The following is a 139,687-nucleotide window of genomic DNA, read 5'->3' as shown; positions in this document are numbered from 1 at the left end:
ATAAAGAAGATAAAGTAAAGGTTAGTCTTGTTATTTGACAAAGTTTTTATTGAATTCCTTTAATTCCATTAAACTAATCGATCACAAAAACAATCTTAAAACTTTCATAAAAAGTCCAATTCATTTCACATATTCCAATTCTTTAAAAAGACATTTTGCAAACCACACTGCATCTTATATGTTTGCATAAGAAAAACAAACGGCCTTCATTTTAGGTTTAGAAGGCAACTTCTTGAAAAAAAACAAACAAACAAGGCTATGATGGAGAGCAAGGTTGCGAAAGTTGCTATGCGTTCCCAAGTCGGCCGATTAGTGAGTTGTGAGTACTTGAGTCTATGCGGTGAGTAATCGGGGGTCAAAGTGGTTAAGTCGATGAGTACTGAGAATAATCGGCTGAATCTGGTCAACTCGGTATCCTACCTGTAGATATTAATATGCTTAATATTGCTACAAGTATTTTATGAATATCCATCAATGATTTATTTAAATCTATCCATACATGCCATTGGATAAATATCATTCAGAAAAAGGATTTTGGCAATAATAGACTTAATAGTATAATTGTTGCATAATACTCGCATAATTGTTAGCAATTGAGATGATAGTCTAGTAGTTAGGGAGTTTTTTTTGTGGTTTCTTCTTAGCGGGTCAAAAGTTTAAATTTTGCCACATGCAAATATGGTGAGGGCCTAAGGGGTTGCTATATACACATGGGAGAACAAATCCTTTAGGCGTCGTTACTCGTCGGGATTCAAACCCGGTGTGGCGTACAAAAATTAAGGATGTTAGCCATTTATATGTTCCGTCTTTAAAGGAAATAGTTATATAATTGTAGCATAAGTGCATTACAACTTTTTAACTTCAATAAGTGAAGTTCATGAACCCAAATTAGGAGAATAAATATTTCGATATCTACATTGTAATTTGCCAATAGGGCTCTTGGTTTTGGAAACCATGTTAGAAACTTGGTACTACGTTTGATGGCACATGTTTAACTTTTAACTTTTTTGTTATGATAAATATATCAAAATATGTTCCGTTTGCTGTATCAAATACTTGTGTGCACCTAATTACGAAATTGATTTGATTAGGTAGAATGCAACGACGTAAAGGACTTTTAAATTATTCTCTTACATCATACATACAAAATATATGCTCTTTCTACTTTATCATCTAATAAAAGGGGGTATTTTATATCATTGAGTTACAAACTTTAAACAAAAAATATATATTCATTAGTTATTAGGAACAAGGGTGTAGACTGTAGAGTCAATGCTTGGCATATTGGTAAGTTTTGGCAAACTTTCAACCAATAAAAAAGTGTCACATGTACAAGCCAAATCTTGCCAATAACTAACCAAAATCTTGCCAAATTACATGCTATTGTGCCAATACTTGCCAAATTTATATTTACCAAATATACCCTAAACTTTTATTAAAAAGCACAATAAAACTAAATAAAACATTACATTTATTTAAAACATAAAACAAACAAATACTTATAAATAAAGAAAAAGATTACTAAACATCGTTATCTATGTCTAGATTTCCCATGTGCTCGGTAATATCACGACGTAACATATAATGCGTCTCTTCGTTACGTGTGATAGAGAAAATTGGGGTCGGTACACGAAGATCGTTTAGAGGATCCCTGATGTACACCGGTGATATCGCGTTGTTGCCGTCCCGTGAGGATCATGTTACGTAAAATAACACATGCATACATCGTTTTAAAGATCTTTTCTTTGTTCTTTATCGGTGTCGGTCGTTCGATGATAGCCCATTTGTTCTTCAAAAGCCCGAATGCTCGCTCAATGTCTTTTCTCGTGGACTCTTGGAGTTTCTTCATTACCTTCTCTTTATGAGCGACCGGGTATGCATACGCATTACAAAACAAGACCAAGGTGGGTAAATACCATCCCCTAGATAGTATCCTCTACTGTAACAGCGACCGTTTACAGTAAACCCGTACTCAGGAGACTTCCCATTCACTTCGGGAATAAACAATGGCGATTGCTTCAACACATTAATGTCATTGTTTGACCATGCAACACCGAAATACGCATTCCAAAACCATAAATCACAAGAAGCAACAACCTTAAGTATGATAGTCAGGCGTTCATGGTCACCCCTATGGTATTGCCCATGCAAACTACGTGGGCAATTTTTCCAAGTCCAGTGGGTACAGTCGATGCTACCGATCATGCCAGGAAAAGGATGTCTAGCTTCATGCGCCTCATATAAACGCGCAACATCGTGGCTAGTCAGAGAACGCAAATACTCTTCACAATAAAGATGCTTTATGGCGATGCGAAAGTTGTCTAGACACTCACGTGTAGTTCTAGTAGAGAACGACAACCCCTCATTATAGTTATCGGCGAGGTTGTCGTACGCTAGTTGCCGTAGCGCGCACATGCACTTTTTAATTAGCGGGAACCCTCTAATACCCGCCGCATTCATTAAATCCCGAAACTATGGAAGTGATGCAGTGATATCTTCCATGATTTCAGAAACAACCGCCTCGACATACGATATCTCGTACGGAAAATATCGTCCTCAAACATCGGCTCATCTACAAAGTACATGGACATCAATCTCTCATGAGCCGTGTGCCGATCTCTCCAAATAAATCTTTGTTGAAACAAGTAGGACCGTTCAAATCGCGACCAATTCGACTACAAACGTGCGGAATCCGATTGTAATCGACTTTGAGGTTTTTGTATAATTAATGGACATATATACACGAATCGACAAAGAACAAAAGATAAAAACAGATGCAAAACTCGTAATATATCATTAGTCATATGAACATTACACCAAATTGAGTATACATCTGACTGGCACGGGGTATAGATCTCTACCCCGTGCGAGATGAATAGTTTATGTTGCAACTCAAACCATTAACCTTAAATTGTAACCTAAGTCTTGTATATATAGGCTGTCGAATGGGTTGGGCTTCTATCATGTTCGTGGGCTTTAAGCTTCTTCACACGAACTAGCGACTTCGTGCTGATGTCATCACGACCTTGATGAAGCCTTCTCTTCATCACGACCAGCCTCTAGAATTGTATTATGACGGACAATAAAAGGTGCTCAGAAACTGCACCTACGATTTGCGTGTGTTTGTAGAAGAAGAAGATGCAGTGTCTTCTTCTAAGATTGCAAGAGCAATAGAAGCAAAAAACTCGAAGCCGCCAGAAGAATGACGACGACAACGAGAAATCGGAACTTCCGATTTTAGGGATTATTGCTTCGTGTAGTTGTTCGTCGTCAGACATTTTGGCTAATGAAATTTGATAATATGAGATTAGTATGTTTGGTGTTTGATAGTATGTTTGTTTTTTGATTGTTTGATTAATGTTTGTATATATATATATAGAAGTTGGAAAAAGAATAAATAATAAAAAAAATTTTTACAGCCGCTCTAACGTTCTTTTTTTGTTAAAAACAAAAAAAAAAGGTAAAAAAAAAAGAAGCTCCCAACATTCACTAGCATCGCCCAAAACTAGCCGATGTAACTTGTCAAAACTTGCCGATATAATTTGCCGATACTAGCCGATGCACATGCTATAACCTTACCAAATAGCCGATGCTTGCCGACTACGTCATTGCCCCTAAGGTGTATTAATCTGTTTTAGACTTTTAGCTGGTTTTCTTTGTCAAGTTTCTCGATAAGATAAACAATGTGTATTGTCATATTTATACTGTATTAAGTTGACTTGTATATATTCGTAGTTAGATAATAATTAATTAATTAATAAGCCACTCCAAAAATAATAATAATAAATAATTAAGAATGATAGTGTAATAAATAAATCAAAGAGAAACAAGCTTAGGAACGTCATTGATAATGTCATTAGTTTTTTGATAATGTCATTTAGTTAGTGAATGTTTTGTTTGTATGCCTCAAATGTTGTTCGAAACGATTTGTTTTTCCACCACATCTTTAACTATACTTAATCGTTTAGTAAGTATTTTAATTTTAATATTTTAATTTTCATTATTTAAAGGTTTTAACTAATATACTTTAAATATAGAGTTAATTGCATGCATGATTTGTCCATATGTTTTGTTCATTTCCATAGATTACATCTATGCTCAAAATTTTTATCCAAATAAATCATAATTACTCAAATTTGCTGCATATTACATTATTTTGGTTGATGGCGTTAATTTTCCTTCATTAAGTTAGAAGAGGAACAAAGGTTGGGAGAAAAAAAACTAAAATACCCTGATATGAGGGGCACATGATCTAATTTAATGGAAGAAATTGAAGCCATCAATTTCAAGAATGTAATGTGCACAAATTTAAATAAGTTGTATTTATTTGGCTATTATTCTTGAACATAGACATAATCCATTTAAATGGACAAATCACATGAACAAATCTTGCAATAAATAAACTCTTAAAAATATGAATTAACCATAACATTGTTATATTATACAAGGGTAACGATCAGTCCTCTTAAACTATTAGCTTAAAGATCCTCCTAATTAATAGGATTTGTGACATGTGGAAAATCAGGAGGTGAGATTAGGAAAGAAAGATTAGTGGATTCCATGTGTTAACAAGTGGATATTTTAAGAGGATTAAATTTTAGAAGGATTGATTAAGAGGATTTATCATTTTTCTATATATATATATATAGGGAAAAGGGAATATAAGGCTATCCGGCACCTAAGTTTAGGTGTGAAACCCCTCACATACTAATATTTTATTATTTCTTGTTTAATAAATAAATGCATGGGACCCTATGATTTTTATGGATTAAAAAAACAATATGTGAGCATTCTATACCTAAACTTAGATACCCGACAGTCTTGTATTATATATATATAGAAATGATAATATAAGGCTGTCGAGTATGTAAGCTTAAGTGTGATACACTCAAATTTTATGCAGTTATCCCTATTTGTTACACAATTATCACGACGTTTGGTGTTGTAGTAAACTAACCTTTAAGTGTGGGACACACTTGTACTTTCTTTTTAAAAATGTGTGGGACCGGGTTAATATAGGAGTAGAGAGTAGTACGTGAGGGAGTATCAGTAGTGATGGGCTGGTAATTTATAAGACACTCTCACACTCCCCGTTTTCTCAACTCTGCATATATACACGTATATGTACATATTTTCATTTTGAATTTAATTCTTTCTTCAGGTTTAATTTCTCTATATTATATATGCTATATGAATTTATACTATATATAATTAAGTTAAACTGATATGCATGTATATGGATTGCAGGAATATATTAATAATAATGGAGCATTTGAAATCTCCGTTCCGAGGGATAGCACATGATATTAGAGGACGATCAAGGTGCTATAAACAGGATTGGATTGCTGGTTTTCGCTCTGGATTTGCGTGCGTATTTCTTCTTCTTCACCTCCAGTTGCTTACTTTCATTATTCACACCAAAAGTGTGTTAATCAATAATAATCATCATTGAGTTTTGGTTAAAAGAATGAAAGGTTCCTTTTGTAGGATATTGGCTCCAACTACATACATTTTCTTTGCTTCTGCACTTCCTGTGATTGCGTTTGGAGAGCAACTTAGCCGAGATACAGGTATTAATTTCAATTCCGTCCTTATATATATATATCAATTAGAGAAACTTAGAGTCGAGGTATTTGGATATATATCTAATTTGTGATAAGTTTGTTGGTTGAATTTAATTTGTCTGCTGTTCTGTATTTAGATGGAAGCTTGAGCACAGTTGAAACTTTGACTTCTACTGCTATATGTGGTCTCATACACTCGATATTTGGAGGACAACCTCTTCTTATATTGGGAGTTGCTGAACCAACTGTTATAATGTACACTTACTTGTTTAAATTTGCTAAAGGGAGGGAAGATTTGGGGCAAAAACTGTTCTTGGCTTGGACTGGATGGTAATTTCCTATTTTATTTTCTTTTTGATAAGATTTTGTTTGTTTGAGCAGATCAGATTAATTGATCAACCGTGACTGTTGTAGGGTATGCACTTGGACGGCTTTGATGCTGTTTCTTCTGGCAATATTCAATGCTAGTGTTATTATCAATAGGTTTACCAGGGTTGCAGGGGAAACTTTTGGAATGTTAATTTCAGTTCTTTTCATTCAAGAAGCCATCAAGGTAATCAATTGAGATGGAAAAGTTTTGAAGCTGATTTCATACTGTTTTTTTAAGTTTTTAAGACTTGGTTGCGATTGATGCATAGGGACTAGTGAGCGAGTTCAAAGTTCCAAAAAATGAGGATGTAAATGACGACAAGTATCAATTTCAATGGCTTTACACCAACGGTCTGCTGGCAATTGTCTTCTCATTTGGGCTTTTATACACTGCATTGAAGAGTAGGAAAGCAAGATCATGGTGGTTTGGAACAGGTGAATTGAGCAATATTTTGTTGTTTATAGCCTTACTCTGAACAATTTTGTTGGAGTTATGTGGAATTAATTAGTTATAGGCCAAATTATCAGAACATGTAATTACTGTTACATGCAATATAGGTGAGCTCAGAAGTTTCATAGCAGATTATGGGGTCCCATTGATGGTTGTACTGTGGACAATGCTCTCATTCAGTGTACCAAGCACCATCCCTTCTGGCGTCCCAAGAAGGCTCTTTAGCCCACTCCCATGGGAATCGGAATCCACATACCATTGGAGAGTAGTCAAGGTGCAAATTTGTTAATTTCTAATAAATCATGGTGTTTACAGTTTTTAAATCAGTCCATCACTCCAATATGTTGTTGACTAACAGGATATGGGCAACGTTCCTCCGGCTTACATCTTCGCTGCTATCATCCCATCTCTTATGATTGCTGGTCTTTACTTTTTTGACCATAGTGTTGCTTCACAACTGGCTCAGCAAAAAGAGTTTAACCTCAAGAATCCTTCCGCGTACCACTATGACATTCTTTTACTCGGATTCATGGTGAACTTTATCATTTTGCTCTATTCTTATGCACCTTTTGACCACCACAAGCTCATTCTTTTGTTTATGAAATGTTCTATCAGACGTTACTTTGTGGATTATTAGGGCTACCTCCTTCAAATGGTGTGTTGCCTCAAGCACCGATGCACACTAAAAGCCTAGCTGTTCTCAAGAAACAGGCAAGTTCCCAAAGAAGAAAAAGAAACAGAAGTGTTCTAAATTCCAACCACTTGATTTTGGTGTGCTTTTTCCAATTAAAGATGTAATTGTTCTATCAGTTTATTAGAAAGAAGTTGGTAGAGAGTGCTAAAGAAAGCATAAAGCTGAAAGCTAGCAGTATTGAGATCTACAACAAAATGCAAACTGTGTTCATAGAAATTGATAGATCTCCAGCGGTGATTCTTTAGTCTGTTCTTTTTTTTTTTGGATTAAAAAATGTTGTTTCAAATTTATCTAAATTTTTTTAATTGGTGTTCTTTCATTGCAGACAACTGCAGTAGTTAAAGAACTAGAAGACTTGCAGGAAGCTGTCATGAAAGTAGAAAACGTAAAGGAAAACACTAAGGTAAAGTTTGATCCCGAGGAACACATTGATGCTCATTTACCTGTGCGAGTTAATGAGCAAAGGGTCAGCAATCTACTGCAGTCACTTCTTTTAGCAGCATCTATATGTGCTATGCCCCTTATCAAGTTAATTCCTACCTCGGTTCTATGGGGATATTTTGCTTACATGGCCATTGACAGCCTCCCCGGAAACCAGTTTTGGGAGAGGATCTTGCTTCTTTTTGTCCCCTATGGCAGGAGATACAAGTGAGTTTTCAACCACTTATAGGTGGAAACTGGGCATGCCAAAAATTAATTGCTTTTTGTATGGGTCAACCCAAAGTACTTTTGGTTATTATTTTATAAAATGGTTAGTGTGTCAGGTATGATCAAAAAGATATTACTCCTTGTGCAAAATATTACTGTATTATTCACCTGACTATTTTAGTTGTAAACCAAAACAATACTATATTCATGGTTTCTTGTGAAATGTGGCAGGGTTTTTGAGAAGGTGCATGCGTCTTTTGTTGAGTTCGTGCCATTCAGAAGAATAGTTATATTCACAATCTTCCAGATTGTGTATCTTCTTGTTTGTTATGGTGTGACGTGGATTCCTATTGCCGGCATTCTCTTTCCCATCCCCTTCTTCCTTCTCATTATCATACGACAACACATTTTACCAAAGTTGTTCCAGCTGAACCATTTGAGAGAACTAGATGCAGCCGAGTATGAGGAAATCGTGGGTAGTCCAACACGCACTCCCAGCTTCCATCTCGGGGTAAGTTTCACAATCCAATCACAAGCTGTCGACTGTCTATATTGTCTGTATGTTATCTCATTAGAGTCAAACGTGTATTTTTATAATACTTGGTTAAAAAGAAACAAGTAACATATATAAGTGCAATGGGTTGAAAGTCACCTAGTGTTTTCAAATCTTTAAAACTTTTAAATATCTATTGTTCAAAGTAAATTGGACATGTGCCCAAGTTGACCTGCCTGTCTGTACATGTGTTATGAGCTATATGTTTTAACCCAAAATCCAATCTGACCCATTACATAGCTCGCCTGAGCTGTACGCTTTCTTGCTTCTAATAACAGTTACCCTTCTCATTTGAATCATCGCTAACTCCATCGAGAAAACACAGGAAACTGATAATGCTGGTGGTGGGAGCAATGAAGGTGATATCTGTGATGCTGAAATACTAGATGAACTGACTACAAGTAGAGGGGAGCTCAAGGTCCGAAATCTTAGCTCTAAAGAAGACAGACGCACACAGGTAACAAAGAGTTTTATCAAACGCATAGATCTTTGCATTCAGATTCTTCTTTGGTGAACTTTTTAAGATCATGCTAATTATAGCTGTTTAAATTTGTTTCGATGTTAACTGGTGGTACATTATACTGTATGTTTGCAGCAAATTTACCATGATGATGAAATCCAGCCTGAGTGAAAGACTAAAGAATTTGTTTCAATATTGTGAATTACTAGTGATCCATGTATACTGGATAGACCAAGTCTTTCTGTTAGGGATCTTTTCTTATCTGTAGCTCTATATCTATAAAGCGTGTCAGTTTGTAATACTGTATCCAATTTTCAATACAATAAAACCTTCCGCTTTACATCTTCTTGTCTTTTACATTGTCTGCCACTTTGCAACGGTGGTATGAGAATGAGAGAAATCATGTGAAGTTGAGAGAAATAGATAACCAAAAAGTCCCTTCTCAGTTACTATTGACTTCTGATCATGGCAATGTAATTGAACCGTCCATTCCCCGATTCAATGGTCAGTTACGTATGAGCACTGAAGTATGCTCATGGAGAACTTTTGAGGTCAAACGAGTATTGACAAGTTATCCAGTATGGTGTCCATTTTCTTGTACTTAAAAGTTGGTCCAAAAGGCCCAGAGAAACATCACTATCATATAGTACCCTACACCATTACTGATGGATTATGTTTGGAAAGGGAGTTCGTAAAAGGTCTGCCGTTAAAATTGATAACCTATATCTATATGCAAGGAATACTGAAATGCCCACATTTTCGTTATGATATATGTGAATATTGTTGTAGGGTGCAACAAGGGTCACCATGGTCCAGTCCATTGTGCTGAGTTTCTCACCTGGAGGTGAATCATATGCATCTGGGTTGAATATGGAATCGTAAGAATATCAGACAGGGCCTCTTAATCCAAAGGAGAAAGAAAGCTATGTTACATGTGTCTAGCAAGGAGGTGAAACCCATATCAACAGAAGAAATTAACAGTTGAGAACAGAATTGGAGGATTTAAAAGTTAGCAGGGAGTAGTAGTGTAGTACTCACAAATGGAGCAACCGGAAAATTGTTGCATAAATGTTGCCAGAAAAGACGATGGCGTTGGAGAAGATGATGTCGTCAAAAGGGACGTTTTTGTTGGGTACTTGAAAAATGTTTCAAGGAAAGTTCAGTGACTTTGCAAATGATTTTCCCAAAAATAACATTAGTTCAAAGTTAAATAAAATACAACGAACTTGCCTTTATGAGAAATCCAGCTAGTAACCAGATACCTTTTTTTTGGTAACAGTAATACAGAGGCAAGAAAACCAGTACCATGAACAATGTAATCATTAATGCGAACTAAAAATGCAAAAACACCACTTCAAATCTTCTTCATATTTTGTTGGCTTATTGCTACTTAATTCCTTCCACCATCACCATAAACCCCTACAAATCTATCTGAAAAAAGACCAAGCTAATTACGAGGACCTCACCTTTTTCACAAAGAAAAGCTTGCAATTTTCAATAGGCAAATTAAAAGGAAAACGGAAAAACAGTTGCTTCCTATGGTGGTGCTATTCCTTGGTTACTGCTCAGAAGTCAGAACCAACATCACCCCACCGAACCTTGTATCTAGCCGCAAGATAATGAGACCCAACAGGACCACGACTGCCATATGGGTAGTATTCAGGCACAACCTTTTTTTCTTCAAGCTCCTTGAGTACAGGAGTGAATAAGGACCAAGCTGCGTCTAGTTCATCACTACGTATGAAAAGTCTTCTTTCTCCTTCAATAGCATCCAAAAGAAGTCTCTCGTACGCATCAGGAATCTCCTTAGAGTACCTGTTTGATTATCAAAAAAAACTTGGCTTCACTATCCAAAATACCTGGGTATCATATTGTTTCACCAGAACTTCAGGACCTAGAATCATATCAGGAAAAGGAGACAGTAGATCTACAAAGTTCCAATTGTTTATTTTATCTTGCAAATGTTCTTGCACATGAATTTTCTACAAAACTATGCAATGAAAGTCACTTCCAAATATATCTTTGCTAAAAGATTTATCTAATGTATAATTACAGTATTGTTATTGTTATAGGTTAACAATTTCTCAAGATCCGATGATTAGTTTGCAATGAAAAGTCAAATAGGTTGCTCCAAAAGGTCAATAACTCTTTTTAGATGGCCCCTGTGACAATCCTATTTTCCAATTGGTTATTTTATCTTGCAAATGTTCTTGCACATGAATTTTCTACAAAACTATGCAATGGGAGTCATTTCCAAATATATTTATGCTAAAATTTTATCTAATGTATAATTACAGTATTGTTATTGTTATAGGTAACAATTTCTCGATATCCAATGAAGTTTGCAACGAAAAGTCAGATAGGTTGCTCCAAAAGGTCAATAACTCCTTTTAGATGGTCCCTGTGACAATCCTATGTGTGTAGCGTATATCCGTAAGGACCGTAATAAACTTTTCCCATCATTCATGGAAACCAGATTTTGTTCTTACTTGCGTCGTGTCAAGGGAGCAAGACTAATAAAAGGTAACAAAGTGAAGAGATTACCTTGCTGAATAGAGAAGATTAAGATTGCTTCGGTCCAATCTCATTCCAAGACCAGGAACTTTGTTATTGATCTTTAGATATATGGCTTCATCAGGTTGCACACGAATAACAAGCTCATTCGTTGTTAGGTCAAGATCTACCCCGATATTCTTGTTATACAAATTACCAGGGACGTGTCTGAACTGCACTCTTATCTCAGCCCTGAATGAAAGAAAAAAAAAAGGTGTGAGTCATCAGAGTTGGACCACATAGTTTCAAGATTGTATTTGACTGTTTTTTGGATGTCTAAAGTCTAAACTATCATCCTGCAATAATGACATATATAAATAAAATAAAACCCATAATTTCCGTAATGATGACAATGAACATATAAATAACTGTAACTTCATCACTTTCAAAATATTAAATATTGAAATTGCAATAATTATGGAACAAAGCAAATACGTTAGAAATGACATGAGTTCGTGTAACCCAACATAAAGAGAAGCAGCCAAAAATCTCAGCAGGCCCATCCTCCTTTCTCATCACATCACGTAAACCAGACGCATGATCACATCCTCATTCTTCTTGCACCATGTAAATGAGACCCCGCAATATAAAAAAGTAGAGGAGGCAGTTTCAAATTCTTTGAAGAACAGTCAAACAGGCAAATTTAATTTCGGGTAATAAGAAAATGCGACAAACAGTTTAAAAGCTCCGGATTAATATGCCACAGATTACAACCTCCTAAACTGTACCATCCAAGATAAAAGAAAGTAGATCACTATTAAAATAACTATTATTGTAATCACGAATGATCTAATTCTCATTCATGAAATTCAGAAAGAAAAAAAAGTTCACATGTCCAACTGCTGGATGCTACACATTTTGACCAGCTACATAACCAGCCCCACCCACCATTTTTGCATCCTATACAAGGATCTTACATGACCAAGAAAAATAAAAGTTTATCAATTTTGAGAAAAAAAACAATCTGGCCTTAAAGTTAGAAAGCAGTAGATAGATGATGAATGTTACTAATATATAAGAGCATATAAACAGAATACATCATAATATGTTAAAATACTAACCTACGATCATGCAAAGCCTTTCCAGCCTTCATCAAAAAGGGCACACCATCCCATCTAGCATTGTCGATAAAAAGAGAAGCAGCAGCAAAAGTTGGTGTCAAACTGTCCGCTGGTACAGTCTTGTCATCAGTATATGCCGGATACTTAACACCTCCTCTTGTGTGACTCTTATATTGTCCTATTACTATATCATCAAGTTGTAAAGGCCTCATGGAACGTAAAACTTTGACCTGCAAACCGTTAAAAAGAATTACCAAAAACATGTTGTAGAAATGATATTAATAAATGATTTTAGTAGTTCCTGGCATTTCGTTGCAAACATATCATCATTCTTGCTAAACTTGTTCATTCTGCAAATGGGATAAATTACATTTTTCATTTTGGAAGGAAGATGATCAATGTGCAACCAAAAAGCCAAGTATAAGAATTGGGAAATTGGAGCTCTCAAATAATTTATCATAATGTTACAACCTTTTCATTTCTGATATCTTCTGCATCCAAGCTAACAGGGGTTTCCATGGCAAAAATAGCCAGCATTTGAAGCAGATGGTTTTGCATAATGTCTCTAATTATTCCATAATTGTCAAAGTATCTAAAAAGGACAAACAAACAAGGTAAACAAGGGTCCCTCGAGTATACCCAAATGAGTTTTCTGTAACAAAAATCAGGGAGATTATTACCCTCCACGTCCTTCTGTGCCAAAATCTTCAGCAAATATAAATTGTACGTTCCTTATATATTGTCTTGACCACAAGGGTTCAAAAATTAAGTTTGAGAAGCGAAGAACTGAAAGATTCTCCACCAGCTCTTTCCCAAGATAATGATCTATCCTGTATAATAGTAACCATTCGAAAATCAGTGGCTGATTTCACTTTCATCACAAATAGGTATTATAGAAGATAGTTAGACCGACCTAAAAATTTGATCTTCATCCAAGTATTGCTTGAGGGACCTTGTTAATGCAGCAGAGGATTCAGAATCTCGACCAAATGGTTTTTCCACGATGACCCTTGTCCATCCATGTGCAGAAGATGCAGATGAGCTGGCACATCGCACTGCGTCTATGAAAATATTTGGTGGGATAGATAAATAGAAAAGACGGTTCGCGACCCTTCCTTCCTAAATAAAGATTAGATTGCTATCAAACTAAGATCTTGCATATATTATAAGTAATCATCTAACTGAGCAACTATCTTCCAAAAGAATCATGTGTGGCTCTGTTTGTTGCAAACTAGCAATCATTGTAGTGTAAATGCAAATAACTACAGAAAACATAGCAAGTATAAGGAATTTAAAAAGAAAAAGGAGTGTTAAATGTGAATGTTTTGTTTGCATTTACATTACCGTTATTTGTACAAAAAAAAAAAACAAACCATCCTGCATATTAGAGTGCCATTTGGCATTTTTACACAAAAGATGATTGTTTTGCGAAGAATATTGGAGTACAATGGTTTCAAAAGTGAACGATCCTGTTGGAAAATGACATCAAGTGACACCATACACTAAGGTGGTGTTTAAATGTGCCCTTTAGAAAGTGATTGCAAGATCTTGAATAATCAGAATCACAAAGTCAGCTACAATAATCCATTTTGATGTTTTCGAATGTTTGGCAAATTTTGATTTTTTGATTTTTTATTATGTCTATTATTTGTTGTTTTGAGAAGTATTAAATGAAATTAAGTTATATAGGTAATAATGTAGCTCTAACCTTTTACAATTGTAAGCAAAACTATTAAAAGTAATTCTAACCAAAGCCTTTGGTCGGGCAATATTTGAGGTGACGCAACAACCAATAGATTGTCAGCTATAGTCCCATTGGGGACAAATCACATGTGTGTGAATAAATTGTGAGATAGGGAATATTTTCCTTCAAAAAAAAAAAAATTAATCTAGAGCTTGAACACATAAATCTGCCAATCTTTATAACTTCATAGACATTACCTCGTGTTCCTTGAGCTTTTTATCCAGCTGCAAGAAGTTCTCTTGAGAGTCGTATTGACCTGGGTGGTAAAAACACCTTTCAAGAAACTGGTCCATCTTTTCACCACAATTCTCCCTGAAATATGTCAGTCAAACAATTTTAAAAAAACATACTATTTTCACAACCAAAAAAAAAAAAAAAAACCACAACATGAAAATCAAATGAATGTAAACAGAAAATGGAAGTGCATCCACCTTTGATCGATTCTGCACGTAAGTGTCTTGCTAACCATTGTTCGAAGTTCAGCATCACTCATCTTACTACGTGCATATCCAAATATAGTAAAATGCTGTCAAAAATTGGCAGAAAAAGATAAAACATTATCCATTAGTAGGTGTATGACAATTAAATAAGTTGGAATAAACTTTCTATGATATGTAAAAAGAGTACAAACCTCAGGGAGGCAACCTTCGTAATAAAGAGCAAAGAGTGCAGGAAAAATCTTTTTCTTAGCAAGGTCGCCTGAGGCTCCAACCACTGTTATACTGACAGTACACTTGTCTTTATCAAAATTAACAAGACGATGAACATCTTGGAGTTCTTCTGGCGGTGTGACGGGTGGGACCGAGACCAAGTCATTGTTTGGTATAGTAAGAGGAATGTCAGAAGACGATTTCTTCTTTGCAGCACCTAGATACATTTTGTAAAGAAACTTAAGCCGAATAATAAAAATCATAAATATCTGTATCTACATTTTAAAACAAGATGAATGGCATATCTGTAAACAAAAGACCCTTAGGTCAACAAGTTGGGGGTAAAGTCAAAGCAGCCGGACCACAGAAGAAGAACCCTTTGAAAAAAAAGTCAAACAAGGATTGCTTGTTCCTAACAAATTCTTATGATCATCATCACTATTCGAACTGCTAATCTAATCTTAGTGATTTATATAATCAAAGTCTTGACCCTTAATTACAGTAATTTATTATTAGTGTATAAATAAATGAAATGCACAAAAAATAAAGAGTTAGGAAGTACTAATAACTAACCATCTTGGACAGCTGTTTTCGAGAATGAAGATCGGAGAGGTTGTAAGCATAGATTAGTTGAACGACATCGTTTCGATAACAAAAATGAAACAGTTTGTTGTTGTTGCTGCTGATGGAAGAGGCTGTGGTTACTCTTACTATTAATATTATTATTATTATTGTTAGTGAAACAAGAAGATGAAGAAGAATTGAGAAACGATGCTGAGTGACAATGTGTCGTCGCCATGATGATCGGTAGCTACTTGGTAGATACAGACAGAAAGACGAACTATATGTATACCTGTGTGTTGTATGTATGTATGTTGGGGGTTGATATATCGGGAGGGAGAGAGAGAGAGGGGGGGCTTTTCGGTGATGCCGATGGATGGGAGTCCCTTGATAACTCCGAAAGGCAGGAATTATATATATGTATATTAACGTCGACCAAATGTCAATTTACGGCCACTACCAGCCATCTTCTTCTTACTTTAGTTACACACACTTAGTTGCACATTACATTTTGGGCTACACATTTCTTTTATATCCGTTGGGCTCTCTGGGCCAAAATCTTTTTTTGCTCCAAATATGTCCAAGCCCATACCTGCCGATGAAGTTGGCACAATATAAATTGAAAGTTGGCACTCAGCGTCGTGGCTTAAGCATGGCGGCAGAGCTACATGGAATCACATCACCACCGTATCTATAACATTTTATTTGTGACGGATCTAGAAATGTGTCTTAAAGTACGCAATTTTTCATGAACATGTAGTTTCTTTAGTAACTTTTCAGGTCGGATCGATTTTATTGATTAAATTGTATATTTACCTTTCTAAGCATTTTAAAAGATAAATTTTACATAGAAAATAAGGAATCATGTATATTGGGATAGCTATTTTACAGGTTCACATAAATTATAATTTAAAAATTGCATGACATAATTGATAGAGATTGTAAAAACTACTTGTACAGCTAAAATGTTTATTGTTTATCTTTAACCACCTGTTATCACCGCCAAATTTAAAGACTTGGATAATAAAATTAATTAAAGCCTTTCGTATTCTTTTCTCTTTTGATTGTGGGCATGCATTGATTTTTTAAAAGATATGCACTATTAATATTGACTTTAATTAAAAATAATAATTTTACTGCTAGTAATTTGTGTTACTGGGTATGTAATTTCGTACCCACCTTTCCATGTAAATCCGTCACTATTTCTAGTATTAATATTATGTTAATAATGTAATTCAAAGATAATTAGCAACTCAACAAATCATACACTTACGTTCATCCCTTAATTTAAAGTTATTGGTCCATTTTATATTTTTGTTAGTATCTTGTAAACTGTTTAAGTACAAGACCTAAAATTCTGATTTCGTCACTACTTAAGCATTAGAGCAAAACGGACCTCTAATTTAAATGATAAACTCATTTACATACACATTTATATAGCAATAATACCTTTAATATCAAATTATGTGCATGCTAGTTAGGTGATTAGGATGAATTTTGGTTTTTAGGTCACTGATCAATTTGGTTACGTATAGTTTAGGAATTTTTCGTTCTAGTAGACCCATAAATTTCCAGGGTCAGCTTTAACCTGATTAAGAAATGTTTACCTGAAAAAGTATATTTAACTTATACTTTAATATTAATACTAATATTAATATGTGATGCTATATGTTGTCACTTGATCATTGATGAACTAATTATAATACGAGAAAAGTGATTATGGGGCTGTTATGCACTCAACTTGGGTGAAAAATACTTCACATACCAATATTTTAATATTTTGAATAAATGTTTGACCCCCCATGATTTTTATGGTTTAAAAAAAAGGTATGTGATGGGTTTTTTCACCCAACTTAAATATCTAATAGCCTCATATTCCCCTTCCCATAGTAATATTAACATGTAATTCAATATGTTGTCACTTAATCATTGAAAGATGCTACTTGTAAGTTTATTGGTACATTAATGGTTAATGTTTGGTACACAAGACCTAAATTTTGAATTTTGTGAGGATAAATTATACCTTTGTGGCAACAGAGTTTCACCCCATCAGTTTTGGCCAATATGTAAAGTGGGTAGTCATTTCAAGACTACTCAGCTCGCAAAGCGAATTGAATACTTAGGTCAATCAAAAAGAAGAATACGTTAACAATTTCAGATGTTTTTGAATTTTAAATGTTTCGAGTCCAATTGAAAAATGCACTATGATATTCGATCCGAACTTATCATTTCTTTTATCCAGTAACGACTTATATTGGAATATGATAACTTGAAAGTTAGTTTATGCTATATTTGGATTTTTTTTATATGCTTCTTACTTTTTGTCTCCACCATTTTTGATTAGTTTTTCTTTTTTATGTAACATCTTATAAGCACTATAATTAATTTGATGTGATATATAAAGATAAGTAGAGAACCAATTACATATATTTAATTTTTTTTTTCGTTTTTGTATTTATGAACATCACATAAGTCTGTAGATTTCATTTGTAAGTATACTAATCTAATAAGCATGATACCCGCACAATGCGACGATGATGATAACGGTATGATGGCAACGATGGATGGTGGTGGTGGTGGCAGCGTCAAATAGTTTAGGTAATTGATGTAAAGATGTTTGATTTAAAAGTGCTTAGTAGAGATATTTTATAATATAAGGATCGAATAGTGTAATTTGATATTAAGGGTTGATGATAATTTAATTCATTAAGGGTAATTTTGTCAATTTACATGTATTATATATGTTCTAATATGTTTTGGCCTTGATGATGACCTGTTTCAGGAACTCTCTCGATGTGTTGTTCAAAGTTCAACCAGAGAGATGATTCCGTCAAGTAGAGGTACGAATTATTAGACTATCTCCAATGGGAAACCCTTTAGTGCCCTTAGTTGTCCATGGACATCCATTACATTAAATTTTGTTCAAAACTAAAGATTTTTTTGATGTATGTTCTTAATGCCCTTCACTTGTCCAAAGTTAATATATATTTTTTTTAAGGATGTTTGTAAGGACATGTAAAGATGTTTTTATGGTTGGAGGTAAAATTATAAGATTTGAAGGATTTATAAGGATTTTAAAAGATTTGTAAGGATACGATGTGACAACTGACAAACGTTTAAGGACGTCACTAGCATTGACGATATATATATATATATTTCCCCTGTCTCAATTTAAATATCCAAGTTTGACTGTCCAAGTATTTCTTTCGCAACGTTGACCATTAATATTGTTGTTGATGTTTTGTAATACTTGGCGAAAGTTATATCATTATAAAATACATTAAAAACTTAATCGATTCATATATATTACATAACACTAATAGAATTCTAGACGGTCAAAAAGTTAACCATGAAAGATAAAAAATGTTAAACTATGAAATTTAAATTGGGACGAATAGAGTATTAAAATATATTGACCAAGAGTATTGAAATGTTTAGATGCTCCGTGTTCGTAAAACTCCTCTCATGATACTCTATATCCTTAAAAATAAATATAAAAAAAAAAAAAAAGAAGAAAGAAGAAAAAAAATAAAATCAAAATTCGTTCTACCAGAAATAAAAATAAAAAAAAAAAACAGAAAAAGAAAATGTTGAGCTTGCCTTGTTAACACGAATTAGTTTGTCTTAGTTGGTCTTAAAATCTAAACCAAAATTTCTTTGATTCTTTCCCCCGTCATTTTCCCTATGTAAACCGAAATTTCTCCCCCCTCATTTTCCCTATAAAATGTACATCCAAAATTTCTACACCACGTAATTACGATACTGACTTGTTTTGATTTTGTAGAATGCATCGACGACATAAAGAAAATATTATTTTATTTGACTGGCAAAATTCCACGTAAAGCACTATTAAAGTCATACGTTTATGTCATACAATTCATATATGATACTTTACCATCCAATTAAGAAAAAGTATATTACATGATATATTATAAGTTTCAAACAAATAAATTATGGCATATATTCGTACGGGACAGCTAAATATTTTATACATTTTTATAGTTTTTATGATATCGGATGGTTTTTGATATTAGAGTTGTATTTTTTTGTAATATATCCAGATAATTTTATTACATTCTTTAGCGCGAATCTGTTAAGACAACGTAAGTTAGATCCCCTATTGCGAGTAAATGATTTACACTTTAAAAGAAAATTAATTTTTATATATAAAGTCAAGTTATAAGTAGTTAATTATAATATAATATTAACATGCATTTGATCTCTTCAATAATAGCCCTATAATAAGAGTATCTATTGTAAAAGTATTTGGTTAATATATGTAATATTACTTTTGATATTGATAATTTTGGTGCAAAAAAAGTGTATTTGGGCGGGAACACCTCAATCCCGTACACTGCTTTGGTATCATATACACCGCCCGTTCAGTATATATCCTAAAAAATCCCCTCCACCAAATACCACACAACATGCATTGCAGGCCGAGATTCGAACTTGCACCTAAGCTCTTTGGTGCAAGGAAAACATGTGTGGGCCCGACTTCTAAGGGTGCGGTTTGCCTCTGGGCTATCAATCCGATGGTTGATATTGATAATTATATAACTCTAATATAAAGTTATGAAAGTGAAAAACATAATTTATAACATTTAATATTTTCAACAACGTTTAATTAAGTTATGTGTATATATATTTAAATGTAGTTGTGTGTATATAAACACTCAATACCGTTTTTTATGAGTTTTGAGTCTCAATATCTCGATGGTATATGACAGAGATTGAGATGTAGACAACCTAAGATAAAATAGGACTTTTGGGCTTGCAAGGAATATAATTTTTGACCTCTCTTCCCAAAGGCAAGAATGTTAACTCCTTAATCCAACTTTGATGGTTTTATACATACTTAAAATAATAAGTAATATATATATATATATATATATATATTGTATTATAAGTTAAAAACATGGATATATTGTTATTATTATTAATTGATTAATTAAGAGAAGTGATATCCGTACCATCATATTTGATGAATGTACCGCTATATACAAACTGTATTACTAACTGTACAAGCCAGTAATGCATAATTGTAGTACATTAATTAAAAAAAATGATACGAATATCACTTCTATTAATTAAACATGTCGTGTAAGTTATAATAAATAAATTTTTATTTTTTTACACTATATTTTAAATAACGATGTATTGCTCTTTATGCTTTCATATGTGATAAATTTATAATTTTGATCCAACATGTACCTATGACTTATCCGGCCTATCCGTCTCAACACAAACTAATATATTTTCCTAAAATGTTTTAATTATATGCCGAGCAATCAACTAAACATATATACCATTAAGTGATGCTAAAAAACTTAATATACCATATTAGCAAGTTGTACAAACAATGCGGCAGGAAGATGATGCTGACAGCGAGAAATATATATATCATTTTTTTTTTTTTTTAAACTCAATAACAACCTTAAAAAAACATCACATCAAGTCATCAATTAATAAATTTATGTTAACTATTAATTATAATTATCTAATATTTAATACTATTTTATAAAGTATTTAGCTTTTTTTTTTAAGAAAAGATAATTTGTACTACATAAATTACTTTTCTTATTTATTTATTAATTTAAACATTTCTATTTAATGACCCTAATGTAACTTTAAATCTAAACCATCCATTTTCCATCTCTCATCAAATCTCAACCCCACATTTATTTCTCTCTCCTTAAAAAATCATTTTATTCATTTAGTTCTTTCAAAATCTTTTATCTCAAAAATCGTATACCGATAAATTATAAAAATTGTATAAGTTTTCTTAAAATTTCATGCTCTTTCATTAGAGAGGTCATTCGATATACTTTCGACGAATTTTTAAATCCGAGGGCGGAACTCATACGGCTAAGACATTTGGTTATCACATTCTATGACTTATCACCTACTATGACCTATCACCCCACCATCCCACCTCCGCAACGCGCAAATACTATCTCTCGTCATTTTAAAATGATCGCTTTTGATCCAACAGTGACAAACCATTTTTTCTCGACCGCTCTTTTATAACTCCACCACCACAACGTCGATGGACCTAATTATAGCCACCCTATGAAGTGCAACTATAGTTATTTAAATTTCAAAAAATAGAAATATATGAGTCATATTACCAAAAAACAAAAAACAAAAATAAAGGGTTATTGGAAAAGGGAGTCAAGAGTTGGTGTGTGTGGGACCGTTAAGTAGAATATGCAAATTAAGGTAGGCAGTACCTAGAATATCCACCAATCCGGCCTTTTCTAAGCAGGCGGGTGATTTAAAGGTTGGACTCCCTCCCTCTTCTTCTCCTCTCTACATTACGTGTTTTTTTATTTTTTATTTTTAACGGCCAACAAAATTGTTACATAATATAATGCCATATAAGATAACTGGCATACATGGTTGGACTCTCTGACACATACAATCAATTTTAAGTTGCAACTTTATTAATTACTTCTTCATATCACCCACTCTTACCTCAGGTTTTCTCCACTCTCAATCTTCTTCATTTTTTTCTTTTTATAAACAAATCACTATTTACCAATTACTAGTTATTATTAATACGATATGATACTAATCAGTTTCTATATCTGGATTTTTAAAGTGATAACTTAATTACTTCAACCTTCTATATGAATCTGTATATATATTATAATAAATAGATAGGAAACCGAATAAGTTTAATTAATTAAGCTGATTGTGTTTGTGCATGTTGTATGTATCGGTTTCAAGAATGGAGCATTTGAAATCTCCGTTCCGAGGGATTGCAGGTGATGTTAGAGGGCGTTCGTTGTGCTACAAACAGGATTGGATTGCCGGTTTTCGCTCTGGATTTGCGTGCGTATTTCTCCTTCACTCTGGCCGGCATCTTGTTTACTTTTGCACTTATGTTATATGTGTGTGCAGTTTTTTAATTTTCATAGTTGAATAGTATATATGTTTGCTGGCTAATAAATGTCAAAACGGCTATATATGCATGTATACATTAAGTACATGAGCTGCTATATATGTATACTTATAGCCTAATGATGTACAGTAATTAGCATGTGACTTTGAATAGTCAACTACATCGAATACTTTTCACTGTATGCTAATAATCTAAACAAGTTTTGTAGTTTTGGACCTTTTGGTAGCATATATATATGTGAAAAATAGTAGTTATTCATCATTGACTCGTGTTGAATAATGGAATTCATGTTTGTAGAATATTAGCTCCAACTACATACATCTTTTTTGCTTCCGCTCTACCTGTAATTGCATTTGGAGAGCAACTTAGCCGAGATACAGGTATTCTGTTGAAGAGAAATTTAGATATAGTTAGATGACAGGGACTAGTGATGAGTTTGTAGGTTCATAATATCCATGGTTTTGTTTGTAGATGGAAGCTTGAGTACCGTTGAAACTTTGGCCTCTACGGCTATTTGTGGTCTCATTCACTCGATATTTGGTGGACAACCTCTTCTTATACTGGGAGTTGCTGAACCTACTATTATAATGTACTCTTACTTGTATAAATTTGCTAAAGGGAGGGAAGCTTTGAGGCAGGAGCTATTCTTGGCCTGGACTGGATGGTAATTTCATTTTTTTTTTTTTTGAAGGCCTTTGTTTGAAAAGATCAGATTAATTGATCAACAGTGATTGTTTGCATTACTGTTGTAGGGTATGCACTTGGACAGCTTTGATGTTGTTTCTTCTGGCAGTATTCAATGCTAGTGTTATTATCAATAGGTTTACGAGGATTGCAGGGGAAACTTTTGGGATGTTAATTTCTGTTCTTTTCATTCAAGAAGCCATCAAGGTAATCATTGGAGATGTAAAAGTTGTGAAGCTGATGGGTTGTTACTATTTTTCAAGTTTCTTATGAGTAGCTTGTGATTTTGTTGCATAGGGACTAGTGAGCGAATTCAAGGTTCCTAAAAATGAGGACGCTAATAATGAGAAGTTTCAATTTCAATGGCTTTACACCAATGGTCTGCTGGCAATTGTATTCTCATTTGGCCTTTTATACACTGCATTGAAGAGTAGGAAAGCAAGATCATGGTGGTTTGGAACAGGTGAATGGAGCAACCTATAATTACATATGGCTTTCCTCTCAACAAGTTTGTGAAGTTACATTACATCGATTATAGGCCAAATCATCATAACATGTACTTAATTACCATTGCATGCAATATAGGTGAACTCAGAAGTTTCATAGCAGACTATGGTGTCCCATTGATGGTTGTAGTGTGGACAATACTCTCATTCAGTGTACCAAGCAACATCCCTTCTGGAGTTCCAAGAAGGCTCTTTAGCCCACTCTTATGGGAACCTGAATCCACATACCACTGGAGCGTAATCAAGGTGCAAATGTGTAAATTTCTAATCACTTGTGATGTTTTGGATCTTAAACTTAGTCCTTACATTGATATTGACTGACAGGATATGGGCAGAGTTCCCCCGGCTTACATCTTCGCGGCTATCATCCCATCTCTTATGATTGCCAGTCTTTATTTCTTCGATCATAGTGTTGCTTCACAAATGGCTCAGCAAAAAGAGTTTAATCTCAAGAATCCTTCAGCCTACCATTATGACATTTTTTTACTTGGATTCATGGTAAACTTTATCATTTTTTTTATTCATATGCACCTTTTGACCACCACAAGCTAATTCTTTCTATTAATATTCTACCAGACCTTACTTTGCGGATTACTTGGTCTACCTCCTTCAAACGGTGTGTTGCCTCAGGCACCGATGCACACTAAAAGCCTAGCTGTTCTAAAAAAACAGGCAAGTCCTTGAAAAAGTAACAGAGGTGTTCTAAGTTCTAACCACTTGATGAGGTTTACTTGTTCCAATTAATGATGAGATTGTTCCACCAGTTTATCAAGAAGAAATTGGTAGAGAGTGCCAAGGAAAGCATAAAGCTTAAAGCTAGCAGTACTGAAATTTACAACAAGATGCAAAATGTGTTCATAGAAATTGATCAATCTTCAACTGTAAATCTCTCAGTCTTTGTTTTTGTAATAAACACTGTTTTAGATATTTAAGTTACAGTAATTGGCGTTCTTCCATCACAGACAACTGCAGTAGTTAATGAACTGAAAAACTTGCAAGAAGCTGTCATGAAAGTTGAAGATGGAAAGGAAAGCACCACGGGGAAATTTGATCCTGAGGAACACATTGATGCTCATTTACCCGTGCGAGTTAATGAGCAAAGGGTCAGCAATCTACTGCAGTCACTTCTTTTAGCAGCATCTATATGCGCTATGCCTCTTATCAAGTTAATACCTACCTCAGTTCTTTGGGGATATTTTGCTTACATGGCTATTGACAGCCTCCCCGGAAACCAGTTTTGGGAAAGGATCTTACTTCTTTTTGTCCCGTCTGGCAGAAGATACAAGTAAGTTTTCAATTAACCAATTAGAGTGGAAAATAGGCATGTACAGGGTTCGTTATATGGGTCAAAAGGGCGGGGCTGGGTTGTATGGTTAGTGTCTCAGGTGTGATATATTAAAAAAGCAAATTGTATGGTTATTGATACCCTCTTTTAAACGAAACGATTTTAAGAGGTTTAGTTTTATGCATTAAAAATACATTTCGGGAAACTGTCAACCCATTTTTCTGGTTTTTGTTTTAAACTATTTCTGTTTTACCATCTTGACTTGGTAGAGATCAACACGTTTTTTGAATTGATATATTTATAAGTAAAAATTTGATTTTGCATCCTCTAGTCCCAATGATTATTCAAATTTCGTTTTATATTCATGGTTTCTTGTGTAAATGTGGCAGGGTTTTCGAGAAGGTGCATGCTTCGTTTGTTGAGTTTGTGCCCTTTAGAAGCATAGTTATATTCACAATGTTCCAGATTGTCTATTTCCTTGTTTGTTATGGTGTGACATGGATTCCTACGGCTGGCATTCTCTTTCCCATGCCCTTCTTCCTTCTCATTGTGATACGACAACACATTCTACCAAAGTTGTTCCAACCGCACCATTTAAGGGAACTGGATGCAGCCGAGTATGAGGAAATTGTGGGTGGTCCATCACGTGCTCCCAGCTTTAATCTCAGGGTAAGTTTCCAATCGACAGTCACAAGCTTTCAACAAGCAACATGGGTTGTATTTTATCTCCAACGAGTTAAAATTAAGGGTATTTCTAAAATTGTAAGCTAAAAGGCGTTAAGGGTTAATTGGTTAAAAGTCACCTAGAATGCTTTCAAAGTCCTTAAAACTTTAAACGTATATTACAGAAAATAAATTTGACTATAACTTCAACATTATAATTCTTAGAATCTAGCTTATTCAATATTTATAAACTAATAAAAGGTCTTCTGTAAAAGTGTTTGGCTTTCCTCCACGTGACCCGCCTGTTTGGATATATTGCATGTCTTGACTCTTGACCCAAACCCATTTTTTGGTGCATTACACAACTCTCGTGAGCTGTACATAATTTCACTTCTTATAACACAGGAAACTGATCATGCTGGTGGTGGGAGTACCGAAGGTGATATCTGTGATGCTGAAATACTAGATGAACTGACTACAAGTAGAGGAGAGCTGAAGGTTCGAAATCTAAGCTTTAAAGAAGATAGACGCACTCAGGTAACAATAAGTATTATTGAATTAATACACCTTTGCATTTCAATACTTCTTTGATTAATCTTTAAGCTCATGCTAATTGCTAAACATTTCTTTTTAAAATTTATTTATTACATATGTTAAGATTTTTATTTGCCGTTAAGTCGTGGTGTATTTTTGTATATTTGCAGCAAGTCTACCATGGTGATCAAATTCAGCCTGAGTGAAAGATCACCGATTTTAGTAATAGACTAATAGATACTAAAAGCTGCATTTGGGGTTAAAATGTTAAATATGCTGCAGGACTGCATGCAGGAGTACTAAAACTTGGTCCAAAGGCCCAATGAAACATTGCAGCTAAAAAGACAAGTATTGGGGATCAAGCCCAAAAAAGTCGATTACTTTGATTTGACCATACTCGATGTCGATGCAGGGCCTATTATGATTTTGTCGTTAAAGTGATACTTTGAATTGATTCGCTAGTATTTGAATCCGTGAAATAATACTTATATAATGTACACATAATAAACGAAGCTGACGTTGCACTTATGGTATACGTACTTGTGGAAATGTTACTTTTCTGTCAATATGGTGCGGCTAGTTTTGGACTTTTGGTAGCGAACCAATAATAATAATAGTAATATGATAACATTAATATGTTATTTTTTAAAAATAAATATACTTACTAAACAAACTAAAATAGAATTGTATAAACATTATTATCGTGTTGAAAAAGAGTATTTTTGAGTTTTGAAAAAAGTTAGTACAAGTAACGCATAACAAATGCGTGGCACCACGTGGATAACCTTATCCATCTGCCACACTTGTCAAGTTGTCATCTTTTATTACCCCCCTTCCCTTTGTTTTTCCTACAGATCCTCTCACAATCCCACTTCCATCTCCATCATCAAAGAAAAAAAAGATCAAAATATCTGAATTTTTGTCTTCTTTCCTTTTCATTTTTTCTGAAAGTAATAATTAGAATAAAATGACAATAATAACACCACTCTCTTCCATTTCTCTCCATCCCATCATCACTACCTACAGCAAAACAACCAACCAGGTCGTCACAAAACCACCGGCAGCAACCGGTTCCAACAAATGGTGGACCCCACTCACCAGATCCAGCAACAAACCGTTAACCGAAACCTCAGATCCGGATAACAACAACATCAACAGCAGCAGCAGCAAATCACGATTCACTCCAGGTTGCTTCACTGAAGAAAAAGCCAAGCAACTGAGAATGAAGACTACTGAAATGTCTAACTTCCATGACATCATGTATCACTCCGCCATCGCTTCTCGCCTTGCTTCCGATGTCTCCGACGGCCGGTGAATTCTAGGACAGTGTGTGTGTACGATCAAGTAGTTTCATGGATCTTAAATAATTTGTTTTTATCATGTCATGTGGTTTGTGTGATGTAATTAAACGTGACAGAAATCACAGTAAATAATTCTACTTTGCCTTCGTTTTTTTCTTCTATTTCTATCCATTCTAATTGACTAATTATATATTTATACGTATACGAAGTCAACATGTATAACAGTTGACCACGTCTTTCAGCACAAGCTTAATTACTTGAACCGATCACCATTTCAGAGTTCAGACTGAAGAAACGCAATCAAAAGTACAAATATATATCCATGTTGTATTTTATTAATTGAAACCGGATCTAACCTAGTACTCGTAGATAAAAACTGTTGCGACCCCACACAGATGTACAAAAAGTTGACCATTTTGATCCAACAGTTATCCAACCCATCCATATTGCCACATCTGCAGCCTCTCTAATGCATTGTGCTAAATTTCAATTTAAGATCTGCTTCACATAGAAGAAATTACAAAAACATCAGCATGAGGATCACGATAGCTAGTAAGTTCTCATCATTATGAGTATGAGCCTCGAAGGATAGATAACAATGCGAGAAATAAAATTATAAAACAGAAAAGAACTACATTCAAAATAAGCTTAAAAAGCTATAAGCAACCCAACACAAAAGTAAATACAAGCTTAGTATCCCCAATGGTATGCATGGAGCACAAACTTGCTAACAATCTTGGTGTTTACTTTAGGCGAATTTTGTTTCGGTAAGGAACTTTTTTTTTTTTCCCTACTAATGAGCCATTGCCTTATCTTTTATTTCTCATCAAAAATATTATAACGTACATAGGTAAGGAAGTTTGATTCAATTTTTAACTATAAATACAAATTTTCAAAAATTTTGATACAAGGTAATTTGGCCACGTTATCTGGTCATACAATGTTGACCATGTTGCCTAATGTTTCTCCAATGTGGCGACTATATATATGGCGCCTGAAAACCAGTTAACTTACACAATTACTTTGACCATGGGAACGCAAAGTTCAGTTGAAATGGAAACCCGGGTTACCAGTCTATGCAATTTGCGTGAAAAAGCAAATAGTAACATTAGAAATAAGCATCTTTAAGTGAAATTCATTTGCAATATAGAATTTACTTACGAGGCATGCATGGTCGTATGACCTGAGAATGCCTTGATGCCATGGTTTGATGAATAAGAACGTAGTTATAAGAAATTTGTAAACATAAGGAAGAGGTGTCGGAAGGAAATTAGGAATGTAGTTAGTTACTCATGATTATTGTGGAACAGATGAAGTTATAAGCAGAGTGGATTAGTCGATAAACAAATGAGCTACAAAGTGGGAGCAAGAGGCTGATACATTGCATCCATATTAATTTCCCCAACTCGAGTTAAAAATCAATGACTAAGAGATTCTCTCAAGTTAAGTTGGGGAAATATAATAAAAATCAATAACTAAGATTCAAATATTATTTTTGATCATTGATTTTCATTTAAAAGTCAAGATTACTCTAGTCATGTTAGAAGTAACTTGAGGAAATCTCCTCCCATTAATACATGGTGTATAATTGACCATGTCATTCTTGATTCTACAACTTGTTGGTTTATGCTACTGTTTAATTTTACTCTTTTTTTAAAAAAATAAAAAATAAAATTTAAACAATTTGTTCAAACTAATTTTATTTGATCAAAAGACAAACGTATACTCGATCTTACACAACATGACATTCAAAGCATTTGGTTTAATTTTTCATTTTGAAAGTTTTGCTAGAGCGGTGCCAACGGCAAATTCAGTTGCCTCGTCGGTCTTTTTAGTTAGTGGCACGACTTCTTCAGTTTGACTCTTTGGTTTGTTTTGTTCGGTTAAGTGAGGAGTAAAGAGACAAGGTGTGTTCAAAGGTATCTATACGTGTATTTATATATGTGTAAAGTGAAAAAAAATCGAAGAAAATATACACTTTTATTAAGTGCTGACTATAATATGCCGACTATAATATGTCAAAATATCCTTAATGGAAAATGATTAATTAATTTAATTGGTGTGCTTAAATATGTACCTAAAACCTTAAAAATTTGACATGTAAATTCCACTAATTCTCTTTCTTAATCCTGCCTTTTAACTTTTTCACATGTCATCGTCTTACAATTAGACACATCTTTAAATACACCAATTAAGTTGATTTAACATTATCTTTATAAAGTTAATATTTGGAGTCGTCCTTGGCCGCGAGACCGACCACGTCCGTGTTTAAAAAAGCGGTTTAAAAAACCTCATCGTGTCACATATCCCTCCATTTCTCAACCACCCATATAAATATGCCTCTCTTTCTCTCTCTAAAATTTCATCTCAAAACTTAACCGACCCATTTCTCTTCCTCGATCTATATCTCATCCAAACATGGCATCCGGGTCGAACTCTTTAATGTGGTTCAGGAAGGGTCTTCGGATCCACGACAACCCGGCCCTCGAGTACGCTGCCAAAAACTCTAGTCATGTCTACCCGGTCTTTGTCATTGACCCACATTACATGAAGCCTGACCCAACCGCATTCTCACCGGGCTCGAAATTTGCGGGGTTGAACCGTATCCGGTTCTTACTCGAAAGTTTAACTGATCTGGATTGTAGTTTGAAGAAAATTAGTTCACGTTTGTTGGTACTACATGGCGACCCTGGCGATGTTGTGATTCGTTGTTTGAAAGAGGTAACTACAGCTTAGATTTTTACGAATTTGTGTTCATAGTTTTATGTTTGTTCAATGAAAGACTTGACAAATGTGCGAAATAAAAGTTACTCGTATATATTAGGTGTTTGACTAATCAGTATTCGTTGCTTTGTATACTTTGATAGAAAGTTCATTCTAGGCATCTTAACTTCTTAAGCAACTAAGAATCTAGGATTAAGAGATAAATAAATGTAACTATCGACCCATTTCAACACGTTCGACCCGTTTCACTATTTGTTTAACCCGTTTGACTAGCTAGAGGTAAAAGACTCGACATTGCTGCCTGTGTGATCTAGCGTTACGACACTTTCTTTTTAATGTTCTTCTTTATTATTATTTTAATTTTCTTTTCGTGCCGACTGTGGAACGCTGATGAGTTTTTTCTTTTAAGTCATCTGTGATACATTATGTTCTTTGCAGTGGGACATAAAAAAGCTTTGCTTCGAGTATGATACAGATCCATATTATCAAGCTTTAGACCGTAAAGTTAAGGTAAGTATGCTTAATTTTTGAACTTCAAATTGTGTATTATCATCTCCCAGTATCTGCAAGTTTGTGGAACTGTAGGCATTTTAAGTTGACCTTTAGCATATCAAGATAAAATAAATTAAAAAACTGCATAATACTCCTCATTTACCTTTGTTGTTGCATATGTATTACTATCAGTACCATACTCTAATTCATTATATTGCATAATGACATGTTTTTAGGTAGTAAACTTAGTCTTTATGTGCTCCTTGATGAATTTGATTATGAAAGAGTTATTGTTACCTACAGAATTATGCTTTGGATAGTGGCGTAGAGATATTCTCTCCAGTGAGTCATACACTATTTAATCCTGCAGAAATTATCCAAAAGGTATATCTCATTAACATGTATTTGACACATGAACATTGAGATAACATTCATTTTTTCTGGTTACTCAGCATTACACTTTTTTTGATACAAATGGTTTTATGTAATGAACAGAATGGAGGAAAACCGCCAATGAATTGCCAATTGATTCTGAAAATTGCTGGCGAACCTCATTGGTTATCATCCTCGCTCTCTACCACAGTCCCTACACTTCCTCCTGTTGGGGATGTTGGAAGTTGTGAAATTTCAGAAGTTCCAACAGTTAAACAACTTGGATATGAAGACAATCAAGAGGTGTGTGTAATAATATCTATGAGAACATCTTAATTTTTTTCATATATAACTTGCGGAACATTTAGAAGGATTCAGAGTTGTTAACATGCAAACTCGAACAAGGCTTCTTCTCCTTCTTTTCTTTTGTTTAAAGTGTAACATAAACGCTAGAAAATTTTATAGTTGTAGTACATATCTGGATCGTGTGTGTGAAAGTACTCAAGTAGTGCATACTGTGGTCAAAGACCATATATCCTCCACTGCTTACAATAATCTCTACACTGCAGGACGAAACACCTATATTTAAAGGTGGTGAATCTGAAGCGCTGAGGAGACTTAGAGAATCAATTAATGATAAGGTTACACATTTGATTGATCGTTACACTTTCTACTCTTTGGTTATGATCATCCGCAAAAATGCAAGTACCTTCTATTTTGGTCTTCATTACTACATAATTTCAGGAATGGGTTGCCAAATTTGAGAAGCCAAATGGTGATCCGTCTGCATTTTTAAAGCCTGCGACGACAATGTTATCACCTTACTTAAAAGTAAGTTAGTGCTGTAAATTTCTTTATTCTTGTCTCCCGAGGCTTCTAATCCCATTTGTTTGCTATTGTATGGAAGTTTGGCTGCTTATCTTCAAGGTATTTTTACCAATGCCTCAAAGAAATTGAAAAAGAGGTCAAACACCATACCCTTCCGCCAGTTTCTCTTAGTGGACAGGTCAGTATACTTGATTCTAACAAGAAATGGTTGCATATCTGGTGGCTTGATTTATACTTTTGGCTTTTACAGCTGTTATGGAGAGACTTCTTCTACACTGTTGGTTTTGGCACTGTTAATTTCGACCGAATGAGGAATAATGCAATTTGCAGACAGGTAACCATTTAAGGTTTTAATAGGTTACATCTCATCAGCAAATCATCCTAGTTCATGTAAAATAAAGATGTTTGTAGTTTACCATATATCTCCTAAAAGATAAACAAATGCATGACAGATAAACATATTTCAGAGTTATTTAGGAGTCCTTTAGGAATATATGCAGGACTGGCCAAAAATCAAATTCCAACTTATGCAAAATACTGAAATTTTAGCTAGAGGTACTTGAATATAGTAAAAGATATTCAATATCGGTGTTTGAGAAGTGGCTATTCTACACTTTGCTGCATTTCGGCTACCAAATGATTGAACTTTTTGTAGATACCTTGGAATAACGATGACGAATTGCTGGCTGCATGGAGGGATGCTCGGACAGGGTTTCCTTGGATCGATGCCATCATGGTCCAGGTTTATAGTTAATACTTGTATCAACTTTACTTGTTCCAACTATCTAAATCGAGTAATTTTGAGTTGATGCTCATCTATGTTCTTGTAGCTCCGGAAATGGGGTTGGATCCACCATTTGGCTCGCCATTCTGTTGCTTGCTTTCTAACTCGGGGAGATCTGGTAAATGGCTGTAGTATCTTACAAGATTACTCATTTTTATAGCTTCTACTGACTGAACTTAAATAACTCTCTGTTCACAGTTTGTTCACTGGGAAAAAGGGCGTGATGTTTTTGAGAGACTCCTCGTGGATTCAGATTGGGCGATTAACAACGGAAACTGGTTATGGCTATCATGCTCAGCATTTTTCTACCAGGTGATTACCCTACTTCTTACTTCATCAATCACTAGATACAAAATGGCAACATTTGTAAAATAACCAACAACCATGTTTTTATTCTTTTGGTCAGTATCATCGTATCTATTCTCCGATAACATTTGGGAAGAAATATGATCCTACTGGTGCATACATCAGACACTTTCTTCCTGTCCTAAAAGGTCAAACTTCACTTGCTTTTCTGGTTTTTGTTAATAGTAGTATATTATATATAGCCATTTAGGCACAGAATCTGAAGTCATTTGTAACGATACAGATATGCCCAAAGAGTATATTTACGAGCCATGGACAGCTCCATTAAGCATTCAAACAAAAGCAAATTGTATCATAGGAAAAGACTATCCAAAACCAAGTAAGTATAATTTCATGAACATTATTTGTTTACTCTAATCAAATCATATTCTAATTCAAATACTTTTCCGTGTGCATTGTGCTTTTAGTAATTTCTCATGAAATTGCAAGCAAAGAATGCAAGAACAAGATAGCTGCAGCGTACAAGCTGTACAAGACGAACAATGGTCAGGTGAGCGATGAAGACTTGCAAAAGTTACGGAGACAAATGGTGGATAACTTAGACCACAACCAAGGGACCGGATCTAGAAGACTCAAACAGCAAAAGTTAATTTGATGATCCATGGCTCAAATGTTTTGATTCAATCATTTCGGCTTGCTCACATCATCCAAACTCACCTATACCCATACATTGGCATGAACATCTAATTTGATTCATCATGAAGTTTTGGCTATGCATGCTTATGCCTTAAAAGTTTGTATGCATACTTGTATTGGGACTAGACTAACTAGTGATTTTAGAATCTAATGTTTCTGAATCAATTGACAAATTGTTTACCATATTTTTTAAATTATAACTTATACTATCTATATCTTCTTTATCTTTAAACTCATTTAATCTTGTTACAAATAGTACAAAATAATTTTAATCGTAGATTTATAACATGTGGTAAGTTAGAGTTTGTATGTATATTGGATTTGATGGACCTACCGGCCCATGGGCCGCTCAACACCTTGATTCGTTGACTTGTAATAAGCGGCTGACTTCTCAAATTCGTATTTTCCGATCTTTTCAGAGATCTAATTATGTCATAATTGCTCCATCGCCGGTGACTCTCCGGCCATCTACCTCCGTCGTTGTTATCTATCGTCATAGTTCTTTAGAAACAGGTACTTTTTTTTTCATCTCATTTAAACATTATTAATTTATTATTCTGCTTAGATATGTATATGTTTGTGATGTATGTGTTGTTAATTGGTAGGAAGTTTAATTTAAAAGTAAATTGAAGATATAATTATAAAATAATATCTATTGTGACCGGCCAATGAGCTGGAGGAGCTTCAAATTTGTTGATGATTTTGGTAATAACGGATAACTACTACTGTATAACCTTAATTTACTTGAAAACTTTGTATTTCTTTTTTGCTATCATTCACATTAAATTACACTGGTATTTGTATAAAGCTATCGTGTTGATATCTTTTGTGATATGACTGTTTGATTTCGTTTTGGGGAAGTTTAGTGACGGCCAGTATTTTATTGACTTGAATGGTTGGATACGGTGAATTATGCAAAGTTTTTGTCGGCCAGGGAACTATTTTTAGAATGAGCAAGACCATCTATCCGGTGATATCTATGTAATGACCAAACTGAATCATTGTTAGATGGTCCCGTATTTTGTTACGTATATATTTCTCATTGACTAGAGAAGTAGAGATTAGTGTCAATTATGGTATAATGTAATTTTAAAGTTTTCTGATGACCAGAAGTTTCAACATTATTAGTCTCTTAACTTGCAGTTGATTGAAATGAATATACTCCAACCTGCAAGTCAAGTTTTTTGGTGACATATATTAATACTCTTTTGTATCGAGTTTAAAATAGACAGGCGGCAGTTGTGGACACTCTCATCTGAATTCAATGGAAACTTCTGTATAGAGAGGGAAGTATGTAAAAGTAACATAATTTGTTCTATTAATATGTCTTGTCATATTATTTTCTCAATGTAATTCCATAAAATTACAATAGATATGAATATTACCAAGTGCTAGGTGCCTCTTAAGTGTTTCCCGGGTTGATTACAATTATTTTGTCTTCATTATGGGGATGTCTTCATGCCATACCAACATGACCTTTACCATGATGACTTCTCTCCTTTGTGTAAAGTGCATGCTACCTTATAATCCAACAGATCAATGAACAAAAAGACCCTGTACTCTTTATGGCATGACATACCTCTTTTACCTCAACTAAAAACCATTTCAGTTCATGCTCTTTATTTGCTTAACACACTTGTACTATGACTCATAAAGCTGCAACCCTCACTACATAGAGAAAATGTAATGCATTTCTAGAAATAATAGGAAATTTTCCGTAGTAAGTGATAATGTTTTGTTTTCCTCTAATGTTGGAGTTCGTTTGGTTTTTATATCTGAGTGACCGGATGGTTGTTTCAATACCGCAGTAGCTGTTATGGTACGATTTTTATACCAGGCCTAACGTACTAGTGGTACTTTGTCATTATAGAATATTTTTTAATTGTCCTGTTAGTTTGTTGATTTAATAAAGTTATCTGCATACGCTGCTGAAGTGCTGATGCTGTTACTCTTTAAGTTGTTGATTTATTATGTTTATGCTTTTACGCTTTGCTATAATGCTATTGATGCTTATATTGATTTTTTTCATAAAGTTTAGAAGTTTAATTTTTCGATGAGGTTCATTGTTCTTTGTTATCTTAGAACGCATAATATGTGTCCACATAGGGAATTAGGGATAATACAGTCTTTATTCTTGTGATAAAAAAGAGACTATTTCGTGGGGTGGGAATTAGTAACGCTAGTTCGTAGTATTTCTTAGACTTTGTGTCTATACTGTTTTGTCCTTTGTTTAGTCATGTTTGAAGGGTTATATTTTTTAGATTTATTTTCATTTCACTCCCAGCAAATGTAATCTTGTGTTGTTAAATTAAAAATCACCTGCAGGAATCACCTGCCATGATCAAGTTGTATAATGACCGGAGATCATTGGATGCCCTGGTGCAGCAGAAGGTGGTGAGTCAACTCTACCAATTGTGCTTTTGTGTTAAACTGCTAAATCTTTTATCTGCTACACCATATAACTATTTTAGTTTTTATGTTGTGCTGTTTGACAGCTGATTAACAGATATTATAAATCTTTTTGAAAGAGGATGGACATGATGTTTTTTGATTTTGGCTAAAGAAAGATGAACCACATGCATGCCCCGTGTGCTTTAACATAATTGAAATGGGTCGAAGATTCAAACAATAATATATCTCAGACAGAGAGTGGTTTGGGCCAAACCATCTGTTTTGAACTCGAGAAAAATCAACCATTACTTCATATCGACCTTAAATAATTTGAAACTCGAGAAAAACAATATCCAAAAGTTCAATGATTAACATTGATAACTTGTCATCTTCATGCTTCACAGTTGAAAGTGGTGGGCCAGGAGGACCTCCAGATTGTCACGGTGACGATAATGAACATCACTGATTGCAACAGCTTCCATCTTCATGTAGTAGAATAAGAATCTGGTGACATTACAGGACAGAGTCATCTCAAGTATGCTCTGCACACTCAAGATTCAAATAATTTTACGTCGTATTTTGTTTTAATTTGCTCTGTGTCTTACCCACGAGTCATTTTGGCCCTATATGAAGCATATATTCTTCCTTAGCTTTTTGAATTTCCAGATTGTTGGATGTGTCATCATCAACCGGAATTATGGTCTCCATACGGACCATCAAACTTAACTCGGTTCTAACTGGGAATATTTTTAATGGCTTTAAGTGCAGGCTCTCATCAGCACAAGGTTGTCTGTCACTAAATCCCACAGCATTGAGGTAGAGATTCCTTTTTTTTTTTTTTTAATATTTAATTTTTAATTTTTTTTAATGTCCTCCTTAGTGCTAATACCTACCTTTGGGTCTTTGGGGTCTCATTTTGGCTCATTTTTGAGACGGCCAAACTTTGATAAATGATGTGCTTTTGTTTGGACTCTTTTTTAAATCATACTTTTAAAGGCGATAAATGATGGAGTTTTATAATTTAATTATAAAAAGCACAAACCTAAAACGTTTAAGCCTGCAACCGAAATGTCAATAAACGACAAGCGTTTCTATGTTTAAAGCTCTAACCCATTCTTTACATGTTTGGTTTTGAACCCATGCCACTAGCAACTACCTTGGTCGCATGTTTAGTCCTTGATGATTTGTCTATCAAAATTGAACAATGGAAATGAATATCAAATGAGAATAAACTACAACCGAAACACAAATTGCAAACGTAGTTGCATGCTGTTATTCATTTCAATCGGAAATTAATAGGTCGAATCCCATCTTTATGCAAATTTTTGTAATTATGCAACTCAGTGACCGTCCCAAGAATTGAAATGTCCAAGTCGAGTCGGAAAAAAAATGTCCTTAACTTCTAGCGAATCCAAATATATAAACAAATTTTTTTTATAAATGATAAATGATGTTATAAAAATAAAATATATACATAACAAAATTATAGTATTAACTAATTAAATGGAATTATAATACATATATATATATTTCATATTATACATTATTATATATGATATATATTTAAAAATTCAAAATTTTGTGCCCCATTTAAAAGTGCTATGTCTGTGAATCGGGTTTGCTCCCCTTTAGCCCCCCATAATGCAACGTAGTAGTTTCAAATTTTCAATATACTACTGAGTATATTTTTAACTGTATGTCATGAAATTACAGTCATCTAATACTCGTAAGGGGCAAGAGTGTAGTCGATAAGTTTTATCGGTAAGTTGGTTTGGCTAGTATTGGCTATTGGCTCTTTGGCAACATTATAGCATATGTATTGACAAACATTGACAAGGTGAATTGATAATTTGGATCGGCTATATTTGGCCGATTGTGACAAACATTGGTAAGAGTACAAGATTTTTTTATTTTTATTTGACTTTTTTGTGACAAGAATTGGCAAAAAAAAATAAAAAAAAATATAGCACTACACCATAGGTTTTGGTAAAAATTGGCAAGCTTTAGCTTCAAATTGACGACATGTGTTAAGCTCTTATTGGATATAAAATTGCCAATTTGTCGATGTTTGGCTTACTCCATTGCCCCTAATAAGCATATTCTAGAAGAATCAATGTAAATGAGGACCATGAGGTAAGTTGAGATTCAAATTATAAAATTTATTCAGAAATTCCCATCACAATCTTATAAGGTGCCAAACCTAAGAAAACACGTGCATGTAACCATCATGCACACTATAATATGATACAAAAACGCGTGTGTGTACGTGCACAACAAATATTCTTGATGGCAACAGTTGCATGGCGCAAAATTTCAACATTTAACCATTTATCAAACTAGCTATATATAAAAAAAGTATATAGGGATTGTTTATTGTAAAACAAATAAGATAATATCTTGAATCTTAGATCATTGTTAAATTGATGTACGAAGATTCATAAAACAATTGATACACATTGATACACGATGATTTTTATGATGTACGGTGGTAATCAGTGAACAGAAACCTATTATTTTATTTGTTTTACTTTAATATTTGTTTTATTTTACTTAAAACCTATTATTTTATTTATTTTATTCTAATGCGCGGTGTTTTTGAGTGAATAGAAAATCATCTATATCAATTATTTTGTGAATTTCCGTGCATCAATTTAACCATGATCTAAAGGTCAAGATCTTTTTTTATTTGTTTTACATTAATACTTGTTTTACAATACACAACCCTTTATTTTAGGGATTGTTAGTAGGTTAGATTAGGGACTCTTTATTTTAGGGACAATTAGTGGGTAAGATTAGGGATTCCTTATTTTAGGGACTCGATCTGGACCGTCTATTTTCATCAGATCTAATCACCACTGATCATCTTCAGCGACATCTCCGGTCATATTCATCTCCGGCGAGACTTACACATGTGTAAGTACAACTTACACATGTGTAAGTTGAATAAAAATTATGATTTGGAGCGGGCTTCGCCCTTAAGGATATTCATAAACCAAAGCTGGTGGGGGTGATGGGTCATTGAGGGTGATAGGTCATAGTAGTCATAGGGGGGTGACCGGTGATGGGTGATCTACCTAAAAAAATTGTACTTAAAACATGTGTAAGTTACTTACACATGTGTAAGTCTCGCCGGAGATGGTCGCCTTCGCCGGAGGATCATGATGGTGGTCGGAGATGATCATGGTGGTGGTGGCCGGAGAAGGAGGTACTTAGAGTCCCTAACAATCCTTAAAATAAGGAGTCCCTAATTTAACTTTATATATATATATATATATATATATATATATATATATTCCTTGCAGAAGGAAATGAATATGACCCTTTTATACATATTTCGAATCATCTACATGCCTGTATACATGTTGTATGTGGCATCATATTCACGCCCTTTCGTTCATTTAAATACGACCTTTTCATGGCAGCGACACACGTTTGTTTTTGTCCCTTCTTTACACTACTATTTGTACCTTTCAGACTCATCAATGCTTACTTTAATAACAGCTAGCTATGGCAATAAGAAACACTAGATGCAAAAAGAATGTTTGGGTGATAAACTGGAAGGATCGAATGAATTGGATTATGGTTTAAAACGTACAAAATTTAGGACGTGTGTTAACTCGTTGATGTGCCAACACCTTTTCTTTTATATTTCATGAACAATTATTAAACCTATATATTTGTTAACATATGATAAGAACTTTGATGTGATGTAAAGTGGGTTGTCAAATTATCTGACCAATTTACAACAAGGTCAGATAGCTAGTTGTCAGGTATTGTTCATGTAATCGTTTTAGGTTTGAGCATGCATAACATTTTGGGGATGTTGAAAGGGCTCGAAAATAATCAGGGGATACCCCGGCTAGGTCGTGTGCTCAAACCAAAAATGATCAAACTAAAAATCTATTGTCTTCAAGGATATATTATATCCTAATATTAATAGGAATGAACCAACTTTTCGTAGAAGAGTTGGCCACTAGCTGTCACTTTCTAGGAGCAACCTGGGTTCGAATCTTACCAGACAGAATTGAATTTTAGTGGTTAAATTACCTTGACACTATCCCTGCCGGGGTTATGTGGGTACCAATTCGGTATATGGGATCAAACGGTTTCTATCAATCTACCGTTTTTTTTTAATATTAATAGGAATGCAGTCATGAACAGTGCACGTGATGAATAGTAACTGCCTTTGTGGCGCGTTACTATTCGTCCACCACACATACTAAATCACTAATCGGATTTTGCCATATCGCATTTCGTTTCGGTTTTTAAACACGGGTTTTTTAGTGGTTTTCTTCACAGCTTTTTCCCTTTGAGTTTTCAACCAATATATTGCACCTTTTTTTTCGTCATATCCCGAACCATTATGTACCACTATTTAGTTTTTTCACACTTTTTTTTTTCTTTCATATTTTACCTAATATATTAAAAACTTTCATTTAAACTTTTTCCTTTCATTTTTGATTTTTGGTTTATTGCATTTATAAAATCCATGTATTCGTTAATATAAACTTTTAAAATCGTTTGTGGTGTTAACTTTGAGCAAATAAGTACTTCACATTTAAACTTTTTAACTAACATATATAACGACACATTATTAATAACAAAGTCTAATCACAATAATTGAAACCCTGTAATGCGCATAAGTAACCTAATGTGGTTTTTCACAGTTTTATCTCTTTGGGTTTTGAACCAACATGTTGTAACTTTTTCGTCGTCATATCCGAAACATTATGTTATTATTTAGTTTTTCCCACACTTTTTTCCTTTGATTTTTTTAACTAATATATTAAAAACTTTCGTTTAAACTTTTTTTTTTTTCATTTTTGATTTTTGGTTTATTGCACCTATAAAATATATGTATTCATTAATAGAATCGTTTGTGGTGTTGACTTCAAGTAAATATGTACTTCATATGTTAAAGTTTTTAACTAACATATATAACTACACGTCATCAATAACAAAGTTTAATCAAAATTATTGAAACCTCTTAATGCGCATAAGTAACCTAATGTGGCTCTGGCCTTAAATAAATGTATATTTAAAACAATATTATGAATTACGTAATTATTTTTAATTAAATGATTGAGAGTTCAACGCAATAATAATAAAATAATGCAATTGAGGGGCAAATTTTACTAGTTTGTATACAAATTAGTGCGAAGGTGTAACTTTACTGGTAATGTTTAATATAATTTGGTTCGGGTTTTATATGCATCCAAACACTACACCACCAATATGGATTTTACTTTGGTATGGATGTTTGGTTTATCTGTTTTTTTTTTTAATTGAATATTCATGGTTTTAAGTTTGGTTTTCTCACCGTTCAATCGCTCATATTTAGCCTCGCCATCCACCAACACCGAGATCAAATCAGCCACCATTGAAACTAAAATTGCACATACACAAACCGTATGTCTTTTATATATCGAAACACCTTGGAAAATCAAAGCTTTAACTAACAAATGTTGGTCCGATGTGCCACTTGAGATATGATAAAGTAACACATTAAGATTATTAACTTCATCTACTATAGATGTTAAACTTTAACTAACGAATGTAGCTGTAAGACTTTTTGACGACTAAGCTCATAACGTGTTTATAAGTGGAACCCCCTTTGTTAAATTGGGAAATAGATATGAGTTAATGCCAAAAGTGTTGATTTAACATATTCTTATTCGTAGTTTATGAACTACTAATTAAACATAGAATATTCCAACTCTTTAACGCGTTTGACATTCACCAAAAAAAAAAGTTATCGCATCTATATACGTATATATTAAAAGAAAATGCTAAATGCCTTAGGACTTCGTGCATACGAAGATTGTACATTTTCATATTAAAAACTCACCTCTGAATTTTATGATAAGTGTACAATTATTTAATACATCTTAATGAAAGACTTTAAGGCTTTTTATGTCTTCAAAAAGTTCTACCCTACTAATGAGATTCACTAATTTAGAGTAAAAAAAATACGAGAGTCATATATATATATACATATATTTTGAAAGTGTGAATTACTCATGAATATGATATAACTTACGTTGTCTTAATTGAGTTTACAATAAATTCTCAACTAGAACTAGAAATTAAATACACGTGGTCACCCCGTCGGTGGAAATTAAACCCCTATATATTACTCACAGATAATAACATGTAGCTAAAGTTAATTCCGTAACTTTTCCATTTTTGATTTAGGTTGAATCGGATTCTTTGGGCTTTTCTCACTAGTTTCAACATCTAATGTTATGCATTCACATGTATTATAATAGAATTCTTATCGTCTTAGTACTTTTTGTTTCATATTAACGAGGAAGAAGCTAATTATTATAAAATAATTATTAAAAAAAATAAGAATTTGATCAAGATAAAAATGATATATGAAAATTCATATAGCACAAGTATATACATTGGTGTACGGAGATTCCCATAATACACCATGATTTTCTATTAAAATTTTTTTATTTATTTATTTTAATATTTACTCGTATTTTGTTTGAACAAGAACCTAGCTAGTGAATACTTTATAATTAATTTATATATATATTTTTACATTCATGATTTAGTAAGATCGTTCACCTGCATAATGGTACCTTAGTTGTAGAAACATAAAGAGGAGGGTCATAAGATATCTTATAATTGTGAAGTTAAACTTACTACGTGCCACGTAGATACCATGTTATTTTGTTTTAAGCAATTCGTGGTTGATTTTTTGCACTAGTTACCAGAAGAAATTAGACTTTAGTTATGTTTTTGTAACTTCTTTAATTACTATTATACAACCTATATTCTCCATACTTAATCAACATTTGATAATAATGATCTCGTTCTTTGATTACTCATATATATTGGTATGCAAATATTTTGGTATTACGAAAACACTTTATTGCTTTAAATTATACGAGTAGCATTAAATATAAGTAGGTTTTATCTATAATAACTCTGTCTCTGTGTATTTTCTTATTATAAATAGGGTTGATCCTAAGTATCCAAATTAATGCTTGCATTATTTTAAATTAAGATCCGGGAGTTTTTGTATGTTAGTACTTAGTTGACAAAGTTAGTGGCAACAGCATATGTTGTCATGTGTTAAAAAACTAAGTCACCTAACAAAGAAAGAACCTTTAAAGTTTATAATCTTTTCTTGCTAATGAAGTCCACCGTAAAGGAGAGAAAAGGAGCACCGTCAAAATTGTACGAGTATATAATCTTTAAGTTTTAATTAATAATTTTATTTTAATTCTCTCCATACCCATTAGTTTCACACGTTTGGTATTTTTCTTACGGATGGTTCATAGAATATCTTTCAATTTCAAACGTATTTTTGGTCCTTCATTACGTTACATAACCTATATTATTAGTCTATGGTATTTTATTGTTTGTACTCTGGTTCTAAAATGTATGGATTGGTGATCTTAGTGTTCAATTTAGTATATACTTGTTTAGAAATTTGATTTAAGGTTATGGAATACATATTCGTTTTCTTTCCTACTCTCTCACAGTCTCACACAATAGGAACGTTTTCGATTGAGACCTCAGAACAAATTTTTAAAACAAGTTTGGATACTTTCTAAATGAATCACTCATAAATATTGTATCAATAATGATATAAGACAGTAATATACTACTGATGTGACATCTAAAACCTTCCTACATCGTTCTTGTGTGCTCTTAACCGTTAAACTAAGGGCAATGAAATGAATGGTACATCGCATAATATTTTTTTCTTAAAAAAAAAAATAATTGGATGGAACTCCCTGATCCCATGAACTATTTAGTATCTACTAATCCCTAGCCAGATTAATGTCCAGATAAGTCTCAATCACTTAATAATCTCATGATTATCTCAATTTTGCATAATATTCTTTCTAAGTGTCAACAAAAATGTATTAACTAAACATAATGCCCCAAGCATTAACATTGAATATAGTTGTAAATCAAAAGTCAAATCCGTAAGAGATTCTATGAAGTCAAAACATTGTCATTGGTTAGTTTTTCATATACTAATAACAAGAACATTAGTTATTTATCATGAATCAAAATTTTTGCCTTAATTTGGGTTAGCAATAAATAAAACGAGAGAAAGTGTGAAATCAACTTTGTTTCTAACTGTTTTCATCCTTAGCCAAAAACATTGACTTCTCAACACACATTGTTTTTTCTCGAAGGTAATTATTTTCTAACAAGATAAAAAAAAAATGATGACAAAGAAAAAGGACAATACTTAGAGTAGCTCCAAAAAATGGGCACGGGGAATGTACCCAAAACTCGGCAGAAAGATGTGTGGCAGTGGGCAATAAAATCAATAGGAATTTGAAAATTTAAAAACCTAAATATTAAAAAAAAAAAAGTACACATAAGATGCCTACAAATTCTGCTCCTGTTACGTGAATAAAATAAAAATAAAATAAATTAACATAAACAAACAAAATCTATATAAGGTCTCGATAAGAATAAGATTGTCTATATGACTATATGCCACCTATTCATAACGGGATTGAGTATCGTTGATATAAATAAACAGAAACTCTAATTATGACTCTTTATTTTTTACCCTGGATTTCAGGCTGTTAGTGTTCTTGATGTAAATCTTGAAAACTAAAGGTTAGATATTTGTAAGTTACGTATGCTAATCATTATATTTTAGACACTTGAAACTTCACTTTTAAGATAATGGGTATCTATATAAACTAATGATTAAACATTTGAAAACACACCCAAAAAAAGGTTCAGTTTTTTTTTACCAAAATGGATTGTTCCTTTTCATCTTTCGAGTAAATATTCTTTACTTTTTTTTTCAAACAAATTTTATAATCATTCACTAGAAAGCATAGATTCTTTTCAATGTAACAATGTTTTTGGGCCCTTAATCTTATTTCCTGAAGTGGGGTGTCTTGATTTTGTGCTCTTTAATTTTCTGCATTTGATTCTTGCTTTTTTTTCTCATTATGAAAAAGATTTATAGCTTTTTCTTTTCATGGATGCCATTGTGTTTTCTTTTTGGAGTTTAGGCAGCTGGTTTCACATATATGTAAATACTTAGTGTTTGAATATTCACTTGTTCTTATTCTTTTTTTTTTTCTGCCTATAAATCAACACTGCCACAACAAACCAGTTTCTTCATATTTTCAGGTTATACAAGTAATAACAAAGCCAGTGGGTGTGTTTTCATTAGTGCATTTTATTGTCAAGTATTTTGAGAATGTCTAAGATGAGTTACTCAAGTGGTTCCATGAGTTCTGGTAAGCTTAAACTCGATTTCTTTTATATATATATAGTTTAGGTGAAATTTGTAGACCGAAGCGTTTGATAGAAGTTTCGAATAAATTCTAGGTAGTAGAACAGCTAGACGAACCGTTGAATTTGGAAGGACTTATGTTGTGAGACCAAGAGCAAGGCATCAAGCAACCATTGTTTGGTTGCATGGTCTTGGCGATAATGGTTCGAGGTAAATTCATGATATGTTAAATCTTGGGCCTTGTTCTTGAAGCTGTTTCAGTTGCGAGTTATTTATCTTTTTGAATCAATAGTATTATAGTAGTGGCTAACACAAAATATTGATGCTTTTTATTACTGCAGCTGGTCACAACTATTGGACAACCTCCCTCTTCCAAATGTAAGCCTATATATGTTCAGCCTATTTTCTTTTATTGCTCTTACTCGTAATATTTTATCAAAATGGTATGCATAGAAGCTGAAAAATGCTACATATTTGCAGATTAAATGGATATGCCCAACTGCTCCTACCCGCCCGGTGACTGTGCTTGGAGGATTCTCTTGTGCTGCATGTAGATATCTTATGATTAAAAGCTGAAATCATAACACTTTCTTTAACTCAAGTAAAGCTATGATACTTATCCATGTTCTTCGGGTTCTTTACAGGGTTTGATGATGGAGAGCTTTCGGAAGATGGTCCAAATGATGTCGAAGGTTTAGATGCGTCAATTGCACACATAGCAAACTTGCTATCAACAGAGCCATCTGATGGTAATTTCACCCTGCCCGAATAGTTTTCTTTTGTTTTTCGTAAAATCTTTATCTAAAGTTCTAATAATGGGAAACGATTTATTATATTCACAGTCAAACTTGGTATTGGAGGATTCAGCATGGGTGCTGCATGTGCACTTTACTCTGCAGCTTGTTTTGCTCAAGGAAAATACGGAAATGGAAACCCTTACCCGATTAACCTAAAGGCTGTAGTTGGATTAAGCGGATGGCTTCCTGGTGCACGGTAAGTTGCACAAACAAAACCCTTTTTTTTTGGTCATTTTGGTGGATACTTAACATGATATAAGGCTGAAGTAGTTGAATTAATGAATGCAGTAACTTGAGGAACAGATTAGGAGGATCAAATGATGCTGCAAGACGTGCTGCTTCACTGCCTATTTTGATGTGTCATGGACAGAGTAATTATTTCAAACTTGATGTTAGTTTCTACATAATTAGCCAGATATCAACCAACTTTGTTAGAGGTGGAAAGTGGGTGGGTCATGGGGTGGGTTCCCACAGGTCATTTTTGAAATGGGCTAAGTTGGTTCAGGTCGGGGCTGGGTAGACCAGAAGCATTATTTGTCCAAAATGAACTTCTTATGCACAATTAGTGTGCCAACTTTGATTAGAATATCAGCTCATTAAGTATCTAATTTTCTACACGTATATAATAATGATATGTAGGAGGCTTTAAAATTGTTATACACTTTGGACAAATTCGACCCGTTTCCTTATTTCTCATGTTTACCCATTAGACCCATTATAGAAACCAGTTCTATAATGTGAACAATTATCCCATAAGTAACTGGACCAAAATTAATACCTCTAATTTACACTGATATATGTAAATGGTGCCTTCTAGGTGATGAAGTAGTCCCACACACATATGGAGAGAGGTCTTCCCAGATGATGAGTTCAGCTGGTTTCCGATATGTTACATTCAAAAGCTATGAAGGGTATGAAAATAAATTTACAATTACGACCTCTGTTGGATCTAAACCTTAACAGGAAATGTAACTAAAGTTGAGTGTCATTTTGCAGGCTTGGTCATTACACAGTTCCTAAAGAGATGGAAGAAGTCTGTCAGTGGCTAAACTCAAGGCTTGGAATATGAGAAATGAATGACTTGATTTGGGTAGACAATAACCGAAGAATGACAAGAAAACGTACACAAGATTTTGAATTGGGAGAAATAAGTAGAGATGTAGAGGGGCTTCGGTGGAGATTGGTTGGTATACAATATATATAAAATATAACGTTGTTTTGTATGTTTGTTTTTTTTTTTATAAAATAAAGGTTTTCGACTTTTCGGGGTGTGGGGTTATTGGTTCTTAGATGGGAATTGTTGTTTAACAGTTCGAGTTTTGGGATATCATTAAGATTTGTAATGTAATATTGACTTTAGATTATAAAATGGCCTTTTGTTGTTTACTCCTGCATCTCTTTTACTCATACTTCTTTTGTTACATGAAAAACTCAATGGCTGAAATAATGTTCAAAGGATGCGATTGTACTAGGTATAGACGTATAGTCGTATACTCATGTTTTAGCTTTATTTCGCTACAAATAGTGGCAAAACTTGAAAATTTTCAGTAGATATACCAAGTTATCGCTGCAAACCCCGAGATACTATTGCGGCGAGAGATGAACAAAAATCTAGAGCTCTAATTCAAAATTCTCTCGATTCATCCCCTCAGAAGGAATTGCCAAACCATTTGACTCTTCAACCATTCCAATATAAAGGATTAGTCAATCAAATAATAGATAGTACGGGATCTAAATCCGTAACTCTATTTTTTTTTAAATGGGGGGTCGAAAACCGAGTATATCGAAAATTTTCTACACGAAAACAATATACCCCTACATCGCAAAAAAAAAATTTCGGGGGGTCGGACGCCCCTCCCCACCCCTATATAGCTATGCCCATGGCTACAAAAGACATCACTGAATTCTTATGGTAAGTAAACGATGATATCATAGGAGAAAGATAGATTGATCGTTCCTCAAAGGTTAATAAAAACTTAAACGTATCACCCCTACGTTTGGATCATTCCTCTAAAGCATTGGATCCGCCCTGGGGGTGATAATAAATTAATGAACCTATAAAGATTGTTTACTTCGATAAGTGGTTGAGATATTAGATCACTTTTTAAGCCAATTTCTTTGCGAGATTATTAGATGGACCTTTCGGGTTTTAAGTTTAGTAACAACTTGTCCTTTCAATTGAGGTTTTTTCCATACACGTTATTCAAACAGTGTAGGTCTTTTGACTCAGATGTACACGTCCTAACATGGGTCATCATTTGCAACATAGATCCATTATAGAAAATCTGCAACATACAAGTTATCCAAAAGCTATTGCTTCTTCAACATTCAAAGTAGACTGGGTATTCTCTGAGTACTCGCTACAAGGTAGGGCGTTGAGTAGACCCGAGTCGACTGATTACTCTGAGTACCACCCTTTGCGTTTTGACCACCCGAGTACTCCTCGCATAGGCCGAGTACTCCCAACTCTCTAGTCGACTGACCTAGTAACACTTAGCGACTTCTGTAACCTGGGATGGGAGGGGGAAAAAAGTCTAAAAATGGCCACGAAAATAAAAGTTACTTATTTAGGTTATGTACATCATAGCCAAAGGCTCGAGTTTCTTTATAGCTTCAACAAAGATCTTTTTGTTGGAATAAACATGATTCGATTCGAGTGATAAAACATCCCCAATCGTCATGTAGAACCTGTAAGAGCATAAAGCATAATTGCTATTGATTTCGGGTTCCCATAACAAGGTGATTGAGTAATAATTGGATGAGTAATTCGGCTGGACCATGATGCACGAATTTGAGAGGAATACACACACGAAAATTAGAGTATTATGTGTGTTGGATTAACCTAAACTTAGGGTTAATTACCCTCTATTTATAATGAGAGTAATTACACATTCAACCCTTTAGTATTTACACATTCAACCCTTCTGGTGTTTAATGTGTGTACCATTAGTCCTGTTAGTTACAATCACCTAATGGGAAACCCTATACTACGTCTCTAAGAGTAAATACGCCCATCATATATTTACTTAGACATAGGGGTTTCAGTTATCGTCAATTATCATATCAGGAATGATACATGATCAGTGACGGTCACACTAACATGATTCCAACACTTTTCCGCTTTACATATCATGTGTCGTGAATAGAATAGAATAGAAATGCAGATCGAGAAAGAAGTGTCATCGGTTATCCTTACACACACCTCAAGTGCCACAAAAGCAACACGTTTGCTGGTTAATTATTTGACATGTGTAGCTGATACTCGTTAAATTTCATGAATCACGAGCCATTAATGTTATCATATTGTTTCCGTTAACTAGCTAATAGTGCCTTATTTTAAGGCATGGCACCGTTGTATAAACCGTGCATTTTGGCCCGTCCTTGCAAATTTTATATGCTAAAATAATTCTTTTTTTTCCTAAGTATCTATAAATACGCGACCGACCCTCTTATACCCTGCAATAATTGAGAGATCATCAATCCAACGACACATCAATATAAACATGGAAAGCCAACAGAATCAAGCCACCTTCGACGCACAGGCTGCCACCGGTCAATCTCAGGTATATATTACTATTCAATAAGCTATCTAGCTAGGAATACCACCATAAGGATATATATACATGGATATTGACAAAACGATGATATATATATTATACATCAAACCAATATTCTTATATGAATTGTGTCATATTATTGTTAATTCTTTGTACTTAATTGTGTCTCATTTTGCCGAATATTAGGAAAGTCGACCTTAATAGAAATCATTGAGCTTGTAGCTAGAATGTACGTGTTTCATGATTATGTGACTTGTAACACAAATTTTTAACAGCTTTCTTTACAAGAAATTCGAAAATATAAACTTGTGTCATTTATATTTGAATCAAAAACTAATTAACACATTAATAAATCTGAACAAGAGAAATCTTCTCCATTTATTTGCTATATATAATGAAATTTTTTTCCTACCAATAATGGTGTTACATAATATGAACGTTTGCAAAAATCAACAATGAAAGACGTGTAGGAAAGGATGCAGCATACAAAAGGTTGTTTGACGTATTTGTGAAAATATGTTGCTATATATATATATATTTGTATCTATATGAATAAACTGTTTTGATTTGATGGTGTATCACCTTGATCATGACAGTTGCATAGAGATGCCGCGACCAACCAAAGTGCCGGTGTCTTGGAGCAGGTATATATTATATTCACGGCATATATTTCTTTACGTGATCGTTTAAATGGAATACCAGTTTATGAGTATAAATTTGAAAGTGAAGATAAAAGTGAAATATATAGACAGGGGACTCGGTGAAGACGATGGCACATGGAGCAGCTGACATAGCTGGCGGAGCAGCTAGTGGGGTGCTTGGTTTAGCACAAGGTGCAGCAACAGGTGCAGCTAGTTTAGCCGAGGGCGCAGCCGGTGCTGTCAAATACACCTTAGGGGGTAACCAGCGCTCGTAAAATTGTAACAACCCACAAGATAATCTTGTTTTTTTCTTTGGGAACATGTATATATGTAACTTCAAAAATAATCGTCATCAATATAAATAAATTTGGACAAGTATGTTAAAATGTACAAATTTATAAGTATTATTCACTTGATATGGAAAACAATCAGTACTTGCCAAAGAAAGTAAAAAGGTAAAGGTTTTTTAAGGACATATTACCTCCGTCTAAAAAAACTTCTTACAGTACTTTCCCATATCATTAAAAAAGAAAAAAAAAAAAAAGGCAAGCATTGAAAAATCACATTTTCTTTATTAAGAAGATGGAAAACAATCAGCAGCAGCATCAACAAAACCCCAAAAGGCAAAAAATATCATCATTCAGCAATACCAATAGTAATGGTTACCGAAGAAAAAAAGGAGAAGTGTGCTTTAGATTCCAACGTGGCAGCTGCAATTACGGTTCTCGTTGTTGCTTCATCCACACTACCAATACCAATGCTGCAGCATATCATCATCATCTAATCAAACCCCCATCCTCCAGGATTCCTGACACGTGTCCTTTTAAACCAAAACTGGAGCCTTGTAATAAAAATAATAATATTATAAGTATTGGGGATGGAATGCCATGGAGGACAAGGCTGTGTCACAGTTGGGTCTCATTTGGTACTTGCAAATATGGCTCTAACTGTTTCTTTGCTCATGGGGATTCAGGTCTCTTTCTCTCTTTTTTATTTATTTATCTATATATTAATCAGGGGTAGCCAAGTAATAGCAATATCAGAGTATTCATCTAGGTTTCTTACAATGTTTAACTTTTAATAGTAATATGAAACTTTAGGGAGGAATGATTTGTTATCATGAAACTTTCAATATGTATGTCAGTATGTGAGGATGATGCTCGTCATGAGTTCTATGCGGTAGGCCCTCTCGGTACCAAGATATACATTGGTCAGCACATATAAAACAAGTAAAACTTGTTACGTGATGAACAGTTACCGGAATACATATGTTTTTAGGCTTCATTTAGCATTTTCCTAAATATAATGGCAAAACGGGACAAGTTTAGCTCATTTTCCTTTTCTTAAGACTAGTCTTTTTTTTTCTTTTTAATGTTGAAGATTATGTAGTGGAATGATTGTGACATTGGGAAAATAAGTGGTTGCGGTGAAGAATATATACTTTGCTCCCTCACCAATGACTGTTTTAGTGTGCTAATTTTGTTATACAACTGCACCACTTCACTTTTTTTAGTTGAGTGATGATTTTTTATACCATTCACAGAATTGCAGAAGAGAGGATCCAGTAATGCAGAGGGTTTGTCGTGCAAAGGGGTGGATAAGACTTGTGAGAAAGAGGTGAAAGGGATGCGGTGGGAGTTTAAGTGGGATGTTGACAAGATCAGTCGTGTTTATGGTGATTGGATCAGCGGGAATCCTTGGGCTTAACTAAGTATTTTTATTAAATCATCGTGGTTCTATACGCCACTTGTGCATGTTGATACTCGAAGTATACCAACCTAACTCGGATTTACTTTGTGTTACCTACTGTGTTGTTCCAAGAATCCAATACTTTTTAACTCTTCAGGATTTATATATGGTATGACTAGCCAACATATGTTCTAGGATAGATCTTCATTTGCTTTTGTTAATCAAGAACAAATCTGAGTATGTTGTTAGTATCCGTAGTACTCTTACAGTCTGATCTAAATAGCTTTTGTTCAGTAAATGTTTCTTTGTAACTCAGGCTTTACTGAGAAAGAATGACAGATGGTACCAAGGTTTATCTTTTTTAGCAATACAAATATATGAATGCCAGAATTCTATAATGTTTTTTGCTATTTGATCTTTAATAACCATTACTGGCAGATTGAGCAAACTTGATGGTTGACCTAGCTAATGAATCCAATGGGTCGACACATTTTTTCAACAGGGGATCATCATGTGGCAGAAGTGCCCTCATATCATCCGATGCAAGAACGACGATATTCACAGCCCTGACAAGAAGCACCTGTAATGCAATTCTCAACAGGTTTTGTGCTCCTACTATATCCTTTCTGCTAATGGCTTCAATTGATGGGACTATTGTGTGTTCCATGGTAGCTTTATCTGGCAGAACAACCTCAAAACCCTGCACTCACAATTTTTTGTGTAAACTTATATACACGCATGAAATTCTTTCAAGTATGAGCTTAGAAAATACATCTGAAAACAGAGGTTTCTGTTTTACTTAATTATCATAGGTTGATTAAGCTGTTTTTTAATCTTAGACGAGTCTAATAAAAAGCTAGCTAAATGGAAACGGCTCGAAGGGGCTAAACGAGTGAAACAGCTTGAAAATTTTCTTAAGTATTTCTTCAATGCATTCATCCTCCTACTTTGTGTTATTCAAAGATTTAGATTATTGTTATAATAACGCTTTTTATGTAATCATATTTATGTCAGACTTGCAGTAATTATGTAAAAAGAGGGACACCAAATGTTTGTGTCAACTCGACCCATTTCAATCCATACCAAAAATATGACACGTTTAGACCCATTACCCAACCCACCCATCTTGTCAGCTCTGTTGTAAATCTTCTTTCCTGTCACTTGTAGTCTTAAATACTCATGAGGATTTTGATTTGTTAAACACTTGATTAGTTACCTCCTTCTGAAGTTTATCTTGATAGAATCCTGCATTTAGGATATCATTGGTGGCAAGAACCCCAATTCGCAATGGACTTCCAGCTTCAAATGGCTTTAATTTAGCTTCTTTAAGCTCCTTTGCAACACACTCACCCATATGTAATACAGGAATAGAACACCCTTTTGAAACTTCATCATACCATGAATGTGAGATTTGACATGGCATCACTATACAACGAACCCCTGATTTTTCAAGAAAAAGCCTTTTATGCCTCAAACTTTCTACAATTGTGGTGTGTTCATTCAATTGTGACACATTGTTGTGGTGTAAAAGGCTCTTATTTAATATCGGATCTGAACAGAGAACAAAAGGAATGGTATTTATGTCTTCGTTACCCTCATTGCTTCGGGTTATAAGCTTTCTTGCAAAATACAAGCTGGCATCAGCAGACACGCCTCCAATTATCCCCACAGCATTTAACTGACATAATAAAGAACCTTTAGTAGGAGTCTGATTACTCACAGAAGCCGATTTTAAACCAAAAGTCTTTGTAGACCTGGGTTTGTTATCCCATTCTGGTAGCGGGGTTACAACCAACACTGGATTCATTCTTGTTTTATGCAGAATTTGCTTACTCAGTTTACTGAACAAATGTGATGGGTAATTCAGTGTTTGGAGGGACATTTTACCTTCTCTTGCAACTGTGTTGTGAGCTCGTAAAAAATTCACTATGAAACAGTCTTACAGATGACGATTGATTTCATGGAGATGAAGATTGATTTCATGGAGATAATCCCATTCAACAATAAAGTTCTTGAACTTTCTTAATATAACAATAAAAATCAATAAAGAGAAATTCCACCTACCTTCAAGTTTCGGAAAGTCTTGTATCGTCTTGTCAGATGAGCTTATTGCAATCCATGGACCCTCCTGATGAATCTTCCCCTAAAACCCAATATGATATCAAGAAACTATGTGTATATGAGGGGCTTGATGAAATCTTCATTAGTCACCAACCATCGAGAGAATAATATCACAAATGAAATGTGGAAAGAATCCTTGTGACTGTCATTCTATCTTCCAACTTGGAAAGAAAAGTGTAGACAATGACTAAAAAACAGACAAGAAGAAAAAGGAACATCTACTTTGTTGTTTTGTATTCATCTTGTATAGTGATGCATGGGTGTGGAAGCCTGGAAGGTGCAAGGTCTAATAGTACTTTTTCTAAAAGATCCATTGATTTTTCCATATTGGAAAAGTGAATATAAGGTTGTCTGGCATCTAAATTTAGGTGTGGAACCCCTCATAACTAATATTTTATTATTTATTGTTTAATGAATAAATACATTGACCCTCATTATTTTTATGGATTAAAAAAACAATATGTGAATGTTCAACACCTAAGCTTAGATACCCGACAGTCTTATATTCCATCCCTTTTCATATATATATATATATATATATTATACAGGAAAAAAGGAATATAAGGGTTGTCTGGCACCTAAGCTTAGATACCCGACAGCCTTATATTCCCATCCCCCATATATATATATATATATAGGGGTGGGTTATTTGTAGCACATGTACTTTTTATAGTACATGTGTAACTTAACTTACACACTTCTTCTTCCTTTTTCCTTCCATCTCCGACCATCACCATGATAATCTCCGACCACCACCATGATACTCCGGCGACGGCGACCATCTCCGGCGAAACTTACACATGTGTAAGTACAACTTACACATGTGTAAGTTAACTTTCCGACGAGAATCAGGTTCGTTTTCGGTTGTTTACTGTACGGGCCAGAGGCCCTTATCCATTCTAAACTTAACCGTCAAGGGGCGCATATGAGAATCGTATGGATTTGATGGGCGACGATCCAAGAGATGGTGGCGGTGTGCTACGGTACAAGCTCCGTCGTTGCTGCCGGCGCAGGCACCTTTGCTAGGTGGTCAGAGATGGTGGTGGTTGTCTCGCAAAGGAAAAAACCTAGAAATTTTAAACGCTAAAATGCTAAAAAAAAAAGTTGTACTTACACATGTGTAAGTTAGTTACACATGTATAAGTCTCGCCGGAGATGGTCGCCGTCGCCGGAGGATCATGGTGGTGGTCAGAGATGATCATGGTGGTGGTGGTGGTGGTCGGAGATGGAAGGAAGAAGAAAGAAGAAGTGTGTAAGTTAAGTTACACATTTACTATAAAAAGTACATGTACTACAAATAACTTTCCTTTATATATATATATAGGGTAGGGTTAATGTGAGAACCATAAATATTGAAAGAACCGTGAGAAACACTAGTTTCCCTCCCTCTTTCTTCTTTTTTTGTGTGGTTTTTTATTTTTTTAATTTTAATTTTTCATTTTTTGAAACTTTTTTATTGTTTTTTAATTTCCTTTAAACAAAAACCCATTTTAAAAAAAAAAGAATAATAAAATAAAATAAAATAAAAAATTTGTAAAAAATCCCTAATCGTATATAAGTCCCATGGTAGATATTTGTAAATATGTGTGGATTTAGCGTAGATGTATGATTAACTTGCCTTTCCAAAATATCTTCCTCATGAAATGAGACCTAAAGTTTAGAGTTTTGGGTAGCTGTTGGAGTAGGAACTACAAGTACTGCATCTCATGTTCCCACCTCATCCAATATACAAGTTAATGAAGAATTCACTGAGTTAGTAATACCTGTTGAACAATATATCTTATTATTAGCGTATATATAGAGCCACCCTAGGAACCATAAACCCACATACGAGCCGAATCATATATACTTGTATGACATAACGAGATAACGACCCAATACTCTCAAATAATACCATATTTTAGTTTCATATGCGGAGGAAGGAGGATATTAGCTTGATGTATCATTTGTCATTTAAATATGGAACCTGATTTTTACACTTAATTTATTTATTCATTCACGGAAATATTGTGAAAAGGACAATATTGTCCTCATCTATTAACCTAAAACTGAAGTTAATTGGCGGTGGAAAAAAATGGGCTTAAGAATAAGCAGAGACCCATATAACTTACCAGCAAATAATCAACTGAACATAATCATAATAATCCAACATTTCACTTTAATGATTTGTTTACAAATAATCCAAACAGAAAGTGAGAAATAATTCCACTTAACCATCTTGTATTTTTCAATAACATAATAAATCCCTACTCTCATTCTCCTAATACAATTTGATTGAAGCCAAATAAAGAAAGGGGGTTTGGAAGAAGAGAAGAGAGTGGGTTGGCTTTGATGTAAATACAAAGTTGAATATGTTATGTTCTATCATTTTATGTCTTCGGTGATCGGAGAAGATAAACACCCAAAGAGTTATTTGTTAGGTTCTATCAATTAGTTGCTTTAGATGAAAGGGAAATCTGTTTTAGTAAAATGAATTGGCGAAAAGAATGAGGTTGAGAGAGAGGAATCAAATCTGAGGGTGGTTGCTACCTCTCTATACGATTTTTCATTAAAAATCCAACAAGGCATCAACCCTTCATTTATATACACATATAATGTATCCTGTATCCATGTGACTATGTGTATAAAGACAGTGAAAAACAGAGATTGATGATGCCAATATGAAAATGAAATTGATTATGGCTATTATTTTATCAAGAAAGACGAAAGAGAAGAATTTCATGTGACATCTCATAACTTTGAAAAACGAGCAAGGTATTGTTACTTCACATGAGGACAATATAGTCCAATTGTTAATACTTCTGTAGATGAATAAATTACTTAGTGTAAAAATCACCTCCCTTTAAATATGGGATGTTCACAACAGAATGTTACACACATATACAAGGCCACAAATTGTTTACCGGTGTATTTGTTTTCGCAAAGGTCTACAATTTAGTTACCTGTGAAGTATTTGACATTGTAACGTGTATTCATCTAAAATTAAGTAATGATAAACTTCAAATAAAATGATGGATAGAATATGCTTTACCCTTTTTCTCTGCGGACATAATTGAAAATAAAATTGTTAAATATTATTATACAAAACTTTAACATGGAGCAATGATTTATGTATTTTAAATTATCACTATCAGACTATCAGTATACAACATAAAAGCATACCCAATGTCGCAAATAGTATGACTATATTTATCAGAGGTGGGTAAAAGGCCTTTTCGAAATGAGACTTTTGGCAGAGAACAATAACATACTTTCGAACTTCATGCTTGAAATCTATTCTTAGGTCCCCCACTATTAAAGAGACAGCCTTTACTTCTTTATTTCTTCAATCTAAAACAAGGTATAACGATTTCTAAACGCATAAAACTCAGGCGTGTCACTTTGCTAGTGTCTTTTCATGTTGCAGCATCGTTGTCATTTGATATGCAGATAACACGTCAAGAGATCCGTATGGGATCACGGAACCAAAAAGCCAAACAAATTTGTAGAAGAATGGTTTTGGAAGTTTATGTCCCTATGTGGCCTTTCACCTCTCCTAAGAACCAAACTATCAATATATACCAACAACACAAAAACAAATGATACAATAATAAGTACATGCCCCCATGTGCCTCAGATTCGATCACCATACAATACTAGGCAGTAGGCACACATCTCTAAGAAATCATAATTCTCACACTTTTCAATTATTGCACTCTGCGTTTATATAATTTGTATATACTTCCATCTTGTTACGCTCTTTTGAACCACCCACCATTCAAAGATGTGGAACAACCTTCCTCCTGATTTGTTGGCCAATATCTTCTCCTACCTTCCTCCACACAGCTTAGCACGGGCGATGGTCACCTGCCACCACTGGCATAACTGCGGAAGGTCGACAAGTGGACAGACGAGGCGGCACCAACTCCATCAGCCATGGTTCATTGCCTTACCCACCCGCAGCAGGCAATTGTGTTTTGTTCATAATCCAGTTGAGAAAAGTTGGCACTTGCTTAATTTGGAACATGTTCCTAGTCTGACCCGACCTGTGTCAACTATTGGTGGACATGGTCTGATATTGTTTAAATTCACTGGTGGTGTACCTATTCGACTGTCTATGTGTAATCCTTTTACTGGTGAAATCCACCACCTCCCACCACTACAGAAATCAAGGACTAATCCGGCAGTGGGAGTCATAGAGAGTTGTCCCAACAGGTTCAAGTTGTATGCAGCTGGTGGGATGTCTAAGGCGGCAAGTGGTGGTGCGGCCTCATTCGAACCCACATTAGAAATGTTTGATTCTATAAGCAATACGTGGACGGTCATGGGGTCCATGCCAGTGGAGTTCGCCGTGAGGCTTACAGTATGGACCCCAAACGATAGTGTCTTCTCAAATGGGGTCCTTTACTGGATGACCTCAGCCCGTGCATACAGCATAATGGGCTTTGATATGGGTACAAACAAATGGAAGGAACTCAGTGCGCCCATGGGTGACACACTTGAATTCGCTGCCTTGGTCCCTCGAGAGAGTAAGCTAGCAGTTATTGGTGGGACCCTAGGTGGGGATGTGTTAGTTTGGGAGTTAGGGGATGGTGGTAAATGGAATGTGATTGAAAAAATGCCAACTGAATTTAGTAAAATACTTGCTGGTGGTTGTACTACCAAGTGTGTGGGAATTGAAGGGGCAGTATGTTTATTCCGGGACCTTGCATCTGGAATGGTGGTCTGGAGAAGAGCCGGATATCACAAAAATAAATGGGAATGGTGTTCGATTGAAGGTTGTAATCAGGTAAAAGGAAGACGTCTTGACAATTACCTGATCAAAGGACTCTTTGTTCACCCAAATCTTGCTTCTCCATTCGTTTAGGCTTGAATTTTCATTTTGTAACTCAACTAATGATCAAATGTAAAATTCTTGTAATAATGATATACTACGGTATTTAACGTGCACATGAGAAGAAGAGTGTCGAATACAAAAAAATCAACCATAAAAAATACCTAGGATTTCCGACGCAACAGTCATAAATGTAACACCTCAACCCAAAACCGACCCTATAATCTTGAAGTCTTAACCTATCATGTTAAAAGTTATTAGCAGCCTAAAACTTAAGGCTTATAGGGCGAACAAACCTCTCATTTTCTATCAATGTGAGATGTATTGTTAAGAATTCAACATTAAAAAAGAACAAAACATAGAAAATAACTAACATGGAGATGGGTTTAATAATCCAGTAATGGACTAATCGCATTAGCATTATATAAATGATACAACATTTTATAGCTGAAATAAAAAAAATTTTAAAAAAAAAAGGCACCAAAACCCAAACACATATAATTCCTACATAACCCAATCGATATCATTAGTCACTATAACATCAAAAACAGCTTTAGGAGGTGTAATGTAGCCATGGCATCATGTAGAGGATTTAAAATTGTAGGCTAATATGAGTTGTGGTTACAATAAAATGAACTGAAATTGGGTGTACCATTTTACCCTCAAAGGTACCTTCTTGCAAGGGCTCGGACTTTTGTATCAAAATGTGAAGATGTAACACGCGATCCTGGTAAGTAGAGAGGATTCAGAAGAATCTGCAAACAACAAAAGAAGCCAGCAAAACTAAGGAACATTGCAGCATTTCACAAATTCTATACACATATTTTGTCACAATAAAGTCCATATGTGCAATGTAAGCATAATTACAATCATTAAAAGATGTGATTGAATGAAAAATGAAAGGGGATATAACATACGGATAGTCAAGTTCCGTTTGGTAAAACTTGCCTTTATATAAAGTTCATGGACCTCCTGAAAGAAGCTCTTGATTCCATCATCATTACGAGAGTCATGAAGCAGCATCAATCGTGTATGTAATATTAGAGTCAAGGAAAATATATGGGAACATAAACAATAGATTACTCAAAATAGTTGCAACAACAAAATGATCACAAAAACAAGAAGGATATGACCAGCTGTCACGTATACAGACACCACCATATCATTGAACCTGTCAATTGCTTTCAAAAACCTGGAACCGGGAATTAAGTTGAAATGATATCTACATGAACAAGAAAGATATGCCTTGAAACAAAAAAGAAACTATCAGACAGTCTTACATAGCACTTGTTGTCCAGGCAAGATCCTGGACGATATCCAAAGCGGCATGGAGGATAAACTGATGCTGATGTGCAGCTTCTTCTCTCTAGAATTTCATTGCAAGATGTACATTTCCCGATTAAAAACATACATTACTCAATATAATTCCCAAAAATTGTTGGAAAAAAGAGTCTTTTTAACTGCTATAAGAAATACATATACATGTGATAAATGAAAAGAAAACAAGTCATACTTTAGGAGCAGCTCCGACTTCGGCTTCGTAAATAGGAATGTCGTTTTTGCTAATGATCATAAAACAAGCAGTACTCGCCATTCTGATCCACTACAGAAATGCACTACTAGACTAATAAATTATATGACTATCTGTACAACAGCAATCCCAAATAATAATAATAAACATTTTCAGTCATATCCGCACACTTACATCGAATTGATCATATAAATTATTATAAAAATTTAATACAGGTAATTTCGAACTGCCAATTTCATCGTTAACGGATGTCAAAAACCACATTAGCATTTTTAATTAATTCTATTGAACCTCTAAATAGGTACGAGCAATATATATATATATACATGTATGTATTTATGTATTTGAATGTAATAAGAATAATGAGAGAGGAGACGTACATACTGTGATCGGAGATCCCAGGCTGAGCAATAAACAGATACCGTGGCTTGGATTGCAGATCTCCACAGATCGGCTATAGATATAACAAGTTTCTTTTTCACCCCCTGTACTTTTTACTTTAATACTATTATGCTCCCCCTGTTCAATTACTATATTTTAACAATTTCTCCCCCTGATTTTCTTTAACTTTGAAAAAATAAATGGTTTAGGTTATCTCCAATGCTAAGGACGTCGGGCGTCCTTAAGCTGCCACATCATATCCTTACAAATCCTTACACATCCTTATAAATCTTTAAAATCCTATAAATTTATCTCCAACCATACGAACATCCTTACATATCCTTTAACTCCACTAAAAACAAAAAAAAAATATAAGTATGGGCACTTAAGGGCATGCATCAAAAAATCTCCAACCATACAAACATGTTCCTTCTTTCGCCGACCACTACCACCACCACGACCATGATAATCTCCGACCACCACCATGATCATCCGGCAACGGAGACCATCTCCGGCAAGACTTACACATGTGTAAGTCTCGCCGGCAAATGGTCGCTGTCGCCGGAGAATCATGGTGGTGGTCGGAGATTATCATGCTGGTGGTTGGCGGCGGCAGTCTCGCCGGAGAAGAAGGAAGTAAGTTAACTTACACATATACTTTTTGTACTTGTTTAATGCATGTACTATAAATAACCCACCGCTATATATATATATATATATAGGGATTGGGTTTTGTAAAACAAGTATTAAAATAAACAAATAAGACAAGATATTGACCCTTAGATCATGGTTAAATTGATGCATGAAGATTCACGAGGTAATTGATACACGATGATTTTCATTATGCACAGTGATTTTCAGTGAAGGAAAACCTATTGTTCTATTTGTTTTACTTTAATACTTGTTTTATTTTACCTAAAACATATATATATAAGGTTGTCGGGTATTTTTAGGTGTGGAATACTTACATATTTTTTTTTAATCCATAAAAATCATGGGGGCCCATGCATTTATTCATTAAACAATAGATAATAAAATATTAGTATGTGAGGGGTTTCACACCTAAACTTAGGTGCCGGACAACCTTATATTCCCTTTTTCCTATATATATATATATATATATATAGGGTAACACTCCTGTGAGAACACTAAAAAATTTCATTTTGATGCATTAAAAGTCCATAAAACTAACATAGTTTTTAACTAATTATCATTATTTAAGTGTCTAACAACACATTAATCCGTCAAAATCGAAAAAATCACGTTTTTTGTTTGGTGCATCCATTTTGGATGCATATTCATCAAAATGATGCATCCAACAAAAAACGTGAATTTTTCAATTTTGACGGATCAATATGTTGTTAAACACTTAAATAATGATAATTAGTTAAGCACTATGTCAGTTTTATGGACTTTTAATGCATCAAAATGTAGTTTGTAAGCGTTCTCATTTGTTCTCATTTTAATTTCATTCTCATTTGATAGTCACCTTATATATATATATATATATATATATATATAGGGTAAAGTTATTTTAGGAACCCCTAAAAAGGCAGGAACCTTTAGGAACTTTTTTTAAATTAATATTATCTACTATATGATTGCTCACATATGTTCATATGACTATATAATTGTTTACACATGTTCATATGACTATCTATGTACATTTGATCACAATCTATCTCATGGAAATTTTATTTACATAAAAACTTGCATACATGTGATCAACTTGCATACATGTAATCATAGCAATATTCATGCACATGTGATCAATAATTCAAATCTACACATAATTGTATAACGGATGATAACCCATATCTCTACATAATTGTAAAATTCAAAATTACACATATATTATTTAAAACACACTCGAAAAACAATCATCATGTGACAAATAATCATTAGTTGGGCTTGATTTGAAAAGTTCCTAAGGGTTCCTGACAAATAATCATATATGTGTGTGTGTGAAATGTTCATTTGAAAACTAAATTTTTTGTGAAAACTAGAAAACTGCCAAAACACACTGTGATCTGAGTTTAACCCAATGTGTTTTAATTGTGTTCTTATAGAAAACAATGTGTTTTTATTGTGTAATCTAAAATACGTTGTGTTAAGTTTTAAATCACAGTGTGTTTTCGATAGCGCTGTAAATCAGAAATTGTTCAAACACACTGTGATATAAACTTAACATAATGTGTTTTTGAAAAACATATTAAAAACACGTTGTGTTAAATAAGATTACAATGTGTTTTAGTCAGTTTTCTGGTTTTCACGAAAATTTTAGTTTTCAAATGATCAAAACCCTTATATATATATATATATATATATATTCATTTTTGACATTAACTCTTCTCCTTTTTTAACTTGATCAATTATGCACCACTGTGTTGTGCATCACAACTCGCATTCTCCATTCTTCGATAAGAACATATGTTGACGACTAAAAGGGGCAACAAGTGACATTTGTGCCGCAAATGGAGGGTAACAACTAGATCTGTGCGGTGGTTTTAAGCTCTAAAACATAGAGATACGTATGTAAACTTTGGCTACCCTATTATGGTTTCCAATCTTCGTATAGGCTACTAAGGGAGGAGGCAGTGGGAAAAAATGATAGCGCCAGTGTTGCGGTAGTGTAAATGTGCACCACCCCTGGGTGAGATACGGGATGTGGGAGATGAAAAGTGGTTGTGGTCTCTCAATCCATCTCTATTCCTTTCTTTTGTTACATTATTTTTTATTTTTTTAACTGGAAATAAAAGAGTGAAAAATGGTAAGAGATGAGTATTTATTTTAACAAGAGATGGTAAAAGATGGATCTAAAAATTAAGATAGAATATGAAAGATAAGAGATGGATACGCCTTCCTCCCTAAAGCTAATGGCAATGTATGCAAGATGGCATGAGCTAGACCTATATCACGCGGGAACACCGCCGTCGATCTCGCAGTATGGGGAATTAACACGAGATAGACGAATACCACGCAAGAACACGCTGATTCCGCGGTATGGGGCATGGTATGAGTTTCGTGGTATGGCATGCCAAGAGAGAGAGAAAGGGGTGGATCATTTGGAAGTATTTAGGGTTTTTTTTATTTGTGTATTCATTTATTTAATGAAAAATGTAACGAGAAATGGGATGTAGTGTGAATGTTAACAGAATAATGAGAACGCGGTATAAAAAAATAAGAGTAAAATGAAACAAAGAGATTGGTTGAAAGTAAAATATGAAATGCAGTGTAAGATGGTTTGCCAACCCCTAACAATAGGGCTGAGTAGGGTCGGTTTGGGTCGGTTTTGGCCCAAAACCAAAACCCAAACCAATCAAGTCGTTTTTTGGTTCTTTTGAATCCGCTTGGTTCGGTTTTTAAACGGTTCGTTTTCTTGGTTTTTATTGGAGCAGTTTCGGTTTTTACCCATTTGGGCTTGGGCTAAAAATTGCTACTTTATCAGCCCTTTTCTTAAAGCTATTATATCTTAAACCAGAAGACCTCACATACCATACTGTATTATGAATCTTGGAAATGGATGTGAATTGCTCTTTTAAACCATCTTGAACAACCAGATTAATTATATAGAAAATATCATCCCATTAACATATACATACACATAGATTCTTTAACTATAACTTCTATCTATTTAAATTTATCATTTAATAGATTCTTTAACTATAACTTCTATCTATTTAAATTTATCATTTAATCAAGTACTAAGTTAGGAATGTGTAATCAAGAGGCATAAACACATAAGAAATTAGGCACATAGCCAATGATGACTAGTACAACTAGTTAGAGGCATCTCAGGTTTTATCTAAGGTCTTGAGTTCGATCCTTAGAGATGACAAGTCTTGGGGTTTTTTCCTCTGAATACTTGTAACGGCTCATGGTCAACATCTCGTTGTCTAGGGTACGTGCAAGACTTCACCATTATACGGTGAGGTTTTTCTGGTGTCGCATACCGACTGAATGTTCGGAAAAAAAAATTAGGACACAAAACTCCACGAGCATAAAGATTAACAACTGAGAAGATCATATCTTTATAATCTTAAAATACAAAATATAGAAATTTAATATTCTATATTTTCACAAAAAAGATACAAATATACAACTATCTAATGAAATTTATAAAAAAAAAAGAATATTGAAAGTACAAACCTTTTGGGGTTTTTTGACTTAGGTTAGAAAAGGAGTACGTAAAAAAGTAAAAGTTGAAAAGGGTTAAAAAAAAAGATAAAAATTGAAAAGTACTAGAAACATCAGAGATATTTTGTAGGGTTAATAACATAAAAATATTATAATGGCAATACTACTATTATGTTCGGTTCGATTTTTCTATATGGTTTGGTTCAGTTTTAGATTTCAGTTCAGCTCGGGATTTTTCTCGGTTGGTTTTTGGAACAAAACCGAACTGAACCGTAAAAGTCGGTTTTTTAAAAATTCAAAACCGAAACCCACGGTTTCTTATTTGGATCGGTTTTTTGGTTCGGTTTTTTTCAATTTTCCGGTTTGGTTTTTGTTCACCCCTACCTAACAAGGCAAGCCAAGTATTGTGGTCTCAACAATCACCAAATAGCCTAATGAAAAAGATGTTTGTTTTCCTCACATGAGGTTTTAGTTGGTATATTTGAAGGTAGCCACAAGTATATAATCCAGCTAGGTCTTGGTGAATTTTTCCCATCCGATCTCTTAATGATAAGAGTTTCTCATAAAAGAGTTTGAATTGGGGTCTTTTAGTATGGACTTGATTAAGACAAAATATGAGTTTGAATTGGGGTTCTTTAACATGGATTTAATTAAGACAAAATATGTTAGAACTCCTGATATTAATGGGTAATTCACATCTTAAAAAATAATATTAAAAAAAAAACAATTATGGTCCAAAATTGTCCATGCCCTGCTGCTGATTACTGCTTATAGGAGCGTTCGAGGGGAGTCCTCGCCAAAAAGGATGACGGACGTTATTGGCACCGAGCGTCCAAAACGGTGTGTCCCCCCACTTAGTCCTCCGGGGGACTCTTGAAGACGCGCGAGGTGGACCCAAAGCAACGGATACTTCGATTTTGTTTTGTTTTTTTTTTTTTCTAACGGCTAATTTTTTTTTCTATTTAAACACTCCAACTTATTATCATTTTAACACACAAACATTCTATTACATACCATTTCATTCATCAAACACCATCAAAATCATGTCTAATTCATCATCAAGTGACGATTTCAAATTTCTAAACTCAACCGTTACGCAAATGAACACCCTATTTAATCCAAAGATCGCAAGCGCAATTTTTGATGTTTGTAACGAAGACGAAGCAGACGATGTCGAGTCAAGTTCACGTGTACCTCGAAATAGGAGGGTTTTATCACGAGATCATGCCGGAGCCGCGGTGCGTTTATGGAATGATTACTTTTCTGATGCACCCACTTTCCCGGCCGATTATTTTCGAAGAATATGTTGAATGCGCAAGCATATGTTTCTTCGTATATGCCAAGATATACACAACTTTAGCGCCATTGAACCCCTACCCAAACATTTTCTATTTTTCCAAAAAAGTGAAACCGATTGTACTGGTAGGGCTGGTTTCAACATTTTTCAAAAATGTACTTCCGCCATACGTCAATTGGCGTATGCTTCTAATGCCGACCAATTAGATGAGTACTTACACATGGGTCGTGCGACTTCAACTAAATGCTTGCATAACTTTTGCAAGTGTGTTTATTATTTATATAACACTGAGTACTTAAGAAGGCCGACAACTCAAGATGTTCAACGTTTGGTAAGTAAGCATGAACAGATTCATGGTTTTCCTGGTATGCTTGGTAGTATTGATTGTATGCATTGGGGTTGGAGAAACTGTCCGGTGGCTTGGCAAGGGCAGTACACACGAGGCGATAAAGGACATCCCACGATCATGCTTGAAATTGTAGCTTTGTATGATTTGTGGATTTGGCATGCTTACTTTGGCCCTGCAGGTTCGAACAACGACATCAATGTCCTTAATGAATCAGATTTGTTTGATGATTTACTCCAAGATAGGGCCCCCGAATTGCAATATACTATTAATAACGAAGAGTTTACGAAGGGATATTATCTAGCTGACGGTATACTACCAAGAAGCTGCAAGAAAAGATGTCGAACGAGCTTTCGGGGTGCTTCAAGGTCGTTGGGCAATCCTTAAACAAGATGCCCGCCCGCATTCGGTGAACAAGATAAAACGTATGATGTATGCTTGTGTCATTCTACACAACATGATTGTTCAAGACAACGGTAATGCAATTTCCGACCTTGAGGAGGATTATTTGTGTGATCCAACTAATATGCTAAGACGTACGTGGGATGAAAGGGTTGCGACGCAAATGCGAGTCGTCGGAGAGATACGTGATAGGATGACGCACCATCGACTTCGCAATGCTCTAGTGGATCATGTTTGGCACCTTCCGGAAAATTACCGTCAACGTTGATTTTTTTTATTATGTCTACTTTCGTAACTTATATTTTTAATTATTAGGATCGTAACTTTTTTAATAAGTGTTGTAATGTTAGTTTAATAAGTGTTGTAATATTTTATTTAATAATAAAAGTATTTATTTGAATGGTGTTTTGTTAATTAAGTAAATATAAAAGAAATGATGATGTGGCGAAGAAGTCCTGAAGAAGCTGTCTTATAGGCAGGGAGAGTCCTGGAGGGAGTCCTGCTGACGTGGCAGTCAGGACTCTCCAGGACTCCGGTCCTTATAAGGAGAGGCCTTAGTAAATGCAAAAAGTACTTTTATACATTGTCTTTCTGACATCACACCTGCACAAATCCAAAGACAGGCGTAGCATATTCAACGTACCACCAGTAGGGGTGTTCATTCGGTCGGGTTTTGGGGGAGTAGAGTTATTCGGTTTGGCTTAATCGGTTTTTTAAAAATTAGTAAACCACCCAATACCCAATCCATATATGTGGCCACCCAATCCAAACCACCCAAATAAAATTTGGGTTATTTGGTTGGGTTTTGGATTACCCAAATAAAAACCGCTTTCAAACTTTGATTCAATATATTTGAATAATCATAAAAACCAAATTTCAATGCACACCATTTTATTTATTCATGCGAGGTCATTGAAATAAATATGTGTATTTTTACTTTTAGGTTTAACGTATTTACAAAATTAGAGTTGTATTTATGTCATTTAGATTAAGCTATTATAGTTTTTATTAAATGTTAAATGCTTAATCGGGTTTCGGTTGGGCCCCAATTGTAATTTATCTAAACCAAAACCGAACCATTTAATGACTTCTTTAATCGGTTTCACCCAAACACCAAACCAAATCCGAATAACCCTATCCATATAATACACATGTCAAATAGATTTGGTGGGTTATTTGGTTAATCCAAATAATGAACACCCCTAACCACCAGGCACTATTTAGGTATGTGGCCAAGTGATATTAGCCTTTCTGATATCTATTAAGCAAGTTGATTTTCTTCCAAAGTCCAAATATTCTGCATTGAATATTATCTACATGTACATTAGTAAAATATCAATCGAAGTTTTGGTTAATCCAAATTTGTAACATGTACATTATATTTGAGATGGATGGATGGGGTCTGTTTTGATTTCAAAAAAGCAAAACCAGGCTAATGGAATAGATTATTTCCTGAACACTAAATTTTTACAGTAAATAATAACAAAGAATTACTAAGAATCAATGTAAATGACAACTGCAAGAGAAACTGACCTAATAACCTAATAACCTAACTTTAACTCCATAATTTGATTAAACCAGAGCCTGTTGCAACTAATCTGCATAACTTAGTTGCATCTCCCACAGGGTCGTCTCTAAGAGTTATACAACATGTAATACTTTTAAGTTACAAACATATTGAAATTCAGACTATTACAAAAATCATTACCAATGAATGGCAAGAGAGAGCAACTGACCTACGTAGATCTTAAACGACTATTCTCCGTCACTTAGTTGCATCTCCACAGAATTCTCTCTTACAGGACTGGAACTAGGTTGCCTGATTTCTGGCTCATCATCCTCAGACTCCGACCATTTCCGGATTTTTCTGCCTGTATTTGATGAGGGAGCACCCTTCACGACACAAAATAGAACAAATTTCAACAAGAAAGTCAATCAAGCGTCACATACTATGAGTCCGAGGCCAACTAGTGCTGCAGTGTGTGTGTGTGTGTGTCTTTGGGGTGAGGGGGGATATATATATATATACGTAGTATGAGAGAGCAACTGACCTACGTAGATCTTAAACGACTATTCTCCATCACTTAGTTGCATCTCCACAGAATTCTCTCTTACAGGACTGGAACTAGGTTGCCTGATTTCTGGCTCATCATCCTCAGACTCCGACCATTTTCGGATTTTTCTGCCTGTATTTGATGAGGGAGCACCCTTCACGACACAAAATAGAACAAATTTCAACAAGAAAGTCAATCAAGCGTCACATACTATGAGTCCGAGGCCAACTAGTGCTGCAGTGTGTGTGTGTGTGTGTCTTTGGGGTGAGGGGGGATATATTATATATATATAATATATATATATACAGAGAGAGAGAGAGAGAGAGAGAGAGAATACTGCATCAGCATCAGAATCTTCAAGGCCAGCAGCCGCAAGCAGATCCTGTGGATCTTCATCTACTGGATCATTAACTTGATTCTCTGGTTCATAAGAGTTTGTGTTATTGTTATCCTCTTCATATTCATCTTGATCATTGACATGAGCTTCTGCTTTCTTGTCTCTTTTTCTCTTCTTACCGCTACTTTTTCTTCTCCTCCTCTCTCCTTGTCCACCCTCCTCGTCATCGTTTTGAGTTCTATCTTTTCGCTTAGATCCACTACTCTTCCAAGTTTCCTGTAGCAGTAAAATAAAAACTGTACCTATTCAGATATACACATAGAAACTTATGCCAATGCAATTAAATATGAAGGTCATTGATATTTCTGTTTTACTCATTATGTAAGTGTAAAAGCATAGTATACTTACATATTTTCTATTCATATATCTCCTTGTCTAGGATTCAATATTTGAAAGTGTACCAAGAACTTATCATCACTAGTTTTAAAGAACATATCATTCTCTATAAAAGTGACTAAACAATCATTTTTTAGTCAACCATTAATTCAGGATATGCACTGATAATTTTAAAAAAATAAAATTAGCACTAATTTCTTTCTCCATTGCATACCCTCATGTCCATGTGGGTTCGTCACTGCCTGTAGGATGATCTTCTAATATGGTTATTAGTGGATCGATATAATTTTTCATTATACATATTAAGTGAATGAAATACATATGAAAATTTATATGGTTAACGCTGAATAGCAATCTACACTAGCAATCGTAATGAAAATATTAACTTGCGAAGTTAAGCCCAGTTTACTAACACTGGATATTACAAGTATATACAGAAAGATCCAGATGGAAAAGACTGCTTTAAACACGATAATCGCAATAAAGATTCAGATAACTAACCTTAATGCGCTCTAGATCCTGTTCCTGTTGCATCACCTTCTTCAGTTCATCCTCTTGTTTTCGTTTTTCTAACTGTTTACCAACAATAACGTAAATATATGGACAAAATAGTAATCATAATTTTGTAATATATAGAAACATAACAAGGTTAGCTGACCTTGACTTTCTTCTGCTCTTCTGCCAATCGACTCTCTTCTTCCCGTATTGCTGCTTGACGAGCAAGTTCTAGTCTATGTCTATTTTGTTGATCTTCCAGTTCGGCAGCATCACAGTGAACTTTCGCAGCCTCCAGCAAATGTTTGCAGTATCCAACATGAGTTTCAATTTTCTTCTCATCAAACCCATGAAATTGTAAATTTGAAGCTGCAGACAATTGACTAAACACACGAACAGCATTTTGGAGCTCAGCAACCGTGGCACGCACCTATAAAAGAAATATTTTGATTACTTCACGTGTATAGATGACACCTACAAACTTTTAATATTATTTCATCCGTCACCTCATCCACAGTCCTTTTTGTTTTTTGTAGTGTGGATGCCGAGAACTTCTGCAGCGCAACACCTGTGTCAAATCTTAACGTGTAATTTGAAGGGGCCAAATGAATGGCTTTCAGTAACGTCTTTTTGCAGTCCTGCCACTGTTCAGCTTCATAATGCGTACGGGCTAAATACAGAAGAATCTGACTGTCTGTGTTGTAATAGAATTTGCGCAAACAATTTTGATACTGCACAAATTAATATAGCATTAACACCAGATTTCAAAAGATGATGAGCAAATAAAGTGTCGTGTATACTTTAAAGAGCTTAGTACCATTTTTATGGCCAATGTAAAATTTCCTTGAGCGAAATGAACATGTGCCAAATTTATCCAGACATCTGGCATCTGAACAAAAACACTTCTACTTGCAGCTTCTTGAACCTAAAGTCACAAAGGGCATGAAGTGATTATAGACAATACTCTTTCTGCAGCTTCTTGAACCTAAAGTCACAAAGCCCTAATAAATATCCAGCCAAACCTGTGTAAACAAGTCCTTTGCAATATCAAATTGACCTTTTTCTGCCAACACCACACCAGCACCATTGGCAGCATACATATTAGCTGGATGCTCCACCAAAACCTGAAAATGGGTGATGTTTTTTACAATCATTAATCCGAACTGTAGACTGCAGATTAAAGAGAGCCTTTGTTTGAATCTCGTACGAAAGCATCATACCTTTGTGTATAACTCCTTCGCTTTTTCCAGATGTGTCGCTTCCAACTTGGGAGCTCTTTTCTCAGATCTGACCGCTGCAAAATAGTTCCAATTCCCCTATATCCAACATTCATACAAAAGGGACTAATTATTTTTAATTCTGCATTTATACTAGGGTTTCCCATGCTTTAGGAAATATGTATTTACCAGACAAAGAGTATCATAAGAATCCTTTCCGTTTGATGCATCCTTTGCTGCACGGAAGGTATCTTTTGCCTTGACCCAATCATCATTTTTAAGCTCCAAGTCACCCAGCATGCACAATGCATCTGGATTTTTATCATCCACTTCCAAAGCATCACGTATCTACAACATAAGACCATCACATTGTTGACAGTCAGACACAAAATATAGGGGTATATAAAAAATAAAAATAAAAAGGGTGGGAACCCTCTGGTCCGCGCACCACATAGAACTCATGCTCAGTAAGTCACCATTCTCATACATGGATCACAAATATAGTTTCTCCACTTGCCTTAGGCAAGTTTTGAACCTGTGACCTCTAGCCTTCATCTGTGGGCCCATGTGGTCACATAATTGCGGTACCATTGGGGTTTCACCCCATTGATTATATAGAATTAATACATGAACAATGATAGCAAAAAGGCCTTGAACGAACCAGTTCAATGCTTAATGGAACATTATTCCGTGCTTTTGCAATGGCAGCGAGCCGTAGATAAGCATCTACATACTCTGGAAACTGAGGCTCAAAAAACAAAAATGAATAAAAATCACATGTAAACGTTAAAAAGATTGTCAAAGCTGAAATATATATCAGAAATGGTTGAAAAATTACCTTAAACAAGATCAGACGGTATAAAAGGCTAGCAGTTTCAGTTTTATGCAACTGCTCAAACAGTCTGGCCAAATTGGATAAAGTTGTGATTTTATCCCATGGTAAATCAACTACAATACCATCCTTCTCAAGATTTACAAACAGCTGCATGTCTTTGTACGTTCGAGCAGCTACACTGGCATCCATGGGTTGGTATAAAGCTTTTCTGACAGGATCAGAGTCAGATTGTGGTTCACTATCCATTAAACTGACCCATATTCCATCACCAAGAGCCTCCTTAAAAGTTTGCTGGGCAAGCTGAATTTATACACACATGGCATTAAAAGATTTGGAAACCAAATGGCACTATTTCTAAATGAACTCTAAATAGATAAATAATTGTTTAGAAGCAAACCTCAAATTCTCCTCTTTCAAAATGAAGAACGCCAATATTGTTGAGAAGCTCAACTGATACTTCTGCATTTACCTTTTTTAGAAGATTACGTGCCTATTATGACATGCTAGTTAGAAACAAAACAATACATAGATAGATAAAAGTCAAAAGTTCAACTAGAAAATTGTAGGGAGTTTAGTTCCATATTAGTGCGATGACATACCATAACCATTAAAGATGCATACAAAAAATACATGCTGCATCGCAAAATATCCAAGAAAAAAAGGATATCAATTTCTTACAGTTTTAAATGCATCCAAGGCAGCTCCGGAGTCGGTTGAAATTAACAATTCTCCAAGATCTAAAAAGACCTGCATCATAGTTAACAAACAAAAAAGTATAAGTAGCAGTAGCAATCAAAAACTTGACCCCCACTTTCTATGGTTTTAAAGTGATAAAAATTGTTCATATCGCAGTGATATCTAACACAACCTCAGGATCTCGTGGATCAATTTTGACGGCTTTCTTCAAAGCTTCATGAGCCTTGGTAGTTTGGTTGAGCTGAAGATAAATGTGAGCAACAGCCTGCATCAAATAGGTGAAGGTTCAGTTACTAGTAACAGAGAAGTGGTAAAACGATTCAAACTCATCCTGAACTGTTTGTCACTTGCCTTCAGTGTCTCACAATTCTCGGGATAAGCTTCCAAGACTTTCTCAAAATTTGAGAGAGAGCTTTTAAAGTCTCCCAATTTCAGTTGTACTTGTCCCAGGCCTATTTCAGTATAAAAATACAAAAATGTATGACTAGCACTTATTATTATCAACTATAAATCAGTAAGAACTCTAAACCATAGGTCCACCAACAAACATAACTTATCCTATTAAATAGTATGCAAAATTAGACATGTCAGAAAGGAACAAGTCAGGTAATGGATTAAAACTTTGTAAGTTTGATTGAGCATACCATAAAAAGGTAAAATGAACTCTTGCGGCTTACTGATTTCCTTCACAGATGCCATGTAGTATAATCCAGCCTTTTCATAATCGCCCTGTATTCCAGGCAATAAAGACTTATTACAGACACATATTGGGACAACTACAAAAATCAAAAAATGCAAATGCACCTTCAGAGTGTAAGAATCTTTTTAAAAATATACATCTACTAATAACTCATTCTTAATGAAGTGCACATTTTAGTGTCATGACTCATGACTAAAAAAGCTCAAAGATACAAATCAAAATGTTGCAAATAAAGGACTCAACCTTGCTATGATATGAACGTGCAAGGTTATAATAAGAATGCGCCCTCGTTGAGCCATGAGTAGTTGCGGCAAGAGCCGTTTCAGTCAACTGTTCAACTAGAAAATGTTGACCAGTGAAGAAGAAATGATTTGCAAGATAGTTCAGGGCAGTTGCACAATAGGGATAGACATCAAAGGCTCTTTGCATCTTTTCCATTGCTCTTCTAATTCCAGAAGCTGCGGAGAACACGATGACAATTAGACAAATTATAGTCATATACATCAATGTTATATAGCAGGCAGCAAGATGAGACCAACCTTCATTGGATTGTAAATCCATGATTCCAAGAGCAACAAGGGCCTCAACATTTTCTGGATCTAACTGCAGTTGAAAACAGTGGGGCATAGTTAGACATTAGCAACAGCTATTGTAAAAAGAACATCGTTGTGCAATATATGGTTAGCATGACGTGCCTGCAATACACGCGCAAATGCTTGTTTGGCCCTCTCAAACTGACCAAGTTTGTAGCGACAGAGACCTATGCCAAGTCGTACAGCTGCAGGACATCTGGGATACACTTGCAGAACCCTCTTTTTACAAGATGAAAAAATTTGACCAATAGGGGGGCACAAGAATATGATTCAGAATTAGAAGTAAGTGACATGGCGAGGTGTAAGATATTGTTATAAAGAAGTTACAGTAAGTTCAAACCTTGTACATCTCCAATGAGCTCAGATATTTTCCACGGTTGAACTCAACACATGCCTGCATTAAACCAAACCATGCAATCAACTAAAATTACCAATATCCAATTTAGGGTTAATAAGCAGCATAAAAAAAACCATAATCCATTGTACCACAACAAGTAATCTAAAAGGATATACCTGGCCAAGAAGAGCTGGAATATTATCTCGGTCTCCATCTAATACAATCTTGAATGCAGCAAAAGCTTGATCAACATCACCCTTAGCTAGTAAAAGTTGGCCTGTAACAAGTGTTTATGGATACTTAATAATAGTTCTTACGGGGTAGGCTTCAAGATTTACACCATCCATTTTTTGATTAAAATAGAATATAATATGCTTGATAAACATATGATAGGCATGAAGACGCAAAATACAACAAAAGAGAGCTAGCTTTGGTATCACAGCATCAAAATGGCTCGTTATGTTTACCTTTGCCAACCCAAGTAGAAGGCTCGTGCATATCAATCCTGGAGGCTTTATTGTAGTACTGTGTAGCCAAAATGAAATGTTCTTCTTTCTCTCTTTGTTTGGTCTCGATTTTACCAAAGTAGCTATAATAGGCTCCCAGGGCATTTAAAATGGCAATCCGTTCATATCTTACGTCTGCATAATATTCATCGATTTCTGCATGGCATAGCCAGTTAGAATGCGACAATGTTCCAAATCATTGTTTCTATTTTATAATCATGGCCAGTAAATCGTCATGTTAATATCGATGCAATACGAGAGTATAATGTAAAATAAATGGGAATGTACCAGGACTGGAGCCTTCTTCAAGAATTTGGCGAAACTGTTGAATTTTACCTTGTTTGAAATACTCCCTCTGTGCCATAACAGAAAAGGGGATGAGCAAAAAGTGGGAGATAATAGAAATTAGACTTGTATGTGTTAGTTTGAAACATGTTGTTAACGGCAAGATTTGGTTGGTTTTTTTTAAAAAAAAAGTAACTGTTACTTATCCTAAATGAGTAGAAGTTGCTGCTTATGATTAAAAAATCTCTCTAATATTTATTCAATTAAAAAATCTGAGAGAAGTGATGTCTCCATGAAAAGGGGAATGTATAGGGCTAGTAACTGTTCCTTATCCTAATAATTATAATAAACAAACTCAATTCAATTGAATCTTAATATCATCACCATCTTATAGACATATACATATAATATATATATATATAGAGAGAGAGAGAGAGAAAGAGAGTAGAGGGAACCAACGGCGATGATGAGCCAGAGATGAAGAGGGGCTTGTTCGGCTTTAAGAATGTCAAGGATATCAGTTGCATCTCTGGGAAGCTGGTCCAGAGCCACTCGCACTTCTTCCTCTGAATTCTGTACCGGTATATACACACACGCCATCCCTCGCACTTATCGCTGCTTCTGTCTGTTTGATTACTCCACTTGTCGGAGTGGTCCAATTTCTCACCAGAGTATATACTTTCGTTTTTACTTTTTGATATATAGCAAACTGAGCAAAAGTGCAAAACAAACTAGTCAAATGATGATGAAATTCTGATATAAATAAATAATTACAAAATAGTTTTAAGTAGTAAGCTAAGCAACAAGCACATATTCTCAACTTTCGGTATATATATTATATGTCTGATATATTAATCCTTGGAGTTGGATGCAACTAATTACTTAATATACATATAAAATCATATCTAACAATAAACTAAAACAGAATTGAGATGTTCTTGAAACGACATGTGGCGTAATACTTGATCGACACGTGTCTTTTTAATATATTTATTTTATTAGATTAGTTATTTTAATTGTATATAGATTCAATTTCCTTATTAGACTTAGAATTAAACTCTAACTCTTATTTGATTGATCGTTTTTTATTAATAAATTGTCTCTTTTGCTTTCTCAATTCGTCAACTCCAATTACATATATTACTTACAATAAGTTATTAACATTAAGACTTCAAAAATTTGGGTTTACGATCCGAAATCACACGGCTATTTACCGTCATCCACTATGCTTACAAGTTTCGATTTTGATGTGATTCTAAAATATATGGTTTATTATAATTTAGTTTTGATCATCGGTTTACTTTAACCACAGTTTATTTGATACCCACGAATCATGTATGAGGCATATTTGAATTTCTTTATAATACAATCTATATAGTTACCGTACATCGTACGGGTATTAGGACAATTTAATAAAAAAAAAAAGTAACTCTCAATGGCATTCTCCACGGGTTTTGGGTCCCAAATACCGTTTTTTAGGTTCTACCAAAGGTAAAAAAGGACCTCAGTCTTGTTGGGCATGAGGATCGAACCCATGACCTCTATCTCCAGAGGCAAAGGCTCCAACCACTAATCCAATCCAGTTGGTTCATTGTGATATTTAATCCGAACCTATCTACTAATAAACTAAAAGAAGATTTAAAAGTTTTTGAAACGACACGTGGCGTAATACTTTATCGACACGTGTCTTTTTAATTTATTTAAATTAGCTTTTTAATTGTATATACATTCAATTTCATTCATTAGACTTGGAATTAAACTCTAACTCTTGACTTATATATACAAAACACATTATAACATCGTTTTCTCATTAATAAAATAGTTTCTTTTTCGGTTTTTCTTTCTCAATTCTTTGACTCCTATTACTTATATCACTTATAATAAGTTATTAACATGAAAACTTCAAAAATTTGAGTTTCCGATCCGAAATCACAAGATAATTTGTCATCATCCACTATGCTTACAAGTTTCGATTTTGAAGTGATTAAGGTAAATCCAAAACTCTAACTAAACATATATTATATTTATTATTACTACTGTTTATTATAATTTAGCTTCGATCATCAGTGTATTTTAACAACAATTTATTTCATATTGTATGTGGCATATTCGAATTTCTTTATGATACCATATATAGCTACCGTACATCGTGTGGGTATTAGGACTAGTATATATATATATTGTTTAATTAATAATCTAATTACTGAAAAAAACTCAAAAAATTGATGATGAAATCGAAAATAAATACCTGAATTAGAGCCGATGGTAGAGCATCCCGAAAGTGGGGTCGCCGCCGCAGGATGTGAGGTGGCCGGAGGTGGGGTGAATATAGTAAGAAAATAGAGGGGAGACGAGACGTACACAAAGTGGTCGGAAATCCCAGGCTGAGCAATAAACAGATACCGTGGCTTGGATTGCAGATCTCCACAGGTCGGCTATATATATAACAAGTTTCTTTTTGATCCCCTGTACTTTTAACTTTAATACTATTATGCTCCCCCTGTTCAATTACTACGTTTGAAATTTCTCCCCTGATTCAGTTATTCTCTTATTACACTAGGAAAGAAAAAAAAGGAATACAATGGTTTATAAAATTAGTCGTGTTCGTGAGTTTATTTTTAAAATAAAAAAAAATTGAAATAATATGATTTGAAGGGATGATTTAGTTTTTTTTTTTTTTTAAATTCTTCCCACATTTAAGGTGATTTGAAGGGATACAAATTTATCTTCCAATCTCTTCTTTTCTTTTATAAATTAATTTCAAGAACACAGTGTTAAAAAAAAACATGGTTTATCTACCAATATACTAAAAGATGATTGTGTATTTTTTTATCGACACTTTGTGTATTTTTTGCACGACATGTGTTACCTTTAGTGTAATTAAAAAAAGATACCTAATTCAGAATTACTTAATTGTAATTAAATACTAATCTTTCTCTAGATCTAATATAAAAAAGATTTTTAATCGATACTTGGCGTATTCCTTACACGACATGTGTCATTTTGGTGTAACTAAAAATCCATAGTTACCTAATTGTAATCAAGTACTAATCTTTAGATTTAATATATATATATATAGATTTAATATTATATATATATCGAATTTTATATTAAGTTTTCATATACATGATTTATTAAAAAAAAAATATAATAATGCCAGTACCAATACGGAATACAACTATCCAAAAAAGATAAGATATATGCTAAGTTTTAATCATCTAATCAAATAAATATATTATACAAATTATGGGGTTTCATATAATATGTGAAAGAATATGTATTCAAACTTAAGTATCTAAAAGCCTCTCTATTTTCTATATATAGATACAGTTTTATCATCAAATATTATATAATCCGTATATTGTATGGGCATTAAAACTACTTAACAATATAAGGTTACAAACATAAATTCATTTTTTCAAACCCATTAAACCATCCCATTTGTTTTTGAGTCTTACTTTTCCAACTTTTCATAATATAATTTTATGGTTTTAATTAACTATCCAACTGGCCAGTTACAAAACTCATCCAACTTATCAATTTTGTCAGTCTGGTTTAAAGGAAAATGATTTATCTTTCTAACAAATTATTTTAAAAATCTTCGTAATAGTTTTAGATGGTGACATGTGAATACCACTAATTATTTTTTCTAATCTCACCACCGGATTTTCTACATGTTCCCATCTAAAATTTAGGAGGATTTTTAAGCTATTATATTAGAAGATTTAATCATTTTCCCGGTTTAAAATTTAAACACATTACCAACGACTAGTGAGTCAGTAAGATATTTGGGCCTAAATACAAAGTTATTTTGGGGCTGATTTTTAAAGACCTTGATCTATACATTGCTAAATAGTCCATTATAATATCATCTAAACAATGTTAATTATCTAGGTCGATGTCCAATATGACATCAATTTTGCTATCCATTGCGGATAAGGGTGTTCATTATTTGGATTAACCAAATAACCCACCCAATCCATTTGACATGTGTATTATTTGGATAGGGTTATTCGGATTTGGTTTGGTGTTTGGGTAAAACCGATTAAAGAAGTCGTTAAATGGTTTGGTTTTGGTTTAGATAAATTACAATTGGGACCCAACCGAAACCCGATTAAGCATTTAACATTTAATAAAAACTATAATAACTTAATCTAAATGACATAAATACAACTCTGATTTTGTAAATACGTTAAACCTAAAAGTAAAAATACACGTATTTATTTCAATAACCTCGCATGAATAAATAAAATGGTGTGCATTGAAATTCGGTTTTTATGATTATTCAAATACATTGAATCAAAGTTTGAAAGCGGTTTTTATTTGGGTAATCCAAAACCCAACCAAATAACCCGAATTTTATTTGGGTGGTTTGGATTGGATGGCCACATATATGGATCGGGTATTAGGTGGTTTATTAATTTTTAAAAAATCGATTAAACCAAACCGAATAATTCTACTCCCTAAAACCCGGCCGAATGAACACCCCTAATTGCGGACATGCCATTTTTAGCTTTGTAATCGATCATCCACGCGTCAAAGACCATGGACAATCATTATTAAATTAAATATATGTGTGAGAAACATATATGGTTCACCTTTGTTTAATCTCAAATGACTACGGATAAAGATGGAGTTGAATGCTTGCAAGTTGCAACACCGAGATATGGTGTGGCGGTCCATTTGACGTCGAACGAAATGCTTTCATGTTTCACAAAGTTGTATTATAAGTTTAGAATTGTCGAAAGTTTACATCTATAAAAAATGTGCAGAAAAAAGTTGTTGTGACTCTACCTAGCCCGTATTAACAAATATCCAGATAAGACCGGTTATGGGTTACTTGATACTCTGGGCATGATAGCCAATGCTCTACCAAAACTGTCGTTAAATGACCTAAAGGCTTATAACATTGTCACACATGCATATAAAATATTATAAATTCTAAGCAAACATTTTTCAACATACTTAAATCTAATTATATAAACTAAAAGCGTTAATTTTAGGCTACTAACTATAAGCTTGTTGGTGTGAAATTTGGAAAATATGGAACAATCTTTAAAGCAAGTATATTGAAAACAAATATTGAAAAGCAAAAGAAAAATGTTGAAAACTTTCATTTAGAACTGTGAAGAAGAGGAAAAAAAAAATATGGGAAAACAAAGTGTTTGAAATTGCAAAGTCTATAAGCAAAACATCTTTCTTATATAATTTGTTTATAAAATATATATTTGTTTTGATTGTACATTATGTTTATAAACTTTTATTTCATTGTTCACATCGAGTTACTTTAGTGAAGAAGGTAATATGTATTTATTTATTCTATACATGTCATTCTTTTTTTTAACAAGCAGTCGGTATTCGATATCAGATGACACCTCACTGTATAATGTGAAGTCCTGCACATACTCTAGACTACGAAATGTAGACCATAAGCCGTTACAGGTGATTCAAAAGAAAACCCCCCAGGACATGTCACTCTAGAGAGTCGAACTCATGACCTAGGGTAAAACCAGGGATGACTCCAGCTAGTTGATCTAGCCTTCATTGTCTATACATGTCATTCATATTTACTAAATTACAAGGCTAGTATTTATTACTTAGGGTAATTTAGTAAATGGTCGATATGCTACATCTATTTGCACATATAGTAGATATATCTGACATCGATTAGGTCATAATACGACAGTTGTTTGTCCATTGTAGACGCCATATACATCACTTTGGGATCAAAATTGTGGAATCAATCGATTATTAGCAAAATAAACCAAACATAACATAATCTGTTAAGCTAAAATCGTATCATGTTAGGCGCAAACAATACATAAGTCATGACTTCTGTTATATCACGACAAATTTGATGAAATTGTGCAAAAACACTACCAATAATGAAATGATTAATTTGCAATTTAAGGTAGCTTTTATAATAACTTTATTCCGCTGATGGACAAACCTAGTGGACTTTAGGTTATTTCTATCTTTTTAGTGTTTTTTATTCACTTCAAATCTTTTAACAAATATATATTAAAAACTTACTTTAGAGTACTCCCTCTTGGAACAATCATTTAGTCACGTAAAAAAGTTATCAAAAACTGTACTTAGAAAAAATAGATAAATTGAAATTAATCTTAATTTGGTTTTACTAAAAAAAAAAAAATCTTTTTAACCGGACTCGCATCAAAAAAACCTTTCGCTAAATAGATCCTCAAATTAAACCCCGCACTATATTTATAATTTGAGTAAATACTTTTTTCAAATAAGTTAAAAGATAGCCAGCTTAATTAAACAAAGAAGGATATACACAACACAACGCAATCACAACATTCAGCAACAGTGGCAATAGAAACGGATAGCAACGTGAAGACAGTGATAGTAGCATGTAAACATTTGTCATGATTACAAGCCAAACGGTAAATAAATTACACTAAATTAACTAATTAACTGCACCCGAGCAAACTATTTCAATATACTAGTATTTATTATTCTTCTATGAAAGTTCCAAATCATTACTAAAAGTTCTATAACTTCAAGATTAGAAACCATCAATTGTATATCACCATACCCTCGTTACAATTACCATTGTCATATTGTACGGATACCGGCCTCTTCTAATTCTAAGTAACCTATACTAATGAGCTTTGTAAGCAAGTAATCATATACTATAACAAGTCTTTGTAAACAAAAACATACTTATAAGCAAATCTAATCAGGATATCTATAGTTTGTACCCAAAGAAAAAAACAAAAAACAAAACCTTACAAAATCCATATTACTTGATGATTTTTTAAAACTAATATGACATTATAATCCTTTTTTGAAGGATCAGAGATCTTCCATGTATTTGTTTTTACCATCTCTCCTAAAATATAATAACATTCTTATAGATTTTTGAACGCTAATCTATATTATAACTAAAAAAAAAAAAGATTGAGCTCTGACATCCTTTAAAGCTTTTTTAAACGTAAAACTCTCTCCTATTTACTCTAGCTCTCTCTTTTTCTATATACTTTTTTATTTTTTATTTGTTTATTAAGTATAATTTTATTTAAAACACTATTATAAATTTTTTTTCTATCAAAACAAACTTTTTAAAATTTTAAAGATATATAATATTCTTAAAAGTAAAAAAAGAAAAACATACGATTTCTTTTATATCACTTTAATTTTATATTTTGGTATTTTGTTCGTGTTTGTTTATTATTTGATATTAAATTGTTATATTGTCGTAATCTCTTTTAATTGTTGGTATGTAATCACGTTAAATAAACGCATGTCTGAAAATTATTTAAGCTTACAAGGTTACACAAAATGAAACGTAAACTCTATATAATTAATTAATGTATTAAGAGTAATATATTAATTAATATGATCATGAAATGATTAATTAAACTAAATTAAATTTTTAATAGTGTTTAATTAATTAAAAAAGGGGGGTGTTTAAGTGAAATTCGGAATTAAAATTGTTTCCTAATTCCACTATGGGGGCTGAAATTCTAAGGCTTTGAAAGCTTTTAGGATTGCTTGTCCACCAAGGTAATAACCCTTACAATTAAGCCTATAAATAGAGGGTTAATTTCAAGGATTTTCACACACATTCACAATAAAATCAATTGTGAAAAACCTCTCTTCTCGTCCTCTCTTTGGACGACTAGTACAAGCAAGAAAAAGGGTTTTCGGGTTTAGCTTAGGGTTTCGACTTTAGGAGATAAAGACAAAGGGTTGTAGTTCGTGATCAGGTACTAGCATACATTATAAGGGTGTCAAGTGTGCGATCATAGAGGAGTTTTACTTTAAACCCTAATCAATAATAATATCATTATTATTATCTTATTGGAAGCTTACGCTAAAAGGTACATATATTCAATTCCCTTTGTTAATTAATCTGATTGCATATACGTTCTTATCCGCTGCGTACTCGTGAATTGTTATATGTATATGTGCTGATATTCTAACATTAATTTAGTTTGTTCTCAATTGTAATTAGATAATGTTTTTTTTCCACTACATAAAATTTATTCTTTTAAATTTGTTCTGTTCATATTTTGTTATTTTTTACCAGTTTTGTTATTTATTATTTTAATACTTATTATATATATATAAGGAAAATGATTAATCATCTTAACAAAATAGCCTAAAAATCCTCATAACTATTGGATGATGACATGTGGAAAAATCAGTGGGTAAGATTAGGAAAGAAAATTAGTGGATACCACATGTCACTTTCTTAGAGTGTTAAAATGATATTTAGGCTATTATGTTAGGCCTCTCCTTATAGGCGCGTTTTGGGGTGTCCGACGCATACTGACACCGCGACGGTATTAGCACGGCCGGCGTCGACCCTTGCGTCCTTTTCGTTTGTTCTAACTTTGAACGCGCATTTTGGTAGGTTTGTGGGGCCCAAGTCGACGATGAACGGTTAAAAAAAACCATAAACAAACCATTGAAGATGTGTGCAGGAGAAGGAGATCGATATATACATATAGATATACACATTGAAGAAGATGATGTACATATAATACTAAATTAATACTGCTTATTTTCATTTTAACCCCTGGACTTTATTATATTTTGCAAACTAACTGTTTCAGTTTTAAAAGTTTACTTCTAACCCCCAAACTTATATATAGATTTTTAGTAAATTATAAAATATTTGTTAATTAATTTGTTTTAAAGTTAGTTTAGTTTTGTATAAGAAAAATAATATGTAATGTTTTATTTTTAAGTAATATTATGTATTTGTTCAATTTTTTAAAAAAGAAAAATGAAATAATGGATGAATAGTAGAAGAAGTGGTGAAAAAGTGGGTAGTATAAAGAGGAGGGTGTTCTTGGGGTGTTTTAGGAGAGAGAAAGCGGGAATAAGTGGGGAAGAAGTGACTCCTATAAGGCTAGACGGAGTGGTTGAGGCACGGACCGGTACCGGGTCGGTACCGGAAGGAACACCGCTCCGACCCCCCGGTACCGGTGGGGAGGGGAGCAGCCTGGGCACAGTGATGCCGGTTTGGGTACCCAGTTTTGTGACCGTTGTAAAAAAAAAAAAAAACGTGGGGCCCACCTACTTTTTCTCTCTTTCTCTTCTCTTTTTCTCTTCTCTTTTTCTCTTCTCTTTCTCTTTTCTTCCTCATTTTTCTTTTCTTCTTCTTTCTGGCCGAACACAGCCCCCTCCAACTTTCTTCTTTATTTTTTTTTTTCAACAAAATCATCCATCTAAACCCTCAAAAATGAATAGGGGGAAGAAACCAAAAAAACCCACTTGCTCAAATCTACCCAAAAAACGTAGAAACGCGCCACCGCTAAACAATCGCGATATTATGCCACCTCCTCCTTCGCAAAAAAATACGGTCGAAGATGTGTATAGGCCACAACGTGTTGAAGATTTCTTGAATAGTATGGATCCATTGTTTTTCGATTCTGTCCCGTCAAGTGTGCAACCGAATACCGGGTTTTCGGGTTTTGCGAATGAAACTCAACCCGGGTTTTCGGGTTTCGCGGGTGGTTCATCATCACACTTCGCGACTCAGCAGGTTGAAGATGAAGAAGAAGAAGAAGAAGAAGAAGAAGAAGAAGAAGAAGACGTGGAGGAGGAAGAGGTGGAAGCAATACCCGAGACCCAAGTCTCGGTTAAAGGTAAAAGAGAGTGTCGAAATTGGGGGAAGGATGAAGAGGCGTGTTTGGCAAAAGCTTGGTTAAACGTTTCTGAGGATCCATACGTCGGAAACGCCCAAACGGCGGGTTCGTTTTGGAAGAAGGTGAAGTTTCAGTTGGACTCACACTTGAACCGTGAGTCGGGACATACCCCTGAAATGTGTCGGTCGAAATGGAAGGATTTGAAGCATAAGGTGTCGGGTTTTTGTGGGATTTACAATGTGAAGAAAAGTAAGATGTCGAGTGGCCAAAGTGACGAGGATGTGTTTAAGGTGGCCGTGGCATTGTATATGCGGAAATACAATAACAAGTCTGGGTTTCCGCATGTAGAGGCGTGACAAGTTTTGAGGAGAGGACCGAAATGGTCGGAGGTTCTTACTTTGGAGGGGATTTGTGAGGAGTCGGGTAGCAAAAGGGCAAGAACGGAAGGGTCTGTCCATGTACGTTCATCAGGGGAGCCGTCGGTCCATATTGACTTGAATGAGGACCACTTGGAGCAAGAAGAGGAGGGAGGGAACGACATGGATGATGCACTAGTACATCAGGCTAGACCCGTGCCACCCCGCCGTAAAACTAAGGGTAAGCAGGCTACTCCTTCCGCCTCTACTACATCTGAGGAGTTCTTGAAGATGGTTGCGGAGTTGAAATGCGACAATGAGGATAAAAAACGAGCTCGGGAGGAGAAGATGCAGATGCAGAAGGCGATGATGGATAGCTATATGGCGGCGAAAGAGGGTAGGAGGAAACGGGAGGAGGAGATGACACGGATGGTCCAGAGTCAGCAGCGACAGAATGATATGGACTTCGTGATCAGGCCACACGATCACCTCAGCGGGCCGATGTTGGAGATGGTTTTGGCGCAGAAACGCGCCCTTTGTGAGCAGTACGGATGGCCGGCGCCTTAGTTGTATGTTTATGTTGATTAAGTTTTATGATTTACTTGTTTTCGTATGTTTGAATAAGATTATGTGTTTTATTTGTGTTTTTAAGTTGTATTAGTTTTAGTTTACTAAATAAAATGTTTTAGTTTTAAAAAATAAATAGAAATGAAATTAAATAGAAAAGGGTGGGGAGGGGAGGGGAGAGGTGGTGAAGTGCTCCTAGGTTTCGGGGAGGGGAGGGGAGGAGAAGAAAAATCAGAGAGGGGAGGGGAGGAGCGGGGAAGCTCTCCCCCCACCCTAAGGAGAGACCTTTTTTCTCTCTTTCTTTCTTTCTCTCTCTCTCTCTCTCTCTCTATATATATATATATATATATATATAGGTTCTAGGTAAAATAAAACAACCATTATATATTATAGGTTTTATGATACTCTGGTGAGAACACTCTTAAAATAAGAAAGAAGACTTAAAAACATAATTTTGATGCATTAAAAGTGCATAAAACTAACATAGTGCATAACTAATTATTATTATTTAAGTGTTTAACAACACATTGATTCATCAAAATCGAAAAAAACACGTTTTTTGTTGGATGCATCCTTTTAATGAATATGCATCCAGATGCACAAAACCAAAAAACATGATTAATTTTCTCAATTTTAACAGGCCAATATGTTGTTAAACACTTAAATAATGATAGTTAATTATATACTATGTTAGTTTTATGGACTTTTAATGTATAAAAATGTAGTTTTAAAATTTCTCATCGTGTTCTTATTTTAAGATTGTAATTTAAAACTAAACAAGTTTAAAAATAACAAAAGCGACGTGTATCTCACCACTTTCCTTGGTACTATTTCTTTCTAGACCATGCTCCCGTTTATAATTACTATTGTACATGTCAAATTGGGTTATAAAGCAAGACGACATACTTCATAATTTTATAATTAGCAATATGAGTCACTTTTGCATTATTGTCTTTATTAAGTTCAAGAATATAACAATATATAAAGTTTGTCATGACTCATGACACATATCTGTAAACAACTTCATATGTTCCAAATTACATGACTAGTCATGTTAGAATAATTTTGACCTTTAAATAAAAATTAAGGACCAAAATTCATAGACCATCTTTAAATCTTGACCCTTAATTTTTAACTAAGGGTTAAGATTTCCCAAACTTGAATCAAATTGAAAAAATAACTTGAAAGAATCCTCTCCCCATGAAATAATCAAGATAAAAAAATTAAAATAGAGTGACCCGCCTATTCATATGCATTCAGAGCGCATTTGGTTCACATAATGTTTTTGGAAGGAATGTAATTTTTAAAAAAAATTGAATTCTGAAGGAATGTTTTTGATTTTTTAAAAATTCAAATAAAGAAGGGAATAAAATTTCTTCCCTCATCCCCAAAGAATGAAGTTTCCATCAAATGATGAAATATTAACATTCCAACAGAATATGATTCCTCCATTTTTAATCAACTAAACACACTAAGTAATGAAATTCAATTTCAATTCCATCAAATTCTATCACATTCTATGAACCAAACGCGACCTTAGTGTCTAGCTAGCTTAATGACACTCAATGATTGTTTTAAAAAAAAAAAACATGTATTACATATATGGTAACTGATCTGTACAGTATCCCACTTTGGCAATACACATATGTTTTATGTTATACAATATAACACTATAATTGGCAATACACATATGTTTTACATTATACAATAAAACATAAAAGACATTTAATAATGTATTGCCAAAATCTAATAGTATAATAGTATACAGATGATCTCCCTATATCCCTGTATCTAAATAGGTATGATGATAATGAAACATTTATATGTGTATGTATCGTTTTAAAAATGTACTATGTCACTTTCGCTGCTTTTAAACAGAGTCACTAGTAGTGATGGAACCTTAAAAAATGATGGGAATAAATGTGAACCATTTATTATATCGCACCAAATTAAATTTATTAAAAGAACCTACAACGTCCAAAAACACATACAACAGAGAAACTAATTAATTAACCTTTAAAACAAACTTAAAGGTTATCATCATCATAACATAATAAAATAGAAATTATCATGGAAAACAGCTAGTGATATACATTACATCTGAACAAATGTTTGTATCTGTTTCTTAGAAATGATATCTAAATTAAGGCGAGAACATGACCTAGCCATTTCTCCGGCAATTGGGATGACGGGTAAGTTGTCGCAGTTACATATTTCGATCATAAAACCATCGGGATCATGAAAAAATAACTGATCCACATATATCCCGCCTTCCTCCACCCTTTGTCTCTTGTAATCTATCCCCATCTCTTTTAGCTTCTTCTCCACTGCTCCCATACTCTCACACTGTACGTACATACGCCCATTATATATTCATATCATCATATTAATTATAAGACATAAAATTAATGAAGTATATTGTTATTAATTAACCAAACATGAGATCAAGTGTATATCTAATAGTAACAAGTTTTAGATACGTAAGTACCTGAAAAGAAATATGATTGTCTTTGGGGTTAATTTCAGTCTTTTTAGGCATGTTGTTCGGATTCTCCGATTGTAACAGATGAATTCCAATTCCGTAGTTGAACAACCTACAAATTAAAACCACATCAATTATTAAATACTCAATCATATATATATTAAGAACGTACAAATATAATTAAAACATTATATATTACACGTAACAAATTAAGTATATATATATTGAATTGAATTACGAGGGACGTACCATGCACCATCGAAATCGAAGGATCCAGGCCTTCTGATCGGCACAAATCCTAAAACATTTGTGTAGAAATCTAAAGATTCTTCAACAGATTTGCATATAAGCGATATATGATTCAATGATTTTAGATGTAAAGGATTCCCGACACTTTCTTTCATTTTATGTATATACTTTTTGGACCAAAATTAATATATGTTTATAAAACGTTGTACGACGTTTCACTGGTTCGAATTGCGGAAAGAAAATTTCTTTTTCTCTTCTTTCTACAGATGAAGATTCAAAACACGGCAGTGATCGAATGATGAGAATAATAATAATAGAATAGATAGATGTGGAGAATTGGAGGTGATGGTTACTTATTTATAGAATAGGTAATAGAGAAGAGATACAAAACAGACGTAAGCATTTTTGTGATTAGTTATTAATAGACACGTGTCAATATTATCTTATAGATGACACGTAGGTTCCACGTTGTTAAACATCCATGTGAATATGTGGGGTAGGCATATACGAAGTATAATGTTTATCATCAATTTTAGCTTAATTAGTTATACTTTAAACAATTTACATTTACAGCTGTGAATATATATTAGGTAGATAGATGATGAGTGGGATTAGAAAATTTCAAATACTTTTCCAATGAATCGTAACGCGGACGTAAATAAACATATCTTAAAATTTCAATGAATAGATATCGTTAAGGATGGCTAAGTTTGATTTTTTTCCCCCTTAACGATCAATTGTTAAAAGTCCAATTACCTGGGGTAGCTTGATAGTGAAAGATGAACCCATTCGTCCTCAAACGCAAATTGCGTTGGCCGTTGAGTAACCTTTGCCCATACCATTATATAACCCCATTTTGTGAAAAACCCCATGGGTGTCTAGACACTATTCCAATTGTAAATCATTGGCAAGTTCGATGCTATTAATCGTCGACATTGGCTACTAGTTAGTAACTAGTATAGTGTAAAATAGCTTTTTAAAATCGGATCAGATAGAAAATTTTAGTCTAGCTCAAAAATAAAAGTTTGTTAGTGTAAAATGCATTACGTGATAATCATGTAGAACATAGAGATATCATGTAACAACATAGAGATGTGATTACTTGGCCAAATTGTCTTGACTAGCGAATTATTGATTTGTATCTTGACAAGCTGTTGTTGATTCGTCCTTGAGAGCCAAGAATCATTTATTGGTACGATTAATCTCCTCACCCACCTACCTACCCCGTGTCCTAACCATTTCTTTCAATATCAAAAAATCAAATGGTTTTCTGAGGAGACAAACCCCATATAAAAAAGTTTGCGAATTGTTTGTAAAGTCTCTTTAATATTTAGGAATTCGGATAGATGTCGTACATTAATTTTTCTCTTTATTATAAAAATCTGCATAACGTAAACTTGTGTACTATTGGAGTATTTATATATCAACAATTAGTTTTAGAATGAAACTTCATTAGGTCACTAGACTTATATATGAGGCATGTTATCGAAGTAAATTTTAACCCTAACAACATATCAACTTTTTTTTCCTGTTACCAGTAGGAGTGGAAGGGTCTTGTGCTGTCAAGAAACGTCAATACCGTCTAAAGGTCGTTATAAACCGTAACAAATAATAAAGATACTAATATGAGATGAACTTGGCATGATAGTGTTTTTTTTTTTTTTTTTAAACTTTCCGAAACGACCTATGCACAAAAGTTGCATGTCATAATCAGATTTCCCTTTGATATGAAAACACTTATTAGTCTTGATACAATAATAAATCGGCCAAATTGTGTTATAAGTACCAAGCATTCTTCTTTTAAGAAATTTGTATCTTTGTGTGTCGGTCACTAAGTAGTAATTACAGCAGTGTTTTTTGGCCTAACTTCTAATACCTTTAGATCTCATGTACCTAAATTATACTTATATGCTTATTATTATATTAATAAAGTTTGATATGCCAACAAAATATTTACATAAAATAACGCCAACAAGCAATTAACTTATACTAATTATATGTATTAGTCGACTCGTAACTGTTGACTCGACTTGAAAACATGACTTTTTAACTCGTGACTTGGAACTTGACTCGACTCGTAAGAGTCAGAACATTTTTAAATATCACATAATATAATATAATTATATATGTGACATCTTTAGAAACAAAATATAAATTTATTATCTTGATAAATTTATCAAAATATAACATATTCAATAGTTTTAAGTTATAAACTTACAATTTGTCTCCATTTTAGCAATAAAACAATCAAAATTACATTATAATACACAAAATAATATAAGAATAAATATAACATATATCAATAGTATCAAATTATAATAATTATAAGTTTGCGACTCGTGACTTATTACAACTTTTCATAGCAACTCTTAAGAGTCTGGCCAAAAACGATTCACCCAACGAGTCGATTTGTTTTAGGTATAAATTGACTCGACTCATAAGAGTCGACTCGTGATTTGTAAGAGTTTAACTATCATCCAATGTCATTGTTTTCCTTTACTTTTGAACAGATGTATCATGTCATTATTATATAATTATAAAACCTCATTAAAGAATGCCAAGCAGCAAGTAGCTTGGCGGCTGACACTAATCAGTATATATAGTGTTTAATAAAAAATATATGTCCAAATCAGATCACAGGAATGATAAACAATGCACATGATTTGTCCTTGAACTTAAACGCTTTCCTAATAGTATATTCATTTAGTAACAAACACTTCACATTGATAAAGTAAAATAGTATAAGATGGATCCAACTGAGACACGCTGGCCACGACAAGTCTCCATCTCGACCAAAAATATTACCACTTCAAAACAAACTTTGATGAGTGGCCGGTATGTGATTTTATTTTTTTATTTATAAAGTAAGTTTTTTTCTTTCTTGTCTTAAAATATAGTAATATATTTACTTTAAAAGTAGCTGCAGATTTACAGAATGGAGGAAGGCAGACTCCTTTTTGAGACCTCCCTCCTCCCCCTAGAGACCCCTTTCCCTACCACCTAAAAGAGACACAAGAGACTGGGAGACAGCCTAAGATTTTTTGGCCCTCCCTGGCTCCCTTTTCGTGATCAATTATTCTTAAACTCGATTTAAGGTTGTGTTATACTCTTTTCTAGAGATACTGCAATATATGTTTGGTTTTTGTACCCTAAAAGTCTAAAACCAACAATAACATTGAAAAATATTTAACCCATGTTAAGTACAACATAGTCTTGTAGCCCTTCATGAACTGACTGGTATCTATTGATCCGAACAATTCCAAAAATCCGGTCCAACCGCGATCCGACTGGTTCAAAAACATTGGTCTTGACAATAAGCCAGAGCCATGTCAGGATGCAATTTTTGTCATCCGAACTTACTAACTAGGAAGGAACTGCCTAACACTCTCAATGGCATGTATGACTCGATAACAATATTAGTATTAAAAGAGATTGTTAGTTGCTCAACTCCGATGACATAACAATGTACTACTTTGTAACAGCATTAAAAATGTCTACGATTTTGCTACCAATTAAGAGACATGTATGTGATGCAACTTTGATGCATGAAAATTAACACAACCATACACAAAACGGTACTTTCGTGTTAATGTGGCTAGAGAACAGGATGATTTATGTTTATTTAGTTAGTCTATAGTAAGTAAATAACTGCTCAGTGCCATCTTCCGCGGGTTTTGAGTCCCAATACCTCGACGGTGTATGGGGGAGTTTAAGATGTAGGCAGACCTAACCTCTACCTAAGTAGAGAGGCTGCTTCCAGTTTCTACCTAAATGGTAAAAAAGGCCTTTCAACCTTTGCATGAGATGAGGATCGAACCCATGACCTCTGTTTCCAGAGACAAGGGTATTTACCACTGATCCAACCATGCTGCTTTATTTTAGTTAGTCTATAAATTTATAAAATAGAATGCTTATTAGTTAACCCTTGTTAATATACACTACAAAACAATACAACCAGCCGACAATCCTTGTCAAGCTAGAATTATGAAACACGTTTGAATACCATGCATGAATCTAAGTCCCCACCCTTTAAATATCTAATACAAGTAGATTGACTTCAGAAACTATAACCTTTAAGATCGGCTGCACATATTGTTGGTTCTCCATCCCCTATAATTTTATTTTATTAGGTTTAATATCTGCGAATGTAACTAACTATGTACTAATGTCTATAGTGTGAAAAAACTAAAGTTGTGTTCATTGTATGAAATAACTTTCAAATCTTGTCTATTGTATGTATTCGGGGTATATGTGACAACCATATAAGCTATAAGCTGCCACTTATGAGTTTTTGATTGGTCGGATACATACAATAGACAAGATTTGAAAGTTATTTCATACAATGAACACAACTTTAGTTTTTTCACACTATAGAAATTCGTGCATAGTTAGTTACATTCACAAATACTAATCCCTATCTATACAAAATTTACGGAGTCACAATATAAACCATAACGATACTACAAAACCAAACAGTAGAAGTTGACAATAACGTGTAAGAGTCATGGGCTGATATGATAGGAAATGATTAATTCCACAAGCCAAATTATTATATTAGAATATTATGTAAACCGAATTATACTTGGATTCTAAAACAAGAGCCGGTTATAGGACTTTATATTATAGGAAGATACGATGTTGTTACTAGACCAATGTTAAGCTAGCTAACTACTGCGAGGTTATAACCTAGTCTTTTAATTCACCCTATGAATCGTGGATCAAGCTCTCTATACTACCGGCATGGATGTCACTGTGGATACTCTACTACTCTAGGGAACGTGAAGTGATTATTACTAATGCTCTTGTTATAGATTTGGATCTTAATATATACAAACATGTAAGTAATTGTTTTGTGAAATATTATTTCTGGAATAAAAGTGTGTGAACCCGACTGATGTAAAGATGACTCCCTTTGATTGCTTGGAATTTTCCAACACACCGCAGTTGACATATAAAAAAGATTACCAAGAAACAATTAAGATTAAAAATTGCTACAGATTTGTTGAGTAATAAGAACATCAGACCAAAAAGGTTTAGATAATCAGGCAGTTCATGTAGCCAAGATCGATTTTGGTATAAAACTGTTTAGGGATATTATTATTTTTTTTTTTTAAATTCTATATCAATCGGTTGCATGAACATTCAGTATGTCACTCGTAAAATCTGACATCAAGGGATCATACCTTTGAATTCTGATGATCCCATTTTGGAAGCTCTTTATTTTTCAACATCCAAGCTATGACACTATAATTTCCCGACTAAAAGATGATAAATCTTCTAAAGTATTCTTGGCAAAGTGATCATAACTGGTAGTCTAGTACTCATACCGAATAGACCTTGAAACCATAATGCTAGCGAACACCCTGCTTAGGACAACTACTAACAAGAGGCAAGTCCACGTTCTCAACGGTCCTGAATGTTCGTTTCACCATCTTGTCAACATACAGAGTTCCCTCTAAATGATCACATTCGTGTTGTAAAATACGAGCCTGCCACCCACTAGCATTCACCTTCATGGGCTTCCCATCTCGATCCAACCCCCTAACCTCTACCTCAAGAAACCTTTCAACCAATGCTTTGTATCCATCAACACTGCAAAAATATTACCATTAATCAACCTGCCACCCACAACATGCAACATCTAGGGAGTGATGAGCCGTTTTGAAAATGACTATAGCATGTTTAATAAAACAGGGGATCTCAATAATTAGTTTTCTTGCAAATTTAATTATTTCAATCCTAGAAACGGTTGACCGAAAGTCAGTAACTATTAGTTTAAAGAACAGACAGTCAAATTCAAATTAATTCAAAATATTACTAAATGGGGTTGAATCCACTATAGCATTAGTGCCATGAATCCATACAATCTGGCTTACATCATCCATAGTAGAGGTGCAAAATGAGGGGGTTTATAGTATAAGGTCGGGTTGACCCACAACATTTTTATGCAATATTTTAATTATAATAATGTGTTATATATAATTACAAATACTATACATGTGAGAATAACAATACTAACTAGACATAATTTGAGAGGCTGTATGTACAAGTTACACTTTGGCTAATTCCGAGTTTTGACATGCTTTGCCCATCCCTTTTTGGACTTATGTTTTTAAGTTTAATGTTTGGCAAGTTAGAGGCAAAACAAAACCCAAATCAACTCACCCATCCGCAATTCTTTACGTTCTCAGGCCTAATTCTAATTTTCTTCTCTTACATGGAATCCATAGTCCATATACCACATTGTATACCAATTAATGTGAAAGCGTTGAATGCTAAATCAAATACGGGAATTTGAACACAAACTTTATTAATCCATTAAGGATTGATAAAACAGGGCAAGTAAACTCACCTTAAACAGCCTTCAAAAAACAATGCTGACTTGTTGCTCTTTTTTCTAAGTTTTGGGTTCAAAATAACCTACATTTCAAGAAACCGTTTACAAAACTTTCACATTGTAAGAACCGGAACTACACACTTCTTAAAGTTTTATTCACATACCATAAGATCAAAAGGATGCCTGTCATGTGCCTTGGTCTCTTCTTCTGGTTCTTGTGCTATGTATTCTTTAGTATCCTCCACTACAATAATCTGCTCATTAAATAACTATTAGTGTCAGACAAAAATGCATATATAGAAACAAGAAACAATAGAGAAAACACAAGGAGTTAATGTCATCGTGTCCAATTTTACATGTTACCCGTTTAAAAATATTTATAGCAAAATAAATGAAAAAAAGAAAGAAAGAAACTGACTTTTAAAGGAATACCAATTTGGGGAGTAGCAAGGCCAACCCCGGGTCGTCTTCTCATAACTTGAATCATATCATCAATTATCTTCTGGATACGCTCCGACCCGATTTCTCCAACCATGACTTCTTGGGCGGGTTCATGAAGAACCGGGTCACCGGCTTGCACAATAGATGGTAAACTAATAATCTTTTTTTTCTTTCCCAACCCATTAAACCAGCCTACTTGAGTAGAATAAGAAGATGATGAAGAAGAGAAAATTCTTGGTTTTAGAATGGGCTTAATCTGAGATGTATTGATTAGGGTTTGCCTCAAGTATTCGCCGGCGAGTGGTTTTGACAGCCGTCGTATCACCTCCATCACCACCGTGTTCGTTGACTGAAGTGACTAGTGCAATACTTACTTTGGGCCAAATAGAGTTTTTATTCAATTGGACTTGGCATGTGCAATATACTTCATAATAAGTTCATATCGTTCAAATGTCCTATAATTACAAGATGATATTCATACATGAAAATATGAAAAGATAAAATTAGAAAAGAAATTTAGAAAAAGATAATATTGTGATTTTAAAATGACTTTTAGACTAATTTATATGTTGATTAATTATTTCACTTCAAATAGAGTATCAGTCATCTTTCCAACATATTAACAAGTAAAAGTAACTGCTAAGTGCCGCTTTTCGCGGGTTTTGAGCCCTAATACCTTGACGGTGTATGGGGGAGGTTAAGATGTAGGCAGACCGTACCTCTACCTAAGTAGACAGTTTCTACCTAAATGGTAGAAAAGCCCTCCAACCTTTGTATGGGATGAGGATCGAACCTATAACCTCTGTTTACCACTGATCCTACCATGCCGCTTCAACATATTAACAAGCTAGGTGAAACCCGTGCGTTGCACCGGGGCTAATTTGTTTTCTAGTTAATGCATTATAAATGACTTGGAACAAAAAAAATTTGTCAAAACTTCAAGTGAACAGAAATATATAATTAAATATATGTGAAGTGTGTGATTTAAAAATTCTATAAAGAAGAAAATCAAAAGGAACTCATTCTTGAAGAGCATCATATCTAATTCTGAGCACACTACAGCTGTAGCAGGTTAGTTGTCCAGGCCCCAATGAAATCACTCAAAACTAACACACACATGAGACTTGAGAGCTTTAATCCTGCTATATGTTCAGAAAGAAATTTGCATTACCAGCAACTTCTGTATCAAGAAAATAAATCCATATTTAAGTAAAACCATAAATCCTACTTATCAATCTCCACTTGATTCAGTCAACTCAAGACTCCTTCCAAACTCAAGGTGAACCGTACCAAGTTGCCATTGATTCAAACCCTCCTGACTTGTACTCTCCCAAACAGACCCGAGACATCAAGATTATTCCAACAACGTTATGATAGGAGACAATATAAGTTAAAGCAAAAAGCATAAAAAAGAGTTTATAGTTTCTCGAATTGTTTACACACTTATAGACATGTTAGTCAATAGAAGAGGATACTTCAACCCAATTCGAGTTATATTTAATTGGAAACATAGACTCAGAGAGAACACGATGAATATAAAATAGCTAAAAATGAAACATGAAAATGGGTGAAACGGAGTTACCAGGCAAGCACAATTATAGCTATGCACTTTGAACCCATTACCAAAACCTCTCGACATGCCTCTCATGCCAACTCGGAGATAATAGATTTGTAAGTCGAGAAATAACCATATTAAGATTGGGATGTAGTATACCTTTTGCGTAGGCACGTGTTAGGCGATGCTTCCCTTTTTGGTGTACTTGCTGCTAACTACATAGAATATACTTGATTGTTCAGACAAACTCACATAAATATTTGGCAATAAAATTTACACATAACCTTAAACATGATAATTACACATACATAACAGATTCGGAAGTAGGAAATGAAATCAAAATGTATAAACTTGATTATTGTATGTCTAATAATAATAATAAGTAATAAATGAAGGTAAAGCAAAATCTAACCAAGTTGATATATTAAAGCTTCATGAATTTAATAAAAAAGTAATATACCATTTTTTCACATTATATACAGAAGCTTTATGAGAGGACCACAAGGCCGCTCGATATACAATTTTCAACACTATAAAAACTATCCAATTGAGCTCAACCGAGTTTTGACCATTGGCCAATTTGCCTAACCTACATACTATGCTTCTTGTTTTGTCTAAAATCTTATTCAGTATTTTGTTTAGGGCAAGATGGTTGCAATCTAGAAATAAAATGAGATAGTACGGTGCACACTTCCATGAGCAGTATGTTGTAGCTATTATGGACAAATGAGCTAAGGGTGACAACAACAATCATTTGTAGATTGACTGCTACAAACTTTTGTTCCTTGGGGTAATAAAAATGGGCAGTGTGTTGTACCTAATGGCAAATGGAATAGGTTCTAAACTCCCACTTAATAAGTAGTTGAGATGAAAGTCGACAATATACTTGTGCACATTGAAATTAATAACCTCACTCTGCTGGTTATGTTGGTCCTTAAATAACTCTGCACGCATATTCTATGATGACCTACATGACTTAAAATAACTAAAATAGACCAAAAATTGAGAAATTATTACCATGTGTATGGAAATGAACCTTTGGGAGCAAATACAATACCTTCCGATTTACTCCCCATTTAGCCATACCAAGCCTTTTCCATGTGAACCATCGTCAAGAGCAATAGGCTCATTTCCTAGTGGAACATATAAAACAGCCTACAAGATTTAGTAATTTGTCATCCAATCTTTGAGATAAGATTTTCAGATACACTATATTTAATAACCATGTAAACCCACTTCTAATCACGTCTTGAGAAACTGCAGCTGGAGGATTTGTTAGATCCCCATTAGCCTCGATATCTTCTTTCTAATAAACTTTTTGGAATCAAACCCAATAGGAATAACCTGTAAACATGCATTCTCATATCCTAAGAGTTACTACAATATGACTAACATTCTAATGAAAGTTAAATGAGCCCAAAATCAATGTCAACAGTAGATGTGGCAACGCCGATGGATGGTTAACAGGTCAAGCATATCGGGTTGGATAATGTCGACTTATGAGCACTTTTTGTCCATTTTTCTAAATTTGCATCAATGGTTGATAGATATACAACTAATTTTGAAGAAGAAAAACGTCATCTAGATGCTTGAAAACAATAAAAGACTTCAAAATAAAGGATTTTTCTGGCATCTTTTTCTAACCAAGTGAAACGCAGTTGACCGACCACATTGACTGAGAAAGAAAGTAAGTAACTAACCACTCATACATGTCAAATGGGCTAAATATCCACACACAAAAAAAGGTAAATCAAGAAAAGCACTGAAATTTCGAAGGCGAAAGTGAAAAGAGTTCGCAGAAATAGTACTGAAAACGAAGAAAATAGCAAACGCGAGGATTTCAATGCCTTTATTTCTATTAGTGTTGGATGGTGTAGGTGGGCTAAGTACATCAGAATTCTCATCATGTTCGTTTGTATCTTTGCTTAATAATTTACCATCTTCTAGTCATGAGTCATTTGGGAGAAAAACTGAAATGGATTTAGAGAGCTTGCGATCAAAACATATAACCCGTCACAGTGAAACACGACAGCACTAATCATAAAATGTGGCAGATAGGTGAACTTTTGGTCCCAAAAATAAACATTGATTATGTAGATTGTCATGTAGATGATGTGCATATCATCTACATATTGATTTGAAAAAGATCATTGCATATGTGATACGGATCTTTTCATGTGCGATGTGCAGATCATCCACATAAACCATAACACCGATAAAAGAACATGAGTTCTTAACAAATAGCAGATGTAGGCATGTAGCATATACAAAAAAAAAGAGCGATATTTAGAACACACATTGAATCAAGTAGACAGAAGCTAACAACACATCAATACTTTTCATAAGCTGATTATACAATTAAATTCAGGTTATATCAAAATTAATCAATATTTTGATATCAAACGATAGGGAACAATCACAGACAAAAATCAGCAAACAACACCAAGGTACTGTTTTCTGATCCATATTTGGACCAGCCAGACACATTTGTTTACTGCAAATCTTATACCGTTTAAAAGGCCTCCGACTATACTATGATTAGTTTTTACCAAAAAAAAAAAATACACAAAGAGTTACAGCCCCTCGAAAAACTGCCAAAAGTCATCTTCGGTTTTTTATCCAAGTTGTCATCTCACCCATTTATGCAACATTTGTAACCTGAACGGTTTTCGTAAGCTAATATCAATTTCAATACACTCAAAACTTCCAGAATCTTTATATTATCATCTGTCCACATGTCCAGAATCTTCGGCATGGCCCAATGGGTCGCTAATAATTCACATTTATATGATGCTCTTTAATCTCATTATTAGTGCCACTTTTAGTGAAAAAACGTGAAGTTAAAAGAATATTAGGATCCAATATAGTCTAGAATTGGCGTGACGATGGTGTTGGGTGAGAAAATTAAGATCTATGGGTGGGAAGTCGGTTAAAACTTGTGAGTTGTGACCCTGGAGTGTTCCATTATATGCGGCAGTAAAGGTCTTAATGGAAACCATTGCACCCTCGGTCATGCTACCCAGCTATAGTTTTCTTGCCTCTTATAGAAGTTTGCCACTAATATTGCACTCAGTGATTGCCTCTAAAATTTAGTCTCATGTCCAAAAATTTGACAAAAAAGGAAAATGAATTAAAAATAACAAAATAGAGACATTTTACTACATGACAATCTCATGCTCTTCACAAGTAAGATTACCAAATGATCATTACCAGTAGATTGACGACAAACCCTCATTGTGCTACCATTGGTAGCAATATTTCCATGAAAAAAATTTTGAACTACAACTTCTTTCTGCATATATAGATACATAAAAATATTTAAGCAAGAACAACTTCTTAAGTTCGATGCAACAACGATATCCAATAGCCACTTCTCAATCTAATGAGAAAAATGGTTGAAAAACTCATCGATACATTTAAGGAAACTCGTAATAACCCCGTATGGAGGTGATAGGGGAAGATGCAACATGTGAAAATGAGTAATTTTTGTAGGAAACATGAAGAATTGCCAAATTGGGTCAAATGCAAGCGACATGTTTAACAATTGCATTTGCCAGCAACATATATCTACAAATATCTTAACCTATATAATATATCTATAAATAGATAAATATAAAAGATAACACATTCGATAATATGAACTTTAAAAGGATAAAACTAAGATTAAATTCATACCCATGATTGGCAGTAGTATATTCCGTGAGACAAAATTTTCGATGCCACAATATCTTTATTCAATTTCGATTTTCTGCAAAAGCAATCACCAAAGATTATATAGATATCATCAAACCGTAATCAATTACAGAGAACTATATCTAATGTATATATCAATTAAGAAAAAAAAGGCGCTAAGGGACACTATCATTATTAAGAAAAAACCCCAAAATTCGCAATTGAGTCCAGATATGATATATAGATACAACCTTAAAAAGTTAGGGTTAGTCATAAGAAGATAGATCTAGACCCAAAGAAGAGAGATACATTTACCTATAGTGATTGAAAAAAGAGAGAAAGATCAAAATACAAAAGAGCCATGACTTAGGGTTAGGGCGAAGAATAAGGATGAAAAGATGTTTGGACACTTTTAAAAAAAAAAAAAAAAAAGAGAAAGAGAGAGAGAGAGAGAGAGAGAGGCGCAAGAGGAGTACAAAGGAGGAAGCGGGAGATCTGATGTCACGCATCGCATGAAAGGTTCTTTAATTACTCTGGTTTCTAAAAATTTTAACAACAACTGGCTAGGTGGGATTGGCAAAGGTGAATACGTATAAAAAACGCCGTTTTTTATAAAGATTTTATATTAACATTCTTGTGAAGTTTAGACGCCTAGGTGGAAGCTGACATAAGCAGTGTCGGTGCCTGCTTGGCAGCTAACGTTCCCCTCGAATCATTGTGGTGATGCCACGTAACAAAAATTTGATGTGGCGGGCTCAGAGAGTGTCACCTGAGCACTTTCTGATAGCCTTTTATATATAGATCTAGATATAGATATAGATGTTTTAACAAAATAAACCAACATTGAACTCATTTTATTTTAAACTGAACAAATTGAAACTTAATTTGTTTCACGTTACATTGTCATTGTCATTTATATTAATTTAAAATCACATTATGTTTATTAAAAAAACATTATACGAGAATTAAATTTATAAAACAATATATTTAATATAAAGAGTGAGAAACAAACATTATTAGAAGAATCTGGACTCACATTAGACTATTCACATCAGTGAACCAACTCAACCCAATCTTTTATTAAAAATTAATTTCTCTCTCTTCCACCTATACAACTCAACCATACTCTAATTTTCACTCACATTTCCAACCCAACCCAAACTACTATATTATTATATTAATTTTATTTCGAATATATGCGTTTTTAATAAAATTTATATCAAAATGTTCGTATGAAAAAAATAAAAAATATCATGTCTTTATATTTGTATAAAAACTTATAAATTACAAAATACTAATGGAAAAGCAAAAAAGATGTAAAACTAATAATAGTAAAAAGAATGTTATCTAATTAAAGAGGGCCATGTGACAAAGAAATGCTCACAATCCAATTCTTGCAGACGAGCGGATCGTTATAAACATTTTTGGCATTTTTCTATAGATATTATTTTAATATTGCACGATCTATTGATCAGCTCACTGATAATGGTAGTCTTACAATTTGGTCGCAATACTCCCGTGTGCAAACTCTTGCTACAAACCAAGTAGCCACCAGTGAATAATCATTGTACTTTTTCACATATGTATTATTTATAAAAACAAGATGTATGAGAATATTATCGTTACAAAGAGAAAATGTGTGAACTTGGCCCATGTTATATGTCACTAACTTTGATCGCCTCACGATCCTAACTTGACATGTACAATATAAAGAAAGATAGTGAAACACTTAATATTAGATTGTTGCACCATTGGTTTATCCGGATCAGATGGTATCCTTGGATATAATTCCTCTAAAGTTAACCTAATTTTATATGTAAAGTTAAGGGAATCTTGACTTTGGATTAAAATCAATGGTTAAGTTAAAGATGACTTTTTAATTTTAACCATTGATTTTAATCCAATGGTTAAAATCCCTCAACTTTACCTATAAAGTTTATTTGAATCCTTCTTCCACCACACATGTTTGTAGGACTAGACTTTGCTAGAAATAGATCGCGGGTTTGAATCAATTCCCAACTCCATATGGTTATATCCAGAGATATGTGTTCATTGCATAATCCTTGAAGAAGTGTCATTTGGGTCCAAAAGACCACGAGATTTGTCTATCTAAACTTTTTGGCTGGAATTTACTATGATTTTGTTGTAAATTTGTTGAAGGATAAGTGCATCAAATCACTGAAGTTACAATCCCGATCATTAAGATAACCAAGATCGATGTTTGTTACAAAACCTTGCTTAAGGCGATTACTAGCAAAAGGCATATCCACGTTCTCTATAGTCCTGAATGTACGTTTCACCATCTTGTTGGCATACTGACTTCCTTCTAGATAATCACATCCGTGTAAATATGGTCCTATTTGATCCAATACCCTAACCTCAACCTCAATGAATCTTTGTTATCCTAACTTGGCAACTAGGAACTGCTAACACTCACAGTAAGAAGGTACTATTACTCCTAGCAATCTTAATATAGATCGTTAGGTGCTCTAAGCACCGTGCTCAACTCCAATGTCATAACTATCTATTGCAACAAATATGTTTGTGCTTAAAAAAAAAGATGATGTTTATGCTTTTGCGATCAAGATGTTTAATTACAACATTGGTGCATGAAAATTAACACAACCAAACTCAAAACCGTTCAAATTGATGTGGCTTGAGAACATGATGCTTTGTCTATTAATATGAACTCTTCTTAACCCTACTATATGTACACAACAATACAACCAACTGATAATCCTGTCAAGAATTACGAAGCATATATGAACCTTTCAGTGTCCATTTGAATGTCTGATACGTAGCTAGGTTGATTGTAGAACTTAGAACCATTTTGGATACAAAATGCATGTATCTCGATTTTCCATCCCTTTTTTGTAAACTATTTTTAACAGAATTTCACAATGCTTGTCAAACTTATACTCAATTAGTTTCTATTACAAAAATTAAAAAGTTAATGGCACTGCAAAACCAAATTTTAGAAGTTGACGACAACTGTAAGTGAATAGAGAAACAAAGGGATTGACGTGTACGATTATGAAGAGCTGTTGAATTGTTATCAACTTCATGACCATCTCTTGGAAGAACTTTTGCCATTCAAACTGTTACCACTTGGAGACTTAAACATGCCTGTATGCAAATGGAATAACAAGTTAGGGTTTAAGGCAATCAGAGAACATCATTGAACATGACAATTTTAGACATTCACATATATTAAAATAATTATATGGGACTACTCATAGTTTCATGATACTTCATATATTAAAACAAAAATTATTGAATTGTTTGTATGATAAACTTGAATAATATCTCATCAGACATGGTAAATACACAAAGTGACTTAATCAAGTATTTTTCATGTACCTTTTGCAGCTTTTGGAAGATCCTTTGATATTTTCGTTAGTGGACGATAAATTCTACTACCTGTTTTTGGCCTGTAAGACAAATTTATGTAAGTGTCAAACAATATAGAAACTTATTGATGTTTCAAACATGTACAATGTATAGAACTAAGTTTCACTTACACAACAAGAAAATCGGTTTAAAAGAGTAGTTGGTTTCCATATCGGTTTACTTTTGATGGATCCGAGTTATGATTCTATCTCTAGTTGATAAAAAGCATACTCTTTGACCCGTTACTCAACCCATCCATTTTGCCACAACAAAGCATTTTCTAAATTTAATTATGACACGAGGCTAGGGAAAACAGGAATAGTGGAGTGATAATCTTACTTGTAAGAGCCGTGGGCTGATTTTGAACCATCACGAGACGGGCTGCTTTCAACAGAGCTATCCGTGTCTGTTCCCACATAAAAGACAATTTTTATCAGATACAATCTCTCATAATATTTCCGCACCTCCAAAACTGTAACACATCTCAGCATCATAAAAAATTCTAACCTTCTCCATTAATTGATGATTTCCCTTTTCTGACTGGTTTGTAGCCGTATCCGTCCAGAGACATACGACCACGAATACTTTCTGCTCGGTAGGTGTGTGGAGAAGCCCCTCCTTTAGAAATAGGAGAAGAAGACCCATACCTCAATGAACGTTGTCGCTCTGCACTGCCAATAGGAGGAGGAGCATTTTTCTTATCTTTCAGATTTTGTAGGCGCTCAATCTCCTCATCCTTTTTTGTGATTGTGCTTTTGAGGGAAGCCACCTATCAGTTTGGTGAAAACATAAAATGAACCTTAGATATTTTGGCTGTCTTTTTACTATTTTGTGGTTACTTAGAGATCGCGAAACTAGGTGAGGGTGGAAAACAAGTAATGAATCGTAAGTGAAAATATAATTATATAGTAATAATATGTTTTTGTAACCATAATATGAATTTATAATTCTGAAAAGTGGAGAAAAAAATTACTTGCCATACCTAAAAATAGTTTAGACCTCTTTCATGAATTTGAAAATACATAAAGACATCATGATCATTGAGTAATATCTATGATCTTCAAACACTTGAGGAAAAGAAAATGAGATATCAATGCGATGAAGGTTTCAACATGACATCAAGCATAAATACCTGTTCCATCAATTCCTTTATATTGCTGCCCTCTTTATTATTTCGAGCAGGTCCCAGCTCCACTCCAGAGACCCGTTCAGCAAACTTTAAGGTACCCAAGCTTTCACTATATGAAGCAGCTTCAGGATTGAGCTGTACAAGCATAAGTGTCTTTGCTTGACCACCTGTACCGAGGAGAAAACTGTAAATGACAGAAATCAGAGTAGATTTTATGTAAAATGACAAAGTTTAAGGTACTCAAACTTTTGCTAAACAAAGCAGCTTCTGGTAAGCAGGAATGTCATACAATTTTTTGTACATATATCTATATAAGTTGGTTAAATCAACGGTTACATACTATGTTTTATAGTAAAAACTTGGCAGCTAACTGAAATTAGAACTACTCCATATCTGGACCGGTCTTACTGATCATAACTTAGAGGGTCAAGAAAGATAAAATGCATGGAAGGGTTAAACCTTTGACAACTAAGTCATGCAGTTGGATCAATCTTATTAATATCAGGATTTTATAAGTTTCAGTACTGTAAATATTTTTATATTTATATCTTTTTAACAAAAATACAGTCCTTAGCTTGTAAAATAAGAGTGCATACCCGCCTTCTGTGATTCTCCAAACAAAGACATATGTATAGATACTTGATTATGTTACTACTTCATTATCAATCTACCCATGATGTGGTTGAATAACGCAATATGCTGATTGATTATGTTAGTAGTCGGTCATCACTGATAAAATCTTGAACTTAAGATTTTTTCTAAAACTTTCAGTTATGTCACTAATTTCAAGAACAATGTGTTGACTGGAATACAGCGAAGTATTACCTAAAGAACTTTGAAGTACTTGAGTAAGCTTGCTGTTTCTAAATGGAACGTGAGCGCTATTCTGAGACAAAGAAAAGATGACATCACCAAGAGCAGCTAATGATTTATTTATATGTTGTGCTTCCTTAAGTCGGTCCCCAACCACCTCTGACCGATCTATTCTTTCGCTTCCTGCAAGATCTACTAAATGAAGACCAGCATTTAATGACCCGCCATTCTTCAGATCCGTTCCAGAAACATGAATCGTCACAACGCTGTGTATAAGCATCCACTTTATATATTTGGCTACTTTAGATATCAGCATCCATGTTCATAAAGAAGATAAACTGAACATAAGATGAATACCTGTGGGATCTGCTGCTTCTTTCATTCATTGAAGTAGTACTTCTAGCTCTATTTTTAAATCCAATTTCCATTAACGCCAAAACATCAGATGGTTCACTAACCTGCCGCATGTTGGCATCTGGCACAGCTAAACTTGCAGTTGATAAAATCCCAAGTGTTCGCAAGTTAAGGATTGGAACAAGTTGTTTAATTACATCATGGGTGGGAAAATATTTTGATCCCACCTAATTTATTAGTAATACCAGTTAAAAAACCGTTTCATTTTAACTTTCAAATCATGAAAATTGTATAAAAGTACTGCACCTACTTACACATCTTCGCCATGTACCAAAAAATTAGTTGTTTGTTGGCGAACCTAAAACAAACAATAACTTGTATATGAGATCGTCATATTAAAATAATTGATTCAATATAGTTGTATGCCCTCTTACTGATTAACTGATGTAACAAAAAAACCTTTGAAGGGGTCCAAAATCACCCAAAGTGTATTGCCTTTGCACAAAACCTTCTAAATAACTTTATGAAAAATTTAGTCCATTATTGAAAAGATTTCTGCTTGGATTTGAAACAAGAAATCATGAAAGATTATTTACCCAAAGCGTATTTGGTTCAACCAGACTAATCCCGCTTGTCTTAAATCAACCTATCCATTATGTTACCTCTAACATTGGCGAAGAGTATAAGATATTTTAACTATTTTTTGTTAAACATGCAACAATTACAGCCCAATAACCTTATAGAAGGATATTTCTTTTGAGAAGTATCATTTCCCAGCAAGTCCCTAACTTGCTCATTATATATTTCAACCATTTGAACCCACACTTCATACTTGTAAGTGCTTCTACTTTGGGAAATTCTGAAAAGATCATTTAAAGCACGATAATTGACTCCCCATTCTTCTTGAGATCCTTTGTCAGGGCCACTCTGTGGAAGAGAAAAATAATTAAAAAATCGAGGAAGAAACTATAAACAAAAAATAACATCAAACATGGATTGCAAAAGAACGATGTATACCATTGTGTAGGTTTTTCCGGATCCAGTTTGACCATATGCAAATATACATACATTGTATCCATCTAAAACGGATTGTACCAACTGTTGTATATCTCCATATACCTCAGCTGTCACACCATTGGGAAAATGTTAGATGATGCCCATGTATCCCCTAGTTAGATATAAATTCACTATAAAATAGAAAAGTGGGAAGCAAAAGTTGTGACTTTATGGATCCATTTAAAGCATGGTTCAATAACAAAAATGCTCGAGTTCCAAAAAATTTGAAAACGAAAACTTTGTAAAGTTTCAGAATAACTAAGTTTGACTAAATTTTTGTGTAACTAAAGTTGCATGTACACAAAGTTTACTTGTTGTCAAGTTTGAAGATCACACTATATCAAAAGTTAAGATGTTGGAGAGTTTTTTTATATCACTCAGAGAAAGTTGCTAAGGTGAGACAAAATTTGATAAAAAATTTCTCTCTTTTATGCAATTAGTGATATAGATAAGTACAAAGCTAAAATAAAAAGTGAAAAACCTTGAGTGGCACTAGGACCATAAACCTTGTTGAACTTAAATGACCTGCGGCTATCTTTCCCCGGTTTGGAGGGATTGACAATAATTATCTCCCCATTTTCACCAATATAATCAATGGTTGATTGTTTTTCTTTTTGACCTGGAAGAAATGGTCTAACCCGACAATAAACTCTAATATTTCCTGTTCACCAAAATTTCACAAGTCATTGCAAGACTATAAGTATCAAAGGTAGACATGCTATCATTAATTAACCTTTTAATTCTTGAATTTCATTGTGTAGCTTCCTATTTTCGGAAAAGGCATCGTCATAGCTTTTTGCTGCGTCTTGCAAAACCTTAACCTTTGTCCCTGAACACAACGAGACTTATTCATGAGATTAAGGGAATACAAGACTCTGTAGAATAAGATCCCATCTATGTACAAATGGCTTGATCTGTGTTTTTTTTAATTGTCTATAACGGTCAGACATGTAAAGAAGGAAAACCTCCCAAATAATTTTATTAAAGACAATGATAATTTCATTGAAGTAATCCAACTTTTGGAATCACATTTGGCGCCTGTTATTTATTAAGACTTATATACTTTGGAGAAAAATGCATTTATGGTAGACCTAACCCGACCCAAAAATTTTTTACCCTTTGACGCGTTACCCAACCCACCCACTCTGCCACACGTATTCAAAAGATCTTTTAATATAGTTTTGAGACCAAACCAAACCTAAATGATCAAAATCCTCTGCGTAGCTCTTTTGAGTTTTTAAAATTTCCTGGCGCACTGATTGAGAAGCAAATTTTAGTTCCTGAAAGATAACTTCGATTATATCAGCACATATGAAATCAAGGTCAGAGTGTTAATAATATGATCAAGCCTACCTTGAGTGCACCAAGTTGGAATTCTGTAAATGTTTTATAAATGTGTTCTTTTTTGTACCAACATTGACTTTTAGACAAAGATTTAGCCTCAAGGTCCTGCACCTTCATCTTGGATTCATGCAGCTGACTTTCAACAACCTTCAATTTCTTTTCAAGTTCAGCTTGAGCTTTTTTTGCAGCTGTTTCTATTTGCAAGCGCTGGTCTTCATTTGTTTTCCTAATGTTCTCTGCTTCTTGTTTCGAAGCTACAATTTCAGCACTTCTGCTATTCTTCTCTTTCATATTTCTATCCACACCCTGATCCTCATTTTTCCTTTCCTCTTGTGAAATTGTCTCATCTGCCTACAACATTAAGAAGATTATCCATAGATAAGAAAATCATAATGTGTGGCGCGGGTAAAAAGAACAAGTATTAATTCAAAGTTAAAATTTTGCCATTCCCACAACAAATTACGGTCGAAGTTGAAAGAAAAAGACTCAGAAAGTCAAACTAGGACACTTAAAATGGAAGGAGGTAATACTATGGTACTTATCTGATTCGAATATAACACTTGAACTCACCAGTGAAGCTAGGTCCTTGCTACTTCCAGTTCTTGTCACATCAACCTACAATAATAAAAGCAGCCCGTAGTACCTTGAACAAAATATAACCCCACTAAGCATGTATATTCGGATCATTTTTTTAGAAGTAATTTACTTGAATTTGAAGCTTTTTAAAAGACAGTAGATGGGTCAAACATGTACGGTGTTAACGTTATCATTCATAAGCAGGTCAAGATATAAAATAAGAAGAGGAACCTTACTTTTATATGATCAAACGGGCTCATCATCATCTGTATCAAGGAGAAAAAAGTTATTGAGGGGGGGCTAAGACCGATTCATTTGTTACAAATGGCCTGGAATTAAACCTTTTAAGAAGCTTACCTTCATGTGGTCATAGTGGTCGACTGCCGCCTGTGACAATGAGAATTGATAAACATTTCTATTCTGAAGAAACAAAGAAAATATACAGTTGTTGAAGAAACTACCGTTGATTCTCCACCGGCCCCATTTGTAAGGGCTTCAAGAACTCTAATCCTTGCCTGGTATTTTTCCTCGCGAGTTTTAAAGACATTATTTTGCTGCGTGTGGAAACAAAATAGAATGTCATAGAGGAATAGTAAATTGAAAGATAAAAAATAGAATTAAAAAATTACAGTTCTTAGATGTTCTGCTTGAGTTGATATACGCCGTTCAATCTCCTGCACCACCTTCCTCATGAGGCAAGAAACACGCTGGGATTAAGCATAACAAAGTTTTAGAATCATGCTATATTTTGCAATTTCGACCCAATCAATAATTTATGGGTTTATTTGGACTGCATTTTATCTCAAACATGTTAAATCAGATAACTTTATGTGCGGGTCGAACAGATACAAACTTCTAGATCATTTTGCTCGCAATTTAGGAACTTCATTGTGATAATATTGTTTCTGTTATCATATTCAACACATTAAATTATTGAAAGGTTATCTTAAATATGGGCCTAATCTACCCAGGCTGGCCTTTCCTACTGTTTCAACCCAAACCTATTCTATTGAAAAAAGCCACCCATCTTGCCACCTATATTAATATCATACATGAGGTAGTTCACCATTCTTCCTGCTGATACTTTCATCTAGAATGCCATTTACCAAGCTTAGAAGAGATTGTGTCGGTGCAATCTGGAAAAAATAAAAGTCTAAGGTTATAGAAGTACAAATGTCCAAAAAGACTTTATGTTGAGGAGTTATCTAATAAGTCATGAAATTACATCCAAACTATTTGATTTCATCATTTCTGAGATTTTTGCTGCAGGAAGATCAGAATAGCCGCCTTGTTTCATCTGAAACACTTCATGAAATTTATGTCCAGCATGATGCATCAATGCACTCGTAGGCTCTGCAAACAAGTATTATGATAAAAAAAAATTAAGATTCTTGTCGAGAAGCCAGTGTTAATTAGAATTTAGAAGTACATTAAAGAGCCAGAAACATCACAGGAGCAAAGTGGCCGGGATTGGTATTGACTATGTACGGTTTATGGTCTGGGTTGGGTTGACCTTAACCGTATTTGCCTAAAACGACACTACTCATTGTCAAAATATGTTATTTTATCAAAAATCTACAAGAAAATGATTTAGAAGGTTTTACCTTCAACCTATTTAACCTCATTTTCTTTTAGTCATCCGTAAGATGAAGCATAACTTACATCCAACACATTGATATGTAGCTAAATAAAATACCATTGTCTTGCGGAGTTGCGGTACATATAAACGTATAATTAGTTTCACATGTACAATATGAAGAAAACTATATATATATATATCATTATATATGATGATGATCATTATTTTGTATAAAAAACATTGACCAGCATCGACATAGATGCGTGTGTTTCGGTCTGTTAACAAGTTTGCATGCAGATAACAGGAATACAAAAAGATCATTATATGTATATACACAAGAACAAAGACATAAGAAAAATAAAGGGAATCAAACCGCTTGGTGGTGTTGACTCGTTAGTTTCCATATTTGGCAATATATATAGCGCGGCCGGAGGAAGAAGAATTGAAGACCACGAAAAACAAAAAGAATGCGTGTATGCCTTTGGGCCCGAGTGAGGCGTTAGGTGTGCTGGGGAGGTTGATGACGATTTGAGAAGGCTGATGATCAAATTGAGTCACCGAATATTTCACGTACGTAGATGATGTAAACCAATTCAACCAACAGCAAATGTGTTTCTGTTTTGCATAGAAAAAAATTTAAAGAAAAATAACGTACAATATAGAAGTTATGGAAATAATATTAATTCTTTTCTCAAACCATTGGAGCTGTGCATCCTGATCGATCTGCAGGTGGTTATTTCTTAGCCATTCTATATTAATTATTTGATTCTATATGTTTTACTGTACTAACTTTATATACAAAATTTATTTTTAGTATATATATTTGGTTTATAATGATATATCAACAAATGTAACGGCTAAATGGAACATATACATAGATAGTGCATGGAAGTGGTGGAACACAAACAATCGATCCAATCAATTATTTATTTATTTCATTTTAATTAACCATTACTCGTATTATATAGTAATAATAACTTAAATAGTAAGTGTAACATTTAATTAAATTAACGAGTTTGTTTTTCATTGCTTTAAAAGCTATGGATGAGACGAATTAGAGTATTGTATAGGACAATTGAAAATTATTTTAATTTAATAACTATTTTTTTATTCATAGTCCTAACTTATTATGATTTATACTATGTATATGTATAAAATTTTGATTTAATTAATTACCAAATATAATAATAATTAAGTTAATTACTAAATATTAATCAAAATAATCAAGTTAATGTGTGATCTGATATCATATTAATATCATGAAGACTTACTGTCAGCAGTTACATTTTTAATTATTGGACCAAAATGAACAAAGATTACATCAAATTCCAATGAGCTAACTTGACAAATTACTTGCCTTTAGATGTCATTAAGGCTATAACAAAGTTCTTGGTGGCAATACAAGGATACAATACCACTATGGCACTATATCATTAGGTAGAGAAAAGTGTAAAAAAATATCATCAAAAATGAATTAAAAAGTTAACATTAACATAATTTTTCTAAGAAAATCTTAATAAAATTGTAAAGATTTCTCATAGAGAGGCGAAACCTAACCTCATTCCTTTCCGGAGATGGCGGCACTGAGGTCAGTCTCCCAACGAGCCAAAACCATCCACAGTCTCTTCACACGTCATTATTCCCAATCATCATCTTCAACACCACAACAACAAATCAACGATATCTCACGCATCCTCAGCGACTACCGAAGCCCCCGACACGACATCGTTTCAGCTCTAACCCCATTTTCCCAAACTATAACCGCCGACTTAGTCGAACAAGTTCTCAAACGTTGCAACAATTTAGGATTCTCAGCTCACAGGTTCTTTATCTGGGCTAAAGATTTACCTAATTTTACCCCCAGTAAAAGCAGTTACCAAATTTTGATTGATATTTTAGGTAGAAGTAAACAGTTTCCATTAGTTTGGGACTTTATTAGCGAAATGAAACAGACCAATTCATGTGAGATTGATAATGTTATGTTTTGGAATGTTTTTAGTGCTTATAGTAAAGCTAATTTGCCTTTAGATGCTATTAGGGCTTTTAATAACATGATCGATTACGGCGTCAAACCGACTGTTGACGATTTGGATCAGCTGCTGTACGTGCTTTGTAAAAGGAAGCATGTCAGGGAAGCGCAGTTGTTTTTCGATAAAGTTAAGCACGAGTTTAGTCCTAGTGTGAAAACTTTTAGTATTTTAGTGAGGGGATGGGGGTTTTTGGGCGTGTCGAAAGAAGCGCAAAAGGTGTTTGATGAAATGCTTGTGAGAGGATGCTGTGTGGACGTGCATGCTTATAATAGTATTCTGGAGTCGTTGTGTAAAGGAGGGAATGTTGATGAAGCTCATAAGTTGTTTCGTGATATGAGGCCGAAAGGGCTTGAACCTGACGCGTTTACTTATTCCATTTTTATTCATGCTGCTTGTGATGCTAATGACATACATTCTGCTTTTCGGGTTCTTGATAGGATGAAACGCTATAGTCTAGTTCCAAATGTGTTTACATATAATTCTATTATTAATAGATTGTGTAAGAACGATAAAGTTGATGAAGCGTATGAGCTTTTAGATGAAATGATTGATCAAAAATTGATACCAGACGTGTGGAGTTATAACGCTATCTTAGCTTTTCATTGTAACCGGTTGGAAGTTAACTTGGCTACTAAATTGGTATCTAGAATGGATACGGATTCTTGTGACCCTGATCGGCATACATATAATATGCTGCTTAAGATGTTGATTCGAGTAGGGCGTTTTGATAGAGTCACGAGCTTATGGGAGAAGATGGAAAAAAGTAGTTTCCATCCTTCAGCTTCAACTTATGCGGTCATGGTTCATGGTTTATGTCGTAAGAGAGGGAAGCTGGAGGATGCATGTAGGTATTTTGAAATGATGGTTGATGATGGTATACCACCTTATTCTTCAACTTGTGAACTTTTGAGGAACAAAATTATAGGATTAGGGTTTCCAGAGCAAGTAGAGATACTTGCAGGTAAGATGGAAAGAAGCACTTCTTGTGCTATACAAGATCTTTCTGGCATTATGAGAGGCAATAGGAAGAATATCAAGTTGATGAAGGAAGAAGATAATTCGGAAGAGAGCGATTATTGACCAAGCAATACTGTTGTCTTTTTGTAGTTCATTGTGCAATATTTAGACTTTAAAGGGATTTGAATTCTTGGTTATCAAGTTATCTTGAAAGTTAGAGGGATTTGAATTCTTGGTTTTCAGTGTTTAAACCATTTGGAAAAGTTCAGGTAGACAAATATGTGTTTATGGGTCAACCTAGCCCAGGCAAAAGAAATTTGTTTCAGCAAAGACTGAATTTGACCCGTTACCCCACCCGGCCATTTTACCACGTCTAAAATTCTTGTTTTGAACTTGTGAAATCTTGCTAATTTCAGTACTATACAAAGGCAACGATTTGTCAAGCATGTTATGGTACGTTGTGCCTTATTAGTGTTTTAGAGATATAACCGTTGAAGTGATGAAGTGTGAACTTCTATAGGCAATGCCGAAACATTTCCATCTCTTAACCTTTGTTTTCAACCTGTTATTGTAGGTTGGTAATCTAAAATCGATGTGAATAATGAGGAGTCTCTTTGCACTTGGGTCTTGAAAACTATGGACTGAAGAAACGGCCCATCTTTGGAGATTTATATCAAGCTCGTTTTTCCAACAAACACGAGCACTGTTTTAGCAGCCGAAGATAGGATTGTGGAAGTTGAATGATTAACCTCTATTTACACAAAGTGTTGTTATAAATCTGCCTCTTGAGATGTGAAGACAGATTATGAGTTTGGCATGGTAACATGAAAGCTGCACTAGATTGTCATGTATGGATTAAAAGCTATTATTATGTGCTTGAAGTATGTTTATAATGTGTTAAGATGGTGGCATAGTTACAGTGGGTCTCGAAGTAGCTAAGTTCTTTCTGATGGGGTTAGAAATAAGGAGTTGATGAAACAGTTGAGCAAGGCTCTAGAGTTGGTTTCATAATGCGTAGAGGTTTCACTTGTAGGGTTACTTTTGTGACATCAAATTGTACTTTTGTTTATTCTTTTGATTGATGTTACCATGTAAGAAAAGAATTAGAGTATTTTGACAAGACTTAAAGTCTTAGATATTTTGAAATATCGATTTTAGGGTATTAAGAAGCCATTAGGACACAAACCTTTTTCTTTTTAATTGGTTCCTTTCTTGTGCAATGCACTTTCTGGTTTAGATGTATGGTTTTTGTTGTTGGTGGACTTTTGCTCCCCGAGGGATTGCTTTGATGTATCTTTGTCCTCTAATTCAATAATCTTTTAATTGGCCGTTAAAAAAATATGATTAATTCTATCATAGATGTGTTTGACAGCCATATTTATAATTCTATGTAAACCATTTACTTTTTAAGCCACAAACAATTGGCTTTTAATCTATCAATATTTCTTAACTATTAAAACACCGCCGCCGTTGTCATTGCCACCAGCATTATCGCATCGTGTGGACATCTATCCGATATCTGTATGTATTCCACGCTGGTCTTAATATCGATTTCTTTGTCGGGTGCTTGAAAAAAAAAAAAACAATATTGTTACCTTTCTTGTGTTGATGACTTGATGGTAATAAAAATTGTAATTCATGTTTTGAGTATAATATACACACCCCCTAATTATTAGTCTTAACAGGTAAAGACAAACCCAAAGGAGCGAAACCCTTTTGAGTTTTGACAAAACCACAATGAGCGTGCGTAGCGTAAAATTAAGACGTGCGTAAGAGCCCAACTAAATCTACCGCACAATCACCCGTCATCCATTTATTCATATACTCAATATATATAAACATTTGATTGGATTGATATGATGAGGAAAGTCCAGATCCTGAAACTCTAAATCTATACATACTCCCAACACTATCTGCTGCTTTACTTCACAGATATAATTAACCATTAATTTTAATTAATAGTATATGAATCCTGAAAACCGAAGAAAGAGAAGTAGCAGTTGATCCGCATATGTTATCAGCAGAAGAAGACAGATGTTATCATCATCAGTAGTATTGACGAAGAAGAAACCCTTGTTAACCCTCACTTTCTTCACTATCATCCTCTTTTTCACCCTCGTATCTCTTTCTCCTTCTTCTCCTCCCTTCTATCAGATCTCTTTCTCTCCCTCTGCCACGTAATCCCCCCCCCTTAATTCCCTCTTTCAATTTCCCCTTATATAACACTACTATTATTATTATCACTATATATATAGATCTAATTCAGTTTAGTTGTATTTTATTTTTTGAAACTATTGCAGTTACGAAACGGATATATGGAGTGCTAAGAGGATACTAGATTGGCGTCCTTGTAATTGGTGGCTTCAAGGCCATTTCACTGGTTAGTTGTTTTTTTTATGCATTCGTGATTTTTGTATCTATATCTATAGTTTAGCCTTAAATCCTTCAAGATAGTGGAGTATTAAATCTAGCTTGCTTTTAGTTTTGCTGCATCAACTCAACTCTTTTCACACCCTCTTCATATTGAACAACCCAAATTCTACTTGTATAATCTAACTAATTACTCGGTTAGGATTTCTTATTTACAACAACTACAACTACAAAAACACGACAGATAAAAAAAGACCGATTCATATCTTAACAAATAATTATTTGACAACTTCACCTTTCCCAGTTCGGGTCACCCGGACAGGGTGAGTCTTGGACTCTATTGTACATGACCTAGCCAGGTTATAATGATGAACTTTTACCTGGCCGCCTTCAAGAGGTATACCTAGAGAGGATCGAAAATGAGACCTTTTGTGAAGACTTCAGGACATCTGACCAGTAGGTTACCTTGGTGGTGTTTCAATTAGTGTTTGAGATGTAGGGGTAAATTTATTTTCGAAACACAATGTTTAGTTGTGTATGATTCATTTTTTTGTTGTGTACAAAACACCTCTATATGACTAATACCGGTACAAGGGTTTTCGTGTTTGGTTGCTGGTAAAATGTTGATACGTGCTTTAGGATTTTCTTTTGTTGGGTTATATCTTTGAGTGTGCTTTCAATGCAGAGATTTGTGTTTGGTTTTTTATGTTGAAATGCTGCAGCTCTCCCAGCTAAGACTAATGGTTACATTCGAGTGGATTGTTATGGTGGGCTTAATCAGATGAGGAGGGATGTAAGTACTTTCAAACATACATGATCTTTGTCTTTTGGTTGTTTAATTATAAGGTGCGGACATTTCATGTTATTTTTGAAGACTATTTGAGCAACACAGGCTTTTTGCAGTTATGTGATGGCGTTGGTGTTGCAAGATTACTTAATGCAACTCTTGTTTTGCCAAAGTTTGAAGTGGCTGCTTATTGGAATGAATCGAGGTACTTATCCTGTTAAATTTAAATTTAAGAACCAATTGAACCACGGGTAATCATTAAAGATAAAGATTTGCACTACTTTGTTATTCACATCCAGTTGTTTTATATATTATGATTTTAATTCAATTCTTGTGTCCCCTTCAGTGGTTTTGCAGATGTATTTGATGTTGACTACTTTATTCAACAGTTGAAGGGGTTTATTGATGTTGTAAAAGAATTACCTGCAGAAATTGCATCAAGAGAACCTGTCCGAGTAGATTGCAGTAAAAGAAAAGGCCAATTTGATTATGTTGAGAGTGTCCTTCCGTCACTCTTGGAACATCATTACATCTCTATTACACCTGCCATGAGCCAAAGACGTGATCGGTACTTTAAATATTTACTTTCTTGAAGTTGGGAACATATGATTTGTTGGGGTGGTACTTTCAACCGTTTGTTTGAGACTGGTCAATATTGGTTGTATAAAATTGACAATGGGTCAAATGTATGTATTCAGCTTAAATTGGATAAAATTGAATGGGTTAAGTAGGTCAAAAGTCAAATAGCATGTAACTAATTGCTGTTCTAATTCATTTAATTAAAAGAAACTTGTTATCTTTATAATGCAGTATTGATATCCGCTATAACATGTCAAGTAAATACAAAATACAGAAATTCAGACAAAAAGTGTTGACTGGTCGGCCCAACCTGACTGACCCATTTTGACCTCGACATAAAATGTACCTTTTTGATTACCCCCTCTCATTGCCACCTTTATTAATTAACTTTTTGAACTTGTGAAATCTTGTAGGTTTCCGCTCTATGGAAAGGCTGCCCTTTGCCAAGCCTGTTACAGTGCATTGCGCCTAACAAGTGTTTTGGAGAAGAAAAGCTCTGAACTTCTAGCTGCCATACCCAAACCTTTTCTGTCTCTTCACCTTCGATTTGAACCCGATATGGTAGCTTACAGTCAATGTGAATATAGTGGGCTATCACCTTCATCTATCAAGGCTATAGAGTCTGCACGTGTAGATCGAAAACCTTGGACTGGTGAAACAGCTCGTGTTTGGAGAAGCCGTGGAAAATGCCCACTTACTCCTAATGAAACTGCTTTAATCCTTCAATCTCTTTCTATCCCAACATATACAAATATTTACTTAGCAGCCGGAGATGGAATTATGGAACTAGGAGGATTAACCTCTATTTACACAAATGTTGTTACAAAATCATCTCTTTTGAGTGGTGAAGATTTCAAGATTATGCATGGAAACACGAAAGCGGCACTGGATTATTATGTATCGATTAATAGTGATTCTTATGTGGCCACATATTTTGGTAACATGGATAAGATGGTAGCAGCAATGAGAGCTTACAAGGGGTTGTATAAGACTCTTTTTTTAAGCAGGAAAGCTTTTGCAGAGTTAACTTCCCAGGGATTAAAAGGAAACGAGTTGATGAAAGCACTGAGGGAGGCTCACAAAGATGATTTTGTAATGGGCAAAGGTTCTGCTTTGCCAGATTGTTTTTGCGACTTTAAATTGTGATTATGATCTTTCTTCGGTTTTTGGGCTAATCTTGTATGCATTTTTAGTAGCGGTTCCTGTTGGTTCATTTACATTCATTTTTTTGTAAGAGTTTTTGTAACTGATTCTACCGATTTTGATAGAAACCTTTATTCCATTGTATGAAAATGCTTTCTCAGACTGACGACTATGCAGGTCAAAATGTTTGAGCCTGACTACCGGGTGAGGAAATGGCATGTCTTCCTGAATTCCTATTCAATTCCTATTATTGATCAAGTTAGTGACCTACGTAATTATGATTGTTTGTAATTGGTTGGCTCACAATATGTTGATAATTACTCATAATGCCCTATGTATCATGTCTTGAAAACGTCTTTGCATTTCTCCTTACCAAATTCTAAATTTTTGAATCTCATTGGAAGTTTTATCTTGGTAAAAGTGTTCAATTATGTTAAATGTTTTGAATTAAAAGTAAGACTATGTTACTATACTCCTTTGCTGCATGAGGTCTGGCTTAAAAATGAAAATTCGACAGAAGACAGAGATCTATCCAAATAAGAAACACAAAGTATGGTATACTTTACCAGAACAAATATATAAGAAGCCAGTATTTTATATGAATGATTATATTGCATCAATAACCAGTCAATTGTGTGATCAATATGTTCAATGTACAGTGTGTGACTTACAACAGATTTATCTCTCGTCTAGCTAATGTAAAACTTATAGGCTGACTACTTCATGATGTTTGGACTTGCAATCATTAACCAACATCTGCAAAATCGCCGAAACATCAGAAATCACCCCATGTGGGCGATACTGCTCAAAAATTGACAAATACTTTACAGCAATAACCAACTGTGATTCATTGAAATTACAGGATATGATATTATTCCATTCTTTTCCCTTTCCTTCCAAGCAAATACCATATAGCAAGGCTGCAAAAACAACAGGCCCATCCCTAATCGCCATCTTACCACTCAATTTTAACGAATCATCAAGCATTCCATGAAGAGAAAGACATACAACAATAGTAGCATATGTAGCAAGCCTTGGAGACCAACCATCTGCTATCATTCTGCTGTGAATATCCAAAAACATTGAGTTATTCACCTTGTTAGTCTCGGTATATTTATCATACTTTGAGAAGCCTTGCACCAAATAATGAAAAGTAACATCGTTCGGATTGCACTTGCTCATCAACATTTCTTCAAAAAAGGAAGCTGCTTTTGCTAATTTACCTTCTTTGCAACAACTTCCGACTAATATACTGTAAGTAACCACATTAGGCATTAACCTGCGACCTTTCATCTCCTTGAGTAATTTTTTGGCACCAATTATATCTCCCTTTTGACAGAATCCGTTAATCAGAGAAGTATATGTAACCACGTTTGGCTTACAGTTTTGTTTTATCATATGACTAAAAATCCCTAACGCGCCATCCATATCATGTTGTTTTACATATCCATCTATAAGTGTAGAATAGGTAAACTCGTCTGGAGTCATTTGTGCTTTGATCATCGTATTGACACACAAAACTGCATCTTTCAACTTGCCGTCTTTACAAAAACCTTTAATCATTGCATTATACCCGACTACATCAACTTTCACACCCGTTTGAATTGCATGCTGAAAGAGCTTCTTTGCCTCGTCAAGCTCTGCGTTCCTAACAAATCCATCAATTAAACTTGCATAAACAAACTTATCAGGAGGAACATGTTGATCAAGCATCTTAGACAACAACTCCTTGGCAGCAGGAAGTTTTCCTTTCTTGCAAAGGCCATTTATTAAAACATTATATACCCCTGCATCAGGAAAGACTCCTCTTTCTGTCATCTTTTCCAAGATCATCGTTGCGGTTTCAACCTCTCCAATAACAACGATCCCGTGAATAAGAGAACTATAAGTTAGTAGGTCCGGTTTTTCTCCATTATCTATCATCTTAACAAATAAATCCAATGCCTTGTTAGAATCATTTTGTCTACAATAAGTGTTAATTAGAGGCGTATATGTTAACTTATTAGGCCTTAACCCTCTTCTTGCAGCCTGATCCACAAGCTGCTCGGCTTCTTTAACTTTCCCATGCTTACAAGCATCATACACCAAGATATTATACGTAACAATATCTGGTGCACAACCAATCTCAATCATGTTTTTCAACATTTCAACTGCTTTCATTTTGCAACCAAACCTACATTGAGCATCAATAACACTATTGTAGACCTTGACATTTATCAACAACCCTCTCGACTTCATTTCATTCATAAGCCTCTCTACCATACTAAAATTCCCTTCCTTACAAAAACCATTAATCATTGCTCCATACGTCGTTACAGCAGGCAAAAAGCCCTTTAACTTAAGCTCTTTAAACAAGATAAACGCCTTCTTAACCTCACCTTTCTTAAAATATCCATCAATAAGCGTGTTATAGAAAACCACATTCGGTATACAATCTTTCCCCCATCTATCAACAATCAGTTTTCTACCTTGGTCCACCTCCCCTTTCTTACAAAGCGCGTTCACCATTATACAAGTACTATAATTATCCGCACAACAATTATTCCCACGAAGCATTTCATCATACACTCGGAACGCAACTTCTAAACAATCATTCCTCACAAGCCCACTCAACAACGCGTTACAAGCAAACACATTCGGAACACACTCATACATGTCCACTACATATTGATAAAACCCAAAAGCTTTATCCACCAACCCACATTCCGAACAAGCTCTAATAACCTCGCTTAAGGCGTCACAACTAGGCAATACATTTTCATCTTTTAAACGAATAAACACTGAATCAATTTCGATAAACGCTTTCCCCTTAGCTAACAGTTTTAAAAGAGAAGAATAAGCAGGGCTATCAAGACAACATCCATAAGGTCTTTGGGATATCCAGTTAAGGAAGTTTAAGCCGGAATGGACGTCGTGAATTTTATCAAACACTTGGTGTGCAATATCGGATGGGACGATGTTTTGTTGGGATAACCGGGTTTCGAGAGTTTGTTCCCAATGGGGGTTTTGGGTTTTGAGAATATGACAGATTTCGTTGATACGAGAAGAAGGGACGGCGGCGGCGGCGGCGGCGGTGGTGGTTTTGGATGGTTTTGAGTGGCGGGGGATTACGCGAGAAAGGAGAGTTTTCGACATACATACGAGAAGGAAAGTTTGGTCATTTACTTATTTGAATTTACTTAATAATAACAACATGAGATCTCTAACAACAATGTTCTAATGTGGTCGGACAGTGTCATCTCAGTTCAATCAACCATGATTCTGTGTATGAAAAAACTATTGATTTCTTGATTAATGAGTACATGACATGGGTTATGAAATGTAGGAATAAATATGTTTTGTTACTTTAGAAGGAAAAAAAAATAAAAATAGATATCAAAATTAGAAAAAGTAAAAAAATCCGACGAGCGAACCAGCTGACCACAAATTCGTTACTTACTCTTTCTATGAATGGCCCAACTACTTCAAGAAACAAGCATAAACAATTAAAAAACAAAATACAGCACATCACGTCATCACCTATCATTATGACGTGTCATTGGCACTTTAGTAATTATCGGATCGATTTACTTATGCTTGAGCCATGGGAGTTACGTCATCCACCAAAGCAGTGGCGTGCAATGGTAGCGACGGTGGTGAAAGTGACGGCAGCGGCGGTGACAAGTGATAGCAACGATGATTGGTGTTAGTGACAGTATTGATGTAACGTGGTTTTGATTAATTATTAAAAGTTGAAAATGTTATTTGTTTTATAATATAGTGTAAATTGTTTTATTTTACTAAAAACCTATATAAGGGTTGATTATTATAAAATAAGTATTAAGATAAAACAAATAACACGAGATTTTGACCATTAGATCATGGTAAAAATAATGCATGAAAATTCACGAAGTACAAGTATATATACTGATGCACAATTATTTTCATAATACACGGTGATTTTCAGTTAACGAAAACCTATTGTTTTATTTATTTTACAATAATATTTGTTTTATGCAAAAACAAAAATAAAAATATATGATGTGTTTTTATTTCATTTTTTAGTTTGGAACAATTAAAGTATGTTTCCATGGATGAAAGGTACCATCAACAAGTAAGCATCTGATAGAATATTATAGTAGTTTTTAAAAGATAAATGATATTAGTACCATAGTTTTTAATTAATATACCACATTGTGCTAACATTACAACACACTGTACAAGTTGATGATGCATGAATGTGATAGATTGATAAGAATTTTTGGTACTAATATCATCACCATTTTTAGAAGTATGATCGAAGTCAAGTGTTCTTGGCAAATTTTCTCGATATTTTTTTCAGTTCTACTTATTATTGTACTTATTAGATGAATAATAATAATTTGTTGAATTTGGAACATGAATCCAACAATTAGCTTGATCGAATTCGATTAATGTAAAAGGAAAATTATAAACACTCTTACAAAATAGTCTCTAAATACACATGTCTATGATCAAATCATTAGGAAAATAATTAAGCTATTTTTTAAAAAAAATCTATCATTTCCCTAAAAATGAGTTTGAATACAAAAAGTCTAAAGATTAGCACAAAAGCACAACCTATAAGTTCATGGCACCCCAAATACTAAGTGATAAATTAGATTTTATCAACTCTCTCAAATTCATCCAATAACATTCATGTAATAGTGTGACACATTTCAACCCTTTCAATCAATCATCTCAACTATTTTTTAACGTCCTTATAAATTTTTAACCCTCCCAAATTTTATACGATCACAAACTCTCTTTCTTATCCTGTCTCTCTTCTCTCTCTCTTCTATTGGTCCCCACATTCCTCTCAAGCAATGGTCAAATCACGTGGTCCCCTCCCCCTGTTATGATTTTATGGTGCGCAGCTTCCCAACCCTCCCACCATACCGTTGGAACATTAATTCAACATTGGCGGTGGTGTTACCACCAGTTTGAAGCATAAAATCATCCATCCACTCCCGCCCCCTAAAGAAAAGGAAAACTGTTGCAAGGTATTGGTGCATAAGAGCTCGTTCAGAGACTTGAATTGAAATAGAAAATGGCCAGGTATGCCAGAATCAAACCAAAATCATAATAGAATCAGCCAGACCCTGAACATACTAAAGCTATTAGTCTTAATTAGTTAATCCGTAATTAACTAGTTTTTCAATGTCATTATTTAACAAGTTTCATATTTTTATTTTTTTATTTTTTTATTTTTCATATTCTTTAGCGACCTAAGGTTCCACAACTACGTTACTCGTTGTGTGGCAAATAAATTTCCTACAAGCAGCTTTGCTTGGCTAATGTATATATGGCATTGGACTCGAACCTTATTGACCAGATGGCCAAATGTCAGATGCTATAGTTACCAAAATAATATATTCTCTCATTAACAAGACATGCCAGATGAAATAAGCTATTACTTGATTATATCATAAACTCCCTTTTCAGTGGCAACCGAAAATGGGTATGTTAGTTCCCTTGACCTGAAAATTTGTGAAGCTATAACATAATGTCCAAACTCGCAAGGACACAACATCAGTTTCACTGATATTAAGGCTGAATCTGTTCACAAATACAGACAATGAAGAAACTTGCTAATCGGACTATAGAGAATATGATTTAGGAGACTTGGCTATCAGTCTTTGGATGTAATCGCAAGTAAACCCAAAGCACCTATAAGAACATACTGCAGCATGGAAAATAATAGGAGAAACATTAACCATATGCTCAACCAGCAGTTGTTTTGGGACGAAATCAGAAAGAATTACAGTACCTTTATAATAGGATTCTCAGTCATGATAATTGTAACATAACCAACATAAGGTAAAAACCTGCAAACAAACATTAATTTTTAGCACTTAACCATTACAAACATCAGATTCCTGATGTAAAATTGAATGGTAGTATCACTCATTAAAATTAGAAATACAACGGATAAACTGGCAGTCTTTTATGATTCACTATCATACCCATGTTCTAACAAAATTTTGGAAGTTCGATTCAAGGTCTTAAAACGATTCAAGTCAAATCTATCTTCCTATTCAACGATAACGTGGCAGTTACGCTATTCCAAATCTCTAACGGGCCAATGTTTGATGGTTCAGTGTGATAGGCATGATGCAGATACGGTTATGAGATAAAATATTGAGCCCAAATACGATGATCAAAACTTAATGAAAACTTTACGAATCTTACCCAATGGCTCTACCCATTATATGCTGCCGCTGAAGCCACTGCTGACCTGGAGCGTATAGAACTCGGTCGTCCAGTTCATTATTATCCCCTGCAAGAGAGAGAAGAAGAGGGAGAGAATTGTCATAGAAGATTCAACAAAGAAACCATATAAATTTGTCATATATTACCTTTTGTAAGGATATCTACATCTGTTGTATCATTCCGTTCATGAACCTGTAATAAAAAAAAATAAGATACGCCCTTCACATTAACAAGACGAATAAATTGTACTCCTATCGCTAAATACTTCTGTGATTTCTAGATGCATGATTTAGTAAATTGTCTGCTATTAGTTAAACAAGTTGTGTACCACACTATGCGAAGGTAACAAATAGGTAAAAGGCAGTGGTCTGGTGTGAGCGGCTGGTTTTGAGAGGGAGAGAGTATGCTTCGGTGTCTGTTAAAGAGGGGAAAAGACTAAGATTGTTTCTTTTCTGCCTAATCTGTAGTGCGATCCGAAATCCAGTTGAAAGCTCAAATTGCTTAATGTCTATAAATATGGTGAGAATTTATTTTTTAATTACCATGTTGTAGAAGATTAAGCAAGATACACTAATAAAAGTTTACCATGAAATATGAGCAATGATACTTAAAAACAATTGCTCAAAACACATATTATCAAGTATAGTAGCAACCAAAATTCATCATCTAGCTTTACATAAAGAGTAGCATCTCATACTTATAATAACATTGTGGGGAATTGGTTAAAAAAGAAACATTATGTTACAAGATGGAAACTCAAGGACACGATTCTATTCGGGAAAAATATACAATACCTTAATTACACGATGAACGATTGGAATCTCGCGCCGCTTAATGGAGTTAGATAACAGAGACAACACAAAAGAAGAAGCTTAGAGATGTCCCCAAAAAGTGATAAAAGGTTCTAAGAGTGTTGCAAAAAATAACCAAAAAACTAATCAAAAGGAAACAATGTCTTACATCAATGTTGAACACAACAATCTCACCCGCCCGAATAGGGTCTTCACCCATTCGCAAGAAGAGAATATCTCCCTGATATGATAATTAGACATCAGTTACAAGAAAATATATGAAGCAGACAAAAGATTCACTGATATAACACTGTATAAGTTAACAATAAAATTATATAATCAATTGGACATTATACTAAGCTAACCCGGGTAAACCCTTTTACCTATAATCAATTGGACATAACATGAGTATATGACCCGCCAACGGGATTATACCATCATCATAAATGAAAGATAAAAGATCTACATTTTACAAGATCACAATCCTGTAAAGTTTATAGCAGTACGACATTTCTATATATCAAGATATTCGGCAGTATTACCCTTTGAAATGCTGGTTCCATGCTTTCAGAAAGAACAACGACAACAGGTGACTCGCTACCAGTAACACACATCAGAAACTTCCATATAATTAGTGCGGACGAAACAATCATACCTGAATCCAAAACCATTAAGTTACACCAGTAATCTGAAAAACATGCTACCAATCAAGGTACATTTAGCTTCACAAATAATCTATACTTCTATACTATCTTATAAAAAGAATAGCCCCATGTTGAAAGTTACATGGGGAAAAATGTCTAAAAAACCCTTAATGATTATATTACACTATCAGTCTTTTATCTTTTAAAATATCCCCATTAACCATTTACATCAATTATCTACACCACTCGACGCCGCCTCTACCACCAACAATCGTCCCCCCACCACACTGTCGCCGCCACGAACACCACCGCATTGTGCGGGTACCATGCTAGTGGCTATACATTATCATTGTTTATTTGAGCCAATTATGTCTAACCACATGGTAATAGTATTATTACGGAGCTTATACAAAGCTTACCGTCTACACCTTCTTATAAAACCACCACGTCCCTAATCCCTACTCAAAATACACAATTGTTTAGGAATACTTTTCCTTCAATTTTACGCCAAAAACCTGAAACTTTATGCTCGATGCAGAAAAAAGTTTTCCTTCATGAGATTAAAAAACAAAGAGCTCAAACCAAATTATATCAACGAATACTACTAAAGTTTGGTTTTCTATACAACTACAACGATACCCAATCCCGCAATGAGTAAAATTTGGGGGTTTTTTTTTGATAATGTACTGTTGATTGCATTATCCAATTCCTTATTTTTATGTTTTTGTGTTTCTCCTTTTCAACATTCATTTCGTCTTTCACATTGATATTAAAGAACCAAACCCTTATTTAAAAGCAATAACTTACACTAAAATTAACAAAATGTTACCACACAAACTGTAATTAGATAGTCAAAAAAGAAATACAACAAAATAAATGAATCGGGAAATATCTGCATAAATTTATATTTACTATACAGATATATAGGTTTACCAAGAGTGATGGCCTGTTCAAAGGCTTGTCTGAGATTCATTGACTTTAAGGTATTAATGGTATCTCCGATGATACCCATCTCGTCGTTGACTCTCGCGAACAGTCAAACTCAAAACCAAATCTTGATCCCTGTACCCTGTTTAGTTTGTTGGGTCAGTTTATGTGACTTTACTTTGACTAGCTGTTTCATATTCTTTATATTAGGTTTTAGGAAAACTATGAAAGTATCTGCGTAATACCCACGTAATGTGACGATGATCGTTGCGACGACAATATGGTGGAAAAGGCGATTGTTGGTGACGGAGACGCCTATGGTGGTGTAAATTATCAAAGTAAAAATACTTTATGTAAAGAGTTAATGAAAATTTTTTAAAAATAAAAAATTAATAGTGTAATTTAATTAAATGTTACAAATGGAAATCTTACACAGCTTCAACGTTTCTAAAAATAGAGATTTTTTATTTATATAATATACTATAGATGTATTAGTACTTTATTATGAAAAATAACCTCAATACCAATTAGTTTTAAAAAAATTATCAATTACCCAAGTTCTTTTTTATTTTTACAAAATATTACAAAATTCGCAATAATTTTAAAAAATTGCAATGAGATTGTTAAAACCGCAATGAGATTATTAAAATCGCATAAAGCTGATGAAAATCGCATAAAAAAATTGAAAATTGCATAAAATTCTCAAAATCGCATAAAAAAACTTGATAATCGCAAAAAAAATAATATTAAAGTCACATAAAGAATTTAGAATCACATAAAAAACTTCAGATTTTAAAATTTTTTTACGAGATTTATAAAATCTTTATGCGATTATGTTAAATTTTTATGCAGTTATGTTAAATCTATATGCGAATTTTGCTAAATTTTTATGCGATTTTAGGAATCTCATTGCAATTGTATGAATCTCATTGCAATTTTTAAAATTTATTATGATTTTGCTGTGTATTATGTGAAAATCCAAGTAAACTTGGATAAATTGATTAAGTTATTGAATTTAATTTTATCTTTTATTATATACATTAAAATACAAGTAATATTTTATACGTTAAATAATTACTATTTGAAATTTCACATGAAAAATTATAAATTTCAATACATCTAAATAATTTAACGGTTGTCGAGTAACAGAACCTTAAAGTTTTTAATAAAAAAAAATTAACAAATGTGATGAATTTGATACATATAAATATCTTTAGAAGTTTGGTTTTGAATGGCTTTTAGAAAAATAAAAATAAAAATCTATACATATTTTTATTATGTTCAAATTAAACATATATTTATCATCATTATCATCATCATTATTAGAAAAACTTTATTGTTTAAAAAAATTTGAATTTTGATTGTATATTTAAAGTAAAGTATAACTTAATGATTAATGATTGTTGAGGTAAAATTTATATTTTAAACTTTGGATCTTAAAGAATTGAAAACGAAAGAAAGGCTAAATGTTTAATATCACTTCATTAACATAATGTTGTAATATTGTGGTGATCAGCATTCATAAACCGAAATGTTGTGATCGCAGTTAATACTATTCATGACCGATTATTAGAGTTATTAAAGATACGGTGGTGTAATGACTAAAAAGATATTTCGATAGTCTCAAATATGTCGTCGCGTCAATTATGAGAAAAGAAATTAAAATTTTTAATTCATTTAAATATTATCTTTTATAATTTGCACAGATACCATGCTATTATTTTCTTACATAAAATATTTGGCTTGAAGTTAACATCGTGAGGAAAGCTCGACGTTTTGTATTGTCACTACCGTGTTACGCGACCATCAATGGAGTAACGTATATGCAGGCATACAGCCACAACATTTAACATAACAAAACACCACAGTGATGTCACATAAACGTTACATGCTCGAGTACAAAATTATTCAACAAACCACTCGAACTCGAAGCTACAAAGATTCCAATTTCCAAAACGCACATTTGAGTGGAAATACGAGCTTTTTATTTCACATATACAAATGCAAATTTATTTAAAGGGATTATTTAAAAAGAAATACGAAAGTAATAAAGCCCTACTTTTGGGCTGCTGCTGATGATCGGTAGTAGTAACAGTCATCAATGCCGTACCAAACATTAGCCGGAATCCAAACATTAAAATAAAAGGAATCCGTTCGTCTGGTATTATATGCATATATATCTACTTTCTCAAGCTTCCACCCATCGTATCCGCTTCTGTATACATCCAAATAACATATCTCGTACGTACACGGCCCGTATATCTCGTATGTATCGCTCGAGCATCGCTCGAATGCTCTCGATGACGGATCATCTATTCTCGGTGCATACACCTAACATAATATATATTCATCATATAATACCCAAATTCATCAAACTCAACTAATTATATACATATCAATTTTTTGACTTAAAAAAAAATTAATTACGAGTATAAAAAATAAGCGGAAATAATTTTAAAATTGGGAACCTGATTGCCGTAAGCATCGCCAAAGGAGATGCTGATTTCATCTCGAGTGTAGCTAACAGAAGAACAGCTGGTGGTGATCTTTACACTGAATGAACAGGTTTGTGCATTCTATCAAAATCAAATTCAAATTATTAGTAATCATATCTGCCTGCCTATAATCCATGTATATATAATTGGATTGGAAATTAGTAGAGTACCGTATGATTAGTAGTGTTGTTGATCTTAAAGTTAGGGCTAGGTTTTGGTTTCTGGATTATTGATGATCTTGCGTCTGATGATGAGATAATAATAGTTGAGATTAGGGCAAATAGAGCAAGAGCTTTCCTCATCTTTTAGCTAAAAATGGGACTGAGTGTGAGTGACTGAGGAGGTAACAACACTCTATATGTTTTATGTTTTAATCCACCACCACGTATCGTATCCACATGATATTGACTTTATTTTTTATTTTTATTTATTTTAATTTCGGTGAGGTTAGGTATCAGTAGTCAAACTGTCAAAGCAGCACCACTCTCCCCAAAATTTTTTACAGGAATGCTAAATTCACCGTTTTTTCTCCCAAAAACTTATATACCACAATAAATGAACTACTTGTACAAATATTAAACACCAGTACACGACAGATTACTAAGTGAAAATGAGGTTCCTAATTTACTTTTTCCTTACACTAAAAAAATCATCTACCATTGATACTTATAAATTCGACCAGTGTTACTTGTTTAACACACTACAGAATGTTGATTATAAGTTTGATTTTTTCTTTTTTTCTAAGATGTGTGAATATCTTACGAATATTGAGATGTCTACCATACATTGTCTTAACTGGTTTCACGATAGAGAGCCCCTTGCATAATAGATCACCAAGTTAAACAAGTTACCCAGACTCACATTAAGAATAATTAATCAGTTTTAGTTTAATACTAGATAGATTCATATAATCCTATTATTAGTTATGACCGGAATCATGATATCGCTAACCAGTTTTGTTAAAATAGAATTTCAACTTGCTATATTATGTTGTTCCATATAATTGTTACTATTACTAGAATAGTCAGATATAAGATTAACTTTCCCATATTACCGATAACTAAAACTCGTATTTGTGTTACAAAACTAAAAGAAATCTACATAAATGGTTACACTTTCATTATATAGTACTTATTTAATAATCGTTATACTATGGTGGTAAGTTATTTTTGAAGGGAAGGAATAATTTTATCTTAGATTGATCGAACATGCTACTTTCTAGTAATGGTCCTCTTGGCTTTATTGTTAATTTATTTATAAGATTAATTGGCTGGTAGCAGACTTAAAATTAATGGTCTTCGGTCGGGTTTCAACTTCATGGATTTACTAAAAACTTGAATGAAGACTAAGAGAGTACGAGGAAATGTCTAAATCTCGTTAGCTTTATTTGAATTTACTATGAAGTTGACAAGGCTTGATTTTATAACCAAGTGACCACAAAGTCGTGTTGTATACTAGAGAAATGGTTGAGCCAAAGCATGCCAAGAGGCGCATATCGGCACCACTAATATCTTGTTTTGTAGGGCAGTTTTACCACAAATAAACAATAAGATGTTCAACCTTAAAACATAATCGGTGGAAAGAAATTAAAATGAACCCAAATGGTATTTCATTTTAAGTATTATATAATTTTGGGAGACTGTTTTTATGTATTCTTTGAGCTCGATCTCTATCCTGGATAAAATAGATAGCCAAGATATATGTTACAAATATTTAAAACTTGAGGCATTCTCATTGTGGCCATATACAGCTCTGCTTCTGCCTAATGCAGAGGGCAGGCTATGGCAGTTTTAAACTTGTGAATAGCTAGCTATGTTTTTGCACCACTATTATTATAGTCTCTTCACACTCTGCTAAAAGTTCGTTAAGCAAATTGGCGATGAAGAATAGTTGATGATTATCTCCCATCATAGAGGACAAGCTAAACCATGTCCCAGTTTTCTTCCTGTGTTTCTTGATAATCTTCAAAAATCCTGTTATTTCTTTGGATACTTAGTACAATTTAAGGGAACCCATTACTATGATTATGATACTTCTTACAAGCTTAAGAAGAAAGGCATACCATCACAGTTGAGCACATTGTAGTTAAGGAGGAGAACCAATTCCTTGTGGAATTGCTGTAGATCCCTTATCAAGTCTGTTGCATCTTCATCGCTAAACAGATCAGCCGCCTCTTCTTTCAACTCCTGTAGTTTTATTTGTAGTATTAAGCAACAAATAAATTATTGATTCAAAGTTAATTGTTAAATTTTTGGTGGGTGTGAGGGGTTTGTGGATGGATGTAAGTATTATCTAAAAAGCTAACCAACTAGGGTCCAATATCTCTTTGTTTAGGTAACAACCTTTTTTCCAAGTAAAAACCATTAAACTTTCGATTTAAGGGAATCCGTGGATGTTGGCCCCGTCAAATTGTTGACGTGGTAAATTAAGTGTCAGTGCTTTGACTTTGTTGGCTTTATCCTATTAATCTATTATTGTGCCTGAATCTAGTTAGCTTAGAAGATTGTCTTAAATATTAAAAATAAAAACTGAAACTTTGGTGGAGTGTTCTTCCTTGGAAAAAGTTACTTATATTGGAATTGACCTAAGTTGGTTATTTTTGAGCAATCTGTGGCGTTTATCATATATCAACACATGATTGCCATCGTAAGATACTTCATCATGGATACAAATGTACAATTACAATACCTGGAGTCTGTTGTTGTATTCATTTTCCTTCATCAAGTAAAAACCACTCATCTTTCCAAGTTCTTTTCCAAGTAATCTTCTGAAACCTTCATCACGGGTCGCTGGATCCATTAGATTCAACTGCTTTTTTAGATCTTTGTATGATATACACTGACCTTCCCATTCTGGCATGATGATGGATATCTTACTGCGAAGACTTTTTCCAAACTTCATCCTTACGTTTGAAAGTATTGTCAAGTGTCCTCCTTTTTGAACCCAATCATATATTGTTTAAGGATATTCTATTATCCAAAAGTTATACGATGTTGATGCTTTTTCCTGATCCTACAAAGACTCACAAGTTAACATATTCGTAGTATATTCTTCTTATAGTTTTGTCTCGGATAAATTTTGTCTCATTGTTTTGTCCCTTTGATATCTCTTACTGGCTTACTGCAGCCCAAACCTGGCTATTCAATTGAATATTCTATTCATTCTTGCAATATGCATAAACCATTGGCCATGAATTTGTGAACGTTAATTCCCAAGACAGATAGTTACAAATAAACATCCTCTTTCTTCCACTTGTGGGATTATTTTTATAAAGCAATCTCATAGAAGGTAACATTAATGTAATAGCACCATTATTTATAATAAATTTGCCGTAAATGCTCCTGAATGTCCAAGATAATGAATTTGTTTTAGTGTCCTTAGCAGACTGTAAACCAAATACATGTGAACCTATCAGCAATTCGAGTAATTTACTCAATTTGAGGGCTTGAGGCTAACACGTCACTGGAAAACAATAAGGCGAGTATGAAATGAAATTCTGCATAGGAAGCTCATTTAGTAAGATTACAGAGCACATGGGGCCTGGGGGAATAGTTGACGAATATAAAGTATGATAAGTTAGCATCACTATCCACCTCCAAGGTAGCCTAGTGTTTATCATCTTGGTGCTTGGACCTCTTTTTAAGAGGTCTTAGGTTAGAATCTCACCTTATGCATATACAACCTTGGAGGTGGCCAAGAAAAGATTAGGAAACGGTTATGAGATGTCTCGGTTAGGCCACGTACATTGAATTCAAAAAGACTTGTCTTCCCGGAATACCAGAGTAGGAAAAACCTCATCCGTTTACCCCTTTCAAGTTTACATCACTGTGCCTATAGATCTATACAAGTATATAAAAGAAAGTTTAAGCTTCAAACAGATGACATGTAGTGTGTGTTCCCCAATTTAATTTAATATAATATCTAAATCGACATACCTTGTGAATTTTTATATAGATCTTTCTGTTAACTTATATATACCTCCATAATATTTCATTTCTTATTCACTGCTGTAAAAATAGATTAGGTTGGATATAGTGACATAACTGGACGAGTGTGTTAACTGAAAACTCAAATAAATTTGAAACTTAAGGGCCACTCATTGGTTTCCTAGAAAGCACTAACCACCTACTACTCCTGCCTAATAATTAAATCTTCCTGAAATCGTGAAATATCAATACTTATAACAATTATATCTATCATAAATCCCAAAAGAAGAATCATGAAAAAAAAACCTATGGTGTATCAATTTTTAACAGAAAAGAGAAGTTATTTTGATCAATATAATTTAGATTGCCTTTTTACTTATATCAAGTAGACGTATTTTGATTAATATAAATTAGATTTCACATTCTATTGCTACTTTTAGCAAATTTTCATGGCACAGGAATGAAAAGGGATCCAGTCTAAGCTAATACACTGTTGATGATATAAAGATGATCATTAATGCCTTCATTGTAGTATATGTACTTTTTAATAATTTCCGGGTCCATCATACTAGCACTACTTGCCAATTTCTTGTTAGAATTGTTAATGAAGACGACTTACTTTCTTAAAAAATATACTTTACGTGTCTTTTTCCATCTATTATCATTATCTAACAATATTAACACTTTTTGCGTAGTTTGGAAATTCCAATGCTTGTTTAGCTGTTTATTCCGATATTGCACCATCTTTATATCGTAAAAGATGTTTACATTTCCTCAAGCAATTGATAACTACAAATAATACCTCGTGTCAACTTATTGCATTTGATTGATTCATATATGTGCCTAATCCGTCGAAATCCCCAGAAAATAATGTAGATTGGTGGAGACATCACTATCCCTAATACTTATTGGTACGAGTGATTATCCAACCCACACATACGGAGTCATTTTCCCCTACAAAGAATAGCAATAGTCAACTTCCCTATTAGTGTGGTATTAGAATGGTCTAAGACCATTTTTAACCGTTCACTTTATTCACCAGTGCTATTTCTGTCACACATCTCTCTTTTTCCCATTAACCATTCACCTTGCAAATCTAATATCACACTATACCCCACCATATCCAATCAAATCAAAATAAAAGGAGAAAAACAAATCCCACCATCACTATCCATTTCGCCTACATTCATTAACAATTTACCTAATACACCTTCTCATTTCACCTCTCTCCTACACATACCCTTAACAATGAGCTTGAACTCAAGACTTATTTATTCTCAATTGATCTCCGCTATTCAATTAGCCAAACATATCCTTGTATTATTCTGTCGACGTTCTTGTCAGCCTAGTGCTATGTAGACATAATATTCTTCTAATTATCAACTTTGTTGGGGATGATAAAGGATTAATAATGAATGTTAATTTGATTACAATTGTCTAATTAATTCAGTAAAACCCTTGGGTTTATGTTTATTCATTTTTGTTTTGTATATATATATATATATATATATAGAAAGGAACAATTGTATAAAAATGTTTTAAGCTTGTTATTTGTTATGTATCTAACTCTTGAAACCTCAAGGGGGTGTTTGGTATGATGGAATGGAAATGGGAGAAAGGGATTGGAAAAGACTTCTTTTGTTTGTTTGCAATGGAGAAAGGAAATGAGAAAGGAGAAAGTGAAATCGATTCCATTCTCTCCATTCTCTACAAATTGTAGAGAATGGGTGATAATGAATTTTTTTTTTTTTAAGATGTTATATGTAATAAATGTATTATTATTTAAATTTTTTTTTTTTATATATCCATTCTCTATGGGTACCAAACAACGAAATCCATTATCTTTTCAAATATTCATTCTTTCTCTCACAATTTCCATTCTCTATTACATTTCCATTCTCTATGATTCCTTCTTACCAAACACCCCCCTAATGTATAATCAAATTTCAGTTTATTGCTATTGTATGTATTCAGTTAGTTTTTATCAGGTGACGTTGAGTTTACATGTCAATCAGTTTACTAGTTATAAAACTTCACATATATATATATATAATAGAGATCAAATGAGAAGGTACCTTAAGGAGAGAAGGGAAAGCAGGTTCGTTTTTTATTTTTTTTAGCTTCTTTTTTCCCGTTTTTCATTCCCTCTTTAGTTAACCAATTTCATATAAAAATTTTTAAAAAAATTTTTTTTTTCAAAGGGCGTAGCCCGTAAGCTATAGGCGAAGTCTCTCAGACTATGGCGGAGCCATGATAGTTAAGGGCGAAGCCCGTAAAGTTGATCACCCCATCACCGATCACCCCCAATGACCTATCACCCTTAATGACTTATCACTCCCACCAGCTACCCTTTATTAATATCCTTAAGGGCGAAGCCCGTACCGTAACCTTACATGTATAACTCACTAACTCGGGTTAGAAATTCTTTTTTTTTCTAAATTTTTTTAAAACTTTTTTATGGATTGAGTTAATTAGAAAAAGAATGAAAAAATGAAAAAAATTTAAAAAAACAAGTTAAAAAAAAAAATAGACCTTCTCTCCCTTCTCTCTTTAAAAACCTTCTCTTTGGATCTCTACCCTATATATATATATATATATATTCATGCACTTCTCTTGGGACAGTTTACTTATTTCACTTGGTTTCACCTTTCAAGTAACTATGGATCGCTAACAATCATTTAAACATATATAGTTTAGAGCCTGGAAAGACTAGATCAACAAATTATAGCTGTAAAAGTAACTGGATATGAATATTCATTTATAAATTTACATGTTTACAATTCCTCTAGTATAACCGTGTTTGCAATTATATATACACACATACACACTTTGTACATGCAAACTTATAATTTAACAGATTTATAACCGTTTCTTATTGCAAAAGTATAATTCGGCAACATAGCCAATCATGAAATCAAATAGAAATGATGCATGTAATGAGTTGACGTAGAAATCTCCGATGTACTAAAATACCATATTAGTTATAGAGTTTTATTGCTTGTGGGTCCATTAATTTGAGTTAAGGAGCTCCTCAATCATTTGCAATGCAATTGCGTCCTCTTCCTCACCCCCAGTACTAATTCTTCCGGGAACTGAGGACATCAACTCTGGTGTATCCATTGCCATCGACGTATCGACTTGTGGTCCTCTTTTGGTTTCAATCTCATTTCGGTTTTTGTCATTGTTCTTTCCAAGCTCAACAGTCATAACCCAATTAGATTCTGAATGGACACCAGCCCGTTTCTGCCATACCCCAATGTGAGAACTCTCGTTGTCAAGCCTTAGACATGTCAATGATGGAGAGGGCGATTTGCAACACTTGCGCAGTTTAGCACTTAGTATAGCTGAAAGACCAGTAGTTGTTGAAGATGACGGTGGTGAGCAGCTGGTGATGGTGTTGGCTGATACAACAATGGCATCATTATCGCCCGACGTTCGGCTATTCACCACTGGGAAGTTGGTCTTGGCATTGCGGCCGCTCATCAGAATGGCAGCTTCATCATAGGCCCTTGCTGCTTCCTCTGCTGTTTCAAACGTACCTAGCCACACCCTTCTTTTTCTACATATTTACAAACAAAAAAACAAATAAATTAAATATATGGAATTTACATGTATGCATATAAATCGTAGTGTGTGAGTATATTTTTGTCAATGAATGTAGACATTAATTTACGGAAAAAGGACAATGAGGGATACAATAAAGGGTGTCGAATCTCGGAAACCCAAGAACCCCAGTGACGTTGGCGGACGCCTCTAAACTTCTTTGTTTGTACCATTTGTACCAGCAGTGCTAATATAGTAATTGATGTCAGGAGTATCGAAGAGACGGGATGTAAACACGGACTTAAAGATTGTGTAGCTGAAAACTCGGGAGACTCTGGGGTGGAAAATATAGAGGGGCTAACCGACTAGAGTGCATTCAATTCAATATCAAGTACGGAATAATGTAGCCACTTTCATTACACTTTTTTTTGGGTCTTAATTACTAGGATACGCAATGAGTATTAATAATGTCTCAACCAACCACTAGGCTAACCACCACAAAATGGTCTAGGGGTAAGGAAGCTTGTTTCCTTGGTCTCAAGTTCGAGTCCTATCTCAAATATATTTGAAAATGGCCGCACGTATTTAATCTTTACCTATGGTGGACAACTGGACATGAGTGAGTTTTCCTTTCTGATCTCTAGGTGATAAGGGTTTCTCATCGAGAGGTTTAGATAGGGAATCTCCTCTGTGAGAGGACTCTTTAGCACATATCTAGTTAAAACAACGTATGTTATAGTACTTCTAGTTATTCAAAAAATGTAGTGGTCACATGTTTTATATATCCTTGGCATAAACCTCCAAGAGACTACTATACGTACTGAGATTCACCCGTTAAGACTCCATGCTCACAAAACAAGTTGTATTGAGCTGAGATTAGTCTATTCACAAAGCAAGTATGATCACCTAAGCTTGTAAGAAGAGATTAAAAAAGTATATAAAAAAGATGAGTCAATTAGTTCAGTATTTAACCGACTGGTACGATAATTGATTGATCGTGTTTAATTAAAAGCTACTCTACTTCTTAGATTCGTGGCAAGACAAGAAAACATATTAGAAAGTATATGTTCAAATGTATTTCTTGGTCATACCTCTCGTATATATGAACGTCATTTTTAATGACAGACAATTTGCATCAATCAAATTGTGTTATGAGTATACTGAAAAAGGGAAAGAATAATAGCGTTATTTAATCATATGCTTAATTTCTTATAGGCTAATATACGTGTGCGAGTAGACTGAACCATGTGCGTTAAACCATAATGAGTTTCTTGAGGGGCCAGGGGGGATCACTACACTAGCCCATGTTTGAGAGTGTGTTGTGTGTACTCAGTAGTTTATACATGTACTTAGAAATCTTAAATATAGTTAAAAAGTCAAACAAGCAAATAATATTTAGCTTTAACCGTAGCTAGTGGGGCTATGGTACTTAAAAAGGGTGAAAAGCAAGCCAATAATTTATCTGGAGTCATTGTATGCCAACAACTTCTACCATTATTTGTGTAAAATAAAATTGAAAAAAATTAACTTACAATGTAGATCATTTATCATTAAACACAAAAGAAAAGATAGCCAGCTTTCATGACATGATTTCCTAGAATGGTGTGTTTGTCGGTGATGATTTGGCTATTTTCTTTCTTACGGTTGATTATATGTGGTCCTTTTAAGCATCATGTAGTGGTCTATCTTTTTCTTTCTTGCTTCCAATTTCACTCAGTTTATCTTCTTATTTATACTTAACCAATAAATGTTCTGCTTTAGGAGTTACTACTAAGCTTTATACTTGTTGAAGCTGTGACAAAACAAATAGATATATGGTTTGGGTCAGCTAATGGGTTTGGTTGAGAGGACTTAAAAACAATTTTTTTGTCATTGTTGGAAACTTTGCAAGTAATTAGCCAATCATATTTAGCAGATAATTAGTGAATAATAGACTAGTATTTATATGATTTCTAAATATTGCAATGTAGGAAGCCTGTATAATTGGGTAAACTTTGGATGATTTTAACTTTCGTTTTCACATACTCGTTTTAGTTCAATGTGTAACATAACTAGCTAGTTGCGGATACGAAAAGTATAACATTATAATCAACTCATTTATTTATCATGTTGTAAAGTGACATGCATCGTAATACATATTTTGTGGTCACAGTGTCATACCCATTGATAGTTTTAAATTGACATGCACGAATTGTACGGTAAAAAATAATTTAAAAATGATGTACAAACCACGTTTAATTTGATTTCTTAGGAAGTTGACACTATATTTCATCTTTTTGGTTAACCAATCTTTTTATGTCACATCACTAGTAGCTTTTTCATCTTACTCTCATCTCATTACAATTTTGTTGGCACTGTTATACCACATATTGTATCTCATTTCTCGCTACACTTAAATAAATAAAAAAACACACAAATAAACAAAATACCATAAAAATATCATCTCCAACGGCTATTTCCTTTCATCTCCCGTAAAAGATAATTCTCCCCCATCTCCATCTCTCACCCATGCCACAGGAACGAAGGCAGTGTTCTAGTGAGAGATGGGATCTCTCTCGTGTCATTCCGCCTCCATTGCGAACG

At 34.1% G+C, this 139,687-nt stretch overlaps 19 protein-coding genes and 1 long non-coding RNA gene across 31 annotated transcripts; 8 read left to right on the top strand and 12 right to left on the bottom strand.

Annotated features, from left to right (window-relative positions):
- Nucleotides 1-5,802: 5,802 nt before the first annotated feature.
- On the top strand, nucleotides 5,803-8,910 carry LOC122586560 (boron transporter 4-like). Its single transcript, XM_043758542.1, has 11 exons — nucleotides 5,803-5,894; nucleotides 5,979-6,117; nucleotides 6,203-6,368; nucleotides 6,492-6,658; nucleotides 6,743-6,916; nucleotides 7,000-7,095; nucleotides 7,195-7,311; nucleotides 7,404-7,726; nucleotides 7,958-8,237; nucleotides 8,605-8,736; nucleotides 8,875-8,910. The coding sequence occupies exons 1-11, from the start codon at nucleotides 5,818-5,820 to the stop codon at nucleotides 8,908-8,910; spliced, it is 1,707 nt and encodes a 568-aa protein (XP_043614477.1). The 5' UTR covers nucleotides 5,803-5,817.
- A 1,060-nt stretch (nucleotides 8,911-9,970) lies between these two features.
- Nucleotides 9,971-15,714, bottom strand: LOC122586561 (glucose-6-phosphate 1-dehydrogenase, chloroplastic-like). Its single transcript, XM_043758543.1, has 10 exons — nucleotides 15,321-15,714; nucleotides 14,729-14,964; nucleotides 14,529-14,623; nucleotides 14,295-14,409; nucleotides 13,267-13,472; nucleotides 13,034-13,183; nucleotides 12,825-12,945; nucleotides 12,354-12,583; nucleotides 11,284-11,484; nucleotides 9,971-10,554 (listed from the first exon to the last, which is right to left on the bottom strand). Exons 1-10 carry the CDS (start codon nucleotides 15,544-15,546, stop codon nucleotides 10,305-10,307), a joined length of 1,830 nt encoding a protein of 609 aa, XP_043614478.1. The 5' UTR covers nucleotides 15,547-15,714; the 3' UTR covers nucleotides 9,971-10,304.
- A 5,905-nt stretch (nucleotides 15,715-21,619) lies between these two features.
- On the top strand, nucleotides 21,620-26,391 carry LOC122588974 (boron transporter 4-like). The gene is made up of 14 exons (XM_043761200.1): nucleotides 21,620-21,790; nucleotides 22,041-22,145; nucleotides 22,513-22,595; nucleotides 22,687-22,879; nucleotides 22,968-23,106; nucleotides 23,197-23,362; nucleotides 23,485-23,651; nucleotides 23,730-23,903; nucleotides 23,982-24,077; nucleotides 24,170-24,286; nucleotides 24,368-24,690; nucleotides 25,080-25,359; nucleotides 25,759-25,890; nucleotides 26,058-26,391. The coding sequence occupies exons 2-14, from the start codon at nucleotides 22,042-22,044 to the stop codon at nucleotides 26,091-26,093; spliced, it is 2,010 nt and encodes a 669-aa protein (XP_043617135.1). The 5' UTR covers nucleotides 21,620-21,790; nucleotide 22,041; the 3' UTR covers nucleotides 26,094-26,391.
- A 3,128-nt stretch (nucleotides 26,392-29,519) lies between these two features.
- Nucleotides 29,520-33,626, top strand: LOC122588789 ((6-4)DNA photolyase). The gene is made up of 14 exons (XM_043760990.1): nucleotides 29,520-29,909; nucleotides 30,351-30,422; nucleotides 30,708-30,788; nucleotides 30,900-31,079; nucleotides 31,346-31,417; nucleotides 31,521-31,607; nucleotides 31,684-31,782; nucleotides 31,855-31,938; nucleotides 32,260-32,346; nucleotides 32,435-32,506; nucleotides 32,587-32,700; nucleotides 32,795-32,882; nucleotides 32,978-33,073; nucleotides 33,162-33,626. Exons 1-14 carry the CDS (start codon nucleotides 29,607-29,609, stop codon nucleotides 33,347-33,349), a joined length of 1,623 nt encoding a protein of 540 aa, XP_043616925.1. The 5' UTR covers nucleotides 29,520-29,606; the 3' UTR covers nucleotides 33,350-33,626.
- A 190-nt stretch (nucleotides 33,627-33,816) lies between these two features.
- Nucleotides 33,817-37,527, top strand: LOC122586298. Of its 2 annotated transcripts, none has more exons than XR_006321946.1 (5): nucleotides 33,817-33,903; nucleotides 35,716-35,784; nucleotides 36,186-36,316; nucleotides 36,550-36,597; nucleotides 37,495-37,527. It is a non-coding gene; the product is annotated as an uncharacterized LOC122586298 (long non-coding RNA). The 2 variants fall into 2 exon arrangements; XR_006321947.1 differs by having other exon boundaries at nucleotides 35,886-36,316.
- A 6,769-nt stretch (nucleotides 37,528-44,296) lies between these two features.
- Nucleotides 44,297-47,199, top strand: LOC122588715 (acyl-protein thioesterase 2-like). The gene is made up of 10 exons (XM_043760884.1): nucleotides 44,297-44,382; nucleotides 44,911-45,020; nucleotides 45,112-45,226; nucleotides 45,358-45,394; nucleotides 45,497-45,566; nucleotides 45,661-45,765; nucleotides 45,859-46,009; nucleotides 46,102-46,184; nucleotides 46,631-46,724; nucleotides 46,810-47,199. Exons 2-10 carry the CDS (start codon nucleotides 44,981-44,983, stop codon nucleotides 46,880-46,882), a joined length of 768 nt encoding a protein of 255 aa, XP_043616819.1. The 5' UTR covers nucleotides 44,297-44,382; nucleotides 44,911-44,980; the 3' UTR covers nucleotides 46,883-47,199.
- A 4,834-nt stretch (nucleotides 47,200-52,033) lies between these two features.
- LOC122589277 (broad specificity amino-acid racemase RacX) lies at nucleotides 52,034-53,958 on the bottom strand. The gene is made up of 2 exons (XM_043761550.1): nucleotides 52,917-53,958; nucleotides 52,034-52,400 (listed from the first exon to the last, which is right to left on the bottom strand). Exons 1-2 carry the CDS (start codon nucleotides 53,580-53,582, stop codon nucleotides 52,119-52,121), a joined length of 948 nt encoding a protein of 315 aa, XP_043617485.1. The 5' UTR covers nucleotides 53,583-53,958; the 3' UTR covers nucleotides 52,034-52,118.
- A 3,452-nt stretch (nucleotides 53,959-57,410) lies between these two features.
- Nucleotides 57,411-58,750, top strand: LOC122589265 (protein UNUSUAL FLORAL ORGANS-like). Its single transcript, XM_043761534.1, has one exon. The coding sequence runs from the start codon at nucleotides 57,585-57,587 to the stop codon at nucleotides 58,665-58,667; it is 1,083 nt and encodes a 360-aa protein (XP_043617469.1). The 5' UTR covers nucleotides 57,411-57,584; the 3' UTR covers nucleotides 58,668-58,750.
- Nucleotides 58,751-59,017: 267 nt separating this feature from the next.
- LOC122589270 (transport protein particle 20 kDa subunit) lies at nucleotides 59,018-60,627 on the bottom strand. Of its 5 annotated transcripts, none has more exons than XM_043761541.1 (6): nucleotides 60,550-60,627; nucleotides 60,148-60,278; nucleotides 59,915-60,000; nucleotides 59,765-59,826; nucleotides 59,583-59,668; nucleotides 59,018-59,389 (listed from the first exon to the last, which is right to left on the bottom strand). In XM_043761541.1, the coding sequence occupies exons 2-6, from the start codon at nucleotides 60,226-60,228 to the stop codon at nucleotides 59,297-59,299; spliced, it is 408 nt and encodes a 135-aa protein (XP_043617476.1). In that variant the 5' UTR covers nucleotides 60,229-60,278; nucleotides 60,550-60,627; the 3' UTR covers nucleotides 59,018-59,296. The 5 variants fall into 5 exon arrangements, with proteins under 5 accessions (XP_043617476.1, XP_043617475.1, XP_043617477.1 ...); XM_043761540.1 differs by having other exon boundaries at nucleotides 60,546-60,625; XM_043761542.1 differs by having other exon boundaries at nucleotides 60,148-60,237; nucleotides 60,546-60,619.
- A 7,565-nt stretch (nucleotides 60,628-68,192) lies between these two features.
- LOC122586964 (protein CTR9 homolog) lies at nucleotides 68,193-77,582 on the bottom strand. 3 transcript variants are annotated; one of them, XM_043759010.1, is made up of 26 exons: nucleotides 77,428-77,582; nucleotides 75,639-75,888; nucleotides 75,183-75,249; nucleotides 74,856-75,050; nucleotides 74,565-74,665; nucleotides 74,392-74,445; nucleotides 74,154-74,270; nucleotides 73,998-74,061; nucleotides 73,702-73,916; nucleotides 73,403-73,487; nucleotides 73,110-73,210; nucleotides 72,931-73,023; nucleotides 72,741-72,809; nucleotides 72,460-72,552; nucleotides 72,066-72,362; nucleotides 71,889-71,969; nucleotides 71,417-71,575; nucleotides 71,231-71,326; nucleotides 71,033-71,134; nucleotides 70,828-70,935; nucleotides 70,517-70,741; nucleotides 70,174-70,440; nucleotides 70,017-70,088; nucleotides 69,120-69,395; nucleotides 68,780-68,936; nucleotides 68,193-68,621 (listed from the first exon to the last, which is right to left on the bottom strand). In XM_043759010.1, the coding sequence occupies exons 2-25, from the start codon at nucleotides 75,777-75,779 to the stop codon at nucleotides 68,799-68,801; spliced, it is 3,216 nt and encodes a 1,071-aa protein (XP_043614945.1). In that variant the 5' UTR covers nucleotides 75,780-75,888; nucleotides 77,428-77,582; the 3' UTR covers nucleotides 68,193-68,621; nucleotides 68,780-68,798. The 3 variants fall into 3 exon arrangements, with proteins under 3 accessions (XP_043614945.1, XP_043614947.1, XP_043614946.1); XM_043759012.1 differs by having other exon boundaries at nucleotides 68,193-68,464; XM_043759011.1 differs by having other exon boundaries at nucleotides 68,784-68,936.
- Nucleotides 77,583-87,659: 10,077 nt separating this feature from the next.
- Nucleotides 87,660-88,782, bottom strand: LOC122589095 (metallothiol transferase FosB-like). Its single transcript, XM_043761339.1, has 3 exons — nucleotides 88,457-88,782; nucleotides 88,214-88,319; nucleotides 87,660-88,071 (listed from the first exon to the last, which is right to left on the bottom strand). Exons 1-3 carry the CDS (start codon nucleotides 88,609-88,611, stop codon nucleotides 87,820-87,822), a joined length of 513 nt encoding a protein of 170 aa, XP_043617274.1. The 5' UTR covers nucleotides 88,612-88,782; the 3' UTR covers nucleotides 87,660-87,819.
- A 4,635-nt stretch (nucleotides 88,783-93,417) lies between these two features.
- LOC122586934 (peptide deformylase 1A, chloroplastic-like) lies at nucleotides 93,418-100,866 on the bottom strand. Of its 4 annotated transcripts, XM_043758967.1 has the most exons (7): nucleotides 100,777-100,866; nucleotides 100,465-100,537; nucleotides 96,949-97,004; nucleotides 95,212-95,689; nucleotides 94,958-95,047; nucleotides 94,809-94,876; nucleotides 93,418-94,048 (listed from the first exon to the last, which is right to left on the bottom strand). In XM_043758967.1, exons 4-7 carry the CDS (start codon nucleotides 95,563-95,565, stop codon nucleotides 93,808-93,810), a joined length of 753 nt encoding a protein of 250 aa, XP_043614902.1. In that variant the 5' UTR covers nucleotides 95,566-95,689; nucleotides 96,949-97,004; nucleotides 100,465-100,537; nucleotides 100,777-100,866; the 3' UTR covers nucleotides 93,418-93,807. The 4 variants fall into 4 exon arrangements, with proteins under 4 accessions (XP_043614902.1, XP_043614900.1, XP_043614901.1 ...); XM_043758965.1 differs by lacking the exons at nucleotides 100,465-100,537; nucleotides 100,777-100,866 and adding an exon at nucleotides 97,847-97,939; XM_043758966.1 differs by lacking the exons at nucleotides 100,465-100,537; nucleotides 100,777-100,866 and adding an exon at nucleotides 97,807-97,916.
- A 2,467-nt stretch (nucleotides 100,867-103,333) lies between these two features.
- Nucleotides 103,334-110,474, bottom strand: LOC122589325 (kinesin-like protein KIN-14P). Its single transcript, XM_043761611.1, has 20 exons — nucleotides 110,349-110,474; nucleotides 110,176-110,259; nucleotides 109,753-109,830; nucleotides 109,585-109,677; nucleotides 109,481-109,510; nucleotides 109,360-109,389; nucleotides 109,118-109,162; nucleotides 108,557-108,898; nucleotides 108,402-108,483; nucleotides 107,937-108,032; nucleotides 107,685-107,864; nucleotides 107,165-107,271; nucleotides 106,899-107,074; nucleotides 106,151-106,306; nucleotides 105,806-106,059; nucleotides 104,984-105,147; nucleotides 104,359-104,620; nucleotides 104,191-104,257; nucleotides 103,822-103,892; nucleotides 103,334-103,587 (listed from the first exon to the last, which is right to left on the bottom strand). Exons 1-20 carry the CDS (start codon nucleotides 110,457-110,459, stop codon nucleotides 103,523-103,525), a joined length of 2,493 nt encoding a protein of 830 aa, XP_043617546.1. The 5' UTR covers nucleotides 110,460-110,474; the 3' UTR covers nucleotides 103,334-103,522.
- A 1,764-nt stretch (nucleotides 110,475-112,238) lies between these two features.
- LOC122589236 (pentatricopeptide repeat-containing protein At1g52640, mitochondrial) lies at nucleotides 112,239-114,889 on the top strand. The gene is made up of 2 exons (XM_043761495.1): nucleotides 112,239-114,142; nucleotides 114,264-114,889. The coding sequence occupies exon 1, from the start codon at nucleotides 112,277-112,279 to the stop codon at nucleotides 113,810-113,812; it is 1,536 nt and encodes a 511-aa protein (XP_043617430.1). The 5' UTR covers nucleotides 112,239-112,276; the 3' UTR covers nucleotides 113,813-114,142; nucleotides 114,264-114,889.
- Nucleotides 114,890-115,483: 594 nt separating this feature from the next.
- On the top strand, nucleotides 115,484-118,718 carry LOC122587171 (O-fucosyltransferase 13). 2 transcript variants are annotated; one of them, XM_043759260.1, is made up of 6 exons: nucleotides 115,484-115,866; nucleotides 115,990-116,069; nucleotides 116,782-116,852; nucleotides 116,963-117,051; nucleotides 117,193-117,414; nucleotides 117,839-118,718. In XM_043759260.1, the coding sequence occupies exons 1-6, from the start codon at nucleotides 115,724-115,726 to the stop codon at nucleotides 118,569-118,571; spliced, it is 1,338 nt and encodes a 445-aa protein (XP_043615195.1). In that variant the 5' UTR covers nucleotides 115,484-115,723; the 3' UTR covers nucleotides 118,572-118,718. The 2 variants fall into 2 exon arrangements, with proteins under 2 accessions (XP_043615195.1, XP_043615196.1); XM_043759261.1 differs by lacking the exon at nucleotides 115,484-115,866 and having other exon boundaries at nucleotides 115,987-116,069; nucleotides 116,745-116,852.
- Nucleotides 118,719-119,160: 442 nt separating this feature from the next.
- On the bottom strand, nucleotides 119,161-121,725 carry LOC122589462 (pentatricopeptide repeat-containing protein At1g52620). The gene has a single exon (XM_043761756.1). It carries the CDS (start codon nucleotides 121,701-121,703, stop codon nucleotides 119,274-119,276), a length of 2,430 nt encoding a protein of 809 aa, XP_043617691.1. The 5' UTR covers nucleotides 121,704-121,725; the 3' UTR covers nucleotides 119,161-119,273.
- A 2,241-nt stretch (nucleotides 121,726-123,966) lies between these two features.
- On the bottom strand, nucleotides 123,967-127,322 carry LOC122587504 (signal peptidase complex catalytic subunit SEC11C-like). Its single transcript, XM_043759691.1, has 8 exons — nucleotides 127,147-127,322; nucleotides 126,112-126,224; nucleotides 125,739-125,810; nucleotides 125,573-125,608; nucleotides 124,925-124,970; nucleotides 124,758-124,845; nucleotides 124,336-124,393; nucleotides 123,967-124,248 (listed from the first exon to the last, which is right to left on the bottom strand). Exons 1-8 carry the CDS (start codon nucleotides 127,223-127,225, stop codon nucleotides 124,198-124,200), a joined length of 543 nt encoding a protein of 180 aa, XP_043615626.1. The 5' UTR covers nucleotides 127,226-127,322; the 3' UTR covers nucleotides 123,967-124,197.
- Nucleotides 127,323-129,102: 1,780 nt separating this feature from the next.
- Nucleotides 129,103-129,996, bottom strand: LOC122588822 (embryo-specific protein ATS3A-like). Its single transcript, XM_043761033.1, has 3 exons — nucleotides 129,806-129,996; nucleotides 129,609-129,716; nucleotides 129,103-129,471 (listed from the first exon to the last, which is right to left on the bottom strand). Exons 1-3 carry the CDS (start codon nucleotides 129,935-129,937, stop codon nucleotides 129,196-129,198), a joined length of 516 nt encoding a protein of 171 aa, XP_043616968.1. The 5' UTR covers nucleotides 129,938-129,996; the 3' UTR covers nucleotides 129,103-129,195.
- A 1,675-nt stretch (nucleotides 129,997-131,671) lies between these two features.
- Nucleotides 131,672-132,536, bottom strand: LOC122588346 (SPX domain-containing protein 2-like). The gene is made up of 2 exons (XM_043760454.1): nucleotides 132,324-132,536; nucleotides 131,672-131,821 (listed from the first exon to the last, which is right to left on the bottom strand). Exons 1-2 carry the CDS (start codon nucleotides 132,534-132,536, stop codon nucleotides 131,672-131,674), a joined length of 363 nt encoding a protein of 120 aa, XP_043616389.1.
- A 4,030-nt stretch (nucleotides 132,537-136,566) lies between these two features.
- On the bottom strand, nucleotides 136,567-137,385 carry LOC122589991 (ethylene-responsive transcription factor WIN1-like). The gene is made up of 2 exons (XM_043762321.1): nucleotides 137,258-137,385; nucleotides 136,567-137,120 (listed from the first exon to the last, which is right to left on the bottom strand). The coding sequence occupies exons 1-2, from the start codon at nucleotides 137,335-137,337 to the stop codon at nucleotides 136,571-136,573; spliced, it is 630 nt and encodes a 209-aa protein (XP_043618256.1). The 5' UTR covers nucleotides 137,338-137,385; the 3' UTR covers nucleotides 136,567-136,570.
- Between the last annotated feature and the right edge of the window lie 2,302 nt (nucleotides 137,386-139,687).

Source organism: Erigeron canadensis, chromosome 2, assembly GCF_010389155.1.
Source record: "Erigeron canadensis isolate Cc75 chromosome 2, C_canadensis_v1, whole genome shotgun sequence".
Classification (NCBI taxonomy): Eukaryota; Viridiplantae; Streptophyta; class Magnoliopsida; order Asterales; family Asteraceae; genus Erigeron; species Erigeron canadensis.
This window is presented reverse-complemented; position numbering and strand designations above follow the sequence as displayed.

Bases quoted from the DNA above. Each gene is read 5' to 3' on its own strand.
- LOC122586560 (XM_043758542.1), top strand. From the start codon at position 5,818: ATGTACACTTACTTGTTTAAATTTGCTAAAGGGAGGGAAGATTTGGGG. The intron at 6,118-6,202 runs GTAATCAATTGA...ATTGATGCATAG, and splicing joins TCATTCAAGAAGCCATCAAG to GGACTAGTGAGCGAGTTCAA. The intron at 6,917-6,999 runs GTGAACTTTATC...ATGTTCTATCAG, and splicing joins TTCTTTTACTCGGATTCATG to ACGTTACTTTGTGGATTATT.
- LOC122586561 (XM_043758543.1), bottom strand. From the start codon at position 15,546: ATGGCGACGACACATTGTCACTCAGCATCGTTTCTCAATTCTTCTTCA. The intron at 13,473-14,294 runs GTAATGTCTATG...ATCTTTATTTAG, and splicing joins AAAAGCTCAAGGAACACGAG to GAAGGAAGGGTCGCGAACCG. The intron at 13,184-13,266 runs GTCGGTCTAACT...ACTATTATACAG, and splicing joins GATGAAGATCAAATTTTTAG to GATAGATCATTATCTTGGGA.
- LOC122588974 (XM_043761200.1), top strand. From the start codon at position 22,042: ATGGAGCATTTGAAATCTCCGTTCCGAGGGATTGCAGGTGATGTTAGA. The intron at 23,652-23,729 runs GTGCAAATGTGT...ATTGACTGACAG, and splicing joins ACCACTGGAGCGTAATCAAG to GATATGGGCAGAGTTCCCCC. The intron at 24,287-24,367 runs GTAAATCTCTCA...CTTCCATCACAG, and splicing joins AAATTGATCAATCTTCAACT to ACAACTGCAGTAGTTAATGA.
- LOC122588789 (XM_043760990.1), top strand. From the start codon at position 29,607: ATGGCATCCGGGTCGAACTCTTTAATGTGGTTCAGGAAGGGTCTTCGG. The intron at 32,507-32,586 runs GTAAATGGCTGT...CTCTGTTCACAG, and splicing joins TTCTAACTCGGGGAGATCTG to TTTGTTCACTGGGAAAAAGG. The intron at 32,883-32,977 runs GTCAAACTTCAC...GTAACGATACAG, and splicing joins CTTTCTTCCTGTCCTAAAAG to ATATGCCCAAAGAGTATATT.
- LOC122588715 (XM_043760884.1), top strand. From the start codon at position 44,981: ATGTCTAAGATGAGTTACTCAAGTGGTTCCATGAGTTCTG. The intron at 45,395-45,496 runs GTAAGCCTATAT...ACATATTTGCAG, and splicing joins ACAACCTCCCTCTTCCAAAT to ATTAAATGGATATGCCCAAC. The intron at 45,766-45,858 runs GTAATTTCACCC...TTATATTCACAG, and splicing joins ATCAACAGAGCCATCTGATG to TCAAACTTGGTATTGGAGGA.
- LOC122589277 (XM_043761550.1), bottom strand. From the start codon at position 53,582: ATGTCCCTCCAAACACTGAATTACCCATCACATTTGTTCAGTAAACTG. The intron at 52,401-52,916 runs GTAACTAATCAA...TTGTGAGTGCAG, and splicing joins AAGATAAACTTCAGAAGGAG to GGTTTTGAGGTTGTTCTGCC.
- LOC122589265 (XM_043761534.1), top strand. From the start codon at position 57,585: ATGTGGAACAACCTTCCTCCTGATTTGTTGGCCAATATCTTCTCCTAC.
- LOC122589270 (XM_043761541.1), bottom strand. From the start codon at position 60,228: ATGGCGAGTACTGCTTGTTTTATGATCATTAGCAAAAACGACATTCCT. The intron at 59,669-59,764 runs ATATCCTTCTTG...CTCTAATATTAC, and splicing joins TGTATACGTGACAGCTGGTC to ATACACGATTGATGCTGCTT. The intron at 59,390-59,582 runs GCAAGTTTTACC...TGTTGTTTGCAG, and splicing joins TCCATGAACTTTATATAAAG to ATTCTTCTGAATCCTCTCTA.
- LOC122586964 (XM_043759010.1), bottom strand. From the start codon at position 75,779: ATGGCGTGTGTGTATATACCGGTACAGAATTCAGAGGAAGAAGTGCGA. The intron at 74,446-74,564 runs GTATATCCTTTT...GGTTTAATGCAG, and splicing joins TTCCAGCTCTTCTTGGCCAG to GCATGTGTTGAGTTCAACCG. The intron at 70,089-70,173 runs GTCAGCTAACCT...GTTGGTAAACAG, and splicing joins AAGAGCAGAAGAAAGTCAAG to TTAGAAAAACGAAAACAAGA.
- LOC122589095 (XM_043761339.1), bottom strand. From the start codon at position 88,611: ATGAAAGAAAGTGTCGGGAATCCTTTACATCTAAAATCATTGAATCAT. The intron at 88,320-88,456 runs GTACGTCCCTCG...TTTAATTTGTAG, and splicing joins TTCGATTTCGATGGTGCATG to GTTGTTCAACTACGGAATTG. The intron at 88,072-88,213 runs GTACTTACGTAT...ATGTACGTACAG, and splicing joins ACAATCATATTTCTTTTCAG to TGTGAGAGTATGGGAGCAGT.
- LOC122586934 (XM_043758967.1), bottom strand. From the start codon at position 95,565: ATGGAGGTGATACGACGGCTGTCAAAACCACTCGCCGGCGAATACTTG. The intron at 95,048-95,211 runs GTCAGTTTCTTT...TTTAATGAGCAG, and splicing joins AAATTGGTATTCCTTTAAAA to ATTATTGTAGTGGAGGATAC. The intron at 94,877-94,957 runs GTATGTGAATAA...CTTGAAATGTAG, and splicing joins GGCATCCTTTTGATCTTATG to GTTATTTTGAACCCAAAACT.
- LOC122589325 (XM_043761611.1), bottom strand. From the start codon at position 110,459: ATGCATCATGCTGGACATAAATTTCATGAAGTGTTTCAGATGAAACAA. The intron at 108,033-108,401 runs GTTTGGTTTGGT...CGTTGTGTTCAG, and splicing joins AGAGGATTTTGATCATTTAG to GGACAAAGGTTAAGGTTTTG. The intron at 103,588-103,821 runs GTACATGAAAAA...ATTTGCATACAG, and splicing joins TCTTCCAAAAGCTGCAAAAG to GCATGTTTAAGTCTCCAAGT.
- LOC122589236 (XM_043761495.1), top strand. From the start codon at position 112,277: ATGGCGGCACTGAGGTCAGTCTCCCAACGAGCCAAAACCATCCACAGT.
- LOC122587171 (XM_043759260.1), top strand. From the start codon at position 115,724: ATGTTATCATCATCAGTAGTATTGACGAAGAAGAAACCCTTGTTAACC. The intron at 115,867-115,989 runs GTAATCCCCCCC...AAACTATTGCAG, and splicing joins TCTTTCTCTCCCTCTGCCAC to TTACGAAACGGATATATGGA. The intron at 117,415-117,838 runs GTACTTTAAATA...GAAATCTTGTAG, and splicing joins ATGAGCCAAAGACGTGATCG to GTTTCCGCTCTATGGAAAGG.
- LOC122589462 (XM_043761756.1), bottom strand. From the start codon at position 121,703: ATGTCGAAAACTCTCCTTTCTCGCGTAATCCCCCGCCACTCAAAACCA.
- LOC122587504 (XM_043759691.1), bottom strand. From the start codon at position 127,225: ATGGGTATCATCGGAGATACCATTAATACCTTAAAGTCAATGAATCTC. The intron at 126,225-127,146 runs GTAAACCTATAT...TTTTGGATTCAG, and splicing joins TGAACAGGCCATCACTCTTG to GTATGATTGTTTCGTCCGCA. The intron at 124,846-124,924 runs GTAATATATGAC...TCTCTCTTGCAG, and splicing joins TGTAGATATCCTTACAAAAG to GGGATAATAATGAACTGGAC.
- LOC122588822 (XM_043761033.1), bottom strand. From the start codon at position 129,937: ATGAGGAAAGCTCTTGCTCTATTTGCCCTAATCTCAACTATTATTATC. The intron at 129,717-129,805 runs GTACTCTACTAA...TGATTTTGATAG, and splicing joins ACAACACTACTAATCATACG to AATGCACAAACCTGTTCATT. The intron at 129,472-129,608 runs GTTCCCAATTTT...ATATTATGTTAG, and splicing joins GCGATGCTTACGGCAATCAG to GTGTATGCACCGAGAATAGA.
- LOC122588346 (XM_043760454.1), bottom strand. From the start codon at position 132,536: ATGAAGTTTGGAAAAAGTCTTCGCAGTAAGATATCCATCATCATGCCA. The intron at 131,822-132,323 runs GTATTGTAATTG...ATAAAACTACAG, and splicing joins AATACAACAACAGACTCCAG to GAGTTGAAAGAAGAGGCGGC.
- LOC122589991 (XM_043762321.1), bottom strand. From the start codon at position 137,337: ATGGTACAAACAAAGAAGTTTAGAGGCGTCCGCCAACGTCACTGGGGT. The intron at 137,121-137,257 runs GTATCCCTCATT...GTAAATATGTAG, and splicing joins GAGATTCGACACCCTTTATT to AAAAAGAAGGGTGTGGCTAG.